Raw genomic sequence first — 144,179 nt, forward strand, 5'->3', positions numbered from 1 at the left:
TTTTTATTGCATTTTTATTCATTTTTTTTTTTTTACTACTAATGGCAGCGATCAGCGATTTTTTTCGTGACTGCGACATTATGGCGGACACTTCGGACAATTTTGACACATTTTTGGGACCATTGTCATTTTCACAGCAAAAAATGCATTTAAATTGCATTCTTTATTGTGAAAATGACAGTTGCAGTTTGGGAGTTAACCACAGGGGGCGCTGAAGGAGTTAGGCTTCACCTAGTGTGTGTTTACAACTGTAGGGGGGTGTGGCTGTAGGTCTGACATCATCGATCGAGTCTCCCTATAAAAGGGATCACTCGATCGATGACGCCGCCACAGTGAAGCATGGGGAAGCCGTGTTTACACACAGCTCTCCCCGTTCTTCAGCTCCGGGGAGCGATCGCGAGGGGGCGGCTAGAAACGAATAGCCGCGCCCTCGTCCTGGATCGCTCCCCGCGGGTTTTCCGCATGTACCGGGGGGGGGGGGGTCCCGATCGGACCCCCGACCCGCGGAAATAGGGTTGCCAACTCATCCCTTCAAACAGAACACATATTAATTACACAGGTTCTGAGACTAATTGAATGCAAATAAGGCACCAAGTGAGTTTAATTACCTCCTTAATCAGCCACAGAACCTGTGTAATTAATATGTGTTCTGTTTTAAAGGGATGAATTGGCAACCCTAGTTACAAAGCTGTCACTTGTAAACACATAAACCAGACTTCTGTGTTTACAAGTGATTGTGGTGAGCAGGCACCAAAGGGTCTGAGCCAAAGGTGGTGGAACTGAGTTCCCCCAAGTTCCCCCTGAAAAAAAGCCCTGGTTAGTGCAAATAAAAAATGTATCATAGACATTACTCAATTGTTTCTGGCACAAATGGAACAATACGGCTACAATCACCTCAACCACTTTAACAAAGGTATGAGTAAATAGATCTACGCCACAGGTGTGCACAGCCTATTGCATTAGGGTGCGCACACCAAAGCTCAAACACATATGCGTGTGTGTGCGCATGTATATACAGTATATTGATGGTGTCAGTAGGGCAGAGATTAGTGTCAGTAAGGCAGTGGACGGTGTCAGTAGTTTTTATGTTTACCATTTTATTTTGTATTATTTTTTTACAATTTTTTTAGGAGCCCAGCTTTGGTGAAATATCAGGGTGTCTAAAAGGGGGAGGGGCAGATCCACAAAAGAATTACGCCGGCGTATCTATTGATACGCCGCGTAATTTTAAATTTCCTGCGTCGTATCTTTGTTTTGTATCTGCAAAACAAGATACGACTGCATCTCGAATCGATCCAACAGACATACGTCCTAGTACGCCGTCGGATCGTAGATGCATTTTTTCCGCCGGCCGCTAGGTGGCGTTTCCGTCAAATTCCGCGTCGAGTATGCAAATTAGCTAGTTACGGCGATCCACGAACGTACGTCCGGCCGGCGCATTTTTTTACGCCGTTTGCGTTCGGCTTTTTCCGGCGTATAGTTACCCCTGCTATTATGAGGCGTACTCAATGTTAAGTATGGCCGTCGTTCCCGCGTCGAATTTTGAATTTTTTACGTCGTTTGCGTAAGTCATTCGCGCATAGGGATTTGCGTAGAATGACGTCACCGTCGTAAGCATTGGCTTGTTCCGGTTTAATTTCGAGCATGTGCACTGGGATACCCCCACGGACGGCGCATGCGCCGTTCACAAAAAACGTTGTTTACGTCGGGTCACAACGTATTTACATAAAACACGCCCCAATCACATCCATTTGAATTTCACGCCCTTACGCCGCCAAAGATACACTACGCCGCCGTAACTTACGGCGCAAATTCTATGAGGATTCGGAAAAAAATAATAAGTTACGGCGGCGTAGTGCATCTTAGATACGCTACGCCCGGCGGATATATGCGCCAATGTACGTGGATCTGCCCCGGAATCTGCATCACACAGGGTGATTAGGGTCTGCCCAGGCACACCCTGTGCGCACGCCTATGATCTATGCACTGACATCCAAGTTTTATTCAGTGTGGTGATAACAGCAGAGTTTTAAATGTTTCATGGTAGGTTCTCTTTTGAGGATCAGACACAAACCCATTTGTAAACCTTGACAGCTTATTTCCACAAGGTTAAGCTTACAGGAATCAGATTAGCAGTGCATACACCAAGCTGTGCAGCTGTATTCAAGAGTTCGGAGAAGTGACTACAGGACATAACCTGTTAACACAGACAAATGAGAGGAGCCTGTAAAAAAAAAAAAGAAAAAAAAATCATTTTTCCCTTTAAAATTCTACTTGTGTATGAAGCCAAGTGATTCAGCTCCCCTTCCTGTAAATCCTCCCACTCCTCCGTCGTTTTTTTTTTTTGGATATGGCAGTTCCTTAGTGAGGATGGAGACTTTAAAAGTCTGAAAACTAGTAAATGTTCGGTAGCTGTTAAGCCCAGAAGCCTCCCGATCCAGAACCCCCTTTTTACTTACGCCTCATTACGTTGGAATTTTCTGGAACTCAGCTAAAAGTAAGTAGAACAAATCCTACATTGTCTATAGACTGTGTGTACGACTTTGTGTAATTGCTAACAGCGGAATACCAACTCTTACTGATCACCATGATTAGCTGTTGCTTTGCTTTTAATAGCTGTGAACCTGCATGACTTGTGTTGTGTGAGAGACCTGGGCGCTGTTATTGGCTCTGGGAACCTGCAGATCCTTAGTGGGCCCCCCGTCTAATGAACATGGGAAAGCATTCTTCACTCTTCTAAACTATACAGGAAATAGTGAAAGTGAAAACAAAGGGCAGAAATGGAGAGAACTTCTTGAGTGTATTTTCCTGCTTACTTTGGTGTTCAATCTTTGGAGAGAAAAGATAATACAGTTTGATACGCTGAGCATAAATAAAAGTAGTTTATAATACTTTTGCATATTTTAGATTTTACATGTTACCTTTTTAGGACTTGCATGTGTGTACAGGTTGAGTGACTGACCATGTAAATATAATTCTTAAGCAGTAGCAAGAGGGTGAAATGGATGAGATTTTTTTTGTGCATAATATTACTTATACAGTTTACAGTTGAAACTTTATAGATTTTATTTACAAAATATGGTTAAAAACATTAAATGGATTAATACAACTTATTGGTGTCAAATGGGTAAGAAAAGTCTTCCATCATGCTTGTAATTCTACATGTTTTAGGGGGGATATGATCAACATGTACAAATATATAAGAGGTCCATACAGTGGACTTGGTGTTGAGTTATTCACTTTACGGTCAACACAGAGGACAAGGGGGCACTCTTTACGTCTAGAGGAAAAGAGATTTCACCTCCAAATACGGAAAGGTTTCTTCACAGTAAGAGGTGTGAAAATGTGGAACAGACTCCCTCCAGAGGTGGTTCTGGCCAGCTCAGTAGATTGCTTTAAGAAAGGCCTGGATTCTTTCCTAAATGTACAGAATATAACTGAGTACTAAGATTTGTAGGTAAAGTTGATCCAGGGTAAATCCGATTGCCTCTCGGGGGGTCAGGAAGGAATTTTTTCCCCTGCTGTAGCAAATTGGATCATGCTCTGCTGTTTTTTTTTGCCTTCCTCTGGATCAACTGTGGGTATGGAGTTGGGTGTATGGGATTGTACTGTGTTTTTTATTTTGTTTGTTTATTTTTTGTGGTTGAACTGGATGGACTTGTGTCTTTTTTCAACCTGACTAACTATGTAACTATGTAACTATGTTTCAGCATCCTAGCTTCTTCGGGACAAGCGTGATTAGGCATGTGCATTTCGTTTCGTTCCGAATCGAATTTCGGACAAATTTTTCATTATTCGGACATTCGGATGCATACAAATTCCCGAATTGTAATATTAACGAATTTACCAAATCCGAACGAATGTTTTCGAATCGAAAACCCGCGGACGATTCGAAAACAAATTCGAATGAAAATTGAAAGCAAATTTGAATCAAAATCTAAAAAATATAAATCGATTTCTAAAAAAGAATATGGTAAAATAGAATATAAAATAATAAAACAATAGAATGAAAATCAAAGAATAGTAAAGAACAGAATGGAATTTAATAGAATGTAATCAAATACAATAGAATATGACCTGGCTTCTTCTATCTATCTTCTATCTATCTTCCATTTTCTGAAATTCGAAATTCATATAGAATGAACTCAAATTTGAATAGAAAAATATTAGAAGAGTAGAATAATAAAATATATATATAAATGTTTTTTTTTCTGCTCTATTCTAATATTTTTCTATTCGAATTTGAGTTCATTCTATATGAATTTCGAATTTCAGAAAATGGAAGATAGATAGAAGATAGATAGATGGAAGAAGAAGCCAGGTCATATTCTATTGTATTTGATTACATTCTATTAAATTCCATTCTGTTCTTTACTATTCTTTGATTTTGATTCTATTGTTTTATTATTTTATATTCTATTTTATTGTATTCTTTTTTAGAAATCAATTTATATTTTTTAGATTTTTAATCAAATTTGCTTTTAATTTTCATTCGAATTTGTTTTCGAATCGTCCGCGGGTTTTCGATTCGAAAACATTCGTTCGGATTTGGTAAATTCGTTAATATTACAATTCGGGAATTGTTTTCGAATTCAATTCGAATAGAATTTGTTTTCGAATCCTCTTGAAATATTATCGAATCCGGTCGAAATATTTTCGAATTCGACCGGATTTTTCTAAATTCGGTCGAAAACGAACGAATTCCGAAAATGAATTTAACACATGTAACGAATCTAACTTAACACAATTAATTAAAAAAAGAATTGAAACGAAACGAAACACATTTTTCCCTTTTGCACATGCCTAAGCGTGATAAAAATACTAAATAAAGTAAAGAAAAAAAACAATACCAAGAATCAAAAACATCAGCACACAGAAAACTATGCAAATTATAATTTATACATTGTGAAAATAATTCTAAAGTATGCTGCACACATCCACTGCAAGAAAAAGATGTATTCAAATTATTTGTTGGCTAGAAACCAAAAATAGTTATGGATCGGAAATTCTGACAACAAATGTTCGATGTGAGCTTTTTGTGGGAAATTCCAACCGTGTGTAGGCTCCATCGAACATTTGCTGTCGGAATTTCCGACAAGAAAAATTTGGGAGCTGGTTCTCAATTTTTCCGACAGCAAAAGTTCTTGTTGGAAATTTCCGATCGTCTGTATGCAATTCGGACGCACAAGAATCCTACGCATGCTCGGAATCATTGAACTTAATTTTTCTCGGCTCGTCGTAGAGTTGTACATCACCGCGTTCTTGACGTTTGGATTTTCCGACAACATTTGTGTGACCGTGTGTATGCAACACAAGTTTGAGCCAAAATTCAGTCGGAAGAAAATCCACGGTTTTGTTGTCGGAATTTCCGATCGTGTGTATGCGGCATTAATCAGACTGTTAAATACATTCTTCAATTTACTTGATGGTGTTTAAAGGCGAGGGATTGTCTTATTGATTGAGACCCTGATGTCTGGACAGCCATAGCTGCTGGAGAAATATCAGCGGAACAGGAAAGTTAAAATTCTGGCAGAAAAAAAATAGAATTTTGAGAGAAAAAATATTTATTAATATTTAACCACTTCCCGGCCTCCTCATGTACATATACGTCAGCAGAATGGCACGGACAGGCACATGTACGTACCTGTACGTCCTCTGCTAGACGTGGGTGGGGGGTCCGATCGGGAAGCTACATGCGGCGGTCGGGTTCCCTCGGGGAGCGATCCGGGACGACGGCGCGGCTATTTGTTTATAGCCGCTCCGTCGCGATCGCTCCCGGAGCTGAAGAACGGGGAGAGCCGTGTGTAAACACAGCTTCCCCGTGCTTCACTGTGGCGGCGCATCGATCGGGTGATTCCCTTTATAGGGAAGACCCGATCGATGATGTCATTCCTACAGCCACACCCCCCTACACTAGTAAACACACACAAAGTGAACACTAAATGTTACAGCGCCCCCTGTGTTTAACTCCCAAACTGCAACTGTCATTTTCACAATAAACAATGCAATTTAAATGCATTTTTTGCTGTGAAAATGACAATGGTCCCAAAAATGTGTCAAAATTGTCCGAAGTGTCCGCCATAATGTCGCAGTCACGAAAAAAATCGCTGATCGCCGCCATTAGTAGTAAAAAAAAAAATAAAAAAAAAAAATGCAAAAAAACTATCCCCTATTTTGTAAACGCTATAAATTTTGCGCAAACCAACCGATAAACGATTATTGCGATTTTTTTTACCAAAAATAGGTAGAAGAATACGTATCGGCCTAAACTGAGGAAAAAAAAATTTATATATGTTTTTGGGGGATATTTATTACAGCAAAAAGTAAAAAATATTGAATTTTTTTCAAAATTGTCGCTCTATTTTTGTTTATAGCGCAAAAAATAAAAACCGCAGAGGTGATCAAATAGCACCAAAATAAAGCTCTATTTGTGGGGAAAAAGGGACGCCAATTTTGTTTGGGAGCCACGTCGCACAACCGCGCAATTGTCTGTTAAAGCAACGCAGTCCTGAACTGTAAAAACCCCTTGGGTCTTTAGGCAGCATATTGGTCCGGGGCTTAAGTGGTTAATTGAATATATTCATTTTAACATTAATTTAAATATATATCTAATGCTTCAAATTTTGGAAGAAATAAACAGCTTGTTCAGCACTTGTTTTCTAATAACAGTAAACTAAAAGCACTTTGAGATATGTATTTTTGTCTTATTATACAGCATGCCTCCCCACCGACTCCCAAATGCTCTCTAAAGCTCAAAGAGATAGCAAAGCACATTTGAACAAGTTCTTAATTATTATTTTTTTTATAATTTTTGTAGGGGGGTCCTTTGGTGAAATATCAGGGGTCTAACCAGACCCCTGATGTCTCACATTTGTGACAGAGAACAGGGATTCCCCAGTCCCTTTCTCTGCAGCCTCAGCTGCACTGAATAGTGAATGAATGGGAAATGCTCTGTGCTGAGCAGTTTCCTGTTCATTCAAAAACTGAAGTATAGTAAACACAGTTTAATGTGCTTTAGTGATGAATGGACACGGGAGCGATCAGTACCAATCACTCACTGTGTTCACTAAGGAAAAGAAGGGGCTGGTAAATATGACATTTTACTGCCCGTCCTTCCCACTCTCCATCCTGAAACAATGCCCCTGCGGAGGGGGCACACAAAGGGACACGGACAGAGGGGGGAACACAGATACCAATCCCACTGCAGCACATCTAGAGCGAGAAAAAAAGAGGTGAAGCTGGCAGTACTGCAGGGGGAGGCACAAGATTCCGCAATTAGGGAGTACAGCCAGCCTTTCTGCTTGGCAGGAGGTGGGCCCCCCTTTTAAATTGATGGGACCCAGGCCCGGTACAGGAGGGCCAGCTGTATTGCCTTATCAGCGGCCCTGTGTACTGTATTTAAAAAAAAAAATGTTATTTCACTTCTGATTGCAACAAAAACGATGCAAAATACATTCTCTTTAAATATGTGCCATATGGAATAGACTACTTATGTTTTCCCTTTGGAAATGCATACACATCATAGTCTATCAGCTAAAGTCCCCAGCATACATAGTAGGCTGTACTAAATATATTTTTACTGACATGACCAGAAGATTGATTGATAGTGGAATGGAAACTCCCCACTGCATAGCCAACATTGCAGCCAGAGAGTCGAAATTGATATACAAGTGGATGAAATAGGCTGTTTGTATTAATGTAACACTTGGTTAAAAACAATATTTGTAGTTCAACGACAACAATTAATATTTGCTATAAATTTTTACATAATGTATGCTGGGGTTCTTTCGAGGAAATGCAAGATTCTTAAAATGGTATTGAACACAAAAACATTATACCGCAGCTTACCAATTCCTAGGTGTGGTGGCTGCATTATTATTTTTTTCCTTTATTTTTTCACTTGGTGATCAGGCCATGGGTCTGTTATTTTCCAACTTCCTTTTACAGACCAAGCTGTCCAGCAAGAAGTGTCAGATGGTTAAAGTGGAGTTTCCATCCCAAATTTTGTTTTTATTATTGTGCTCATTAGACCTAAAAAAGTAAAAAAAAAAAAAAAAAAAATGTATTTTTTTACTCATCTGGAAATGCCTGCTATGCGGTCCCACAAAATCTAGTTTCTATCTATGGAACTGATCCACAGAATCAGTTTCACATAGATAGACAGAAGATCCGGCATGTGTAATTGAATTACACTGCCGGATCTTAGGATGCAGTACCGCATCCGCCGCTGGGGGCATTTCTCGTCGAAATGCCGCTTCGGGTATGCAAATTAGCACTTACGGAGATCCACAAAGCTTTTAAGCTTTGTTTTTTTCTCCGTAAGTATTAGTTTGCCGTCGCAATATTAGGGCTGCTTTTACAAGGCCTAAACTGTTTACACCTTGTAAAAGTAGACCCTTCTATCCCGCGTCGCTGTCATTTTATTTTATTTTTTTTGCCGCAATTAAATTAGGAACGCCTTGCGCCGGACGGATTTAAGTTACACCGCTCAAAATTTCTAGGTAAGTGCTTTGTGGATCGGGCACTTAGGTAGAGATTTTGCGGCGGTGTAACTTAAATGGCAAAAGTTACGTTGCGCCGGGTTTTTGTGGATTAGGCCCTAAGTGCTTGTAGGCTTCACAATGCCCACAAGCAAAATGACAACGATGTAGACATAGTTTTATAAACTATCTTTTTTGAATATCTATGCGGATCGGCGGCGGATTGTAAAATAGTAAGTGACCGGATTTATATTATAAAAACGCAGGATGAAAGGACATACATTTAAAAAATGCTAATTGTGGTTGGAACTCCGCTTTAAGACAAACTATTTACCATTGATAGGGGTGCATACAATGATCAGATTGTATTCATTTATGTAAAGCCTTCATCCCAAAAGAAGCAAACTTTGCTGTAACTCTTTAAAGTGGTTGTAAACCCACTTTTGTCATTTACACCTACAGGTAAGCCTACATTAAGGCCCCATACTCACGAGCAAACATGTCTGCTGAAACTGGCCCGCAGGCCAGTTTCAGCAGACATGTTTGGTCGTGTGTGGGCGCGAGCGGGCCGAATTCCAGCAAACATTTGCCCGCCGGGCCTTTTCCCAGCAGACAAATATTCCTGGACTTGTTTTAAAACAGCCCGCTGGAATTCAGCCCGCTCGGACATGTACGGTCGTCAGTACAGACCTACCGTACATGTCCAGCCGCCCGCCGTGCCTCGCATGCGTCGAATGACTTCGACGCATGCGTGGAAGCATTTTAAAGGCGGGCCGCCCACGTCGCCGCGTCATTGTCGCGGCGACACCGCGTCATCGACGCGGCGACACCGCGGACACGCCCCGCGTATTGTTTACGCGCGGACTTCTGTACGATGGTGTGTACAACCATCGTACAGAAGCCCTCTGGCAGACATGTATGGTGAAAACGGTCCGACGGACCGCTTTCACCATACATGTTTGTCCGTGTGTACCCGGCCTAAGACTTACCTGTTGGTGTTAGCAATATCTCCTAAACCTACACGGTTTAGAAGATATTCGCCAATGACAGGCACAGGCGCACTGAGAATAGCCGTCTTAAATTCAGCAATGCGGAATTTGACGGCTCCCTGCGTGCATGCGGAGTGACGCCATCGCCGCTCCGGCCAATCACAGCGGCGGAGGGGGACATGAGGGCTTTGTCTTGCAGCTTTTTTTGTTTTTTTTTAAATGTGTAACTGGGTTTACTTCCTCTTTAAAAAGTGTTAGTTGGAGTTTGGCTTTAATTTGTTAGTCAAATCCATGTAAATCTGCTAGCCTAACCTTCTCCCCAATGCTGCTCTCCAAAAGTGAGTCAGTTTCTCCTCCATCCAGACTGGAGACACCCTAAGACAAGAAGAGTTACTGGCTGTATCACCAAATAAAAATAAAGAAATAAAAGCTTAAAAAAAGGAAAAACATTTCAGCCACCACATGTAAGAATTGATATGCTGCAAAATACATTTTTGTTTTGGGGTTTAAAAGAGAAGTATGGCTTTCTGAAAAAAATAAAATAAATTATACTCACCAAGGTAGATGCAGGGAAGATCCGATGCTGCATCATGGTGTTCTGAAGTGAGAACTGAGCGATCAAACACCGCTGATCACTCAGTTTTCCTCATCCGCTCTGAGGCCTCGTACACACGACAGAGAAACTCGACGTGCAAAGCCCGTCGAGTTCCTCGACGAGTTCCTTGTTGAACTTGTCGAGAAGCTCGGCAGGCTTGCTTTGCGTACACACGTAACATACCAAAATCTGGTCGTTCTCCGGCGCGATGACGCTCACGACGTATGACGCGACTATAAAGGGGAGGTTTGATTTTGTTGGCGCCACCCTTGGGGCTCCTTTTGCTGATTCCGTGTTTACGCGTGTTAGTAAAAGTTTGGTGAGTGACGATTCGTGCTTTTCAGTCTTTGTGCTTTCAGATTGATCTCTGCCGTTCAGTTTGTACTTGTGTGGGTCGTATCTAGGCAATCGAGACGTGCGGTCAGGTCGTATTGTTTTACATTGCGGTCCTGTCCCCGCGTTTTTCATTGTCAGGGTCGTTCTTCATAGGTCTTGCTGTTCTTCACTGCGGTCTGTTTAGTGCAATTCTGATTTGTCGTTCGTAACTAGCCTTGTAGCCATGTTGCAGGCACCTAGTCGTCGCCGACTTCGTGCTAAGCATCTTCTGTCTATAGGTCTGTTTGTTTATGACCTAGACAATGAGGAGTTCATGAACAGGAGGAGGACACGTTCATGGACCAAGAATTGGTTGCTCCGTAGGAACCAATTCTCTCACATGCCTTTGCTGCGGGAGCTTCAGGAAAATAATCCTGTTGATTACAGGAATTTCCTGAGGATGTCTGATCCCGTCTTTCAGCACCTGTTGGCTTTGGTGTCCCCCTATATTACCAGGCAGGACACCGTTATGCGGGAAGCCATCAGTGCTGAGCAGAGGCTAGTTGCCACCCTCCGTTATCTGGCAACTGGGAGAAGCCTTCAGGACTTAAAGTTCTCCACGGGCATCTCCCCCCAGGCTCTGGGCCTCATCATTCCTGACACCTGCTCTGCCATCATCCAGGTTCTGCAGGAGGAATATATGAGGGTAAGTTTTCTCCTTTAATATCACATTTTATGTCTATAATGTATGCTAATGTCTTGTAGTTATCTCCTCCTTCCCTAATTACCATGTCTGGAATATGCTGTGAATGTCCCCTTTGCCCCCATGCATGATGTAAACTTTGATGCCCCTTTTTTGGCCTACATGCATATTTTCCATCACTTACCTCCCCAGCATGCTATCCTGGGCCCCAACCTACCTAGTCTAGTCACTTCCCAATGTATTGTGTTATATCCATTGTAATGTCCCCCCCCTCCCCTCCAAAATGTGTTGTAAAGTCTATGTTCACCAATATTTATTTATTTTTTTATTTTAATTTTAGGACTCCCAAACTCATCTAGCCCTCCCCTCCAAAATGTGTTGTAAAGTCTATGTTCACCAATATTTAATTTTATTTGATTTTAATTTTAGGACTCCCAAACTCATCTAGCCCTCCCCTCCAAAATGTGTTGTAAAGTCTATGTTCACCAATATTTAATTTTATTTGATTTTAATTTTAGGACTCCCAAACTCATCTAGCCCTCCCCTCCAAAATGTGTTGTAAAGTCTATGTTCACCAATAATCAAAATTAATTTTTTTTAGTACTCCCAAACTCATCTAGCCCTCCCCCAAACTTGGGCATTGGCCCATCAGAGGGGGTGTTTAATGTGTTAATTGGCTAAATATATTTAGATATAATATGCTAGTTCCCAGAAATGTTATAATGCTTATAATGTCTTTGTATAATCTGCTTGCAAGGTTATGTGGCTAATTTTTTCTTTTTTTCTTCCCCAGCTTCCGTCCACACCACAGGAGTGGCAGTCTGTGGCTTTGGACTTCCAGACCCGATGGAACTTCCCCAACTGCGGGGGAGCCATCGACGGGAAGCACGTCCGCATCGTGCCTCCACCCCGTTCAGGATCCCAGTTCTTTAATTATAAGGGGTTCAACAGTATTGTGCTGATGGCGGTGGTGTCAGCACAGTATGAATTCCTTTTTGTGGATGTCGGGATGAATGGACGGGTATCGGATGGGGGAGCCTTCAGGCAGACGGAGTTCGCGCTTCGCCTTCAGGATGATGATCTGTCATTGCCACCGGATGACCAGAATGTAGAAGGCCTGCCATTTGTTTTCCTGGCTGATGAAGCGTTTGCCCTGGGACCCCATCTTATGAGGCCATTCCCTCAGCGCACCCTCACCCCAGAGAGGAGTGTCTTTAATTTCCGGCTGGGCCGAGCACGTAGAGTGGTTGAGAACGCTTTCGGCATCATGGCCAGCCGGTTCCGCCTTTTCCTCACCTCTCTCCACATGGCGGAATATAAGTGGAATACAATTATTTTTGCCTGCTGCATTCTCCACAATTTTTTAAGGAGACAATCTCCAAATTATATGGCCCTGGTTGGGCCCGAGGCACAACATTTGACCCCTGCAGAAACTTTGGCGGGCCTTGAAGCTGGCCACACAGGACTGCCCCCCCAGAGTGCCCGTGAAGTCCGGGACAAATACATGGACTATTTCATGGGTAGGGGGGCAATACCATCTCAATCAAATTTGCCCTAATTGTAGCTTTCTTAAAAATAAATCATAATTTTTTTTCTAAACTTGTTATGTCTTGCTTGTGTTGTTTGGAGTTCTTTACTAAGTGTAACTAAGTGTATTTTCATTATCAACTAGCAAACATTTCCCAGGTGACCCCCAAACCAAACACATAGAAAATTTTACGTATTTTAGGAAAAACACCACACACTTTTTTGATGTTCAAAAGCTCTTTATTTTCTAAATTTTTTTATTTTTATTTATTCATAAATACCCTACAAAATTTTTTGTTATATTTTCTCATACAATATACAATCATTTTTGTGGGTGATTTTTCTCATACAATATACAATCATTTTTGTATTTTTGTGGGTGATTTTTCTCATACAATATACAATCATTTTTGTGGGTGATTTTTCTCATACAATATACAATCATTTTTGTATTTTTGTGGGTGATTTTTCTCATACAATATACAATCATTTTTGTATTTTTTTGGTTGATGTTTCTCATACAATATACAATCATTTTTGTATTTTTTTGGTTGATGTTTCTCATACAATATACAATCATTTTTGTGGGTGATTTTTCTCATACAATATACAATCATTTTTGTATTTTTGTGGGTGATTTTTCTCATACAATATACAATCATTTTTGTGGGTGATTTTTCTCATACAATATACAATCATTTTTGTGGGTGATTTTTCTCATACAATATACAATCATTTTTGTATTTTTGTGGGTGATTTTTCTCATACAATATACAATCATTTTTGTATTTTTTTGGTTGATGTTTCTCATACAATATACAATCATTTTTGTATTTTTTTGGTTGATGTTTCTCATACAATATACAATCATTTTTGTGGGTGATTTTTCTCATACAATATACAATCATTTTTGTATTTTTGTGGGTGATTTTTCTCATACAATATACAATCATTTTTGTGGGTGATTTTTCTCATACAATATACAATCATTTTTGTATTTTTGTGGGTGATTTTTCTCATACAATATACAATCATTTTTGTATTTTTGTGGGTGATTTTTCTCATACAATATACAATCATTTTTGGATTTTTTTTGGTTTTTTTTTAATTAAATAAAGTAGAAAATCTGGTTTTATTATTTTTTTGGTTTTTTTTTAATTAAATAAAGTAGAAAATCTGGTTTTATTTTTTTTTTGGTTTTTTTTTAATTAAATAAAGTAGAAAATCTGGTTTTATTATTTTTTTGGTTTTTTTTTAATTAAATAAAGTTGAAAATCTGGTTTTATTATTTTTTTGGTTTTTTTTTAATTAAATAAAGTTGAAAATCTGGTTTTATTATTTTTTTGGTTTTTTTTTAATTAAATAAACATTAAAATCTGGTATATAAAATTTTTTTTTGTATTTTTTTTAGATTCAGAGTCTCCCCAAAACATCAAGTAAATTTTTTAATTTATTTTCCACCCTCCTTGTTCTTTCTTTAATTTGTCGGTTGGCCAGATGAATCTCCTCCACCTCTTCTCTGCAGGCCCAGATTTCAGATATAACCATCTGTTTTGTATGCCTGTCCAAGCCACCACCTGATCCTGAAATGTGGGACAAAACCATTTTTTAAAATTAGGCAGGCCTACATCTACATTACCTGAAGCTGGGTTAGTTATATGTTACTTTACCTGATGTGGTGGCAGGCTGCGCATCATCACCATCCCTCGGGGGTGTGGCTTGCTGGACTTCTTGCTCCCGTGTCGAAGCTTCATGACGCCCTACGAGAATGAAGAAAATGGAAACAGGTTTTTTCTAGCTTATAGGCCTGAAAGAGGAATATGATTCACTTTAGACAATTTCTGGGACTATTGATGTTTTGAAAAACCCCTCAGGGCAAAACACAGGATTGAAGGCATTCACAAAGATCCTGACAAATCTTGTAGCTTTGGTCTACTTTTAAACATGTAAGCCAACAAAGTATACACTGGATCACCTCAGCTCTGTGTGAAGCCCAAAATGGGTTATTAAAGGGGACAACAATTATGCAAATGAGTCCACATGTGTCACCGACTGCTGAGCAGACTCTCCTTTTACTGTATATTTAATTAATACAAAAAGTTTGGTGGTTTTAATAGCACATCTACATTATTTTCACGATTGATCTCACCACAATTTGAAAAAAATGTCCTAATTTCTAGGATTTTAAAGACAATATTTAGTCGTTCCGAATGGACGTCCAGTTTGACGACAAATTATTGTGCCTAAAAAAATATTACAGTACAACCTGAAATCAAAAACACATGGCGCGGAACAAATCTTACAAAATATATAACAAACTTACTTCTTCTAATCACTCTCCTGATCCTCTTCATTTGTTCCGGCTCCCGTTTTTTAAGGTCACACCACCTTTTCCGGATCTGCTCCTTGGACCTTTTCACCCCAAATTTCTGATGGAGACTCCTCCTCACCTTCTCCATTATTTGGGCCTTGACCTTATTAGGGTACTTATATGGCCCATGCCTCCCATCGTAGTCCTCTGCTTTGAGGATGAGGACCATCTCCACCATTTCCTCAAAGGTCATGTTGGAGGCCTTACACCTGATTCGCCGTGCTGCCATCTTCTCCAACATGTGCTTCCAACCAAAAAAAGATGGAAAAGGGGCGGGGAAAATACGATACCATGAACGTCAGGGGCGGGGAGACGTGCGTAAAGTCCCACATGCGCGTGTATAAAGGGCTACCACGTGAGTAAAAGGGGCGTTCACAGTTTGTGGAAGACGGCGGAGATAACGATCGGGTCAAAGACCGGTATGTAACTACATTTTACATGTTTTTCTTGATTGAATGATTTTGTGGCCTACATCTTAGGTTCAGAAATTACAACATAGCCAGTTTTTAATTTGAAGGTAATGGTCCGCTATAGTGCCGTCGTACGTAAACAACGCTTTGATTATGCATTTTGATCCAACTACTGTTGTGTGGGCAATCTCGGTTCTCATCAGGATGTCTTCTAAAAACAAGTCGGTTTAAACATGATGCAAATGGTCGCTTTTATGTCTTGACCAAACTATATCGGAGTGCTTTTATCTAACTAACGTTTCATACACAAATGAGGATGAGATCTGGCTTATTAGTTCGACACAACTGGTCATCTGTTTCCTAGGAACTGACCCAACATGATCTCTTGCCAATTCCACCTTGTCGTTTTTGCGACGGAAGATAAGGGGCGGGGGGGAAACATCAATTTTTTTTTAAGCATGGGCGGATGTCGTGTGCGGAGTGTATATAAGGCTCGAACACATGTAGCGTCCATACGACCGGGTTGCGTAAGAAAGACGTTTGAACGACAAGCGTGTAGGTATGCTTCGAACTTGGGACAGCAGTGGCATATTCAGGAAAGACAGACATTTAAAGGAGCACTAAGCCAAAATTGTTTGGGGCAGAAATAACTAACTTTACATTATATCAGTATTGATTTCATGTCCTCATTGTCCCTTTTTGCTTTTAAGCAGCTGTAATCATTTGCATAAATCATCACTTCCTGGTTCTGCTCCCTCTCAAATTTATCAGGGGAGCTTGTCACTGTGGTCTAAGCTGTGTGTTTAAAAATCAACCAAAACAATGCTAATAATTTTTGACAATAAAAATATGCCCTGCTTTTTTTTTTTTTTGGTTCTGTGTGTCTCTTTACTTCACAGAAACAATAACTAAATTTAAAACCAAAAGTGAAACTAGAGGCACATTATATGTATGCACTTGTATGTCTCTAGACACTGTAAACAGTAATTTCGTCAAAAAATATAGTTATCCATTAGTGACCCTTTAAGGGCTAGCTTGTGAGAAAGAGTAATTGACTTTCTAGATTGTGTAGTGACATTATTTTTTTATCCTTGGTTTTGGACAGGAAAAGATGAATCGCTTTAACCAACCCGACTTCTTGGAGATCTTTATTGATAGGTGGCAAGAACTTCCTGTTCTGTGGGCCACCAAAGACCCCATCTCTCGAAATAGAGAATTGCGCAAAACTGCACTGGAGAGCCTGCTCCCACTTGTGCGGAGACAGGTGGGGTTTGATGTGACAACTGACCAGTTGGAGGTCAAAATTGGGACCTTGAGAGGCACCTACAGGAAGGCACGCAACAAGGTCTTGGCTTCGATGAGGTCTGGAGCTGGAGCAGGGCGGGTATTTCAACCCAAGTTGTGGTACTACAGCAAACTGAGCTTCCTGGATGAACACCTGGAGGTTAGGGAGTCACTTTCTAGCCTTCGCCCCAGAAGCCACAGAAGCTCCAGCCTTCCCTCCAGCCAACCTGCTGCTCCCTCTGCAGAAGAACCCTCTCAGCAGCCTTCCATCCTGGATGAAGATCCAGATTTGCCCAGCTGGAGCCAGGTATATAGTACTTTCAATGTGCAAATATGTGGTGTTCAAATGTTGTTAAAGAGATGTAAATTAAGATATTAAAGCTAAAAAAAATTTAAATCTAAAAGTGTTATTCCTAAAATTTGTCAGTATTGGCCATGAATTTTTGTGGTGTGATTGACCATAAAACATGGGTCAGAATGATTGGCTTAGCTAAGTCGTGACCAAAAAAAATGCTACAGTCAGGAGCTTAAATAAATAAACCAAAAATTTTAAAAAATAGTAAAACTTTACTTTTTTTCCATACACAGGACGAGACCAGGCAGCAGGAGGATCAGGAAAATGCCAGGCAGGAGGAGGACAGGGTGAGTGGCTTGGAGGAGGCTGCAGGCCCAAGTATCTTGGACGTGTTGGCAGGCCCAAGTAGCAGTAACGTGGTGGCAGGCCCAAGTGGAGCGGATGAGGTGGCAGGCCCAAGTGGGTTGCAGGAGGTTGCTGGGCCAAGCACGAGATGCCAGGTGTCTCCTCTTCATCTGCGTCCGAGAAGGCAGGTGAGGGATACAAGGGTGCGTGACGCCTCACTAGCCCTCATTCGGGATGCCCATGCAACCCTGCAACAGCCTCCCACTGCTCAGGAGGGATTTGTCACAGTTGTTTTGGCCAAAATGTCAGAAATGACATTAGACCAACGCCTCCTCTTTGAGGGCCTCCTCATCACCCTGGCAAATCAGGGGGTGAGGGGTCTTCTCACAGAGGACACTGTGATTTGCCGCCATCCCCATCCTCACACACCACATAACTCACAACCTCCCCCACCTTCTTCTTCTTCTCATGCTCCTTCTCAAGCTCCCCCACCTTCTTCTTCTTCTTCTTCTTCTTTTTCTCATGCTCCTTCTCAAGCTCCCCCACCTTCTTCTTCTTCTCATGCTCCTTCTCAAGCTCCCCCACCTTCTTCTTCTTCTTCTCCTGCTCCTTCTCAAGCTCCCCCACCTTCTTCTTCTTCTTCTCCTGCTCCTTCTGAACATTCTTCTTCCTCTTCTTCTCCTGCTCCATCTGAACATTCTTCTTCCTCTTCTTCTCCTGCTCCATCTGAACATTCTGCTTCCTCTTCTTCTTCTACTACTCCTCCTCCTTCTACTGCTCCTCCTCCTTCTACTCCTCCTCCTTCTACTGCTCCTCCTCCTTCTACTGCTCCTCCTCCTTCTACTGCTCCTCCTTCTACTGCTCCTCCTCCTTCTACTCCTCCTCCTTCTACTCCTCCTCCTTCTACTGCTCCTCCTCCTTCTACTGCTCCTCCTCCTTCTACTGCTCCTCCTTCTACTGCTCCTCCTCCTTCTACTCCTCCTCCTTCTACTGCTCCTCCTCCTTCTACTGCTCCTCCTCCTTCTACTGCTCCTCCTCCTTCTACTGCTCCTCCTCCTTCTACTCCTCCTTCTACTGCTCCTCCTCCTTCTACTGCTCCTCCTTCTCCTCCACCTCCTCCTCCACCACCGTCGGCTACTCATCCTCCACCACCTTCGTCTACTCCTCCTCCTGGCATGAGTACTACCCCTGTGGCACCACCTCCAGCCAGGCATAAGAGGAAGGCTGCTGAGAAGGCTGCAGAGAAGGTGAAAGAGCAGGCTGCAGGGAAGCCACCAAGGAAGGCCTTGAAGAAATCAAGAAAGTGACTCCCTTACTTCCATGTGGTGTACCAGAGTTCAGGCTGCTGTAGTACCACAACCTGGTGACATCTGCCTGCCCTGCTCCAGTTTCTGACCTCGGGGAGTCCAAGACCTTGATGCGTGACTTCCTGAATGAACCTCTCAAGTCCCCATTTTGGCCTCCAACTGATCACCAGTCACATCAGGCCACACCTGGCTGTGCACAAATGGCAGCAAGCTCTCCAGTGCTGACTTTTGCATATCAAATTTTTTTTTATTACCAAAATAAATGGTACATTTTTTTTTTACAGTTCATACTTGTCCTTGTATTTTTTTACATTTCAATTTTGCAAGTGAGAAGGCAGGTTCTTATTTTGTAAAAATTGGATATAAGGTGTAATTTGAAAGGGACACATGAGATAAGACAAAGCAATAAGGTTTCTATGGGGGGAACTTGACATTACAAAAAATAAAAGGATTAGCATTTTCTAAAAATTTAAAAATAAGGTGATTAAAAGCAGGATTTAAAACACACGACCAAAATAAGGTGACAATAAAAAAAAAAAAAAATATTGAGTCCAGTAAGAAAAAGGTTCCACCTAATTTTAAGGAACTCTGTGTGAATATCGTAAAAAAAAAATTAATATATTGCAGTTTTGTGCCCTTAGGAAAAATTGTGTAAAGCGCTGCAAATAAACGATTAAATAATGTTGGAAGCGACACGAATGTGCTATCTCCAATCCAAACGCTAGTTTTACCTATGTTGGTCTCCAGTGTCAAGTTTTTGACAAGTTTCTTAGCATACACACGACCGAGTTTCTCGTTTAAAAAACAGCCCGATGAAGAACTCGTCGAGCCAAAATCCACTGCCATCGAGAAAATAGAGAACCTGCTCTCTATTTGCTCGACGAGTTCCTCGGCGGCTCCATCGGGCCAAAAATGTACACACGACCGAGTTTCTCGACAGAATCCGGCTCTTCACCGAGATTCTCGACGAATTCTGCCGAGAAACTCTGTCGTGTGTACGAGGCCTGAGAAGAGACACGGGACTGTCAGTCTTCGGCTTTCTGCTCTGCCCCTCCGGGACTCATTGGAGCGCTGGGCTGTGGAGTTGACAGGAGCGGCTGGCTCAGGGTCACTGAGAGACTGAGCCAGGTGCTTATCCAGGCTTCTGGGTGGATTTCACCCATATGGTCAGGATCTTTCCAGAGCCTGGACTGACTCTGTGGCTGAACTTCACTGCTGTGATCCATAGAAGTATAGCCAAATAAAAGCTTTGGCTATACTTCTCCTTTAAAGGGGTTGTAAAGGTTCGTTTTTTTATTTTCTAAATGGGTTCCTTTAAGCTAGTGCATTGTTGGTTCACTTACCTTTTCCTTCCATTTCCCTTCTAAATGTTTTTTTTTCTTTGTCTGAATTTCTCACTTCCTGTTTCTCCTCAGTAAGCTTGCCCCCCCATCATCCGAGCCAGTCTGGCTGGGGGTTAGTGAGCGTGCTCGCCACCCCCCTCCCTTGGGACTACATCCCTGTGTAAAAACAGCGTCTCCCCGCAGGGATGTGGTCCCAAGGGAGGGGCCGAGCATGCTGGCTAACCCCAAGCCAGAACTGACTGTCCTCATCATGCCAGTTTTATTGCACCTTTATAAAAAAAAAATTAAATTGTATATTTGAGGACATTCCATTATAGGAATGGACAATGTTATTTCTCAGGATGGCTTTCCTCATGGTGACAACAGTGGATCGTGCATGGTGCGTTGAAACTGGCTCTTAGGTTCTATCAGATTCCTGTGTGACAGGGTGACAACAAAAGGTAGAGCCTGCACACTGTGGATCTTTGAAATGGTGTCCAGGGCCCGGATTCAGAAAGAAGATACGACGGCGTATCTCCTGATACGCCGTCGTATCTATGCGCCTGATTCATAGAATCAGGTTATGCATAGATCTCCCTAAGATCCGACAGGTGTAAGTGACTTACACCGTCGGATCTTAGGCTGCAATCTCACGCTGGCCGCTAGGTGGCACTTCCGTTTGTATACGCGAGGAATATGCAAATGAGGAGTTACGCCGATTCAGAAACGAACGACCGCCCGGCGCTTTTTTTTTACGTCGTTTGCGTTCGGCTTTTTCCGGCGTATAGTTACCCCTGCTATATGCGGCGTATCCTATGTTAAGTATGGCCGTCGTTCCCGGGTCGAATTTTTTATTTTTTACGTCGTTTGCGTAAGTCGTTCGCGAATACGGATGGACGTAATTTACGTTCACGTCGAAACCATGTGCTAGCGACGTCATTTAGAGCAATGCACGCTGGAAAATTTTACGGACGGCGCATGCGCAGTTCGTTCGGCGCGGGGACGCGCCTGATTTAAATTTTACACGCCCCCTAGCCGCGGAATTTGAATTCCTCGGGGGATTTACGATTACGCCGCCGCAAGTTTACAGGCAAGTGCTTTCTGAATAAAGCACTTGCCTCAAAAACTTGCGGCGGCGTAACGTAAATCAGATAGGTTACGCGGATCTAAAGATCCGCTAACCTATCTGAATCTACCCCCAGAAGTTTATTAAATCAATCACAGCAAAGAATTGTGATGTTTTGGGGGCCCCGCAGAACCCATTCATCAGGCATATGAAAACACAGGAGCACAATTGGGATACAGGGACAGAGTGTTGTCACCCAATAACAGGAAGTGTCTGAACAAGGAACTCATGGTATTATTTTAATAAAAGCTGCTGTTCTCCTAAAAATGGCTAGAGAGCTACACATATGCTACGGCTTTTTCATAGGGGGTGGGGCTGTGTTGCTCTGAGCAGGGCTGCACGGTGAAGATCACTGGATTGGGACTAAAGTCTAGTACACACAATCAGCCAGATTCAGAAAGACTTACGCTGACGTATCTACAGATACGCAGCGTAAGTGTACAGATGCGCCGTCGTATCTATGCGCCTTATTCTCCATACTAGATACGCCTGAATTCTGGCTTAATACGACCGACGTAAGTCTCCTACTCCGTCGTATCTTGGGTGCATATTTACGCTGGCCGCTAGGGGCGCTTCCATTGATGTACACGTCGAATATGTAAATGAGCGAGATATGCCAATTCACGAACGTACTTGCGCCCGTCGTAATAAGCTACGCCGTTTACGTAAGGCGTACGTCCGGCGTAAAGATAAAACACCTCTATAGGTGGTGCAGCCAATGCAAAGGTATGGATGATGGAACAGCCGTCGGATTTACGTCGTTTGCGTAAGTCGTACGTGAATGGGGCTGGGCGTAGGTTACGTTCACGTCGTTGCCACTGAGCCGTCGTACCTTAGGGCGTAAATTCGACGTGATTCTGAGCATGCGTGCGCCGTTCGTTCGGGAATTCATTTACATGGGGTCACGGCTAATTTTAATACAACACGCCCACTACCTTTCTAATTTGAATTAGGCGGGCTTACGCCGGGCCATTTACGCTACGCCGCCGTAACTTAGGGAGCAAGTGCTTTGTGAATACTGTACTTGCCTCTCTATGTTACGTCGGCGTAGCGCATATGAGATGCGCTACGCCCGCACAGAGATACGCCGCTCTCTGTGAATCTGGCTCAATGGGTTTATCAGACGAATGATCGTTCGTTGTTTTTTTTTTGGATGCTAATCTCCATATCGAAAACTAATAGGTTAGTAAAGCATGAAAATTCTCGTACAAGTGATGTAATGTGTTGTAGTGTATTTGTATTGTATTTTCTGATGAAAACTGTACTGATTAAATGAAAATTGTAGGATCTGGTATCGTGTGAGAAATATTTCGTGTTTATCCCTTTGCAAAATTTTGGACAACAGCTGTTTACTAACAAGCAGATTATTGTACGATCACTTCAAAAGCGATATTTTTTGTACGATATTCTGATTGTGTGTACAGGGCTTAAAGGAGTTGTAAAGTCTCAAGGTTTTTCACCTTAATGCATTCTTGGTGTAGCTGCCCCCCAGAGCCCTCTTTTTTCTTACCTGAACCTGATCGTTCCATTGACAGGGGCGAGCACAGCGGCTCCAGCCACTGCCTCGGGTCCTCATTGGATAAATTGAAAGCTGCAGGCACCATTGGCTCCTGCTGTTGTCAATCAAATCCAGTGACACAGAAGGCAGGGGCGAGTCCTGCTGCCTGTCAATGGACGCAGCAGCAGGACTCATGAGCGCGCCTGCACAAGTGCCCCCATGAAATGTGGCTCTCCGTGGGGGCACTCGAGGAGGAGGAGGAGCCAGGAGCGCCGCCGGGGGACCCCAGAAAAGGAGGTTCGGGGCTGCTCTGTGCAAAACCAACTGCACAGAGCAGGTTAGTATGACATGTTTGTTTTTTGTTTTATTTAAAAAAATACAAACCTTTACAATGACTTTAAGGCAGGCAGGAGGTAAGTGGAAAAGGTAAGAGTTTTTCCTAGTGGAAGGCACTCGGGGTGGGGATAATTATACAAAGGTACAGGTGTCCATTAACATGTGAAAACTTATTTGAGATTTTAGTGGTTTAACATACCGTATATACTTGAGTATAAGCCGACCTGAATATAAGCCGAGGCACCTAATTTTACCACAAAAAAATGGGAAAACATATTGACTCGAGTATAAGCCTAGGGTGTCCATCTGCATGCCTCACTGTGCCCATGCCTCACTGTGCCCATGCCTCACTGTGCCCATGCCTCACTATGCCCATGCCTCACTGAGTCCATGACTAGACTGGCGTTTAACATGAGAGTCTATGGAAGGGGTTCCCGGCCTTGAAAAATCAATGCCCCAGACAACAAACGTTGCACTCTTGTAGAGGAGAAATGGGGCTACACGTGTGCCAAGTTCCGGGTCCAGGGAACCTACAACGGGTCAGTACCGGGTCCTCAAATTCACTAGAGAAATTACTATTTAACATGGGAGTCTATGGAAGGGGTGCCGGCTTTAAAAAATTGGTGCTCCCCGGCCGTAGGTCCCCCAGACAACAAACTTGTAGAGGAAGAGTGGGGCTACATGTGTGCCAAGTTTGGAGTCCAGGGGACCTATGACCGGCTGGTACCGGGTCCCCAAAGTCCGGGAGATCAGGCGCAAAAAGATGAAAAAATGTGCTGAAAAACTCGGCTTATACTCGAGTATATACGGTACATGATACTTCCCATTAACACAAATGAACACAAATGAAATAAAAAATATAACTAAAACTAATTAGGAAAGTTACTTTTTCAGTGACCTGCGCTTAGAGGCCAGTTCTCTGCATTGTGTCATTGCTATGTTTGTTTCCTTGTCTAATCCAACAAGTGCCCTCTAAATCTGTCCATTGCCTAATCATATGCTTTTTTTCCATTGTTTGCTTATTGCATAACTTTGGATAGTTTTATATGGGAGGGGCAATAGCAACTTTTTAATCCACTATTTAAAGCCTAATTCTAGGAAAGAAATGGAATAAAAATGTGCATCAATGTACTTACTCCTCAGTCTTTATTCTAAACACCTCTTCCCAAGACATCTCACAATGTGACAGTTCCTTCTATCAGCAAAGCTAATATCCTGCCCTGCGAACCAGGTATTATCCTTGTTCATTATATTCTTGGGAATTGGTCACCTAGCGAGGAGTTCCCAATTGCCCCCAGGAGTTCTAGTGCATCTGCAGCCTATGAGAGATAGGAGGTGTGCAGATCATACCGTGATGTGGAGGACCCAAATGCGCGCTGATAATCGTCCGAAAGCAATCGGTTCTGTAGGAACCATCGTACTTTTGGCCCATGTGTATAGCCCTTCATCCGACAGAAGCAGGTTTCAGCATGCTGAGTGTTGTATGCTGAAAATCCAGCATCCAATCAGCGCAGTCCCCCTGTCAGAACACAATAGCTCAGTGTGGGAGATCACCATAATAACATTGCATAGTTAGCACAGCGACCTCTAAGGATAGCGAGCTGAACAAAACAAAATTAACACGTGTACCAGGCTTAAAGCAGAAATAAACCCATCGATCCAACAGTTTCAAAAAGCAGTTACATTTCCGGCATGCCGGGATTGCTAACTGTCACATTGGTTGGGCTCTCAACCAAACTGTCAAACCATCCAATGGCTGGTGTCATAACTGAGCACATGTGCAGCATCATGGCAGTTGAAGATTAAATATAGGCCAAGATGGCAGCTTCCTTGCCTGAAAATGATAGGTGGGTTTACTTACACTTTAAGAAGCAAACAGAAAAATGGAAAAGGATCAATGTGTGAAGCCCCGTACACACGCTCGGTTTACTCGGCAAGAACCAGCAAGAAAACTGCTGGCAGAGCTTTCTTGCCGAGTAAACCGAGCGTGTGTACGAGACTTTCAGGTTTCTCGTCAAGAAAGAGAACCTGCTCTCTATTTTCTTGTTGTGATTCTCGGCAGTGTTTTCCTCCCGAGAAACCCGAGAGTGTGTTTACTTACCTGTCGCCGTGGAAACCCGCGCATGCTCGAAATGACTTTGACGCAGTCGCAGTAGCTTCCTAGGCATAGGTAGGGTGCAGCAAGATGGCGGCCACGGCATCGAATGTAACGAGCGCATGCTTGTCGTACGCGATGAGGTCACCGCGTTCTTTCCTTTCAAAAGAACCGTGGTTCTTTTGAAAGGAGTGACTGTACAATCGGGCGGCAAGAGATTCTTGCCAAGAATCTCGTCAGGAAAAACAACGTTTTTTTCCTGAAGAGATTCTGGCCCGTGTGTACAGGGCTTAACTATTGCCGCGTACACACCATCACTTTATGTGATGAAAAAAAACAACGTTTTTAAAAACGTCACTTTAAATGACCGTGTGTGGGGGAAAACGTCGTTTTATGTCTTGTAAAAAACGACCAAAAAAAATTGAAGCATGCTTCAATTTTATGTGTCGTTTTTCAAAACGTCGTTTTTTACTTCACAGAAATTGACCGTGTGTAGCAAAAAACGTCTTTCAAAACGACGTTTTTACACCCGCGCAGGCCCAGAAGCTAGTTATGAAGCGAGCTTCAATGGAAAAAGTGGTGAGAACGTAACCTCACTTTGCAAGAACATTGTGAGAAAAACGATGGTGTGTAGGCAACTTCGTCTTTGAAAATTGAAGTTTCAAAAACTTTGTTTTTTACTTCATAGAAAATGTCGTTTTTTTTCATCACATAAAGTGAGGTTGTGTACGCGGCATTAGGCTTCAATTAAAGTGGTTGTAAACCTGAAAAAATGTAAATAATTAAAGTGTTACTAAACTGAGTAAAATCAGTGGGCCAGATTCATGTACAATGGCGCATCTTTGGACCGGCGTAGTGCATCTTTTTTACACTACGCCGGACCAGCGTGGAGAGGCAGGTAGGGTATTCACAAAGCACTTGTGCCTAACTTTGCACCGGCCTAACTTAATTTCCTCGGCGTAAGTGGAAGTGGGTGTGACCTTATGCAAATGATGTTCTGAACGTGGAGCAGTGATTTACGCCCGGCGTATCTTGAACGGAGCATGCTCAGTACGTTCGTTCCCTTCTGAGCATGCTCACAACTATGCCGGCCCAACTTACAGAGATACGCCGGCCCAACTTACGCCCAGCCGATGCAAATGTACATCCAGTTTTATTCCCCCCCCCAGGGAAGGTACATTTGCTGTGAGATGGCTACTCCCGTTCCCCACAGGCAGAGGAGGAAAAAAAACTTTAATACCCAGGAGATGTCAGCCCTCATAACAGCAATGGAGACTTATGACCAGGGCCGCCATCAGGGGGGTACAGGCAGTACACCTGTAAGGGGCCCGGGGGTCCCCAGGGGCCCAGATAGGAACCCCCCTTTTTTTAAAAAAAAAATATATATTTTTTTTAATATATTTGTAATTATATTTTTTTGATGGACAAGAAGGCCTGGCTTGCAGTCTCTGCTCTAATTAATTTCAAAGGTGTTCTATCGAGTTGAGGTAAGGACTCTGTGCAGGCCAGTCAAGTTCCTCCACCCCAAACTTGCTCATCCATGTCTTTATGGACCTTGCTTTGTGCACTGGTGAGCAGTCATGTTGGAACAGGAAGGGGCCCTCCCCAAACTGTTCCCACAAAGTTGGGAGCATGAAATTGTCCAAAATGTCTTGGTATGCTGACGCCTTAAGAGTTCCCTTCAATGGAACTAAGGGGCCAACCCAACCCCTGAAAAACAACCCCCCACCATAATCCCCCCTTTCATCAAATGATTTGGACCAGTCCACAAAGCAAGGACCATAAAGACATAAATGAGTGAGTTTGGGGTGGAGGAACTGGACTGGCCTGCACAGAGTCCTGACCTCAACACCTTTGGGATCGAATATTCCGATGGACGTGTTTTGTCGTATAATCAAACTGTCTGTACGCTCCATCGGACAAAAGAGCAGAAAAACTACGTAGTTTCGTGAATGTTGGCTGAAAAAGTTCTGCCGTCTGTATGCAGAACAAGTTCACGGCCAGTGCCTTTCGGACAAAAATATATATATATAATTATTATTATCATTATTATTATTATTATTATTAAAGGGCCCAGAGGTCCCGGATGGAAAGCCCCCTTTATTTGGTAATTTATTTTTATAAAAAAAAGGGGGGTTGCCATCTGGGGCCCTGGTGGCCTCCGGACCTTTAAGGGGGTTCCCATCCGGGCCATCCGGGCACTCTCCAGCTGACTTGAGCAAGTCTGGTGCAAAGTTACCCCTGCTTTATAAAGGGTAACTTTCCGCTGCAAACCAGAGTTACACGCACCGGGAGTAGCCTGCGCCGGCAATTCGTAATTTGCTGAATCGGACCAACTCCCTCATTTGCATATTTAAAATAGAAAAACCAGGGCCGCGCTAGTTCAGACCAGCGTAAATGGGCGCCCACGCCGCACCGGCGTGGAAAGGTCCAAACGAAAAAAAAAAATCTACGTTACGGCGTAATATTGTTTGCTGAATACGGCGCGGAGATACGCCGGCGCAAATTGGCATTTACGCCGCGCATCTCAGTCTACACCGGCGGAAATTGTTCCTGAATCTACCCCACTGTGTATATGCAGTAAATCATGCTGGTTATACTCGCTGTGAAACATAAGAGGTTAATCCTTTGCATTGTTTAAAAAGGCTGTTTAACCACTTCAGCTCTGGACCATTTGGCTGGCCAAAGACCAGGGCACTTTTTGCGATTCGGCACTTTGTCGCGTTAACTGACAATTGCGCGGTCGTGTGACGTGGCTTCCAAAGAAAATTTATGCCCTTTTTTTCCCACAAATAGAGCTTTGTTTTGGTGGTATTTGATCACCTCTGTGTTTTTATATTTTTGCGCTATAAACAAAAAAAAGAGCGTCAATTTTGAAAAAAAAGCAATTTTTATTTTTTAACTTTTTGCTATAATAAATATCCCCCAAAAATATATAAAAACACATTTTTTTCCTCGATTTAGGCCGATACGTATTCTTCTACATATTTTTGGTAAATAAAAATCACAATAAGCGTTTATTGATTAGTTTGCGCAAAAGTTATAACGTCTACAAAATAGGGGATCGTTTTATAGCATTTTTATTGATAATTTATTTTTATTTTTTTTACTAGTAATGGTGGCGATCAGTGATTTATATCGTATTTTGGGACCATTCACATTTACACAGGGATCAGTGCTATAAATATGCACTTATTACTGTGTAAATGTGACTGGCAGTGAAGTGGTTACCCAGGAGGCGGCACTGAATGGGTTAAGTGTGTCCTAGGGATGTGTTTTAACTGGAGAGGGGGGTGGGCTATGTGTGACACGACACTGATCACCGTATATCGGCGTGAGCCGGACGTTAACTGGTTAATCCTGGCTTCTCTGATCCTCTCCTCCTTCCACTGCCCCCTGATAATTTCCTAATAACACAGAGTCTATGGAGCCAGGCTGCACATGCTCAGCTTGGTGTGTATTGCTAAAGGTTTTTTTTTCTTAGGAGAGTGCTTGTGATCAGCGCAGGGCTATTCAGCACTGTCCAGACAGAGGTTCAGGGGTCTTGCATTCTCATAGGACAATCATGGGAGAATAAAAACTCCTCCTACAAGCTTTAAGGAGGCACTGATAAAAGTCACAAGACTGCTGTAACTGCTGATAAAAAAAGGTATTCAGCAGTTTATATTTAGTTATTTCTTTCATGCACGAGCATGAGAGCGGGGGAAGTGTGTCCAACATTCCAGCAGGATATCACCTCCTACACACAGGCGCCAGGTAGCTTTGACATGCGCACATTGAGGGGGTCACACTGCGCATGCGCAAGCCGCGATGCGCGCTGTGATTGGCCGGGTAATCTTCTGGGACCCGTGGCATGTCCCAGAAGATTGCAGGAGGAAGGGGGAGAGGTGATCTTCCTTCCGGCGCCACGGTGCCAGGGAGGAAGTGGAAGCTGGGTGCCCTTAAAAAACAGTTTACCCGCTACTCCCCCCCAAAAAAAATACATGTCAAATATGGCATGTCAGGGAGTCACCTACACTTAAAGTGGAAGTTACATTTTTGGGTGGAACTCTACTTTAAGTTTATTTTTCAAAATTAAGCAAGGAATCTGATTGGTTGATCAGGAATTACTCTAGTTTTGTTTTGTTTTTTGCTGTTGCTTCTATTTTTTTTTTTAGATCAGTCCTTGTTACATCTCAGTTCTTTTGCTTTACTGTAATTCTATATAATTATTTCACTTTTAATATTAAAAATAATGCGTCTCTTCCTACCGGCGCTGTAAATATAGACTTAGATACTATCATTACACCCTGTCCCTTCAGAGGTATGGGTAGATATAGGTGCTATGTTAGATATAGTGAACGGTATATTTGGCAGGATACAACAGTGCCATATATTGTTCCTCTCTAGTCTAAGGACTTTGTGGCAGCCTAAGAAAGATCTTTACAGGCTTCAAAATAAAACAGAAATTACAGGTTTCACTGCAGATTTCCAGATGTGTCTTTAGAAGGTATTATTTAGGGAAGGGTAAGCTTTATATAACATGTCATTTATTTAATCCGAGTTTAAAAAAACTTGCATCTTCATGGAGGCAGAGGACAAAGGTTCAAACATTTAACTTATTCCGATTTTTCATTTTTTTGGAAACTTGTCTAATTTGTTTGTTTCTTCCAAAAAAAGCATCACATGAAATATTCTGTTTATAATTTATAATCAGTAAACACTTTTATAAAGATAAACCTGTTCGGATTCCTATCAATTTCTGATTGTCCTAAACTTACACAGCACGGGCTAGATTCAGGTAGGGGGACGTAAGTTTGTGCGGGCGTAGCATATGTTATAGGCATGTGCATTTCGTTTCGTTCCGAATCGAAATTCGGACAAATTTTTCATTATTCGGGCATTCGGATGCATACGAATTCCTGAATTGCAATATTAATGAATTTACCGAATCCGAACAAACATTTTCGATTCCGAATCGAAAACCCACGGACGAAATTCGATCGGAATTTGAAAAAAATAAAATTTCGAATCGAATTCGAAAACAAATTCTATTCGAAAAGAGACTATTTGTTTTAGAATCCGGTCGAAATATTTTCGAATTCGACCGGATTTTTCGAAATTCGGTCAAAAACGAACGAATTACGAAAACGGTCGAAATATTTTCGAATTCGACCGGATTTTTCGAAATTCGGTCGAAAACGAACGAATTCCGAAAACGAATTTAACACATGTAACGAATCTAACTTAACGAAATTAATTAAATAACGAATTAAAACGAAACAAAACAAATTTTTCCCTTTTGCACATGCCTAATATGTTATTTACGCTACGCCGCCACAATTTAGAGAGGCAATATTCACAAAGCACTTTCTCCATTAATTGCGGCGGCGTAGCGTAAATCTGCCGGAGTAAGAGGTGGGTGTGTTTTATGTAAATAAAACATGACCCCACGTAAATGACGTTTCTCATGAACGGCGCATGCGCCGGCCGTGAACGTATCCCAGTGCGCATGCTCCTAATCACGTCGCAAATAGTCAATGCTTTCGACGTGAACGTAATTTACGCAAAGCCCTATTCGCGAACGACTTACGCAAACAACGTAAAATTTTCAAAATTCGACGCGGGACCTAACATTGGCTATGCCTCATATAGCAGGAGTAACGTTACGCCGGAAAAAGCCTTACACAAACGACGTAAAAAAATCCACCGGGCGCACGTATGTTTCTGAATCGGCGTATCCATCTGATTTGCATATTCTACGCTGAAATCGACGGCAGCGCCACCTAGTGGCCAGCATAAATATGCACCCTAAGATACGACTGCGTAGGACACTTACGCTGGTCGTATCTTAGCAACATTTAAGCGTACCTCAGTTTGAGCATACGCTTAAAGTTGCGACGGCGCGGATTCAGACTTACGACAGCGTATCTACTGATACGCCCGTCGTAAGTGTTACTGAATCTAGCCCCACATGTGTTCCTCAGCTCATGTGTTAAAGTGTAGCTAAAGCCAAGAACAAAAATAAAATATATTGCAGTCCTATGGGCTCTTTCACACGGGGCGGATCTGTGATGATCTGCCCCCGTGAACCTCCGCTTGCTCCGCTGAGCCGGCGGATGACAGGGTGGTCTCCGAACAATGTGCAGGGACCGCCCTGTCTTTTCTCCGCTCTCCTCTATGGGGGGGATCGAATGAACACGGACCGTCTGTCCGTGTTCACCCGATCTGATCCGCAGACGGAGAAGAAAAATAGGCTTTTCCTCCGTCTGCAGAATCGGAGGATTGCGGAACCGGGTGAGATCGGGTGTCAGCGGATGTTCATCTGCTGACACTCACAATCTCATAGGGACCAATGTATGTCCCTTTTTCATCCGTACACAAATGGATGAAAAAGCAGACATATGGTCCAACCGTGTGAAAGAGCCCTTAGATGTAGTTCTGGGGGATTTACAGAACTGCACCACAGTGTTTTCAAAACAACACTAATTAAAAATAATAATACTAAAAAAGAACATTAGAGCACAGATGCTATCTTGTTGGGATATAAAGTATTTGAGCACAGATCCTGCATGTGTGACGAGGTCACATCCAAGCCCACCCTACGCGTTTCATCAATTGACGTGCTACAGGGACAGTAGGACATCTATTTTTAAATTCCTGTTATATACTGTTTATAGCTAATAAATGAGAAGTACATTTGCACATGGCACTTTTATATACTGTATGTCATACATTCATTCTGGAATTATGCATTATGCATATGTTTATTGGGATAGATTGCGATATACCTATAGGATTTACACATTTATGTGACCTATTGCACTGAGATTAGAATAGCGTGCACATTTTTTTGCACAGCACTGTCTTTTTAGAACCAAATCCTTATATGAAGTGTCTGCATTCGTTTTGGGTTCTTCTTTTCTCCTGTATTTTTGTTGGGCTATTCTGCCAGTTTGCACTTCCTGTGCTAGGGTGACACCATGTTGCATCTCAGTTTCAAAGTCTTGGCAATCTTCGTATAGCCTAGGCCAGTGATGGCGAACCTTGGCACCCCAGATGTTTTGGAACTACATTTCCCATGATGCTCATGGGAAATGTAGTTTCAAAACATCTCGGGTGCCAAGGTTCGCCATCACTGGCCTAGGCCATCTTTATGTAGAGCAAAAAAAAAAATTTCTGATCCTTAGGCCCTGCACACACGATAGGTTAACCAGAGGACCGTTATTCTAGGTTAACCTATGAAGCTGACTGATGGTCTGTCGTGCGTACACACAGTTCAATTAAAAAACAGATTGTGTCAGAACGCAGTGACGTAAAACTTAACGACGTGCTGAAAAAAACGAAGTTCAATGCTTCCAAGCATGCGTCGAATTGATTCTGAGCATGAGCATTCTGAGCGGTTAAATTTTAAAGCAAGTTCTCATTTTTTTAACCCAAGGTTAAATAACCTATGGGGCCTACACACGATCGGTTTGGGAAAATGGCTAATTGGGCCCAATTTGTATATTTTCACTTAGGGGTGTACTCACTTTTGTTGCCAGTGGTTTAGACATTAATGGCTGTGTGTTGCATTATTTTGAGGGGACAGCAAATTTACACTGTTATACAAGCTGTACACTCACTACTTTACATTGTAGCAGTGTGTCATTTCTTCAGTGTTGTCACATGAAAAGATAGAATATAATATTTACAAAAATGTGAGGGGTGTACTCACTTTTGTGAGATACTGTACTTCTCTATGATGCTACTCCTACTTTCTCCCTTACCAGCAAGGGTTTTGTCTCTATCCTAACCCCACATTTGGAACACACCAAATAATGCAGAATTCCACTATTTAGGGAAATCTCAGTCAAAATGGTTGCCCTAAATCTCTTGGTATTTTCCATAGGATTTATGTCCTCCCCAAGATGGCTGCCTGGAGCCCACAGCATTAAATAATTTGTCCTCAATGGGCTCCTGCCAGTCTGATGAAATGGCACAGTGCTACCTTCAGGTTGGAGTATATACTGCAGCTTTCACCTGCCTACCAGTGTGACAAGGGACTACAGAACATTCCCTCTCCTCGTTTCATAAGGGGGTTGGTATTCTGTAGTTCACAGAGAAGAAACAGGTAGGGCTAATAACATTTTATGAGAGCTTAGGGCAGGTTAGTCAGATCACTACAGGATTATTATTTTTGCACTTATTGAGCAGATATAAGATAGCGTAACACTTTCAATTGTTTATTTGACAGACAAAATATGAGAAGTTTATTTAAAAGTTTTAGGGTCTTGATACACTTTAAAGACCCTCATTAATGGCCTGAATTTCATCTGATTCCTACTGACGAGAGCTTCAAGTGATTGTAAGGGTTAATTTTTTATTTTAATAAAATAACAAACATGTTATCCTTACCTGTTCTGTGCAGTGGTTTTGCACACAGCAGCTTTGATCCTCCTCTTTTTGGGTCCCCCACTAGTGCTCCTGGCTCCATCTCCAAGCCGAGTGCCCCATAGCAAGCCACTTACTATGGGGGCACATGTGTGTGCTCACTCCTGAGCCCTGATCTGTGAGTCCATAAGTCATACAGATTGGGGCTTGGCCCGGGTCCCTTGTTACAAGCCCTGATTGAGTGTATCTGAGCAAATGAGGCTTGAGAGAGCTTCGGCTCTCGTGCACATCGCTAGATCGAGATTGAGGTCCGGTATATATTTAGGGGGGGGCTGCAAGCAGAAGTTTTTTTTTACCTTACTGCATAGAATGTAGTAAGGTAAATAAAATTCTGCCTTTACAACCACTTTAAGGTGATTGTAGCCATATGAGTACACTTGCAAAAAACACAGTTGATACTTTTTGTACTTGCAGTAACAGTGAAACAATAAAAGTGAAATATTCTTTTAAATTTTGTACCTGGGGGGTGTCTATACTATGCCTGTAAAGTGGTTCATTTTTCCTGTGTTTAGAAAAGTCCCTGCAGCAAAATGACATTTCTAAAGGAAAAAAAATATTTAAACTGCTCGAGGCTGTAATAAATTGTCGGGTTTTGCAATACAGATAAGTCATCGAAAAAAAACCCGAACCAAAATGTAAAATAAAAATTGCGTGGGGGTCCCCCCAAATTTCATACCAAGCCCTTTGGGTCTGGTATTGATATTAAGGGCAACCCTGTGCCAATTTTTCTTTTAAAAAATGGTGTAGGGTCCCCCTTAAAATCCATACCAGACCCTTCAGGTCTGGTATGGATTTTAAGGGGAACCCCGCACCAAAATTGAAAAAAAAATGGTTGGGGGGTTCCCCCCCAAAATCCATACCGGACCCTTATCTGAGCACACAACCAGGTAGGCCACAAGAAAAGAGGGGGGACGAGAGAGCACCCCCGCTCCTGAACCATACCAGGCCACATGCCCTCAACATGGGGAGGATGCTTTGGGGTCCAAAGCGCCATGTCCCTATGTTGATAGGTACAAGGGCCTCATCCCCACAACCCTTGCCCGGTGGTTGTGGGGGTCTGCGTGTGGGGGACTTATTGGAATCTGGAAGCCCCAGATCCCGGCCCCCCTATGTAAATTGGTAACGGGGTACATTGTAAAAAAGTGAAAAAAAAATTAAAAACACAACACACAGCTGGGAAAAGTATTTTATTAAAAAAAATTTAATAAATTACAGCGAATTCCAGGGGAGTGTCAGAACGGAATATATTTAAAGTGTATTAGAGCTGAATCAGGATCGCACCAGCTGCCATTCAATAATGTGCCTCCATCCAGTGAGACCCACTCCACACTGTGGTGTCCCCTCCACTTCTCTCTCCATAGAGCCTAACAGCACTGCTGTGGTCCTCCCTGCAACATACAGATTAGCCATTAGACTGTACCCTTGCACTATCTGCATCCTCCGTGGCCCAGATGCCTAGCCCTCCAATGCACAGTGTTCCCAAAACTCCAGAGGAGCTCCAGTTCCAGGGAATCCATTGGCACAGGCCATACCCCAAACTGGCCAAAAAGATAACACTGGACACATCACTGGACATGGTACACCCCAAAAAGCCCCTCCCAGTTTTCTCCTCCCACTCACATTGGCATTTTTTTCTCACTGTAAGCCCCTTTAACTGCTAGCACAATTTTGCAAAACCATCATTAGGTGTAGTGTGATAATTGTGCAGTTGCTAACCCTACCCCCTACTCCAAGTTGTGCCCCACCTCCATTGAGGGGCACAGTTTATGGAGCTGCCAAGGGGTACTCAAGTGAAAGAAAAAGATTGGAAACTACTAATCTATCGTATTCACTTTCCCTCTTCCTCCAACAGATACATAAAAGGTTGTGTGATGCCTCGTACACACGACCAGTTTTCCCGACAGGAAAACTGCCGTGAACCCCGGCGGGAAAAATTAGAACATGTTCTCTTTTTTTCCTGCCGCGATTCCCGGTGGTCTTTTTCCCAGCAGTTTTCCTATAGGAAAAGACTGCGGTGAAGCATACACATGGCTGGGTTTCCCGGCCAAAGCTCTCATGGCAGTTTTCCTGCCAGGAAACCCGGCCGTGTTTGGGGGAGAAAGCTGCCGAGCCGGTTCTTGGCTTTCCCCTCGGTTTTCCCGGCAAACTTTTTACCTCCGGGAAAACCGATCGTGTGTACAAGCCATTAGAGGATGAGGTGAGCGGTGGAAGAGTTGGGATAGTGCAGACAATGATTTGACACTCCCAGAAGAGGGCTATAATGTGAAAGGAAAGAGGGGGTACACTAGGGAATAGACTCTCCTAGAGTAGTCAAACTTTCTAGCAGATTCAGACACACGATAAGTGAATAAAATTAAGTAAACCTTGTAAAAAGAAAAAAAATCTGTGCTTGTTTTTTTCTAAGTTGGTGACAGGGTATCTTTAGTGGTCATTTGTTATGACAATGGTAGAAAATAAAGGGGGCTACCCAGCCGAGAAGCCAAGTGCACCTAATTAATAGTGGGATGAGCTTCATAAATCGGCTTTTTCTCCTAGTAATGACTATCTATTAAAGTGTTACTAAACCCAGGAGCCTGCATTCACTATATCTGGTCTCCCACAGTACACAGAACATGGAAATACAATTATTTTAGTAAATACAAACTAGTAAATACTTTTTCTCATCAGCAGTATATAGAAGTCTTGTGACTTCTATCAGTGTCCAGCCAAGCACTGGTTAAAGCTTGTAGGAGGAGTTTTAATTCTCCTATGAGGCTGCATGCCCCCTGACCCTCTGTCTGGACAGTGCTGATTGGCCCAGTGCTGATCACATGCCCCTTCTAAGAAAATACAATTCTCTAGTAATACACATCAAACTGAGCATGTGCAGAGTGCCCCCAAGGCATTGTACTATCAGCTGATGGACTGGGGACAGTAAAAGAAGGGGAGGATCAGAGAAGACAGGGTCAAACAGCCTTTTTACACAATGTGGATAATTAACCCCTTAGGATCCACAGTGAGTATAACAAGCATGCTTTACTGTATATACAGGAAGATTTTACTGTTGTGGGTTTAGTAACACTTTAAGGTCACTCTTAAATGAAGGATTTGCTAGTTACATATTGTGCATTTATCTGCTAAGGAAGTTGGTATTTTTCTAGTGTCAGCTATTCTACAGCTGTAAATGCAATGGCCACAAGTGCAGCTGTTCTTCTCCACGCAAATCTGTTAATTACAATACATGAATTCTATTGCTCTGAGCAATGGGCACAGTGCCCTTTACCAAATCTCACCCTGCAGCGTGTACTAGCCTGGTATTAGCTCAGTATTCCTAATAAAGATGGGGAAAATGTACATAGTTTATACACTGTGGGCTAGATTCAGATAGATTTCGGCGGGCGTAGCAGATCTCAGATACACTACGCCGCCGTAAGTTAGAGCAGCAGGTCATGTATTCATAAAGAAGTTGCACTGTAACTTGCGGCGGCGCAGTGTAACTGGGCCGGCGTAAGCCCGCCTAATTCAAAATAGGCTGGTTGGGGGCGTGTTCTATGCAAAATACTAGTGACCCCACGTATTTGACGTTTTTAACGAACGGCGCATGCGCCGTCCGTGGACGTATCCCAGTGTGCATTGCTCCAAAGTACGCCGCAAGGACTTATTGGTTTTGACGTGAACGTAAATTACGTCCAGCCCCATTCACGGACGAGTTACGCAAACAACGTAAAATTTGAAAAATTTGATGCGGTTCCGACGTCCATACTTAACATTGGCTGCGCCATCTTTTTGGTGGTTTATCTTCACCCCTGAAAACCCCTTACGTAAACGGCGTATCTTACATGCAACGGGCGAGCGTACGTTCGTGAATAGGCGTATCTACGTCATTTACATATTCTCGGCGTAAATCAACATACACGCCCCTAGCGGCCAGCGTAAATATGCAGTTAAGATACGAAGGCGTAGGAGACTTACGCCGGTCGTATCTTAGCAACATTTAAGCGTATCTCAGTTTGAGCATACACTTAAAGTTGCGACGGCGCGGATTCGGACTTACGACGGCGTATCTACTGATACGCCCGTCGTAAGTCTTTATGAATCTGGCCCTGTTTCTTTAAAATGTTGGCACAAAAAACAACAATTGCAAAAAAAAATTGTTCTGGAGTCTCAAGTCAATTAATATTTATCACTCTTCACAAATGTTCCTATTTACCACTTCAAACAACATGTAGTGCGCTCTAGCCTGCTCTTCACCAGTTCTGATATGCTTTTACTACTGTGCTTATTGTTACTGCCAGTGTCATTTACACAGTAATCAGTGCATTTTTATAGCACTGATCGCTGTATAAATGACAATGGTCCTAAAATAGCATCAAAAGTGTCCGATCTGTCACCGGCAAAATGGCTGTCATGATAAAAATCGCAGATCGCTGCCATAACTAGTAAAAAAAAATAATAATGATAAAAAAATGCCATAAAACTATCCCCTATTTTGTAGATGCTATAACTTTTGCACAAACCAATCAATATACGTCTTTTGCGTTTTTTTTGTTTTTTTACCAAACATAGGTATAAAAATTGTAGCGCTAAATAATATAAGAATAAAAAGACACTAATTGTCTGTGTGGAAACACCAAGTGACAAGTGTTTAAAACTATATTCAGTAAATAAAAAGTCCAAATATTATATTGATTAGTGGAAACTTGATGGATGAATAGGACTGGGTGAGTATTCCAGATCAACAATGATTCCTATTGGACGTGATGTACAATTGTGAGATGCCCACCACCAACGTGAAAGAGGCTTACCAGATCGATTGAACCCTAATGAGCCTACGCCCAAAGGGTCAATAAAGCTGAAAATGTATATGAAAGATGTAACGGGCATGGGACCGAGTATCCAATCAGCAAGGTGCAGCGAAGCCGTCAAACAAGCGTTAGTATATAGTACTTAGAGATGATGACTCCCAGAACCATGGCCCGATCTCCTTGCTCTCACAGATCAACACCCTCTGTGTTTCCCAGTCAGAGCAAACATAGGTAGAAGAATACGTATCGGCCTAAACTGGGGGATATTTATTATAGCAAAAGTATTGTTTTTTTTTATTCAAAATTGTCGCTCTTTTTTTGTTTATAGCGCAAAAAATAAAAACCGCAGAGGTGATCAAATACCACCAAAATAAAGCTCTATTTGTGGCAAAAAAAATACATAAATTTTGTTTGGGTGCAACATCGCACGACTGCGCAAAAAATGGCCCAGTCATTGGGCAGCCAATTCTTCCGGGGGTGAAGTGGTCAAGAAGCCAGCCGCCGTGTCCTTAACAACCGATGAGTCATCAGCTGTTAGCCGGCTTCCCCACTGACAGCTGAAATGTAAACAAACCAATGCCGGTAATAGAAAAATTCCAGAAAAAAATGGGGGGGCTCTCGGGCACAGCGATGGATCGAGAACGGGCTCAGGTAAGTATTGGTGGGTAGGGTGCTGCATCTAAAAGTGGTTGTAAACCCTTTACAACCACGTTTTACTACAGGTAAGCCTATAATAAGGTTTACCTGTAGGTACCATGGATATCTCCTAAACCCAGGGCTCAAGTCCTGCGGGAACGGAGTTCCTGCACTTTTTTTTACAGCAGGAACTCAGTTCCCTTTGCAGGACTAGAGCAGCCGAGCCGCCCGAGCCAATCCTTCACTAAGCGGCGATGCCCAGCTCGAGTCACTGTCAGGGGCAGGCGAACCTTAGTAATCCTTTATGTTACTGGCCGCTTCCTGTATATGTATTCATCGGGTAGTGTGCGGGTATTCCGTCACTTCCTCAATGCCGCAATGTCTCCTGGGAACAATGAAAAAAGCTCCCAGGAGACATTGCGGCATCGAGGAAGTGACGGAATACCCGCACACTACCTGATGAATCCATATACAGGAAGCGGCCAGTAACATAAAGGATTACTAAGGTACAGTGGATCAAAAAACAAAACAAACATGCGGTTTAGTAATTATGCATATGAGCGTATCAATTTTTTTTTTTTGGTGGGGGAGTGGATCTTGGGTGGGAGTTCCCACACTTTTTTCCCCAGGACTTGACCCCTGCCTAAACCTACACATTTAGGAGATATCCCATGTATTAGCATGTATCAATGTCATCGGCACATGTGCACTGAAGCAATGTCTCGTATGTGCCGTGGCTTCAGCTGACGTGCTGTTACCGGCAGCTCCCACGCACATACGCAGGAGTGACATCATCTCGGCTCCTGCCAATCACTGCGCCAGAACCCGCGATACCCGGAAGTAACTCCAGGGGTCATGTCGCGTGGCAAAACAGTGTGCTGGGACCGCTGCGGGGGCTTTGATCTAAGGTAAGTATTTCATAATGAGCTGGTATGCTATCCATACTAGCTCATTACCTTTGTCTTTTTTTGTGTGTTTACAACCACTTTAATGCAGAGAATGCATGATGGTAAAAATCCTTCAGCCTTTACATCCACTTTAAATAGGACTTGTGCTTTGTCTGCAGATTAGCAAAAAAAAACTTTTTTTTTCAAGTTTTTATTACTCTCAATTAGCTAGATTCAGAGAGACTTATGCCTCGTACAGACGGTCGTTTTTTGTGATGAAAAAAACCCGACGTTTTAAATCATGAAATAAAATGACGTTGCCTACACACCATCATTTTTTCAAAATGCTCTAGCAAAGCGCAGTTACGTTCAGCACTTTTTTCCACTGAAACTAGCTTCATAACTTGCTTCTGAGCATGCGCGGGTTTAAAAACGTCGTTTTGCCCACACACTATCATTTTAATTGACACAAAAAACAACGTTTTGAAAAACGACACAAAAAATTCGAGCATGTTCGAATTTTTTTTTTGTCGTTTTTCAGAAGACACAAAACGACGTTTTCCCCACACACGGTCATTTTAAATGACGTTTTCAAAAACGTCGTTATTTTTCATCACAAAAAACGACCGTCTGTAAGCGGCATTAGGCTGGCGTATCAGTAGATACGCCAGCCTAAGTCAGAATTTGCGTCCGCGCTAATTTAGGCGTATTCTGGTAACCAGATACGCTTAAATTAGGCTCAGATACGAGCGGCGTAAGTGTCTTACACCCTCGTATCCTAAAGTGTAATTTTTAGGCTGACCGCTAGGTGGTGCTTCCATTGCGGTCGGCGTAGAATATGTAAATCACTAGATACGCCTATTCATGAACGTACGCCCGGCCGACGCAGTACAGATACGCTGTTTACGTAACGCATTAGCAGGCCTAAAGTTATTCCATCAAATAGCTGGAATAGTAATGTTAAGTATGGCCGCCGTTCCCGCGTCGAAATTTGAAAATTTTACGTCGTTTGCGTAAGTCGTCCGTGAATAGGGTTTTACGTCATTTACGTCCACGTCGAAATCAATAGGACCGTGCGGCGTACTTAGCCACAATGCACACTGGGATATGTAGGCGGACGGCGCATGCGCCGTTCGTAAAATACGTCAATCACGTCAGGTCAAGCCCCATTAACATAAAACACGCCCCCTCAGCCGAATTTGAATTAGCCGCCCTTACGCCCGCCCGATTTACGCTACGCCGCCGTAACTTAGCAGGCAAGTACTTTGTGAATCGTGTACTTGCCTCGCTAAATTACGGCGGCGTAGTGTAAATGCCATACGCTACGCCGCCGCAACTATGCGCTTGCCATCCTGAATCTAGCTAAATGTCTTATCTGTCCTGGTGACTATTGTGTTTGGGACTTGTGTTTTTTTTTCCGTCATCAGAACATGAATAAAGGGAAATCTTGCATTGGAAATATTTGTTGTAGAGCAAACGATCTAATAGGGATTTCCCTTCACGTTGAAGAGATTTCCTCTTACCTTCTGTTGTGTCTACAGAACAGGAATTCTAAATGGCAAGATGGCAAAAACATCTTTCAAGAGATTTATCCTACTTTATACAAAATTAAAAAAAAAATTTGACTTTAGATTTACTTTAATAAATATCTGTAGGGCTCCGTGAATACTAGCAGATGGAAAAATGCTGGATAATAAACGTTGTTAATAGATATTTGTGGTAGCGTGTTAGGAGCATTTAGGAGCATTTAGGAGTGTTTAAAAGCGTTTAAGAGCGTTAGAATTTTATTAGCATTTTTGCAGTTCTTTTTTTTTTTTTTTTAAAAAGGGGGGAAAAAAGGTCAAAAAACCCTATTAGCAGCGCTTAGGAATGTTTCTGATGGAAAATCTCAGCAAAATACTCTACAATAACTATTTTTTTTCTACTCCTAGATGCTGAAGCTCAAAAAATGCTAATAGCCTAAAGTAGTGTTCATGGACACATAGGATAACGCTATTTAGATTCTAGGAGCAGAAAAAAAAAGTTAATAACCGCTTCTAGGAGCTTAAAATTACGCTAGTGGGCATGGAGCCTAAAGCTTGTCGGATTTTCCGACAACAAATGTGTGATGACAGGGTTTTGTCGGATAATCCGACCGTTTGTATGCTCTGTCGGACAATTGTTGTCGGAAATTCCGACAACAAATGTTTTATAGCGCCTCTCAAATTTTTTAGACAACAAATGTGTTTCGTCGGATTATCCGATCGTCTGTACACAAGTCCGTCAGAATAAAATCCAAAGTACAAACACGCATGCTCCGAACCAATGCTAACCATCAAACAACATTAGCAGAAGTTGCCCAAAGGGTGGCGCTAAAGAGCTGAAAAACAATGTAGTTTTATGTACGTTGGCTAACAAAGTTCTGCTGTCTGTATGCAGAACAAGTTCACGGTCAAACGCCCTTCGCACAAAATTCCACGGATTTGTCCGATGGAAATACGATCGTGTGTACGAGGCTTAAAGCGGGGGTTCACCCTATCGACGGTAAAAAAAAAAAAAATTTTTCTTTTACCTTTAAATCAGGCATTGTAGCGCGAGCTACAGTATGCCTGTCCCGAATTTTTTCCCCCCATACTCACCTTGTAGTCGTCCATCGAAGATACCGGGGAATGGGCGTGCCTCTGGAGACGGAGGATGATTGACGGCCGGCTCTGGCGCGTCACGCTTCTCCGGAAATAGCCGAAATAGGCTTGGTCTTCACGACGCGTGCGCATAGCCTGTGCGCACGCGCCGTGAAGAGCCGAGACCTACTCCGGCTGTCTTCGGGGAGAGTGACGTGCCAGGGCCGGCCGTCAATCATCCTCCCTCTCCATAGGCACGCCCATTCCCCGCAGGAGCCGAAATCTACGATGGACGACTACGAGGTGAGTACGGGGTTAAAAAAATCGGGACAGGCATACTGTAGCTCGCGCTACAATGCCTGTCTCGATGGTAACATCAAGTACGAGAGGGTGAACTACCGCTTTAAGCGTGTTACTGTCAGTTAGAAACCACAAAATTTTATTTTTTACAATTCTATATCTTTTATTATTTTCTTCTCTTTTGTTTTTGCAATTTTTTTTAGGAGCCCCATTAGCGAAATTTGGTGAAATAATGGGGATCTAAACAGGGGAAATCTGTGCCACGCAGGATGATTAGGAAATTAATCATTCTTCCTCATGTACCTTTTACCACAAAAGGTACATGAAGCCTCGTACACACGACCGAGAAACTCGACGGGCAAAACACATCGTTTTGCTTGTCGAGTTCCTTGTGAAGCCGTCGAGAAACTCGGCGAGCCAAATTTCTCCATTCCTGTCAAGGAAATAGAGAACTTGCTCTCTTTTTGGCTCGTTGAGTTTCTCGACAGTTTCCTAGACGAAAATGTACACACGACCGGTTTCCTCATCAAAAAAATATCTCCCAGCAAGTTTCTTGCTGGTTTTTGCCGAGAAACTCGGTCGTGTGTACGAGGCCTCAGTGTTCTGACTCAACTACAAGGCCATAAACGTTATCTCCAGCTTCATGTAGGGCTTACACGACCTGGTGTTCTATTTATCCCTTGTGTAGCACTACCCCCGAAGGAGCTGCTGGTTTGTTTTGGGTGGCGTGTTACCTCATGGCTCCTCCGCCGTCTAAGGGTGTATGGTGAATGTAGCAGTAACGGAATGTCCACGACAGCTGTCTTTTCTGTGCTCTTTATTACTCAGCCGGGTAAAAACAGTATAACTTGTGGTGAAAGGTAGAGTTGAAAGCAGAAGGAGAACAGCAGATTCAGGCGTAATAATAGGGAAACAGTCCTGCTCCCACGTGTAACACTTCTTGCGCCACTCCTGCCTGAGTGGACTTAGTGTACCCAGACAGGCCTCTCTCACTGACCTGGCAGCCAGAGTATCACTCAGGACTTGAAGGAAAAAGTCTCTGCCACAGACCCTCCTTAGAATTGAAATAACGAAAGGGGGTTCTCCTTAATAGAATTAGCCTGGATCTCCTTCCAATAGTTTACAGGTTCCCAACTGATAGGTGACTAACGTCCATCCTCTCAGTAACTGGTTACCTTGATCCCCGGTGGATTGTCGAGACCCTATTGGATCGCTAGCCTCTCTTGGCTCTCCTCAGATGGACTCCCCACCGAACAGCTTCCTCAAGGGAACAATGCTTGGGATCTTCTCAATGTTAGGGACCCAGTCGATTACTGGGGCCCAGCCACAGCTCAAATGCTCAGGACCAATGTTGTCCCAGGAACACCACGTGGCACGGGCACCCCGGCCCGGAAGGCCATTTCACCGGGGCGCCGTGATGCAGTCACCCTGAAGGTGGGTGCCGCACTCGAAGAAGAACCCAGACCAATGGTGTCTGTCCAATAAATACCCCTCCCAGCATGCACTGCGAAAATCCTCCTGATTGGCTGCTAGGAAAAAGCACCCAAACCTCGAATCCACTGCTGCCACCCATCATCCTGGGGTGGGAACAGCGCCCCAGGAACAACAGAATAAGCCCACAGCACAGTCAAGCTGAGGCAGAGACCCAATTTGAACAGATTAATTTGATCAGAGCCAACTACATCTCTGATCCCCCTCTAAATTTGAGCTAGCACCGGTACCTTGAAGTAACCAGGCGCTACACTTGCATCAATTCAGACAGCTTAACTCAATGAATAACTCACTTTTAGAGAGACAGACGATGAATCCTTTTGAATGTTCCGTTTAATGATGGATATTCGTAGGTAGAAAAACATTGCAGTTGTAAGCCACGTGGAAAGATGTTTAGCATGGAAAGTATACTGAGCTAATGAGAGAGAGAGACAGGAAGTGGAGGGGAATATAAGGAACTACGGTGAGAGAGTTCAGCTAGACAGAAGGGAGTAGAGCTTAAAGTGGAGTTCCACCCAAAAGTGGAACTTCCGCTTAATCCACTCCTCGCCCCCTTACATGCCACATTTGGCATGTAATTTTTTTTTGGGGGTGGGGGGACTTCCTGTCCCACTTCCTCCTTCCGCCGAGGGGCTGCTAAGGCAAATAGTCTAATCGCCTTTCTGCAGCCCCTTCCTGTAGGCGATCGCTTGGGACACGTGACAGGTCCCAGGCGATCGCCTGTCCAATTGGATGGAGCAGCGCCGCTCGTGCATGCGCAGTGATGCTTGCGCATGCGCAGTGGGTGCCCGGCCATAAAGCCGAAAGCTGTCACGGCCGGGTGCCCACACTTGGAATGAAGACGCCTGCCGGAGAGGTGGGGAGAGGAGCGGAGCCCCGGCCGGCGCATCACTGGAACGTGGAGCAGGTGAGTGTATGTTTATTAAAAGCCAGCAGCTACACTTTTTGTAAATGCTGACTTTTAATAAACATAAAAAATGACTGGAACACCCCTTTAAAAACACAGAGCAATAATAAATCACATAGTGTAACACAACAATGAGGAAGAATGATTAATTTCCAAAAATTGTTCCATACAGTAGATTTGGAAATCAACTTTTCTAGAATCACTTACCATATTTTCCGGCGTATAAGACGACTGGGCGTATAAGACGACCCCCTAATTTTCCAGGAACATTTTTGGTTTTGGGATATACTCACTGTATAAGACTACCCCCTTCTTACTAGTCTTTCTGGAAGCTGAGGGGGAGCCAGAACCGCTGACAGAAACAGGCTTTTTCAAATCTCACTGTGCCATTACATTACATTCCTCACTCCGCCATTACATTACATGCCCCCACTGTGCCATCACTTGCCCCCACTGTGCCATCACTTGCCCCTCACTGTGCCATCACTTGCCCCTCACTGTCCCATCACTTGCCCCTCACTGTGCCATCACTTGCCCCTCACTGTGCCATCACTTGCCCCTCACTGTACCATCACTTGCCCCTCACTGTACCATCACTTGCCCCCTCTCTGTGCCATCACTTGCCCCTCACTGTGCCATCACTTGCCCCTCACTGTGCCATCACTTGCCCCTCACTGTGCCATCACTTGCCCCTCACTGTACCATCACTTGCCCCTCACTGTGCCATAACTTGCCCCTCACTGTGCCATCACTTGCCTCTCACTGTGCCATCACTTGCCCCTCACTGTACCATCACTTGCCCCTCACTGTGCCATCACTTGCCCCTCTCTGTGCCATCACTTTCCCCCACTGTGCCTGAACTTGCCCCCCAGTGCAATCACTGCAAACACTCACTTTTTTGCAGGCGGTGACAGTCTCCGTGCTGCGAGCGCGAGCGTCAATGATTTGAAAGCCGCGCCTTCTCCTCAGACTGTCCTGTGTTAGGCGGAACACAAATCTTCCCAGCAGCGCCTCTGTTCTGTGTGCCGCCTATCACGGATGTCTTCTCATCTCGTCCGAGGATGAGAAGGCATCTGTGATAGGAGGAACACAGAACAGAGGCGCTGCTGGGAAGATTTGTGTTCCGCCTATCACAGAACACTCTGAGAAGAAGGAGCGTCTTTTAAATCATTGACGCTGGCAGCACGGAGACCGTCCCCGGCGTATAAGACGACCCCCGACTTTGGATGCATGTTTTTGCATCCAGAAAGTTGGCTTATACGCCGGAAAATACGGTAATAAAAAAACAATGATATAATGAATTTTTATACAGTTTAATAAAAGAAGAGGAAATCTTGGCTCAATAAATGTGTGACCATAGGTGTGAGCACAAGTTGTGCTTAGTCACCCGGCATGGCATACATTCCCCCTGTTTAGATCCCTCATATATTCACCAAAGCCCAATAACAGGGCTCCTAAAAAATTGCAAAAAAAATAAAAATAAAATAATAAAAGACATAAAATTGTAAAAAATTCTAAAAAAATAAAATACAAACTGACACCAGCCACTGCCTTACTGACACCATCCATTGCTCTACTGACATTGTCAGTATATATACTGTACATATACACACACGCATGTGTGTTTGAGAAAACATGCAGCAGATGAATTGGTTATACCCAAATGTGTATCCTAAGCAATGAAGGAGTTAACTTCAGCAACCATCTGTCCAGCATTCAGTAAGCAGTAATAAGTTCAGTTGCCGAGTGTGTTGGAGTGGGCACGTCAAACTATAACAATGAGTTCTTTATTGACAAATGACAGTGTGACGAAGCAGGGGGAGAAATGTTATAGGACATGATTAAGAAACTATCTCAACCTTAATGTGTATTTCAACTTTTTGCATCCAGATTAGAATAACACCTTCTTTATACAGTACAGTATTTGTTATATCTCCCAGTCACATAGCATAACTTAAAAAAGAGGAAAAAATTGCAGCTTTCATTTTTAAAGCGGAGTTCCAGGCAAAAAGACAACTCTGCCTCAAACAATTTGGATATTTTTGTTTTGCTTTTTGGTATCTTTTCTGCATTTTTTTTTCATCACTACCGCTATTGCATCCGACCCTCCTCCTACCCCTCGCTGCATTCTGGGACCTCTGTGAGTCCCAGAAGACAAAAGGACCATTCAGAAAGTGCAGCGTGACTCGCGCATGGGCAGTAGGAAACTGGTTGTGAAGCCTGAAGGCTTCACTGCTGGTTTTCCTTACTTGCAATGCCGGTGTTCTATCGATATGTGCCCTCTGTCGGAAAGTGCCCACGCATGCGTACAACGGAAGGGCACTCCAGATAAGTTGCCAATCAGCTGGAGTGACGTCACCATAGTGCATATCGTAGGAGGGTTTTTTTGATGGGCGACACCATTTCACAGGCACAATTGAAAGCTATCCAAAGAGCAGAGGGACACCGTAGACCAGGGGTGTCAAACTCAATTTCATTGTGGGCCGCATCAGCAGTATGATTGTCCTCAAAGGGGCTGGTTGTATCTGTAAGATTAGATGTCCAGCCCATTCCCTCCCCTTACATTAGATGTCAAGAGCCACCCCACCATCATAAGTTGAGTCCCCCACTCTCCCTTACATCACAGTGCACCCCCCTTTCCCTATGCTGCTGCTGGGAAGAAGCTGGATGCATTGCTTGAAAGCAGAAAGTAGGGGTCTGGAGGAGGACTGGAGCTGTCCTGCAGCTGTAGGAGAGGTGCGAGGGCCACATGAAATGGCCTGGAGGGCCAGATTCGGCCCGCGGGCCTTGTATTTGACACCTGTGCCATAGATGTCAGATTGTGCCTCACTGTAAACCTACGGCGCAACAGCAAGGCACAATATGACAAATACAGTGTCCCTCCTCTGTTTGCATAGCATTAAATTCTGGCTGAGAAAAGGTATCGCCCATGGAAAAAAGGCTCCTACGATGTGCAGCAAATTATTCGGTGGGTTGGCCAAATACTTTCGGCAATATATACGTGGATTCAGATAGGTTTACGCCGTCGTAACTCTGAATCTACGCCGTCGCAAATTTAAGCGTATTCTGGAAACCAGATACGCTTAAATTAGGCTAAGATACGAGCGGAGTAAGTCTCCTACGCCGTCGTATCTTAGGGTGCATATTTACGCTGGCCGCTAGGTGGCGCTTCCATTGAGTTCGGCGTAGAATATGCAAATGACTAGATACGTCGATTCACGAACGTACGCGCGCCCGCCGCAATTAGTTACGCCGTTTACGTTAGAGATACATCGGCGTAAAGATAAAGCTGCTCCCTAGGTGGCGCATTCCATGCAAGGTATGGACGTCGGAACAGGCCTATCTTTTTACGTTGTTTGCGTAAGTCGTACGCGAATCGGGCTTGACGTAATTTACGTTCACGTCGAAACGGCGTACTTTGGAGCAATGCACACTGGGATATGTCCACGGACGGTTAGCCTAGTCCTTGGGCATGCGGTGGCTTACAGTATTATCTTGAAAAGTTTTTATGCCTGTTTTTGATATTTTTGTATTTTTTGATATAATGATGTATTGTAATAAATATAACTTTTTATGACCTTAGTTGTCACATACATTTTGTTGCCCTAAAAATCCCACCCATATTGAGGTATTCAGTTGTTCAATTGATACAAGGGATGATGGCAACCACATGCCACTATACATGAGCTACCTTTTCCATAATGTGGGCCCTTTGGCCCAGATTCTCATACATTCGCGCTGCTCCTGGGCAGCGTAATGTATGAGCTCTACGTTACACCGCCGCAGGTCTACAGGTTTAAATCCTGATTCTCAGAACACTTACCTGTAAACTTGCGGCGGTGTATCGTTAGATTGCTCGGCGCAAGCCCGCCCAATTCAAATGGGGCGGGCACCATTTAAATTAGGCGCGCTCCCGCGCCGAGCGTACTGCGCATGCTCCGTCGGGTAAATTACCCGACGTGCATTGCGCTAAATGACGTCGCCCCGACGTCATTTGCCTAGATGTATACGTAAATGGCGTCCAGCGCCATTCACGGACGTCTTACGCAAACAACGTAATTTTGATTCAATTCGACGCGGGAACGACGGCCATGGTTAACATTGGTTGCCCCTGCTAATAGCAGGGGCAACCTTACGCGTCGGGTACGCTACGCAAACGACGTTAATTCGCTGTGTCGACTTCGCGTATGTTCGGGAATCGCCGTACTTACCTCATTTGCATAGACGACGGGGAAAAGCGACGATGCGACACCTAGCGGCGGGAAAAAAAATTACTTTTAAGATCTGACAGCGTAACAGCCTTACGCATGTCAGATCTAATGGGTATCTATGCGCAACTGATTCTAAGAATCAGTCGCATAGATACCCGGGGCCAGATGAGGAGTTACGACGGCGCTAATGGTGTTGCGCCGTCGTAACGCCTTCGAGAATCTGGCCCTTAATCTTTTCCTTCAGCTTTAAATGAAGAAGGTTGAAAAGAATAAGTACACATGCAACAGCAGACATATGAAAAAAACAATTATAACAATAACACAATACTACTAGAACAGCTACTACTACTACTAATAAAAATAACAATAAATCAAGTTGTCATTCCTTTGATGATTTCCCCTAAAGTTAACAATTTTTTCTTTATTCCAGACCACTTCTACTCAATCAATGGACCATTTTGCTGGGCTTCATGGCAATATCTTTGTACTTCTCATAATTCTTCAGCTGCCAATAAGGAGCTACCAAGGTATAATTTACCAGAGCCATATAAGCACCTCTGGGCTGGTCATATACACTATATTGTCTAAAGTATTGGGACGCCTGCCTTTACACACATAGGGCCAGATTCTCAAAAAAGCGCCTATCTATAGGCGGGCGTAGCGTTTTTGTGTCCGCTCCGTGTGTCCGTCGGCTCAGCGGGGATCATCCGTAATCCCCGCTGAGCTGTCGGCGGACAGGGCGGTCCCCGCACACTGTGCAGAGACCGCCCTGTCTTTCCTCCGCTCTCCCCTATGGGGAATCGGATGAAGTCCGTCTTCATCCGATCCGTTCCGCCGGACGGAAGAAAAATAGGGTTTTCTTCCGTCCGCAAAAGCGGATCTTTGCGGACGCGGATGGTTGCGGACGTTAGCGGATGCTCCATCCGCTAACGGACGCGATCCCATAGGGATGCATTACAAGTCCGTAAACGGACTTGTAATAAACAGACGAACGGTCCACTAATGTTAAAGGGCCTATTTCAGATACACTACGCCGCCTTAACTTAGTGAGGCAGGTCCCGTATTCTCAAAGAACTTGCGGCCAAAGTTACGGCGGCGTAGTGTAACTGTGCCGGCGTAAGCCCACGTAATTCAAAGTAGGCTAGTGTGGGCGTGTTTTATGTTAATGTTTCGTGACCCGACGTGATTGACGTTTTTAACAAACGGCGCATGGGCCGTCCGTGAACGCAGCCCAGTGCGCATGCTCAAAATTACGCCGCAAATAGTCAATGCTTTCGACGTGAACGTAAATGACGTCCAGCCCCATTTACGGACGACTTACGCAAACAACGTAAAACACGACGCTGTTCGTACGTTTCCGACGTCCATACCTAACATGACTTACCCCTGCTTTATGAGGGGTAACTTTACGCCAGCGTATGTCTTACGTAAACGACGTATCTTGCTACGCCGGGCGCACGTACGTTCGTGAATCGGCGTATCTAGCTCATTAGCATATTTGACGCAGAAATCTATGGAAGCGCCACCTAGCGGCCAGCGTAAATATGCAACTAAGATACAACGGCGTAAGAGACTTATGCCGCTCGTATCTTAGCCGAATTTATGCGTAACTGAGTCTAAGAATCAGCCGCATAGATACGACGGCTCTCATTCGGACTTAAGACAGCATACATGGCGCTACGCCGTCGTAAGTCCTTTGAGAATCTGGGCCATAAACTTTAATGGCATCCCAGTCTCAGTCCGTAGGGTTCAATATTAAGTTGGCCCACCCTTTGCAGTTATAAGAGCTTCAACTCTTCTGGGAAGACTGTCCACAAGGTTTTGGAGTGTGTCTATGGGAATGTTTGACCATTCTTCCTGAAGTGCATTTGTGAGGTCAGGCATTGATGTTGAACGAGAAGGCCTGGCTCGCAGTCTCTGCTCTAATTTATCCCAAAGCTATTCTATCAGGTTGAGGTCAGGACTCTGTGCAGGCCAGTCATGTTCCTCCACCACAAACTCACTCATCCATGTAATTATGGACCTTACTTTGTGCACTGGTGCGCATACATTTTTAAACAGGGAGGGACCATCCTCAAACTGTTCCCAAAAATTTGGAAGCATGAAATTGTCTAAAATGTCTTGGTATGCTGACGCCCTAAGAGTTCCCTTCACTGGAACTAAGGAGCCAAGCCCAACTCCTGAAAAACAACCCCACACCATAACCCCCAGCCCCCCCCCCCCCTTCACCTAATGATTTGGAACAGTGCACAAAGAAAGATTCATAAAGACATGGATGAGCAAGTTTGAAGTGGAGAAACTTGACTGGCCTACACAGAGTCCTGACCTCAACCAGATTGAACACCTTTGGGAGATATTAGAGTGCAGACTGCAAGACAGACCTTCTTGTCCAACATCAGTGCCTGACCTCACAAATGTGTTTTTGAAGGAATGGTCAAACATTCCCATAGACACACTCCTAAACCTTGTGGATGGCCTTTCCAGAAGAGTTGAAGCTGTTATAGCTGCAAAGGGTGGGCCAACTCAATATTGAACCCTGCGGACTAAGACTGGGATGCCATTAATGTTTCTGTGCGTGTAAAGGCAGGCGTCCCAATACAATATAGTGTACATCATGATGCAATGGACTGAACTGATTTCATTGTGGGCCGCATCAGCAGTATGATTGTCCTCAAAGGGGCCAGTTGTATCTGTAAGATTAGATTTCCAGAGCATCCCCCTCCCCTTACATTAGATGTCAAGAGCCACCCCACCATCAGAAGTTGAGTCCCCTTCTCTCCCTTACATCACAGTGCACCCCCCTTTCCTTATGCTGCTGCTGGGAAGAAGATGGATGCATTGCTTGAAAGCAGAAAGTAGGGATCTGAAGGAGGACCAGAGGAGGGCTGGAACTCTCCTGCAGCTGTAGGAGAGGTGCGAGGGCCACATGAAATGGCCTGGATTTGACACCTGTGCCACCTGTGCCACCTGTGCCACCTGTGTCTCAATACAATATAGTGTACATCATGATGCAATGGACTGAACTGATTTGTGTAATGCTAGGCACACTGGGCTAGATTCACGTAGCTGCGCCCATTCATACGGCGGCGCAGCGTATCGTATTTACGTTGCGCCGCCGTAAGTTTGAGAGGCAAGTGCTGTATTCACAAAGCACTTGCCTCCTAACTTACGGCGGCGTAGCGTAAATGGGGCCGGCGTAAGCCCGCGTAATTCAAATGTGGAAGGGGGGGCGTGTTTTATGCTAATGTATGATGACCTGACGTGATTGACGTGTTTTCCGAACGGCGCATGCGCCGTCCGTGTACATATCCCAGTGTGCATTGCTCCCAAGTACGCCGCAACGACGTATTGGTTTCGACGTGAACGTAAATTACGTCCAGCCCTATTCGAGAACGACTTACGCAAACAACGTAAAAAATTCAAATTTCGAAGTCCATACTTAACATTGGCTGCGCCTCCTAATAGCAGGAGCAACCTTACGCCGAAAAAGCCTAACGTAAACGACGTCAATAAATTGCGCCGGCCGTACGTTTGTGAATCGGCGTATCTCCGCCGAAAACAACGGAAGCGCCCCTAGCGGCCAACGTAATATTGCACACAATTATACGCCGCCGCATTCAAGTTACATCGGCGGAGGAAGCCTATTTTTTGAGCGTATCTGCCTTTGAGAATCGGCGTAACGATATGCCGGCGCAGATTTGAAATTACGGCGGCGTATCTCCAGATCGATTAATAGCTACCTGAATCTAGCCCAATGTTTTTTCTTTCTTTTTTTATTAAACCTGCCGCACATTTCTTGGTTTTCCCCCTTTGTTCTGGGAAGTACGGCCAGTAAGTAAACCTCAATGTATTCTGCCATTCTTACCATTTGCTTTATTGTTTTAGAGCCCCAGGAGTCTTCTCCCCCTCTAAATCTGGAGGTGTACCCTGACCTCCGCCAGCAGCAACGCTTGGTTGTAGAATGGGACTTCGATGACGGAGTCTACTCTTCTGGCTTGAACTTTACTTTTCACATCCAAGTGGCACGATCCATAAAAAATAACATCATTCATGATGTAAGTACAATGGTTTATATTCTGCTGTCATGGAGGTAGGCGTTCTCTGTAAAGAAAAAGTCCGCTCTCAGGAGAAATATATAATTGATACACAAGTCGTTTTGTAATTTATTGCTCTAAAAATTATTACCTTGTCATGTTAATATGGAGATGGCTGTGATTACTAAAAAATTTCATTTTTTCAATTATAATAGTATTCTGTGTATTGCAAAATTTGTTTAGAAAACTCTACGGGCCAGATTCACAGAATAAGTACGCCGGAGTATCTTAATTTGTAATTCACAAACAAGATATGACGGCATTTGGCTAAGATCCGACAGGCGTGCGGCTTCGGATCTTAGGATGCAATACTTCGGCCGCCGCTGGGTGGAGTTTGTGTCGTTTTCCAGCGTCGGGAATGCAAATTAGCCGTTTACGGCGATCCACGAAGGTATGCACGTTTGTCGCATTCTCTTACGTCGGTTTTTCCCGTTGTAAAGTTAAAGGGGGGGTTCACCCTAAAAACGACTTTCCCTTATTACACTGGCCCCCCACATTACAATACGATTATGCCTATTAGTTTTTTTTTTATGCTGTACATACCTTTGTACAGCATATTCACCCGTGGCTTCCGGGTTGCGAGTGCCGCGGGAGTGGGCGTTCCTAACATGTCTGTGATTGACGTTTTGACAAAAAACGAGCTCCCCCCGTCGCGTAAGCCACGTCACGATTGGCGAAAGGAGCCGAACGGCGATGCGCAGGCGCAGTAAAGCGACGACTCGCCGTTCGGCTCCTTTTGCCAATCGTGACGCGGCTTGCGCGACGGGGGGAGCTAGTTTTTTGTCAAAACGTCAATCACCAGCATGTTAGGAACGCCCACTCCCGCGGGACTCGCAACCCGGAAGCCACGGTTGATTTAGCTGTACGAAGGTATGTACAGCATAAAAAAAAAACTAATAGGCATAATCGTATTGTAATGTGGGGGGCCAGTGTAATAAGAGAAAGTCGTTTTTAGGGTGAACCTCCCCTTTAAGTGTGCTATTTAGATGGTGTAAAATTACACCATCCATGTTAAAGTATGGCCGTCGTTCCCGCGTCGAATTTAAAAAAAATCTTTTCGCGTAAGACGTCGGGAAATACGAAAGTACGTTACGCACGTCGCCGTTCAAAAAACACGTCGGGGCGCCGTAATTTCGCGCAAAGCACGGCGGGAAATTTCCAAACGGAGCATGCGCAGAACGTTCGGCGTGGGAACGCGCCTAATTTAAATGGTACACGCCCCGTTTGAATTAGGCGGGCTTGCGCCGGACGACTTTACGCTACGCCGCCGAAAGTTTACACGCAAGTGCTTTGTGAATCAAGCACTTACGCTGGAAACTTGCGGCAGCGTAATGTAAACGGGATACAATACGCCGTCGCAAATGTACCTGAATCTGGCCCTACATTCCTTATAAGTTTGTAGGCAGCTAAAATCTTTGAGAATAATTGGAAGTGGTAATGTAAAAGCCTCCAAACCGATACAACATACATAATATAATAATGACAGGTCCACTTTAAATCTCTGTTATTAATTTCTTCTTTTGTTCCAGGAATATTACAACACAAGTCTCTCTAGAAGTGATAAACACTTCATCTGGATGTGGGATTCTGAGCTGCCTTTAGAATGTGACTCCCATTCTTTCCGCATTCGTAGCGCCTTATTACGGAACAGTTTTCCCTCTGAAGAGCGCTGGAGTGTCTGGAGCCTGTGGAAGACCCATCATGGTGTGTGCAGACTTTTATGTACCGATATTATTATTATTATTATTATTATACAAGATTTATATAGCGCCAACAGTTTACGCAGCGCTTACACTTAATTGTGTGTCACTTGAGGCTGCGCAGGACCAAGAGGGATCACACATAGGAGGGTTTCAGAGGATATTAACCACTTGACCTCAGGAAGATTTACCCCCTCCATGACCAGGCCAGTTTTGCGAAACGGCACTGCGTTACTTTAACTGACAAATGCCCTGTCATGTGACGTTGTACACAAATAAAATATTACATTTTTTTCCCCACAAATAGAGCTTTCTTTTGGTGGTATTTGATCACCTCTGCTGTTTTTATATTTCACGATATAAAACGACAATTTTGAAAAAAATAAATTGTATTTTCTGTTATAAAATATATTCAATATATATATATTTTTTTTTTATTGAATTTCTTCATCAATTTAGGCCATTATGTATTCTGCTACATATTTTTGGTAAAAAAATAATCCAATGAGTGTATATTGATTGGTTTGCGCAAAAGTTATTGCGTCTACAAACGATGTGATTTTTTAAAAATGTTATATTTATTTTTTTACTATTAATGGAGGCGATCAGTGACCTATAGCGGGACTGCGATATTGCCGCGGTCAAATTGGACACGTAACTGAAACTTTTGACACTTTTTGGGGAAAAGGGACACTTAGGCCCCTTTCATACGTGCGGGCCGTTCAGATCAGTTTTTTCAGGCGGATCTGAATGGGTGCTCCATGTACCTCTATGGAACTTCGGATGTCAGCGGTAAAATGTACACTGACACCCAATCAGCCCCGATCCGATCCTCTCTGCTAAAATGTGACGGATGCAAACCCTATTTTGCATCCGTCTGGCGGATCGGATGAAAACTAACAGAAGGTTTGTCTTCATCTGATCCCCCATAGAGGAGAACGAAGATCCGACTGGTCCGTCTCGGCACAGTGTGCAGAGACAGACCTGTCATCTGCCGGCTCAGCGGGGATCAACAGAGCGATCCCCGCTGAGCAAGCGGATGTCCAAAAACAGATTTTTCCTGGATCCGCATGTGTGAAAGGGGCCTAATACAGTGATCAGTGCTAAAAATATATGCACTGTCACTGTACTACTGACACTGGCTGGGAAGGGGTTAACATCAGGGGCAATCAAAGGGTTAACTGTGTGCCTAGCCTGTGCTTTCTAACTGTGTAGGAGAGGCTTTGACTAGGGGAAGGCAAAGATCCGTGTTCCTGCTTTGCAGGAACACAGGATCAATACCTTCCCCTCTGACAGAACGACAATCTGCCTTGTTTACATAGATTGACGTTCTGCCAGTGTAGCGCACGCACACCCCAGACCCGGAAGTGTCAGATCACATACTAGGTACGCAGTATGTGTACAGTGGGTGGTCCGCAAGTGGTTAAAAAGACTGCATCACCATACAGATTATTGTGAGAATGGACTAAAGAAACCAAAATGCCCTCCAACCAAAACAATGCACAGAGCAGTAAAGCCTTCCAAAAGCCTCTGCCTCATGGACAAGAGGCGCTTACCCACAGTGCATTATAATCTGCATTTAGGTGTCGGCAGAAGTCAGAGCAACCGACCCTGCTGCTAGCAGCCTGTAAAGTTCTTGGAGAGGCTGAAAGCTGCTGTGACTGGATGAGATGGACAGTACAGCAAGCGGTACAATCAGGGCAGTATGCATCCAGGGAAGAATGTGCATAAGAAAGTGTTCCAGGCATTCATCTCTGAACGCATAATGCCCTAAACGTTAGTACATTGTCTCAGTGTATGGTCCGGCATACTGCCAGCAGCAGGGCTAGATGGTGCACCTGTGCCTTCCGCCTGCACCAAAACGCTAAAGTCTCATACACTGGGACTAAACGCCTAGAGTAAAAGAGACCTAAACAGACGTTTTTGGACGTTTTTACAGCAGCTGTTTTTAGCAGTAGACATTTTTTTCTACAGTCAATAAACTCTACATCATGTTATCCTATGTGTCCATGCACACATAGGCTCTGATCAGCAGTTTTGGGAAGTGGCGTTTTTGAGCAGTAAAAACAAAACTAGTGGGTTCTGAAATATGTTTTTCAGCTGTAAAAACACTTTAACGCTGATAAACGTCAATAAACGCTAAAAAAAAAAAAAGGTTACAAAACGCTATTGAAAAAAACGTTGAAAAAAGTTGAAAAACTCACTGCAAAGCTACTGGCGTTTTTATAACGTTATTTTAACGTCCAGTGTGCATGAGGCCTTATAGGTAAAGTTGATCCAGGGAAAATCCGATTGCCTCTCAGGGGAACAGGAAGGAATTGTTTCCCCTGCTGTAGCAAATTGGATCATGCTCTGCTGGGGTTTTTCGCCTTCCTCTGGATCAACTGTGGCTGAACGATTGTGTATATGGGATTGTATTTTTTATGTTGTTTGGTTGCTTACTTTGTAATGATGTATACAGCTGTTTCAGGCTTTTTATAATACACTTTGGTAATATCTATTTAAAGTGGTTGTAAAGATTTTTTTTTTTTCAATAACAAACATGTCTATACTTACCTGATCCCTTAGAGCGGCCCCAATCCTCCTCTTCTCTGGTCCCCTGTTGGTGCTCCTGGCTCCTCCTCTCTTGCTGGTGCCCCCAATAGGAAATTGATTCCCATGGGGGCACTCATGCAAGCTCATCCTCAAGCCCCGCTCCTTCATTCATTGACAGACAGTGGGACTCGGCCCCTCCCACCCTGCTCCCTCCTCACTGGAGTTGATTGACAGGAGCAGAAGCCAATGGCTGCTGTCGATCTGCCCAGGGAGGAGAGACAAAGTCAAGACCGCTGCAGCTCTCATCCACAGCTCTGTTCAGGTAGGTATAAGGGGGGTGAGGGGGCGAGTCTGAGACACAGAAGGTTTTAAGGTGCATTAAGGTAGAAAAAAAACTTGAGGCTTTAGAACCACTTTAATTAATGCATTATTTTGTTAAGTCATGGCGCAGTCATGAATGTATGTTTGTGACTGTGTCAATTAGATTTTTCAGAATAAAATGACAAAAATTATAAGATAAGAAAGGAAAAACAGGCCCATTAAAGCATATAATTTAAGCAGTAGAGTACTAATGGAGAATAGTATAAAGGCATTTAGAAAAGGTTTAAAATGTGCCGTCTCATGAGTATCTAATAAATTCATAAGGAGACACCCTGAAAACATACTTTTTATGGCAACAACCATAAATGAAGAATACATGAAGTGTAGAATACACTAATTTAAGAAACCCCTCAACTCTTACATTATTGAAGAAAATGGAGAGTTTATTAACAGATTCAAAAACACATCATTACATTTAGAGTTGAATTGGTGATGGAAATGAAAAGCATGGTATAATCGTAAGCATAGTAATTTATCCAGCACAGAGTACTGGGAAGTACTAGTATCGTCAAAGAAAGGACTCATTTTTATTAATTATGTTGATAATTGTATTATTTAATTTTTTATTAACAATTTTGATTACTTATAATTACTTATAATTAAACCACTGACATAGTGCATTAAAGGTAAAAAAAAAAAATTGAGGCTTTAGAACCACTTTAATTAATGTATTATTTTGTTAAGTCATGGCGCAGTCATGAATGTATGTTTTTGACTGTATCAATTAGATTTTTCAGAATAAAATTGTAATAAAATGACAAAAATGATAAGATAAGAAAGGAAAAAAAGGCCCCATTAAAGTATATAATTTAAAGTGGAGGTTCACCCAAAAACTTAATTTTTAACATTAGATTGAGGCTCATTTTGTCAAGGGGAATCGGGTGTTTTTTTTAAAATCGAAGCAGTACTTACCGTTTTAGAGAGCGATCTTCTCCGCCGCTTCCGGGTATGGGCTGCGGGACTGGGCATTCCTATTTGATTGACAGGCTTCCGACGGTCGCATACATCGCGTCACGATTTTCCAAAAGTAGCCGAACGTCGGTACGCAGGCGCCGTATAGAGCCGCACCGACGTTCACCTTTTTTCGGCTACTCGTGACGCGATAGATGCGACCGTCGGAAGCCTGTCAATCAAATAGGAAGGCCCAGTCCCGAAGACCATACCCGGAAGCGGTGGAGAAGATCGTTTTCTAAAACGGTAAGTACTGCTTTGATTAAAAAAAAAAAACACCCGATTCCCCTTGACAAAATGAGCATCAATCTAATGTTAAAAAAAAAATTTCGGGTGAACTCCCGCTTTAAGCAGTAGAGTACTAATGGAGAATAGTATAAAGGCATTAAGAAAAGGTTTAAAATGTGCTGTAAAATGTGGAGCATTGTGGATTATAGACATAGATAAAAATAATGCCAAAATCAACCAACAGATCAGCCAAAAAAGGGGCATATTAGAAATTAAACAGATCCTACAGATTTGAATACTGAAGAGAACATATAAGGGAGTGGTAATTAATAAATCTATTGCAGATGAAGCCAAGATTTACCCTTAAAACTTCATCAGATCTTTTCACAGTTCTTTTTTTTGTTACATGCTCGTACGGACAAATTTATTATTCTTTACAATTATTCCTTTTAACTGTCTTATATTATTGTTTTCAAATACACTTTTGATCAGGTGTGGTCTAAATATTACATTCTATGTCGCCTTCTTATTTTCCCAGGAAAGAACGAAGAGAACAGAAAGAACATAGTAATATATCCCCATGAGAAAATAGTTTTGGAGGGTTCTGAAGTTAGTTTTTGCTGCTTGCCCGGCCTCTCTGAGAAAGTTCAGGAGATGACCTATAAGAAGAAACAGTATCAGAGCCAATCAGAACAGATGAAGACAGAGAGTTTTGTGATTACAGTGAAAAATGCATCAATGACTCGCTCGGATGGAGACACTGTTATCTGCCGACTCTATGTGGACCCTATGGGCAGGAAAAGACATAATGGAACCGTCCTCATTGTTAGCAGTAAGTGTACTTATATGAAGTCATGTCATTGATGTATTGCAAATAATACTCCATGGGCCAGATCCACAAAAACCTGACGTAACTTAAAAAATCCAATTTAAGTTACACTGCCTTAAAGTTTCTACCCAAGTGCCTGATCCACAAAGCACTTATCTAGAAATTTCAGGCTGTGTAACTAAAATTCCGCCGGCGCAAGGCGTTCCTATTCAAATGGGGCGAGTCCCATTTAAATGAGGCGCGCTCCCGCGCCGGCCGTACTGCGCATGCGCGAAGTTACGTTACGCCGAGTTTTGAGGATCGCGACGGCTTAAAAAAGTTGCGTCGGGGAAAAAAAAAAATGACAGCGGCATGCATTCCTGAGGGAGAACTCCATGCCAATTTTCAAAGAAAAAACCGGCATGGGTTCCCCCCCCAGGAGCATACCAGGCCCTTAGGTCTGGCATGGGTTGTAAGGAGACCCCCCCCACGCCGAAAAATTGACGTAGGGGGTCCCCCTACAATCCATACCAGACCCGTATCCAAAGCACGCTACCCGGCCGGCCAGGAAAGGAGTGGGGACGAGCGAGCGCCCCCCCCCTCCTGAGCCGTGCCAGGCCGCGTGCCCTCAACATGGGGGGGTTGGGTGCTCTGGGGCAGGGGGGCGCACTGCGGGCCCCCCCACCCCAGAGCACCCTGTCCCCATGTTGATGAGGACAGGACCTCTTCCCGACAACCCTTGCCATTTGGTTGTCGGGGTCTGCGGGCGGAGGCTTATCGGAATCTGGGAGTCCCCTTTAATAAGGGGGCCCCCAGATACCGGCCCCCCACCCTAAGTGAATGGATATGGGGTACATCGTACCCCTATCCATTCACCTGTAGGCAAAAAGTAAAAGTTAATAAACACACAACACAAGGCTTTTTAAAATATTTTATTATTCTGCTCCGGATGCCCCCCCTGTCTTCGTTATTAGCTCAATTACCAGGGGGGGCTTCTTCTTCCGCTCTCCGGGGGTCTTCTTCCACTCTCCGGGGGTCTTCTCCGCTCTCCGGGGGGGGTTTCTTCTTCCGCTCTCCGGGGGGGCTTCTCCGGACTCCGGGGGGCTTCTTCCATCTTCTCCCCTCTTCCGCTCTTGACTCGGCGAACCCCGGTTCTTCTGCAGCTCTCCGGTGCCTTCTTCTTCAGCGCTGGCTGCCTGCTATGTTTGTGTGTTAGCTCAATTTCTAACAGGCAGCCGGCGCGGTCTTCTGTGGCGTCAGGGTCTTCTCTTCCTTTCTTCCGATGTTGCCTCGTCGCCTGTTGTCGCTGTAATGATGGAAGCGCGCCTTGCATCACATTTATATAGGCATCACCGTCCCATCATGCTCCGGTAGGTACCCACGTGGTGGGTGCACGTGGGTAGGCACCCACCACGTGGGTACCTGCCGGAGCATGATGGGACGGTGATGCCTATATAAATGTGATGCAAGGCGCGCTTCCATCATTACAGCGACAACAGGCGACGAGGCAACATCGGAAGAACAGAAGACCAGAAGACCCTGACGCCACAGAAGACCGCGCCGGCTGCCTGTTTGAAATCGAGCTAACACACAAACATAGCAGGCAGCCAGCGCTGAAGAAGAAGGCACCGGACAGCTGCAGAAGAACCGGGGTTCGCCGAGTCAAGAGCGGAAGAGGGGAGAAGATGGAAGAAGCCCCCCGGAGTCCGGAGAAGCCCCCCCCCGGAGAGCGGAGAAGACCCCCGGAGAGCGGAAGACCCCCGGAGAGTGGAAGACCCCCGGAGAGCGGAAGAAGAAGCCCCCCCTGGTAATTGAGCTAATAACGAAGACAGGGGGGGCCTCCGGAGCAGAAAAATAAAATATTTTAAAAAGCCTTGTGTTGTGTGTTTATTAACTTTTACTTTTTGCCTACAGGTGAATGGATAGGGGTACGATGTACCCCATATCCATTCACTTAGGGTGGGGGGCCGGTATCTGGGGGCCCCCTTATTAAAGGGGACTCCCAGATTCCGATAAGCCTCCGCCCGCAGACCCCGACAACCAATGGCAAGGGTTGTCGGGAAGAGGTCCTGTCCTCATCAACATGGGGACAGGGTGCTCTGGGGTGGGGGGGCCCGCAGTGCGCCCCCCTGCCCCAGAGCACCCAACCCCCCCATGTTGAGGGCACGCGGCCTGGCACGGCTCAGGAGGGGGGGGGACGCTCGCTCGTCCCCACTCCTTTCCTGGCCGGCCAGCGTGCTTTGGATACGGGTCTGGTATGGATTGTAGGGGGACCCCTACGTCGATTTTTCGGCGTGGGGGGGGTCTCCTTACAACCCATACCAGACCTAAGGGCCTGGTATGCTCCTGGGGGGGAACCCATGCCGGTTTTGTTTTTACAAATTGCCGTGGAGTTCTCCCTCGGGAAAGCATACCAAATGCCGTCGCTGGAATGGGCTTTTACAAGGTGTGACTAGTTTACACTTTGTAGAACCAGCCCTAATTTTACACTTGCAAAATAACACTTACGGCGCAAAAATGAAGCTAGAAAGCTTTGTGGATCACCTTAAGTGCTAATTTGCATACTAGCAACGGCATTTCGACTCGAAATGCCCCCAGCGGCGGATGCGGTACTGCATCCTAAGATTCGGCAGTGTAATTCAATTACACATGCCGGATCTTCTGTCTAACTTTGGAAAAAGCCTTTTGAGGATCGTTTCCAAAGTTACACACAGACTGAACAGCAGTTAAGTCGGAGTATCTCTTTTGAGGATCTGGCCCCATATTCCCATCGCACACGTTCCTGGATAAAGCTCTAAATGATTTGGGTGCTACAGCAACAACCAGCTGGAAACTGATTTTTTTATTGCATGATCACATCACATCACAGAGCAGTGCAACATTTCAGAACAATACAGGGCCCCTTCGTTCATTTTTTTAATTATTATTTCATTTATTTTTTTAATTATATTTCTTTATTTAATTTTTTTGTATTTCTGCTTTTTCTTCTTATATCTTACACTTCAGTTATTTCCTTTTCATATTATATTTTTTTCTCCATTTTCTTGTATTTCTTTTTTATATATATATATATATATATATATATATTTGTTATTTCTGCACTTATGTCTTTATTTTTTGTCTTCTTTCCTTTTCTTATTGGACTTTCTCCCATTTCTTTATATCTGGCATCCCCTCTCCCCCCCTTTTTTCACTACGTTGCCATGTTTACATTTTGTGTCTTCCATTACTCCTTAGTCCTGATCTTCCCTTTTTCTCCTCCTTCCTTTTTTTTGTCTCCTTTCTCTGTATGTACTTCCGCTCTGGCGGCTTTGTTTCCCTCTATGCACTCACACTTTACAGCAGGCATATGCAATTAGCGGACCTCCAGCTGTTGCTGAACTACAAGTCCCATGAGGCATAGCAAGACTCTGACAGCCACAAGCATGACACCCAGAGGCATGATGGAACTTGTAGTTTTGCAACAGCTGGAGGTCCGCTAATTGCATATCCCTGCTTTACACCTTCACTGTCCCTTCCACTCCCCCTGACTCTGACTGGATGTGATTTGCCTTGGAGGCGGAGCAGCCTGATGCCATGCATTCCCATGGCATTGGTGCCCCCGGCCTAGTGTTCTGTCAAATTAGCCAACTCGTCAGAATCTCCAACCACGTCACGTCTGGCTTTTTTAAAACATCAGTAATTGGAGATTTTGATGAATTGCCGTTTGGACACAACACCGGCAACATAATACAGTCCAATACAGGAAGATTTAGCTGTTTTGACAGCACAACGGCTAACAAGGACAAAGTTGTCGTTGCCTCGGAGGAGGCCATTTTGTTGGCTAGTATCAGAGGGGAGTAACAATCTCTGCTCCTAATATCGTGCACCAGACTGTATTCGGTTATCGGTGTTGTATCCAAACAGCAATTCATCAAAATCTCTAATTGCTGATGGTTTAAAGAAACCTGAAGTTAAGTAGTTGAAGTTTCTGACGAGTTGGCTACTTTGACAGAAGACTGGCATCGTCCCCTGTTGCTAGATCGTCGACTGCACCGCGTATGCACGACCGACGGTCATTTCTGTAATTGGATCCGATCGGTTTTCAGGCAACCTCGGTTTCCCAAAACCGACAATGATCCAAACACAGATCGGGAGCCGATGCCAGATGTGCATGCACAAGGTATCTATCATGACTGTTGCTCTATTTGCACAGTATGATCGTGTCAGACAATGTGCACAGGTTAGTAACCATGTTATTATGGGATCTAGCAACTCTTGTTTTTGTTTTGACTTAAGCTTTAGATGTCTGCTTATGTTTACTTGCCTTTGGCAGGATTTATGACATCACACCTGTCATGGGGTAGGTAGTCCTTTGCTTCTGGCTCTTTCTGATTGGTTGATGGTTATTTAAATACTGTACACTGTTACCCTACACTTATGACTAGCCTGATGAAGGGACCCTCCGTAGCTTGGATATGTTGCACTTCTCTATGAATTGATCATGCAATAAAAGATCAGTTTAGACCAGGGGTGGGCAATTATTTTTTCGATGGGGCCACATGAGAAACTAAAAATATTTTGGAGGGCCGGGCCAAAAGGCTAAACTCAATACTGCATAAAATCAATTGTATTTCTTTATAAAAAGCAGTAAATATCATTGTTGGAAAACTGGTACGAGTACTTGTTATAGACATAGCACAGGAGGGGGACAGAGGCTGGGGACATGGCACAGGAGGGGGACAGAGGCTGGGGACATGACACAGGAGGGGGACAGAGGCTGGGGACATGACACAGGAGGGGGACCGAGGCTGGGGACATGACACAGGAGGGGGACAGAGGCTGGGGACATGACACAGGAGGGGGACAGAGGCTGGGGACATGACACAGGAGGGGGACAGAGGCTGAGGACATGACACAGGAGGGGGACAGAGGCTGGGGACATGGCACAGGAGGGGGACAGAGGCTGGGGACATGGCACAGAAGGGGGACAGAGGCTGGGGACATGGCACAGGAGGGGGACAGAGGCTGGGGACATGGCACAGGAGGGGGACAGAGGCTGGGGACATGGCACAGGAGGGGGACAGAGGCTGGGGACATGACACAGGAGGGGGACAGAGGCTGGGGACATGACACAGGAGGGGGACAGAGGCTGGGGACATGACACAGGAGGGGGACAGAGGCTGGGGACATGGCACAGGAGGGGGACAGAGGCTGGGGACATGACACAGGAGGGGACAGAGGCTGGGGACATGACACAGGAGGGGGACAGAGGCTGGGGACATGGCACAGGAGGGGGACAGAGGCTGGGGACATGGCACAGGAGGGGGACAGAGGCTGGGGACATGACACAGGAGGGGGACAGAGGCTGGGGACATGACACAGGAGGGGGACAGAGGCTGGGGACATGACACAGGAGGGGGACAGAGGCTGGGGACATGGCACAGGAGGGGGACAGACGCTGGGGACATGACACAGGAGGGGGACAGACGCTGGGGACATGACACAGGAGGGGGACAGAGGCTGGGGACATGACACAGGAGGGGGACAGAGGCTGGGGACAGGCAGCCACTGTTTAATCAATAACAATTGATTAAACAGTGGCTGCATGTGATGGCACAGTGGCTGCGTGTGATGGCACAGTGGTTGCGTTTGATGGGCACAGTGGCGACAATTGATGGCACAGTGGCTGCGTGTGATGGGCACAGTGGCAACAATTGATGGCACAGTGACTGCGTGTGTTGGCACAGTGGCTGCATGTGATGGCACAGTGGCTGCGTTTGATGGGCACAGTGGCTGCGTGTGATTGGCACAGTGGCTGCGTTTAATGGGCAGAGTGGCTGCGTGTTATTGGCACAGTGGCTGCGTGTGATGGGCACAGTGGCTGCGTGTGATTGGCACAGTGGCTGCGTGTGATTGGCACAGTGGCTGCGTGTGATTGGCACAGTGGCTGTGTTTGGGAACAGTGGCATTAATTGATTGCACAGTGGCTGCGTGTGATTGGCACAGTGGCTGCGTTTGATGGGAACAGTGGCTGCGTGTGATTGGCACAGTGGCTACGTGTGATTGGCACAGTGGCTGCGTGTGATTGGCACAGTGGCTGCGTGTGATTGGCACAGTGGCGACAATTTATGGTGGCACAGTGGCTGCGTGTGTTGGCACAAGTGGCTGCATGTGTTGGCACAAGTGGCTGCATGTGTTGGCACAAGTGGCTGCGTGTGATGGGCACAGTGACCCCTCCCGGCCCTGCCTACTGTTATCACCGCGGCGGGGAACATTACAGACAGCGTTCGTTTGAACAGCTGTTTTCCCCGCTGCGCATAGACACTCCCCCTTGGACGGATCTGTCCAATCGCGAGCAAGGGGGAGTGTCTGTGACTCCCCCTTGCTCGCGATTGGACAGATCCGTCCAAGGGGGAGTGTCTATGCGCGGTGGGGAAAACAGCTGTTCAAACGAACGCTGTCTAATGTTCCCCGCCGCGGTGATTAACGTGGCAGCGGCGGCGATTTCGGCGGCGGGGGTGGGCCGGATTAAAAGGTCCGCCGGGCCGTATACGGCCCGCGGGCCGTAGTTTGCCCAGGTCTGGTTTAGACGCTACCTTGTCGATCCATGTCGATGGTGTGCTGGGAAATATCTTCATCGGTGTATTGCAGCCTCCACTTGTCTGCTGCAGTTCTGTATTGAAGGGCCAGTCTAAGATCTAGGAAACATCAACATGTCCTTAACATTACTGCCTAAAAGTTCTGTCACGGGGATCCCTGTGACATCACTGGTTAAAGACTTCAGCCAGGAGGCCTTACCCCTTGGATTATATCAGCTGTCATTCGCCAGAGCTGTCAGACGTCTGTCAGCAGACCATATATTTTTTTCTTTCAGTAGGTCGGTGGGCTTTGATCATCATGATTAACATGGATCTATATCACTGGATGATGTGATTGATGATGGATGCACATTGTGGGGCTATTTGTTTTTTAATTAAACTTGTCCAAATTTGTAATTTTTTTTTACACTTTACATTTTCTTTTGTGATTGAGTAGGGTTACTATGCATCCCTTACTTATTCACAGTGGGGGACAGTATCTGGAGGCACCCTTACCATTAAAGGGGCTTCCATATTTCAATAAGTCACTCACTGGGAGACCCCCATGACCACTGGGCCAGGGTTGTGGAGAAGAGTCTCTTGTCCTCGTCAACATGAGACACATGTGCTTTCCCTGGGGCATTCCCCCATCCCCCCACCAGCAATATATAGGGCCTGATATGATTAAAAAGGAGAGGGGGGCTTGTCCTCATCCTCTCTTTTTCTGTCCTGCCAGGCTACATGCTGGGATAAGTGTGTGTTTTTTTGGGGGGACTTTATGCATTTCTCTTCTTGATTTTTGCTTAGCGTTCCCATAGCAGACCCGAAAAGTCTGGTATATAATTTGGGGGAGGGAGACCCCATTCTGTATGTTGATGAGGACAAAAACCTCTTAAAGTTGTTGTAAAGGCTGAAGGTTTTTTAGCCTTCATGCATTCTATGCATGAAGGTAAAAACATTCAGTGTGCAGCCCCCCCTCAGCCCCCCTAATACTTACCTAAGCCCCATCTTGATCCAGCAATGTGCACAAGATGCGAGGCTCTCTCGGGCCACTGAATCCTGATTGGCGTAGATGCAGCCATTGGCTCCTGCTGCTGTTAATCACAGCCAGTGAGGCAGGAGCGGGGGATGCAGAGAGCCAGCTCGGGAGCGAGCATGCACAAATGCTCCTACAGCAAGTGGCTTCCTATGGGGGGCACACAGCAAGGGTAAGGGGCCCAGAGTGCCGGCAGGGGACCTGAGAAGGAGGAGGATCAGGGTTGCTCTGTGTAAACCACTGCACAGGGCAGGTAAGTATGACATTTTTGTTATTTTATTTTTTTATATACCATTTTTTCCTTTACGATGTACACACGGCTGGGAATCCTGTCAGGAAAAACCCATCGGTTTTCCTGTCGGGATTACTGGCAAGCTTGCCTTGCAAAGCCGTGCATACAGACGGCCACTCAAAAGAACCGCCGTTCTTTTGAATGGCAAGAATGTGGTGACATCATCGACTACGACGAGCCGGCGTTTGTCACATTCGATGCCGTCGCCGCCATCTTGCTACACCCCACACTAACCTTGTATGCTACCGTGCATGCGTCAAAGTCTTATCGAGCATGCACGGGTTTACCTCGGACAGGTAAGCATACAGACGACCGGTTTTCTCGGCAGGAAACACTCTGCCGGGATTCCCGACAGGAAAATAGAGAGCAGGTTCTTTTTTTTTCCTGGGCACTTTTCCTGTTGGGAAAACTGCTAGGGAGCCAAATGCTCTCCTGGCAGTTTTCCTGCCGGGAAAAACGGTCGTGTGTACGAGGCTTAAGCCACGTCTCTGGTCCAGTGGTGGTGGGGATCTGCAGGCAGGGAGCTTATCAGAATTTAGAAGCCCCCTTTAACAATAAGGGGGCTCCCTATGTGAATACATAGTACCCCTACTAATTTACAAAAGAAAATGTAACATGCAACATGTATGGGGTAAGACGCTGCTCAAAACCGACCCGATGCTTCAAATGTTGATATGGCTGTGTATGGTCTCAGCCAGCGCTGCTCTGGCAAAGCCCCCATGAAGCGTTTCGCCCGCCCACAGGTGATTTTTATACAGAGGTCGGTTTTAAGCGGCATCTTACCCCGCACATGTCTATGCTTCTGGATTAGTGTTATGTTGCCTGCTTATACTCTCTGAACACTGGCAGGGACACTTGTTATCCTCCAAATTTGAGCAGCACTCCAAGTCTTTACCTGATCACATATGTAACATATAAAAAAAAAACAGACTCGCATTTTCTTACCTTGGCAAAAAAAAAAAGGGATTTTTAATAACAGCTTACCTGTAAAATCCTTTTCTTGTAGTACATCACGGGACACAGAGCAGCATAGCCATTACATATGGGTTATATAGTGCACCTTCAGGTGATGGACACTGGCACTCTCCGACAGGAAGTTCCCTCCCTATATAACCCCCACCCATAGTGGGAGTACCTCAGTTTTGTAGCAAGCAATATGCATCCCAAAATTCCCCATAAGAGGGGTGGGAGCTCTGTGTCCCGTGATGTACTACAAGAAAAGGATTTTACAGGTAAGCTGTTATTAAAAATCCCTTTTTCTTTATCGTACATCACGGGACACAGAGCAGCATAGCCATTACATATGGGATGTCCCCAAGCAATGCAAATGAGGGGAGGGAAAGCAACCATGCACAGAAAAAAACAGCGGGTGCCATAGGACAAGAGGATCTTATACTGCGGCCTGCAGAACTGCCTGCCCGAAGGCTGAATCAGCGTTCCTCCTAACGTCCATTTGATAAAATTTAGCAAACGTATGAACCGACGACCAGGTCGCTGCCTTGCAGACTTGGGCCATGGAGACCTGGTGATACGCTGCCCAAGAGGCGCTCACGGCTCTCGTGGAATGAGCCTTGATCGACAAAGGCGGGCTCTTACCTTTCAGGCCGTAGGCCTGTACAATCACTTGTCTAATCCACTTGGAAATGGTGGCTTTAGACGCGGCCTGACCTCTTTTAGGTCCTTCCGGCAGAATAAATAAGACTTCAGTCTTGCGAATCTGGGCTGTGGCCTTTAGATAAATCTTAACGGCCCTAACCACATCTAAGGAATGCAGGAGTCTCTCCTTCTTAGAGGAAGGTTTAGGAAAAAAGGACGGAAGAATCAAGTCCTGATTCAAATGAAAGCTAGATACCACTTTCGGTAGGAAGGACGGATGTGGCCGAAGAACGACCCTGTCCTTATGTACAATCAAATAAGGTGTCTTGCATGACAAGGCTGCCAGTTCGGATACCCTTCTGGCGGAAGCCATAGCGACCAGAAAAACTAGTTTCCTAGTCAACAAGACCAGCGGGATTTCAGACAGTGGTTCAAAGGGCTGACTTTGCAAAGCCGACAGAACCAAGTTTAGATCCCAAGGATACAGGGGAGCTTTAATCGGAGGGTTAATCCGAATAACCCCTTGCAAAAAAGATTTCATTAAGGAGTGAGAGGCCAGAGGTCTCTGAAAGAAAATGGATAGGGCCGAGACCTGTCCCTTGACTGTGCTAACAGCCAGACCCTTTTCTACTCCTAATTGTAGGAATTCCAAGATTCTCCCAATGACATACTTGCAGGGATGCCATTTCTTAGCCTCGCACCATGTAATGTAAGCCTTCCACACCCTATAGTATATAAGCCTAGAGACCGGCTTTCTTGCATTAATCAGGGTGGGAATGACCCGGCCAGAGAGGCCCCTGTTCCTAAGAATTAGGGATTCAGCCGCCAGGCCGTCAAATTTAGGGCCTGTAAGGCAGGATGGAAGAACGGTCCTTGTGAGAGGAGGTCCGGCCTTAACGGGAGGACCCAAGGTTCTTCTACTGCCATCCTTATTATTAAGGAGTACCAAGGCCTCCGGGGCCACGCGGGGGCTACTAGAATCGTTGGCTTGTGCTCCACCTGAATTCTGAGAAGAAGACGGGGCAGCATCCGTAACGGAGGGAAGGCGTAGATCAGTGCAAACTGATGCCAAGGACATACCAGGGCGTCCGTCCCGTAGGCCAATGGATCCCTTGTCCGTGACATGAACTTGGTCAACTTCGTATTGAATCTGGAGGCCATTATGTCCACCTCCGGGACTCCCCATCTTTGGCAGATGGCCTGAAATACTTCGGGATGGAGGGACCATTCTCCCGGAGACATCTGATGGCGGCTGAGGAAATCCGCCTGCCAATTGTCCACCCCGGGGATAAACACTGCTGAGATGCAGGGAACATGGGTCTCTGCCCAAGCAAAGATCCGGTCCACCTCCTTCTGGGCTGCTTGACTCCTGGTGCCGCCCTGGTGGTTTATGTAGGCCACAGCCGTGGCGTTGTCGGACTGTATCCTCACAGGGGAGTCCTGTAATACATCTGTCCATGCAACTAGAGCCAACCGGATTGCTCGTATCTCCAGAACATTTATCGATAGAACCGATTCTGCTCTCGACCACTTCCCCTGCTGGGTCAATCCTTCCAGAACTGCGCCCCACCCCAAAAGACTCGCGTCTGTAGTCACAATCCTCCATGAAACTGGACTGAACGACCTTCCCTTCAAAAGGTTTTGTGGGACCAGCCACCAGCACAGACTCTGACGAGCTGCCTGGGACAGGGATATGGGAAGATCCAGGGCCTGGATTCTCTTGTCCCAGGCTGCGAGAATTGCTCTCTGCAATTTTCGAGAGTGGATTTGGGCGTAGGGCACCGCCTCGAAGGTGGCCACTAGCTTGCCCAAGAGGCGCATACACAGGCGAACTGTTGGCCTTGCGCTGCTTAGAACCACCTGGACCAATTCCTTTATAGAATCCACCTTGGACTGGGGAAGAAAGACCTTCTGCTGCATAGTATCTAGAATTAACCCAAGATACTCCAACCTTCTTGTGGGCTGCAAGGCCGACTTGTCCTGATTTAGAACCCAACCCAGGGATTCTAGATAATTTACCACTAAGCAAACTGCCTGATTTAGGCTGGCTGCTGAAAGATCGACGACTAGTAGATCGTCTAGATAAGCCATAACCAGGATCCCCTGGGATCTTAGGTTGGCCAACACCGGGGCCAAAATTTTGGTGAAGACCCGGGGAGCCGTGGCTAGCCCGAAGGGCAAGGCCATGAATTGAAAATGCCGATGGCCTAGGGCAAACCGGAGGTACTTGAAATGGCCGGGGTAGATTGGCACGTGCAGGTATGCATCCTTGATGTCGATGGATGCGAGAAATTCTTTCCCCTGTAGGGCGGCCATCACTGAACGAATGGACTCCATACGGAAGGAGCGAACCCTTAAATAACGGTTCAGGGTTTTTAGATCCAATATTGGTCTTACATCGCCGTTGGGCTTTGGGACTATAAACAGATTTGAATAAAATCCTTGTCCGCGCTCCTGAGATGGTACTTCCATAATCACTCGTTGATTTAAGAGGCGATCTAGGGCTGCTAAAAGCGAGACCCCTTTCTTTGGATCGCTTGGGAGCCTGGACTCCTGGAAGTGAGGAGGGGGAAACCCCAAAAACTCCAGCTTGTACCCCTGAGCTACTGAGGACAGAACCCATTCGTCTGAGATTCTGGCCTCCCAAAGCTCCGAGAAAAAGCGGAGTCTTCCCCCCACCCGAGAGAGTGGGGGCGTCCCTTCACAGATTCGCTTTAGGGGCAGCCTTAACTGGTTTGCGAAACCTCGGCTTCTTGATACCTGAAGCTTGCCCTTGCGATCTGTTTGCGGGTGAACGGCCAGCCGGCCGTCGATACTGCCTGGAGGGTGAGGGACCTGGACCTGGAGAGTTTGGGCGCTTAAAGGTTGGCCCTCGAAACCTCTTTTTAACAGGCAAGAGAGTGCTCTTGCCACTGGAAATCTTCTGAATATATTTATCCAGATCGTCTCCAAACAACCTTTCCCCCTGGAACGAAAACCCAGTTAAGAGTTTCTTACAGGGAGTCTCTGCCGGCCAATTTTTTAGCCATAAAAGTCTTCTCATGTGAACCAGAAATAAGGATAACCGAGAAGCTTGCTGGATTGAATCCTTAATGGCATCTACGGCAAAGCATAATGCCCTAGGCAGATCAGCCAAGTCCTGTGCCTGTTGTGCCGGAAGGTCTCTTAGAACCTGTTTGGCCTGGTCCTTCAATGCCTGGCATACTCCAATGGCAGCTACCGCTGGTTGCACTACAGCACCTGCGGTGGCAAAGGAAGATTTTAGCAGAGTTTCAAGCCTTTTATCGACAGGATCCTTGAACATGTGAATGTTGTCTACCGGACACGTCAAGGACTTGTTGACACATGAAATGGCTGCGTCCACAGTAGGGACAGTCCATTTTTTAGAAAAACCTTCTTCTAAAGGATATAAAACTGAAAACCTTTTAGGAGGAAGAAAAATCCTATCTGGTTTGGCCCAATCCTGAAAGATTAGGTCCCTCAGTAAGGGATGGACCGGAAAAACCGCATTGGATTGAGGAGCTTTTAAGGAACCAAGGGAGGATACGGTAGCCTGAGGTTCAGGCAGGGGTAATTTAAATGCCGTCCGTACCATGTCCGCTAGGGACTGGATCCATAGTCTCTCTGCCTGAGAGGCTGAGAACGGTTCCTCTATTGTGGATTCCTCCGAACCCTGTTCCAGGGGGTCATCCCCCTGCTCCGCCAAGAAATCTATTTCTTCTTGGGAAAGGACCTCCTCATCTGGAGAGTCAACCCTAGGGGAAGGGGACCTAGTCCGTTTCTTCCCGGGTAATGAGGCGGCTAATAAAGCAGTCATCCTCCGCTCAAATCCACCCAAGGTGGCGGCTAACATCTCCTCCGTAACAAAGGAGGGAGTTGGTTGGGTAGGGCCAGCCGTAGCACCTAGCAACCCCAATGGCTCAACTGGGCTAACGACCTCTGGTCTGTCCGGGGAGGAAGGCACTGCAGAGGCCTGGCCAAGATCCTCCGAACCCGATGGGGAACCCTTCTGCTTTTTTGTAGCTTTAGCATTTTTGGTGCTTCCCGCGCCCTTAGGAGCCATCTATACAAACCCAAGGTACTCCGCTAAACACAACTGACTGTCTTAATCAGCAGAGAAAAAAACACCCCTTGTAAAAAAGTGCCAAAAAATTAATAGGTTAGGGTGCTGTTAAATGATTAAACTTCCCATAACCTAATGAAGATGGACAATACAATGCCCCAAGGGCTTGTAACTCACACTAAATGAGCTAAGTAAAGCCACCTTTTATGCTGATCTGGGATAGAGCCGTGGGTAGCAAGGCTCAGACTGCTGCAAGTACACCGGCCTTTAAAAAAGAATCGAGCCGCAGGCTCTATAGAAAAGTGTACTTCACCAAAAACACCACCGGGTGTCACTCTCCCTTCGCAAGGTACTGCTCTCGAGCAGCTAACAGCGCCGCTGCTCCGTGTCCCACGGCGACCCAGATCGACTGCCAGCCTAATATAGGCTCTCAGAGCAGGAAGAGGGACCGCCCCGAAACTCCGCCTCCCTCACGCAGCGTCGCCGCGTCTATTAACACCGCGCGCGCCCGTTCCGGACGCTGCTGGAGGAAGCAGGGACACACGTGGAGCTGCAGGGGAGAGACACCCGAACAGGTTTACGGGGGAACACATGTAGCTGCGCGGATGGTAAGACCTCCATGCTACAAAAGGTGACCCCCCCTAGCGCAATAGCAGCTATTTCTATAAACCTTATGGTCATGCAGCCGTCTACCAGAACCAGCCAGGGGAACCATTAATGGGTACATAGAACCATCCTGTCACTCAGACTTTGTGGAATGAGGCGCCCATGCACAGAGGCATAAAGTGGGCTAAACCCAGAGTCCCCTGTGGGGGCCTGCTGACAAACCAAGTTCCGCAGGCCCCCTCTTACCTTCTCCACGCCGCAGGGTATTGCCATGCAAGAGGCCCAATCTTCCCCCTAAAACGTGGGTATCGTCATAGACCTTCAGGTACCGGGGTCCAGATTAGGAACACCACACTCCTGGACCTATATAGCACTGCTGGCAACAGGAATTACTTGGTTGCAGGAAACCAGTCCTGGAACCCAGAGTCCAGCTCTCACAAAGGAGAAGCATTATAGGCAAAACCCCCTCCAGGACCTGGGGGCCCGGGTACCGTCCACTTTGGCTATGAAGCACCTTGGACGGATCCGGTCGGCTTGCCCTGGTCCAGAGGACAACTATAGGCAGAGCTCTTCAATGTGCACCAACACCTAAGACACTGGCGAAAAAACTGAGGTACTCCCACTATGGGTGGGGGTTATATAGGGAGGGAACTTCCTGTCGGAGAGTGCCAGTGTCCATCACCTGAAGGTGCACTATATAACCCATATGTAATGGCTATGCTGCTCTGTGTCCCGTGATGTACGATAAAGAAAAAGAGCCCACAATATAAATCCATTGTGAGTCACGTTGTCCAAGATCTATCCTAGATCCTTGTCAAACTACACCTGCCAAAAAAAAAAAAATATCTGGCGACCCTAAGGCAACAACAGCCACTTGTAGAATAACAGCTCCCTAAACATGTGGAAATATTTAGGTAATGATGTCACCCCCCTATCCAACTCCTTTTCTTATGTTGCTGGGGATTCCCAGGCATGTAAGAGAATGGGCAAATGATGTCACTGGTTGGTAAGGGTGTGGCTGGTGCAGGAAGCCATCATGTTCATTCAAGCCGAATGCCCTAAACCCACATACCTAGTCTTGGGCAGGGACAGCATGGATTGGTCAATATCACATCCCCACTGCTGACTGGACAGTGAATAAACTTTAGCAATGATGAGCCATCAGTCCGATCTTTCATTGTTTCTCTTTGCAGCAGAGATTTAATTGCTCCAGGTGCTGTTCTGTCCCAGACTTAATGCTGCCGTACAGAGGATCACAAGATGCCGATGTCGGATTAAATAAATACCAATAAAGCTTCAAGTACTTACATTAGCTGAATTTAAAATACATTGAATTATGTTTAATGAATATATATGTGCAATAAGTAAAGTCATTTTTATCAGCACACTGTGCAATCTAACCTACATATGCTTTTTTATCAATCTTACAGGACCACCTGATAAGCCAAAGAATTTTTCCTGTGAAACAAACGACTTGCAGAGGTTACACTGCACCTGGACGCCCGGGCCTATTCATAACTTCTATGGTCACCTTGCTGAAAAATACGTGTTGCATGAATGGTAAATTGCAGGGAATATGGGAGGGTGTTGGGGTTGGGGGAATTTAATGGAATTATGCTTAGCAGGCTTAGCTATGTGCTACCCATATGATAGCCAAGGGTGCCATTTTATGGGGGTAAACTATACAGTAGCTGGGCTGTCAATTCTTTTAACTATTTATCAAAATGTACTATATACATAGGGGAGAGAGGAGCAAAATAGATATCGGACTGTGCAGGCCAGACAAGGAGCTTGATATTTTATAAAAGTACAATTTATTGGGTAACAATTATAAAAAAGATCATACAACATATACGTATCTGAATGAGTAAAAACAAAAACAAACAGTGCTTGCAGAGTTCAATATATACAATCATACACCAAGAATTAAATGCTGCTATGGTAAATCATCATGTGTCAACGCGTTTCGTCAATTTGCTTTCTTTAGGGCTCATGAAAAGCATATAGCACTCAGAGAGACAGCATCATTTACAATATATTCTACATAATATTTACAAACATCTAGCGTTTACTGCAGTCATATATTTGTCATGTGGGACCCATCTCAGCACAGAGCACCAACATTCAGCAAAGTTAGAAGTATGACTACAGGATCATACCTGGCAAGATGGCAGAACACAAAGGACACCAAAGGGACTTGGTGAAAGTTCTGAGGGCACAAGCTGTAGGTGCTAGGGTCTAGCAATGCCCCTGCCTATAATAGTAACCTTTTAGAATCATGATTCATGTTAGTATTGGCCACCAGATGACTTCTGCTCTTTTTGGTCAAAGCCACGTCAGGGAACAGGATCTGTGTGCAGCAGGTGCACTGATTGGCTGCCTCTACATGAGCGCAAGGAAGCTACTGTATACTTGAATAATGGCTTTTGATCTGCTTCATCCAAGTATTTAAACCCGTATTCTTATGAGAGTTTCTGAGTGTTTCCTGTGTGGTTGAGTCATTTGAATAAGTGAGACTGGAATGTGGAATTTAATTCCCCACAATGACTTCCGCTGCTTATATCTCAGGATCTGCTAATCACTATGACATGTGGTTTCCACTAATGGTGACCGCTGCTAATAACAGTTGTCATTGTATGCCAAAGATGGTGACAAAAGGAAGTTATACACAATAAGATACGATCTAATAAAATAATTCACACGTGTCGTTATAAACATTTATTGGACTCATTCTGTTTTATTGTTTGTTTTTTACCTAATGAAGGTTATCTGGAAGGTCGGCTTCTTGCTCCAGAGAGAATTGTACGTGGCCCATTGTAAACAACCAGCAAATCTATAACTTTACATTGACCGTTACAAATACATTGGGTGAGAAGAGTTCACAGGCTGTTGTGGATCTAGCAGAGAGAGGTAAGTTGGTAAAAGTCCTGTTCATCCCTAGATGGACATTATTGATTTACACAGTGTTGCTCTTATATAGGTTTTCTCTAAAAATACATTGGAAGAGTGGTTGATTTACCAAAGGCAAATAGGCTGTTCACTTTGCAAGGGAATTTTCCACAGAGCTTAGTGAAAGTTTCATTACAGAGAATACCCAATAACCTGTAAAGAAAATAAAAACAAAATGTATTTTTGCTTGCACATGAATGGATGATGGAAGTCAGCAGAGCTTTGCTACATTCACTACGTAAGGGGCATCCAACCTTTTAAAGACTAAGGGCCACTTAAAGTGGTTGTAAACCCCTTTTTAGAACTTGAACCTATAGGTAAGCCTAGAATAAGGCTTGCCTATAGGTACTGTAAATATCTCCTAAACAAAATATTTTGCTTGTAGTGTGCTGATGATGTTATTGGCACATGCGCTGTGAAGAAATGGCCCTCCGCGCCGTTTCTTCCCAAGTGAGTGCCGTGACTGACAGCTCCGGCGTGAATGCGCGGGAGTAATGACACGTGGCTCGAGCCAGTCACAGAGCCCAAATCCGCTGCCCCGGAAAGGAAGAGGGGCAAAGCTGGATGCTGCCACCAGCAGGGACAGCGTGAGCTTCGTTTGCAGGTAAGTGTCACATAATGGGCTAGTATGCGATGCTTAACTAGCCCATTATGCTTTTACTTTGCAGGGAACAAAAGAGGAAGTAAAACCCATCTGAGTTTACTTCCTCTTTCAGCGACTTGGTAACCAGTTGTGGGCCACAATGAGTGGAGCAGGCGGATGACTGGTCTATGTCCACTCTGCAGATGCAGAGCAGACATGGGCACAGCCCGCTCTACTCTATGGGCCCTCTGATCCGATGCACCCAGACAGAAGAGGACAGATCCCCTTCAGCTTTTTTTTTTTTTTTTAACAGATCGGATTAGAGGTAGGTGGGTGTAAACAGACACAAGTCCACCATAGAGGTGAATGGAGACAGGCGGAACTGATCATGTGAAAGGGGCCTAAGGCTGCTATTACACTGACATGCTGGGGTTTACCCACAACGCGGGTGCAGCACAGTGCACCTGTGGCTTTCCTGTGGGTTAGCTGCCATAGAATTCTATTATATCCTGCAGGTGTGATGCACTTTCTGAAAGCTCACCAAACCCGCAGGTTATAACCAAAGTCTATGGCTCAGTCCAGTCAACACGCAAGTGCACTGCGCTGCACCTGCGGATCAGTTTTAAAACAGCCCTGAGTAACCAGTGCAGAACTAGATATGTCCATTGCTGTGAGATTTTATGTGCATATTATATATATATAAACCGTATTTGCCGGCGTATCCATGAAAAATTTTGGTTTTGGGATATACTCGCTGTATAAGACGACCCCCTTCCTACTAGTCTGTCTGTAAGCTGAAGGGTAGCCAGAACAACCGCTGAGGCCTCGTACACACGAGGGGACATGTCCGATGAAAACGGTCCGCAGACCGTTTTCATCGGACATGTCCGCTCGGAGATTTAGGTCTGATGGTTGTACACACCATCAAGCCGAAATCCGCGCGGACAGGATACGCGGTGACGTGGCCGCGCCGTCGCTGCAACGATGACGCGGCGACGTGCACGACCTTGGAAGGTCAATGCTTCCACGCATGCGTCGAATCACTTTGACGCATGCGAGGGCTTTCCGCCGAGCGGACATGTCCAGTGAGTCGTACAGACGACCGAACATGTCCGACGGACAGGCTTCCAGCGGACATGTTTCTTAGCATGCTAAGAAACATTTGTCCGCTGGAAACCTGTCCGATCCGCCGGAAAATTGTCCGGTCGGCCGTACAGAGCCTCTGTTCAGTGTTCCGCCTATCACGGATGTCCTCTCGTCAGAGGATGAGAAGGCATCCGTGATGGGCGGAACACTGAACAGAGGCCCTGCTGGGAAAATTAGTGTTCCACCTATCACGGAACAGTCTGAGGAGGAGGCGCGGCTTTTGAATCATGGATGCCCGCAGCCTGACGGAGACAGGTACCGGCGTATAAGATGACCCCCGACTTTTGAGGCATTTTTTTGCATCCAAAAGGTTGTCTTATACGCCGGAAAATACGGTATATAAACTGACCTTTAAACACAATCTTCACTTCAGGAGTCACCCTGCAGGTATGGCCGGTTGTTGCTGTCCCAGGCAAAATGCATTTGGTATCACTCCACCTGTGACAGGAGCCGGTGTTTTACAGGAAGCATTGGCTCTGCTCTCTATTGCTACTGCATGCTTCCTCTACCGTCAGCTCCATTCTTAACATGTATGCTCTAGGTTGACGGGTCAGGAACCTACTATCTGGGCTCACATCAGAGGGCACCCCTGAACACCCAGGTTAAGGGTAACATCCCTTGTAAAGTGCTACTTCTTTTGCAAAGTGAACAGCCTATTTACCTCTAGTAAAGCAACCCCAGAGAGTGAAAACTGGTCACTGAGAGTATTCTGCCAGGACAGTGGACTTTCCCTGATGGTGGTAAGAGGTGATTCAGTGTGAAATGTGAATCATCTTTGTGTGCAGCAGACCAGAGAACCATTTACTATGGAACACTTCTGGCTCTGTGGTTAGTGGCGGAGCGGATGACCAGAGTGGAGCGATCAGAGAAATCCTGGTCATTATTACGGAAAGTGCTGTTTTATAAAAACAGTAGAAAAAATGTTTTGTTGCCCACAGTTCCTAGCTGGAGACCTCTGTGCAATTTATACCTTCCATTGGAAAATTGACTGGGAGCTGGTAGGCTGCTATAGGCAATGCACATATTGATAAGTCCAGGAGGTTTAGTAGTTATACAAATAGAGGCTTTCTGATGGTCAAAATGTGCATATTTATAGATTTAGCCCCTAATTCATCCCCCCACCCAAACACACACACAATGACAATTCCTAGGCATGCTGATGGGTTGCCTTAGGTTGGCCATATGTTATACAATTTTCTTGTTCAATTTCATTCAAATATGTAGTGCAAGGACCTGCCTGATTAAATACAAGTTAAAAGTGTTTGGCCTTATATTATATGGTGTGATGTGAATTACTGCGCTGCTGAAACATATATATATCAAGCTTCTGTACATGGCAACTAAAAAGTGAGAAGCAAACAAACAAAATATGGACAAAAGAGTGCAGCGCTCTGATATAATCGAAAGTGACAATAAGATCAAAATTTGCATAAACAAAAAACGTATAAATATTGCACATGGAAAGGAAAAGAAACCACATCAGTCAATAAACATATAAAGTCCAAATGATGCCAAGTGATGAGTGAATATCACAAAGTCCAAAAACAAACAACTCAAACTAGAATTGAGTAAATTAAGGCAATAACTCTCAGTGATGAAATAGGTGTAAATGGAATTTGAGTTCCAAGTGTAGAGAGAAGTCCCACCAGATGCAGGCTTACCAGAATATATGGACTCTGTGAAAATTTAATTTCCAGAGTCAATCAGGCTTTGATAAGTGCTTGGAACCTTGGTGTGGAGTCTTCTTCAGGATGGGAGTTTTGACAAATGGCTGTGAAGCAAAATTCCTATAACCTGGGACCAGGCTGGAAGGTCTCTCACTCAGGAAGTGCAGGAGATAGACATCCGTATTAAAAATCCCACATAGATGTAAAAAAGAGAAGGGGGGACGCCATAGTGTAACACCGTAAAAATCTATAAAAATTTAATAAAAAAATGCACTTACATATCAGATGAAAATACAGCGCATATCAGTAAAAACGATGGCAACCTCATTGTTGCCATCGTTTTTACTGATATGCGCTGTATTTTCATCTGATATGTAAGTGCATTTTTTTATTAAATTTTTATAGATTTTTACGGTGTTACACTATGGCGTCCCCCCTTCTCTTTTTTACATCTATGTGGGATTTTTAATACGGATGTCTATCTCCTGCACTTCCTGAGTGAGAGACCTTCCAGCCTGGTCCCAGGTTATAGGAATTTTGCTTCACAGCCATTTGTCAAAACTCCCATCCTGAAGAAGACTCCACACCAAGGTTCCAAGCACTTATCAAAGCCTGATTGACTCTGGAAATTAAATTTTCACAGAGTCCATATATTCTGGTAAGCCTGCATCTGGTGGGACTTCTCTCTACACTTGGAACTCAAATTCCATTTACACCTATTTCATCACTGAGAGTTATTGCCTTAATTTACTCAATTCAAGTTTGAGTTGTTTGTTTTTGGACTTTGTGATATTCACTCATCACTTGGCACCATTTGGACTTCATATGTTTATTGCCTGATGTGGTTTCTTTTTTTTCCATGTGCAATATTTATACGTTTTTTGTTTATGCAAATTTTGAACTTATTTTCAATTTCGATTATATCAGAGCGCTGCACTCTTTTGTCCATACTTATATTATATGGTTTTGGTAAATCTAAAGTAAAATTGTACAACAAAATTGTACTATGTATGACCAGCCTAAGTCATACACAACACTGACACAGTGCCGGAGAACGTGCCTATTGTCCACTATCATGATAATATTCTATCAGGATATGGATACAGGGCAGTGCTGGAGTGATAAATGCTCAGGTAAGAGGGATTCTACTACGTTTAAATTTTTCGTTTAAGAAACTGTATTACCTGCCAAAGGTTTATAATTCTGTGTGATTCCACACAGTCCTAGACCTCCACTGCAACACTGCTTGGTCAGAAACCCATCCCCAGCTTGCAGTCCACTGACTGGACAGAGACGGGGTAGCATTACACAGATGAGTCCTCCCTCTGCTCTCTCCTACTGTCATTTTTTCCCTGGTCAGCCCCTGTGCAGTACTGCGGAACCTGATTACTGTGCTAACCCTCACCTTCCCAGGCTGAGTGCTGCTGTTACAAGAGGCCAGCAGAGTCAGGAGCTTACACTAATGACACTTAAAAATACATGTGCATTTTTGTAAATATTTTATTATTTATTTTTAAGTGACAACACTGAAGAAATGACACTTTGCTACAATGTAATGTAGTGAGTGTACAGATTGTATAACACTGTAAATTTACTGTCCCCTCAAAATAACACAACGCACAGCCAATAATGTCTAAACCACTGGCAACAAAAGTGAATACACCGCTAAGTGAAAATTTCCAAATTGGCCCCAAAGTGTCAATATTTTGTGTGGCAACCATAATTTTCCAGCACTGCCTTAACCCTCTTGGACATGGAGTTCACCAGAGCTTCACAGGTTGCCACTGGAGTCCTCTTCCACTCCTCCATGACGACATTATGGAGCTGGTGGATGTTGGAGACCTTGCGCTCCTCCACCTTCCGTTTGAGGATTCCCCACAGATGCTCATAAGGGTTTAGGTCTGGAGACATGCTTGGCCAGTCCATCACCTTTACCCTCAGCTTATTTAGCAAGGCAGTGGTCATCTTGGAGGTGTGTTTGGGGTCGTAATGTTGGAATCCTTCCCTGTGGCCCCGTCCCTGAAGGGAGGTGATCATGCTCTGCTTCAGTATGTCACAGTACATGTTGGCATTCATGGTTCCCTCAATGAACTGTAGCTCCCCAGTGCCGGCAGCACTCTTGCATCCCCAGACTATGACACCCCCACCACCATGCTTGACTGAAGGCAAGACACACTTGTCTTTGTACTCCTCACCTTGTTCCCGCCACACACGCTTGACACCATCTGAACCAAATACGTTTATTTTGGTCTCATTAGACCACAGGACATGGTTCCAGTAATTCATGTCCTTAGTCAGCTTGTCTTCAGCAAACTGTTTGCAGGCTTTCCTGTGCATCATCTTTTAAAGAGGAAGACAGCCATGCAGACCAATTTGATGCAGTGTGCAGCGTATGGTCTGAACAGGCTGATCCTTCAACCTCTACAGCAATGTTGGCAGCACTCATACGTCTATTTCCCAAAGACAACCTCTGTATATGAAGCTCAGCACGTGCACTCATCTTGTTTGGTCGACCATGACGAGGCCTGTTCTGAGTGGAACCTGTCTTGTTGAACCGCTGTATGGTCTTGGCCACCGTGCTGCAGCTCTGTTTCAGGGTCTTTGCCATCTTCTTATAGCCTAGGCCAGGGGTGGCCAACCAGTGGCCCGGGGGCCACATGTGGCCCGCGGAGCCCTCCTATGTGGCCCCCGACCTTCTGCTCTGGAATGGCGGGTTGGCAAGCCCAGATCGCAGGTTGCCGGCCCGCCATACCGCAGCATCAGGGTTGTGAATGAAGCTGGTGGTGGAGGAAGAAAGTGACTGTGGGGCAGAGCCCCATAAGCTGATGCGTCCTCTACAGCGCAGGCTTTTGCCACAGGCGGAGTCTATGGCAAAGTTCAGCAAACCCGCAGGATAGACACAGGTGCGCAGTACGCTGCACCAGCGGTGTGGGTAAACCGCAGCACATCAGTGTGAAATCAGTCTTAGGCCCTTTTCACACGATCAGCCTGACCAAATGGGACCCTCAATTCACCGATATAGAGCGACAGATGTCCGTTTACGCCCACCTACCTCCAATCCGAAAAACAGAAGGGAATTCGTCCCCTTTCATCTGGGCGGATCAGAGGGCCTATAGAATAGCCGCGACCTGTCATCCGCCCACTCTGCTCATTGTGGCCCGCGACTGGTTACCAAGTTGCTTAAGTGGCCCTCTCTCTTCAAAAGGTTGGGCACCCCTGGCCTAGGCCATCTTTATGTAGAGCAATAGTTTAAACAGTTTAGAGTTCTTTGCCAAGTTGAACTTCCAGTGACCAGTATAAGAGAGTGAGAGCAATAACACCAATTTTAACACACCTGCACTCCATTCACACCTAATGCCGCGTACACACGATCATTTTTCGGCATGAAAAAAACGACGTTTCAAAAAAATTTCATTTAAAATGATCGTGTGTGGGCTTCACATCATTTTTCGGGTTTTGAAAAACGAAAAAAAAAATTCCGAACGTTTTAAACAATGTCGATTTTCGGGTTGTAAAAAAATGATCGTGTGTGGGCTAAAACAACGTTAAAAACCTGCGCATGCTCAGAAGCAAGTTATGAGACGGGAGCGCTCGTTCTCGTAAAACTACCATTCGTGATGAGTAAGCACATTCATCACGCTGTAACAGACAGAAAAGCGCAAATCGTCTTTTAGGAAATCAGCTAAAGCAGCCCCAAGGGTGGCGTCATCCGCATGAAACTTCCTCTTTATAGTGCCGTCTTACGTGTTTTGTACGTCAACGCGCTTTGCTAGAGCATTTTTTTAAAACGATCATGTGTGTGGGCAATGTTGTTTTAATGATGAACTTGAAAAAAACGTCATTTTTTTTCCTACATGCCGAAAAATTATGTTTTTTTCATGCCGAAAAATGATCGTGTGTACACGGCATAAGACCTTGTAACACTAATGAGTCACATGACACCGGGGAGGGAAAATGGATAATTGGGCCCAATTTGGATATTTTCACGTAGAGGTGTACTCACTTTTGTTTCCAGCGGTTTAGACATTAATGGCTGTGTGTTGTGTTATTTTGAGGGGACAGCAATTTTACACTGTTATACAAGCTGTACACTCACTACTTTACATTGTAGCAAAGTGTCATTTCTTCAGTGTTGTCACATGAAAAGATATAATAAAATATTTAAAAAAATGTGAGGGGTGTACTCACTTTCATGAAGTACTAATATATATTTTATTTTTTTTCTGCCTTAATGTTGTTGCTTTCGCAGTATTACATGACCACGTACAGTTTTTCAGATTACAATTTGTATTATTATTATTTTTTTATCAGTTCGCCCCATCACTCCTACAAATGTAGTTACAAGATACGTGAATGCAACAGATGCTGTCTTAGTCTGGACTTTGAAGGCCGAATACTCATCTCTTGTACTGCAATGTCAGACTGATCTGAAGGAGAGCGCAGTAAGTAGAATATAAATTAAAGCTGTGATATTTTATCCAACCTACACAATTCAGCAGCTGTATCTATATATATATATGTATTGTGGCGGAAGGAGGTTGTGACCCAGAATTCTCAACCGGATGGGTTGAGGGGCTCCAGGGACCTTGTAACATGAAGAGGAAACTGTCTTTTTAGTTTCCTCCTTTTTTTAGAAAAGTCCACTTTGGGATCTGGAGCCCGGGGATTTCTGAGAGATCCGGGTAGGATAAAATCCCTAGTCCTGGGTCCTGATTTTGAAAACAGCCAGCATATTGATTGGTCAGGTGTGTGCTGGGCTTTTAGTAATAGCCTGACCATGGTTCTGAATATAGAACATTGAAAGCTGGTATAAATACAAAAGATCAAAGCCATCCTTGTATAAACTTTAGCCCTGGTTCACACTGGGTACGATTTGGAACGATTTGAGATGCGATTTGACATGTCAAATCGCATCTCAAATCGGCGGCAATTGTCGGCAATGGCACTGTCCTAATCAGTGCGACGCCGCATCTGCGATTTCAAAAAGTAGTTCCTGTACTACTTTTTGCGATTTCGGGCCGCGATTTACATTAAATTGCGGCCGAAATCGTGGCAAAATCGCAGCCGCAAAATCGCGGTAAAATCAGGCATTTTACCGTGATTTTGAATTCGCAGCAGTGTGAACCTAGGCTAAGTCATGAAGAAAAGCATACGACAGACATTTCCCCCATTTCCAAGATAGGAGCCGGCTACTTTAAATACAAAAAAAAAATATATATATGTTTTTATCTCTATATGCAAATCCCTCCATACTCTACCTAAAACCAAGATTAATTCAAACAATTTTAGCTTACTTCCTGCTCTAGCCGACACCAAGACAGGAGGTAAGGGGAAATCGCCCCAACTGGCACATAGACAGCAATTAAAACCTGACAGAGGTTCTAAAATGCCATCTGTACTAAAATTATATAAATGTACTGCTATCAGTGTCTCTATAGAGGGGCTGTTCAGTCACTTCTCGTTTTGTCTGATACCAGTCAAATGAGCAGAAATGAAAGGGGAAAATGGTCTCACAACGACACAGACAGCAATAACAGAGGGTTTAATCCTCCCTACCCACTGCATGCAAAAGTGGAAAACAATTTTGGCTGGAGCTAAGCTCTGAATAAATATTTACTGAACGTTATTTATCTCAAAAACAAGAAATGTGGCAAAATGCGTAAATTGCTATTTAACCATTTTGGTATTTATTTATTTAAAGGACATACAGTTATTTAAAGTTTACATACCCTGGCAGAATTTATATCTTGGCCATTTTTCGGAGACTATGAATGCTAACACAAAAACTACTCTTTGACTCATGGTTAGTGTGTGGCTGAAGCCATTTATCAGTCAACGGTGTTTATTCTTTTTATATCATAATGGCAACAGAAACTACCCAAATGACCCTGATCAAAAGTTTACATACCCTGGTGATTTTGGACTGATAACATGCACACAAGTTAACACAAAGGGGCTTGAATGGCTGTTAAAAGGTAACCATCCTCACCTGTGATCTGTTTGCTTGTAATTAGTGTGTGTGTATAAAAGGTCAATGCGTTTTTGGACTCCTGACAGACCCTTGCATCTTTCATCCAGGGCTGCACTGACGTTTCTGGATTCTGAGTCATGGGGAAAGCAAAAGAATTGTCAAAAGATCTACGGAAAAGGGTAGTTGAACTGTATAAAACAGGAAAGGGATATAAAAAGATATCTAAGGAATTGAGAATGCCAATCAGCAGCGTTCAAACTCTAATCAAGAAATGGAAAATGAGGAGTTTTGTTGAAACCAAAAAACTTTCAGGTAGACCAACTGCCAGAAAAATTGTTTGGATGCCATTCAGACTCAGTTTAAGACCCATTCGTTAGATAGGATTCAGACCCCTATCCTCAACAAAATAGCTCAAAGGGACTCAACGAAAGGGTTTATTTCAGAGCTATATAATAAACTGGGAGCCAGGGCCATAAACCAATCAGGCTTGCTTAAGAGCAGAGAAAAATGGGAACGGGACTTGGGACCGATAACGCAAGAGCAGTGGAGTAGGATCCTAAATAGAGGGGTTCTAGTATCTATTTCCCCAGCACAGAGAATGTCTCACCTATTCTTACTACATCGGGTCTATTACACCCCAAAAAAAATGTTTCAATTAGGCTGGAAACCAAGAGATGAATGCCCTAGATGCAAGGCTACAGGTGACCTCGTCCACATGTTTTGGAGATGTCCCAAACTCTTCAGATATTGGACAGAGGTCATCAACAAACTTAATAGCATTTTCAAGACCTCTTTAGAGCCAGACGCTAGAACCTGCCTCCTGGGAGAAATGGAAGATCATAGAGTATGCCCGGGAACACTGGAGGGCATGCTGCGAGGCCTATTTCAGGCACGCAAATTAATCGAGCAACGCTGGCAGGCGCACGACCCCCCATCTGTCAGAAATTGGATTGGAACCATAAATGTGCTGATTGAGAGCGAGAGAGTGGCCTTTATCAAACAGGGTAATCATAAAAGGTTAGAAAAAGTGTGGGGACCCTGGTTGAGATGCACAGGCTTCCCTCTGTAGAGGTAAAAGATCGCTATCAGGAGAAATCTCCCCAACCACAGAAGATAGCAATTTTTTTTTCTTTTTTTACAGTTAAAAATTAAAGCAAGCTGTACCAAATTTTGGTCTCTCCCTAAGGGGGAAAAAAAAAAGAGAGAAAGAGACTGTGAAAGAGGCAACTTCTTTCTCCCTTCTCGGTTGGTTTTTCCCTCTATAAGAAGACATTAGAGTTACACTGGGGGGAGGGAGAGATGAGATAGGGGAGGGGGGCGGTGGGGGGAGGGGGTAGGGACAAGAGAGGGGGCGGGAACGAGGCAGGACTACTATCTCATGTATGTTATGATCAATGTTGGTGATGGCTTTGTATTTTACTGAATGCACCACGCACCTTATGCTATGGGTGTGTGTAATTTTGTAAATATTGTACTTTGGGAAAAAAATATAAAAAAATAAAGAAGAATTAAGAAAAAAAAATTGTTTGGGATGCAAAGAAAAACCCACAAAAAGTGAAATACAGGACTCTCTGAAAACATGTGGTGTGGCTGTTTCAAGATGCGCAGTATTAAGAACTGGGGTATGTAAACTTCTGATCAGGGTCATTTGGGTAGTTTATATTGCCATTATGATTTATAAAGAGTAAACACAGTTGATTGATAATAAATGGCTTCAGCCAAACACTAACCATGAGTGAAAAAAAAGTTTTTGTGTTATTCACATTCTCTGAAAAATGGCCAAGAAATCATAAATTCAGCCAGGGTATGTAAACTTATGAGCACAACTGTATGTGTATTTTATTTAATATACTGCTTTATTGAAAAAAGTCTGCTTTTATAGAATGACATTTATTTGTTTTTACATTTTTTTCAAGTTTAAAGTATATATATTTGTTTTATAAAGCAATTGCATGTGACAACCACAGTATTAAAAACAGAAAGCACTGCAGGCTAAAGGTGGCAGTGTTCATCTACAGGTAGAAGGCTTATTTTGTCTGTGAAACCTCCAGGTATCATCCCCTACTTAAATTTTCTTGGGATTTTAGTGCTGAGAATGCAGACAGCATAGAGAGGCTGACTGCCGGAGGATCATCGGGATCCTTGTGAATTAAACCAAACTTATAGTCAGATTCACGTAGGCGGGCGCAACGTTAGGCAGGCGTAGCGTATGGCATATACGCTACGCCGCCGTAAGTTAGAGAGGCAAGTGCTGTATTCACAAAGCACTTGCCTCCTAAGTTACGGCGGCGTAGCATAAATGGGCCGGCCTAAGCGTGCCTAATTCAAATGTGGAACAGGGGGGCGTGTTTTATGTAAATGACTGGTGACCCGACCTAATTGACGTTTTTAACGAACGGCGCATGCACCGTCTGTGGACATATCCCAGTGTGCATTGCTCCAAAGTACGCCGTTTCGACGTGAACGTAAATTACGTCAAGCCTGATTCGCGTACAACTTACACAAACAACGTAAAAAGATAGGCCTGTTCCGACGTCCATACCTTGCATGGGATGCGCTACCTAGAGAGCAGCTTTATCTTTACGCCATCGTATCTCTAACGTAAACAGCGTAACTAATTGCGACGGGCGCACGTACGTTCGTGAATCGGCGTATCTAGTTATTTGCATATTATACGCCGAACTCAACGGAAGCGCCACCTAGCGGCCAGCGTAAATATGCACCCTAAGATACAACGGCGTAGGAGACTTAGGCCGCTTGTATCTTAGCCTAATTTAAGCGTATCTGGTTTCCAGAATACACTTCAATTTACGACGGCGTAGATTCAGAGTTACGACGGCGTAAACCTATCTGAATCTAGCTATTAAATTTGACCAGGGCATTTGTGTGAAGATGGGAACTTATGTTCAGTCCATTGGCGGACAAAAATACCACCAAGTGGGTGATTCAGCCCACCCACAGCTACACAAAATAGGAGTGATATTTTTGGAAACACTAATGTTTATTGTTTCCTTTAACCTGATGATTGTCAATTTTATTTTCCCTTAAAGGTAATTGTGACAGTGAAAGGGAAACCCTCAACGGAGATGTACAGTGTCAGTCTCACCCATCTGAAGCCATTTACTAGGTATGAGCTGAGAGTGCGCTGCATGTCGGAGTCATCATTAGCCGGGTGGAGCAACTGGAGTGACGCTCTTGTAATCCAGACACAGGAAGCCGGTATGCCAACAAAATATAGGAATTTGAAAGCAATGTATAGAAATATAATTTATTAAATAAAACAAAAAATAAATAAAAGATTTACTTTGATTGGTATAAGAAAAGTTCTGACACAAAACAAAGTCGAAAAACTGCAGATTCTAGGTCGTTCTTCTTGGTTTTTTTGATGTGTACATCACTGCACAGTAAAAAAAAAAAAAATGGAATGTTTGAATTTTAATAATACGTTTCCTCAAGACACAGCCTGACTTTTTGCAGTCTCTAATGAAATGAGAACACATAATACACCTGGCACCCAAAAACTAGGTGATCTTCAGCCTAGACTGTGAGTGACATAATTAAGCTCAGAACAGCTTTTTGTTAATCATGCCAATAAAGGCATCTTTTTACTTAAAGTGAAACTATAGTCAGAAAAGTCCTGCTAGATCACTTCAGGCCGACCCCATTTTTTAGGTATTGCTATGTAAAACATTAAAAATAAGTGCATATAATGTTTAAATTCCAGTAACACACTATCTCTCCCTGCTATGCACATGCTCAGTTGCTCTCCAATTTTGGCTTTAGGCCAAAATTAAGAACCACTAGAGGCTGATCTGCTGATAGCCTAAAGATTTACTGCTGCTCAGGGGACTCCGGGCTTCAACCTCCAGCAAGGAGAAACAGGAGTAATGCTGGAGGTAATATACAGCAAACACTAATTTTGTTAGCATAATTATTCATGTAGAACAGGGATATGCAATTAGCGGACCCCCAGCTGTTGCAAAACTACAAGTCCCATCATGCTTTGCCTCTGGGTGTCATACTTGTGGCTGTCAGAGTCTTGCTATGCCTCATGGGACTCGAAGTTCTCCAACAGCTGGAGGTCCGCTAATTGCATACCCCTGATGTAGAATGTATGTTTCCAGTTAACCGCTTGCCGCACGCAGATTTACGTCTGCAGCATGGCACGGACAGGCAAAAGGGCGTACCTGTACGTCCCCTTTAAGAAGCAGTTGTTGCAGGCGCGCACGCGCCCGCCACATTCTCCGTGAGCGCGCCCATGGGTCCCGCGGACTCGATCGCCACGGGCATACCCACAATCGTCATAGAGAGAGATAGAACGGGGAGATGTTAGTGTAAACACAACATCTCCCCGTTCTGCCTAGTGACACAGTCACTAGGCAATAAACGCTTATTTTTTTTAACAAAAATATGTAGAAGAGTACGGATCGGCCTAAACTAAGAAAAAAAAAAAACGTTATATCTTTTTGGGGGATATTTATTATAGCAAAAAGTAAAAAAAAAAAAAGATTGCATTTTTTTTGAAAAATTTTCGCTCTATTTTTGTTTATAGCGCAAAAAATAAAAACCGCAGAGGTGATCAAATACCACCAAAAGAAAGCTCTATTTGTGGGAAAAAAAGTACGTAAATTTTGTTTGGGAGCCAAGTCGCACAACTGTGCAATTGTCAGTTAAAGCGACGCAGTGCCGAATCGCAAACAGTGGCCTGGTCCTTTAGCTACAAAATGGTCCGGGGCTTAAGTGGTTAAAGAACATTATTTTTCATCAAAAAGGTTATGGGTAAACTTCCACTTTATTTGCAAAATTTTATGTTGGTATATTCCCTATTGATTCATTTGAAGTGTGATATTTTATAATGATGAGTCTATTTTAAAATGGTGCAGTCTCTTAAAAAAAAACAATACCAAATGAGAAAACCAAATCCCGCAGCCCCGAACCACACTCTTACATATATTTTTTGGTGCTGTTTCGAGTCCAACCATAGGACTTCCCTCCATCCTCTCTCTTTACTTTGGCGGCAGTGGTCAGGTCCTTTATGATGCGAAGAGCAGCACTATGTATGGACATGGGCATTGTTCTCTGCATCAATCCCCTCTGAATCCAAGGCGGCTTGATTTTATGGCCTCAGGGCTCAAAAGAGGACTGGTTCCTGGGGCCGTAAGAGGACATGAAGTGCAGCACTGGAGCATGGAGAGGGTGAGTACTGCTTTTTTTTTTTTTTATCTGGAGGGAAGAAAGGGATTTAAAAAGTACCGTATTTGCCGGCGTATAAGACGACCCCCTAATTTTCCAGCCAAAATGTTGATTTTGGGATATACTCGCCGTATAAGACTACCCCCTTCCTACTAGTCATGCCTCGCCTCACGGTGCCACCATTACATGCCAGACTGTGTCACTACATGCCAGACTGTGTCCCATTACATGCCAGACTGTGCCCCATTACATGCCAGACTGTGCCCCATTACATGCCAGACTGTGCCCCATTACATGCCAGACTGTGCCCCAGTACATTCCAGACTGTGCCCCAGTACATGCCAGACTGTGCCCCATTAAATGCCAGACTGTGCCCCAGTACATGCCAGACTGTGCCCCATTACATGCCAGACTGTGCCCTTACCTTATCCCAAGACATGCAGAATCGCGGCCGTACGATTTTTTAAAAGCCGCGCCTTCTACGTCTTCTGTTCCGTGATAGGCGGAAACACTCAGCTTCCCAGGAGGCATTGTGTTCAGTGTTCGCCTATCACGGAGGCCCTCTCGTCCGAGGACGAGAGGGCCTCCGTGATAGGCGGACACTAAACACAGGACGAGAGGGCCTCCGTGATAGGCGGACACTGAACACAGTGCCTCCTGGGAAGCTGAATGTTCCGCCTATCACGGAACAGAAGACGTAGGAGGTGCGGCTTTTGAAAAATCGTACGGCCGCGATTCTGGGATAAGGTAAGGTTAGGTTACCGGCGTGTAAGACGACCCCCGACTTTTAAGAAGATTTTAAGGGGTTAGAAAGTCATCTTATACGTCGGAAAATACGGTACTTGTAGTTGGGCTTAAAGAAGGCTATTATCTATAAAGTGCAGAAGCCCAAGACAATAAGAGGACATGGAGTGCAGCATTGAAGCAGGGAGAAGATGAGTACCGCTTTCTTTTGTTTTTAATGGGAGGGAGGGAAGGGATTTAAAAAGTACTTGTAGTTGAGTTTTAAGAAAGCAAGAGCAATAAAGTGCAGGAGTCCATGGAGGCCAAACAGAAATAATATTCCATTGGGTAAACCATTCTTAAAATGTAACTAAACTTAACAATACTCACCTGCCCTCAAGCAATGCAATGTCCGCAACTCCCTGTCAATGCCGACATATTTTTCCTAGCTTTTTCCAGGTTTGGGATCTTCAGTCATTTTGATTGGCCAAACAGGGATGACTTAACTCCTGCTCAGACACATGTAAACTGAGCAATGCATACTCAGTTCCTTCCTGCTCGCAAGTTCTCCAAATTAGGACTGGTGAAATTCATCAAATTGGTTGGTGGTGGCGAGTTCCACCATTCTAAACGCAGTAATAGCACGCTCTATAGATCATGGCTGCTCTCTGCAGTAATTGGACATATGAACATAGTAGCCTATACCCATTACTCTTACCAATACCAGTGGGAACAGTGTCTTAAAATGACTTGTATTGATGAAATGTGCATACATCACTCCCCTTCAGGACTTTTTTTTTTTTATAGCACCGTCAGCTTCACTTGATCTATGGAGAGAAATTCAGCATAATGAAAATGGGCAGACTGTGACGGTTTACTGGAAAGTAAGTACTTTAGGACTTCGTCTTCTCAGATATCATTCAGTTTGGATCGAGGAGAATGATGCAATGATTTCTCTGTGTCCCCAGCTCCGCCCACCTGCTGCATTTACTAGTATTCATATGTATTATTCATAAAGTACCAGGAAATTATACAGTATTGTACAATAAAAAGTAAAAAAAAAAAAAAAAAACTGAAGTTTATAAAACATGTTTTAGGGAGAGAAGAGGGACAACAATGGCAGTCTCATTCTCCCTGCTGTGGTTCTCATTTATTTTTTCTTAGGCCTTGAAAAATCTCAGTACAGTTTTAATTGTAATGTGCTTATGCACACAGGCGAGTAAACAAGCGCGTGTATTGTTCAGTAAAAAAAAAATCAGCATTTTTGTTCATAAATGTATGCCTCATGCATGCAAATACATGCAATTACACGCAAATGCTCCATTTACATATTGCGCAGAACAAAAATGTGAGAATACGTTTTTGCACTAAATCACATGTACGAAAATACATACATAAAAAAGAAGAAAGTCTGAAAAAGTAGACGCTCAAACAGGAGTATCAGGTGGCCTTATCTGTATGGTGAATATAGCAGAAACAATGAGACTGCAGGGCAGGGAACCTCAGCTGGAAGACCTCACCATTGGCATTCTCAATGTTGATTCAGCCCACCAGTATACTATATATCACTATTAGTTTTCAGAAGCTATGAAGTTATAAAATACAGTATATCAGACTAGCTCAAATTACAAAGTTTTAATACAAGGTGAAAGTGTTAGAATTTTTTTTAAAGTTCACCATTACAGAAAAAATGAACAGGTGAGCCAACACTATACCCTTTCCCCAACCTCCAGGTTACCACTGTACTTACCTCCGGGGGTGTAGAGCTGTCAATACCTACACAGCCGGTCCAGCAGTTCAGGGATTAGAAATTCCGGCTTCTCTCCCTCTTTTCTGTGCAGCACTTTCAGGATGGACCAGAACGATTCTGATTAGTCAGCTCCTGTACAGTAAATTGCTCTGGTCCATCCTGGAAGAGATGCACAGACAAGGTAGGGATTTAAAATCCAGAAACTGCTGGACCAGCTGTGTGGGCACTGACAGCTCAGTGTCCCGGAGGTAAATACAGTGGGGACCAGCGGGGTGGGGAGGTTGTAAAGTGTTAGTTCACCTGTTAATCTTTTTTTCTGTAAAGTTAAACTAATACTTTAAGTATCTTTATTGTAGCCATATGGATGTATTTTTCAAATATCATTGGGCTCAACTAACAATAGCTGTCACTTTTTTGAAAATAAGTATTCTTATCCTGGTGTGATGGCATCTATTGATGCAGGCGCTGTTTGACAATTTTCCACAAGGCTACAAAATTCTTTTGAACATTTGGCTTTTGTTGAACACAGCGATGCCAGCAGGGTCACCCACTTCTTGAATTATGACTAGGTATGGAGGAATTAGTTAAAATTCAAGCAGTGTATGGCCAGCTTTAGCAATGGAGATAAATTGTCCTGAAAACATCTTCTATAGCCCACCAGGCTGAAATTAATTCTGATTGTCCAGTGTAGTCTAAAATCTGCTAAGCTATGATTTGAAAAGATGAAAGAAAAATCCTGGATCGCCGCACTCCTCAATAAACGATGTCTTTATTCAAAACATGAAAAAACAACAACAATTCAAATGGAAAAAACAGCCAAAATTCATGCAGTCAACCAAGAAGTGGATTAGGAAAAAATAGCAATAGCACAGCCAGCACCCTCTTGGTTTGTTGGGACGGAAGCAATGGGGATTGATTGTTTTTAGAGTGGTATACTTTTCTTCATGATTTGAAAAGACTGAGGTTTTTGGTTCTGCAGAGATAACAGAATTCAAAGAAGTTTGTATTAGAGATATAGAGTAATAGCAGCAAGTACCTGGGCCAAGATCATGAGATCTGAAACGCTGCAAAAGACTGGTGAGCTACTAACGACAGATTGGTTCTCTGGAAAATCAAGTTTTAGGGCTTGTTTACATGGGTGCAAAATACAGACTACAGTAATGTAGAGTTTTTTTATGAATCTGAACACGGCTGTATTAAATTCTATGTACCCATACCTACACACAACTCCGCACTAGAAAAATCTGTGAGATCCAGTAAATGGACTGTATTTCAGGTTGTATGCATGCAAATGTTTGTGCTAATGTTTACATGCATACAGCTTAAAGATACTCTATTGGCCATCACCACTGCTTAGGGATGACATGTCAATACAAACAATGTTATTTTTTATGGTTGAACTAGATGGACTTTTTTCAACCTGACTTTGTAACTATGTAATACAAACAATGTCTAATTACACACTATTGATGTTTACATGTCAGCCCTGATTAGCAGGAGCTGTCTACATCTTAGCAACTAAAGATGCTAAGCAGCAGGAACTGCCCACATCCTAGCAACCAAGCACAGTAGGCAGCAGGAACTGCCCACATCCTAGCAACCAAAAACAGTAGGCAGCAGGAACTGCTCACATCCTAGCAACCAAAGATGCTAGGCAGCAGGAACTGCTCACATCCTAGCAACCAAGCACTCTAGGCAGCAGGAACTGCCCACATCCTAGCAACCAAAGATGCTAGGCAGCAGGAACTGCCCACATCCTAGCAACCAAGCACTCTAGGCAGCAGGAACTGCCCACATCCTAGCAACCAAGCACTCTAGGCAGCAGGAACGTCCCACATCCAAGCAACCAAAAATGGAAGGCAGCAAGAACTGCCTATATCCTAGCAACTAAGGACGGTGCTGCCTGCATCCTAGTTACCAGAGACACTAGGCAGCAGGAATCTAACCAAGAATGCCAACTCTATGCATGTAAACACAGCACTAGAATTTATGGACAAGATTGTGCATAAAATCTTGCTTCCAGGTACTCCCATGTGCAAGTTGTATCCATGCATTGTTTCCCCATTTCCAGACAACCTATATCCTCAGAACTCCTCCCTAGATGTGTACCAACTATGCTATAATACTCCTGCTGCTTGTCCTTGATCTAGTCATACTTTTATTAGGATCAATGACACATTATCACTGTTGGCACTGCCAGGTGCCACATAAAGAGGAGTCACTTTGGGGTCCTATCAAAATTTTGCAATGGTGCTGCATGATCTGTAGTTATCCCACTGTGTGTTAGGTTTTTGAATTGTGTCTTAGAACTCTTCCTGGTCTGTGTTTGAGTAGTATTATGGTCGTATGTTTCAAATTCAGTTAGCTATGTGTAATTTTGTAACTTAATTTGTGTTTTAGCCTCTTTTGGGTTTCATGGCCAATGGAAGAATTTCTCACTATAATATTAAGTGGTGGTCAATTGATGGCAGTGTCATAGCCAATAAAACTAGAGTGCCTGCTCAGCAGAACAGTTACAGTATGGACCTTGGAAGACAAGCTCATGCCATCTGCATCACAGCACAGAATGGGGCTGGTGTGTCTCCAGCTGCTGAGATCAACATCCCAGGAACCAGCAGGAGTGGTAAGTGCTTATTACTCAACAGGAAGTACATTTCTGTGCAACTTAAAGTGCCTCTATTCTAAATACTAAGAGACAGATTTGCTTGAAATCAGAAGGTGGAATAAGGAATAATGAGCTAGTTTACTTAAAAAAGTTAATACAAATAAACAAACAAATATTTGCGCTATGAGGCACGCAAAAAAAAGGTATCATTCCATTTCATATCTTTTTTTAACTTGCCTTCCATTACCAAGGCTTCTCATCCAATGAACATCCAAAGCCATGAAGAGAAACCTTTTTACACTCAAACTGCCCAAACACTAGACCAGGGGTAGGCACCCTCGGCCCTCCAGCTGTGATGAGTTTCCCGGTGGGCCGATGGCTCAGTGGGCCGCTTTTAAAAAAAGAGATGCTGCTTGGAGGACTTTTTTTAATGCCCTGGCAGCACCCCAGTGTGAAAGCACTCAGGCTTTCACACTGGGACTGCAGCGGAAGCGTTTTTCTGTCGCTTTACAGGCGCTATTTTTTGCCCAAAAGCGCCTAAAAAACGCATAAAAGGGGTCCTACACTCACCCCCTCTCTTTTACACTCACTCTCTTTTTCTTACACTCACCCCCCTCCCCTCCCTCTCTCTCACCCTTTCATGATATACAATAATGGATGTAGGGGCCTTTTGGTGGGCGTGATTTTTCGGGGGGGGGTGGGGGGCAGCATTTTATTGAATTAAAGTGGGCCGGTCTGGATGAAGTCCAGGGCCAGATTTTTGTCCCAGTCCAGCCCTGACCCCTGCACTAGACAGAAGAGGGACGATGAATCTCTCCTATAGTTTTTCCTGTAGCACCAACCAATTACAGTGTTATCCAAGGAAGACAATAAAGAATGGGCTAAACATTTCCAGAGAGCATAAATCACAATTTTACATGATGGTAGCCCAGGCTGGAAACTTTATGTGCAGTCAGATTGTTACCTGGTTGTAGTGGAGTCACTTGTACAGTGCAAAAGTCTGGCTCTGTATTTGAGTTACAATTTTACATCTATCTAGCCAGCCAGGAGTTAATCTGTTAGTTCTCTATATACTTTTACCAAATAGTGGATGTTCTTGTGCCCTGTTTACAGGCAATGAAGTGAACACAGAACACACACAAGGTAAAGATGGAGGAATCAATGTAATGTGGAAACCAGTCCCTTCTGTACGTGGATATGTAGTAGAGTGGTGCAACTCTCCCAGGTCTTCACACTGTGATCTTCAATGGAAAAAGTATAATTCGAGCATCCACAGAGATGTCATTCATTCCGGTAAGAATATAACAAATATTCAAGTCAGTAAAGCTCATCTAAAGTCACAGAAATAGATACACATCATACTAACAAGAAGAATTTTCATAGTCTTAACTCAATTTTCCTGTTACAGCAGTTGTGTAGGGCAGACTTTTTCTAAACCATGGTGCCCAGGCACCCTGGAGCACCTTCAGGTTTCTCCAGGGGTGCCTTGGCAAAATGCCTACAATTCCTCAAAAATTGTATACAAGCCAGCGGGTGGATGAAACCTGCCTTCTAGTTACACAAAGCCACGTTTTCGTTATGCGCCATTACAACCCTCTAGCCTCCAGCATCCTAACAGCCAATTAAGTAATTGGTTGATAAGGAGAACGTTGAGCACCTGCACTGCACTGCCCTCCCCCTCTCTGTTAGCACTGGGGTCACATTAGTTAATTGAGGGAAGGGAAACTGATGGAGAAGAGAAACATTAGAACACTAGTCTGTGCCAATTTGCAAATGTGTATTTTCTTTGGAAGAACAAATCACCTCTGACGTTAATTAGCTAGTTTAGTTTTTTTACATTTTAGAATGGGGTGCCGCAAGATTGTGCATAATTTTAAAGGGTGCCTTGATCATAAAAAGGTTGAGAAACACTGGTTTAGAGAGTCTAAATATGACCTTAAAGTCTAATGGGCACTCTGCAAAGTAACAGAGCTGGTCAGACACTTTTCGGCAATACATGTTTGTTTGAGGGCACTTGTGTTGAGAGGTGTGGCTATTACTCAGCTCTGCCAGCATAGAGCACTGCAGTGTGAAAAAAATAGAACTTTCATTGATACAAAAGTACAAAAAAAGGGTGGGGGACCCCAAGTAACAAGGTGTGTGTGTGTGTGTGTGTGTGTGTGTGACTTCTATTGATCTTTAAATACTGATTCTTGAAAATATAATTACTTATCTCAGTCATTAGGGTTGACAGACGCTTGATATTCAGAGAGTGGCTGACAAAGTGATAGAAGTTTATAGCTCTGTTTTCTTTTCTCAGCATCATTTCAGCCTGGGGTTAGATACAATTTTCAGATTTATGTATCTAAAGAGGATGGAGAGCACTTACTAGAAAAACTGACTGGCTATACCGAGGAATTGGGTAAGTAAAAGAATATTGGACGTAATTAATGATACACACCAAAGAGCAGTGCAGTAAAATGGTAGATTCATTTTTTTTGTTTAGCGCTGTGGAGAAATAACTGATGTCTGATTGGTTGCTGTGGGTCACTGCCTTTTTTTAGCTGCGCTTTTCCTAATAAATAGTCAGACCCAAAAATATACTGAAAATAAAAATATAATATAAATATAAAAAATATATATAATATATAAATATATTGAATATGTGGCAGGTGCTGGTAGGCTGACAATATATTCCTATACCTCTTGAGGGCTTCAGCAATGAGATCTTCCAGCTGGAGCTTCCATATCTACAAGCTTTTACTAAGAAGTTTTAATGATCTCTCTTCATTACCTATAAAGTAAAATAAAATAAATATTCAGTTGAGAAATAGACTCTCCTTTGTAAGAACCACTCTGCAGCACTGATCAGCCACCGGCAAGTGCCTGCATGAAACGTTATACAGCTTCTTGAGCACTATGGCCCTGAAACATTAATGCAGAAAAATTAAAGTAGAACTGAAAGCAAACCATTTTGTAATTTTGGATAGAGTAAGGAAGGGTATAATCCCTGTCAGATATTTTTTGCCATCTGTGTCCTATTGGGGAGATTTCCCTTCACTTCCTGTTCCATAGCCAAACAGGAAGTGAGAGGAAATAACAACCACATATTCCTTAATGTTGGAGTGATCAGGGTTACCAGAACAAGTGACCCTAGTTGGTAGAATTTAAAGATTTCCTCTCTGTTCCTGTTCTGGTGACAGCCCAAAATTAGGCATTTTCTTTTGTTGAGAATGGTAATTGGGCAAAACAGAGAGGGTGAATCTCTCTAAGAGGGCATCGATAGCAATAACAATATGCCAGGCGTTCTAATTCCTCTCCACTCTGCAAAACTAAAAAAAAAAAAAGGTTTTACCTTCAGTTATAATTTAATTTCCCGCATTCTATACCCCAGATAGTTTCTCAAAGTGCTAAGTTGCCTAAATGTCCAATATGGAGTTTCCAGAGGTAGGATGGAGCATCTTTCTTGACATTAGTTGACATTTGCACATGAGATTGCCCTGAGCTTCAGTTACCTTGGAATACTTGAGAAGTTGGGTGAAGCTACATTCAGATCCCTGTGGACATTGTGTTTCTTTTATGGTGGCAGTTTAATGACATTGAGGTAGGAAGGAAATATTTACTAAAGTGATTGTAAACTCTTAGGCCTCGTACACACGTTAGGATCGCCAGAGGAAAACGGTCTGAAGGACTGTTTTCATCAGTCCAAACCGTGTAGGTTATTTAACCTTTGGTCAAAAAAATAAGAACTTGCTTTAAAATTTAACCGATGGACGCCTAACCGATAGGTCAAAACCGATCGTTAGTATGCACGACCATGGGTTAAAAATCCATGCATGCTCAAACTAAATGAGGGGACGGGAGCGCTCGTTCTTGTAAAACTAGCGTTCGTTTTGGAGATAGCACATTCATCACGCTGTAACAGACAGAAAAGCGCAAATCGTCTTTTACTAACACAAAATCAGCTAAAGCAGCCCCAAAGGTGGCGCCATTGGATTTGAACTATCCCTTTATAGTGCCGTCGTACGTGGTTTACGTGTCCGCATTCTGACACGATTGGTTAATTAACCGATGGTGTGTAGGCGCGACGGACCATCAGTCTGCTTCATCGGTTAACCGATGACAACGGTCCTTCTGACCGTTCTCATCGGATGGACTGATCGTGTGTACGAGGCTTTACATATACCCAGTGAAGTGACTGGTCTCAGGTGATACACAGAGATTAACCACTTAAAGGGGTTGTATGGGTTAGTTTATTTAATTTTTTAAATAACAAATATGTTATACTTACCTCCACTGTGCAGTTTGTTTTGCAGAGTGGCCCCCGATCCTCGTCTTCTGGGGTCCCTCAGCGGCTGTCTCGTCTCCTCCCCGCAAGAGCTAACCCCCCCCTGGGAAGCTCTCTCCCAAGGGGGTTAGCTTGCGGGCGCGCTCCCGTGTGATACAGTCGGCGGCCATAGCCGCCAATTGTATCACTCGGCCCCGCCGGTGCGCCGTATTATTGATTTGACAGCAGCAGGAGCCAATAGCTGCGCTGCTATCAATCATCCAATGAAGAGCCGACTAGAGCTCGGTGAAAGCAACAAGGGATCGCGCCCAAGGAGATTCGGGTCTCAGGTATATAAAACGGGGGCTCGGGCGGGCCGGTGACTGCAAGGTGTTTTTTAAACATCCCTTGTAATAGAAACAAAGCATGACAGGACCTCTTAAATATGAGATCTGGGGTCAAAAAGACCTCAGATCTTGTATTTACACTAAAAAGCAAAGGTGTAGTGATAATAAAGCTAGGAGAAATTTAGGCCAAATCTGCTGAACTCTATCTCTTTCTAAACCCCTTCTTTCATTGTATCCCTTGCCCCAAGACTTTATAGTTACTTCCCCTGACCACAAAGACAGTAATAGAAAACAAGCTAATTGTGGTCTTCATGTATCTCCAGTTATTGTAAGGCTTCATGTACACTTGAACTACTTTGACCGCCAGCCACGGGAAAATGCAAAACTGCGATTTTGCACGTTACTATCCTGTACGCGTTTCTTCCACATTCAGGAGAAGGAGGTTAACCCTCCCCTAACCGCAGAAGCTCCTAAATTATCCTAAAAGCCTAGGTGTACATGGAAACAGCCTTTTATGGAGTGGAGTTTTTGGCAATAAAATGCCCAAGACTCCTAAACTCAAGCTTAGGAGCAGCTAGTGTACATGGAGCCTAATAGTTGTCCACTGAGAGCACAAGAGGAACTAGATCCTCTGTCCCTCTGTAGGGTTGAATCTGATTGATGGTTCTGGCCCAAACCGTGAGAGCTTTAAAAAGAAAGACTTTGCTTAGAGTAGCAACCAAGCATTGCAATCTCTGCTTGCTGCCTAGAGACAGAAGATTTAGGCCCCTTTCACACTGGGGCGGGAGGTGCGGTGGCGGTAAAGCACCGCTATTTTAGCAGCGCTTTACCGTTGGAATTTCGGAGGTATTCGGCTGCTAGCGGTGCGGTATTTACCCCCTGCTAGCAGCCGAAAAAGGGTTAATACTGCCGGCAATGCGCCTCTGCCGTCGGTATAGCCGTGGTTTCCCATTGCTTTCAATGGGAAGGAGCGGTAAACACACCGCTCCTTGACCGCTCCAAAGATGCGACTAGCAGGACTTTTGGAGCAGTCCTGCTAGCGCACTGCTTCAGTGTGAAAGCCCTTTCACACTGGAGAAACAGTAGCCGCTGTTTCTGGTCGGTTTGCAGGCACTATTTGTAGCGCAACAGCGCCTGCAAACCACCTTAGTGTGAAAGGGGCCTTAAGCATAAAATATGAAGGACTCGCCGATTTTAGCAGCACACCATAGTGTCCTCGTTTCGGTTTTATTTACAGAATTTGATAGATTGCAGTCCCACCATTTAGTAACGGTGGTTTTATTATATATGTTTGTTCAAGATTTCATACCAGCTTAAAAATCATTTAACAGCAAAGTTTCCATCATGAATGGGCACTATATTTTTTGCAAATTGAACTTTGTTTATGATGTATCTCACATGTAGTATGTAAACCAAATTATGTTATAGTGTCTTCAAAGAAGCCAAAAGTGCAAACTACGATGATTGATGCCAATTCTCTGACTCTGGACTGGTCTCCTTATCCAATCGATGAAACTCAACAAGGATTTGTAACGGGCTACACCATCTACATGAAAACTTCAGGAAGCAACTGTGAGCTGGATGCAGCCAATGATCACATTACTTTAGGCAAGTTATATTCAGTCATTCACAGAAAATTATGTTTAATATATTATATAAAATCAAAACTAGCTTTAATTTTAGCCTACTGGAGAATGCTTGTGTTTTGCAGTAATGTTTGCTAAAAATCTTTCAAATGTAAAGGAGATAGTCAATCTGAATAGGTTTTTTTTTTTCTTATTGAAAAGAGTCAATCTATCAAGATTTGATTTTTTTTGTCAACCAAACACTGGCCTTCAAGTCTCAGTTGGATTGATTGATTTTTGAGCTTAGTTAGGCGCCAAATGCCCACTGTGAAGTGAGCGTCTAAGCGCCGCGGATCCAAGAGAATAGATTTTTCACCCCTGTAAATGGCATACTTTCAAAACGAGTTACATGTTGATGTTTATCTAAAGCCTACACTTTTTTTTTCCTTTTGAGCGGAATCAGGAAGGGTTAGAACTTCTGCCATATATTTATTGCTGTCTGTATTCATGCTGGGGAAGTTCATGCTCTCTTTTAGCCTTGGTGACTGTTGTCACTGGTATAAAAGATGATGGCAAACCCCAAATTTTACAGTTGTATATGTCAGTGTTTCACATCACAGCCCCCCCCCCCCCCTTCCCTTTAACTGCTTGCCGACCTGCCGCCGTCATTCTACGGCGGCAGGTCAGCTCTCCTGCGCGAGAGCCCGTCAATCTACGTCGGCTCTCTCACTCGGCTCACCCCCGACTCCCGTGCCCGGCGGGCGCGATCGCTCGTTACAGAGCGGGGACCGGGAGCTGTGTGTGTAAACACACAGCTCCCGGTCCTGTCAGGGGGTAGAAATGCTGATCTTCGGTTCATACAATGTATGAACAGAAGATCAGTGATTTCCCCTAGTGAGGCCACCCCCCCCCACAGTAAGATAACACCCAGGGACATACTTAACCCCTTCCCCGCCCCCTAGTGTTAACCCATTCACTGCCAGTGGCATTTTTATAGTAATCCAATGCATTTTTATAGCACTGATCGCTATAAAAATGCCAATGGTCCCAAAAATGTGTCAAAAGTGTCCGCCATAATGTCGCAGTACCGAAAAAAATCGCTGATCGCCGCCATTACTAGTAAAAAAAAAATATTAATAAAAATGCCATAAAAATACCCCCTATTTTGTAAACACTATAAATTTTGCGCAAACCAAACGCTTATTGCGATCTTTTTTTTACGAAAAATATGTAGAAGAATAAGTATCGGCCTAAACTGAGGAAAAAAATAGTTTTTTTATATCTTTTTGGGGGATATTTATTATAGCAAAAAGTAAAAAATATTCATTTTTTTCAAAATTGTCGCTCTATTTTTTTTTTTTTTTTTTATCTATAGCGCAAAAACTAAAAACCGCAGAGGTGATCAAATACCACCAAAAGAAAGCTCTATTTGTGGGGAAAAAAGGACGCCAATTTTGTTTGGGATACACGTGGCACGACCGCGCAATTGTCAGTTAAAGCGACGCAGTGCCGAATCGCAAAAAGTACTCTGGTCTTTGACCAGCAATATGGTCCGGGGGTTAAGTGGTTAAATTAGATTCCACCCTTCATGTCAGAGGTCACCCTTTCACATAGGAGTCCTCCCACCACCACAGAATACCTCCATCAAAGTCAGAAAGTCCCATCACATCAGAGACTCCTCAACACAGAATTTGTGTTACCAAGCTCTCCTGTGCTGGCAGCTCCCCAGGGCAACCCAAATGGCACCCTGATTGATAAACACTGGTATAAGTTTTTATTTAGGTCAATGAGCCAAAGCTTTGAAGAAAGTGGGTTAATATGACAGCCAAGCAACAAGCATTTTTTTTAGGAGAGCTCAGTAAGGAAGCCCACAGCTTTCTCTGATGACATGTTTTATATTGGAGATGTGAATAGGATCAAAGGATATAACAAAGCTAATCTTACAATCTAATCTCTCAATACTTTTTATAGATGGTCTGGAAGTTTGCATATTTTTCATTAAAGACCCAAAAATAACGAATGCTACCATCCGTCAACTAAAACCAAATACAGAATATCAAGTGGCCGTTGTGGCTGTTACAGGTGGGGGCGAAACGGACAAAGAATTTATTAAGGCTTCCACACAAACTGATGGTGAGTGTATCCAAGTCATAGTTACAGGACCACTGTCAAGAAAATATTGTATTCTGATAACTTTACATGGTTTTTACCAGCAGCACTGTTCTATAAGGGGTGCACGGGCGCTGCCCCCCTTGTTTGCATGCGGCAGTGTACTCACTTTTGTTGCTAGCTTATTTTGAGGGGACAGAAAATTTACATTGTAGCAAAGTGTCACTTCTTCAATGTTGTCACATGAAAAGATAGAAGAAAATATTTACAAAAATGTGAGGGGTGTAATAACTTTTGTGAGATACTGTATGTGTAATAACATGTAGTATATGGAGGAAAAAAACATCTTAAAGGGGTTGTAAGAAAAAAACATCTTAAAGGGGTTGTAAGAAAAAAACATCTTAAAGGGGTTGTAAAGGTAAAAAAATGTTTCCCTAAACAGTTTCCTTTACCTTAGTGCAGTCCTCCTTCACTTACCTCATCCTTCAATTTTGCTTTTAAATGTCCTTATTTCTTCTGAGAAATCCTCACTTCTGGTTCTTCTGTCTGTAGCTCCACACAGTAATGTGAGGCTTTCTCCCTGGTGTGGAGAAAGCCTCTTGAGGGGGGAGGGGGCGAGCAGGAGTGTCAGGACGCTCTCTACTTTGCAGATAGAGAAAGGAGCTGTGTGTTAGTGGGCGTCCTGACACTCCTGCTCGCCCCCTCAAGAGGCTTTCTCCACACCAGAGAGAAAGCCTTGCATTACTGTGTGGAGTTACAGACAGAAGAACAGGAAGTGAGGATTTCTCAGAAGAAATAAGGACATTTAAAAGCAAAATTGAAGGATAAGGTAAGGGAAGGAAAGGAGGACTACACTAAGGTAAAGGAAGCTATTTAGGGAAAAACAATTTTACTCTTACAACCCCTTTAAACCAAAGAAAGACATAAGATGGTAGTCAGATGTGCACGTACAGTGCAACTGATGGAGAGCATACATGTGCATGCAGCAGGCATGTAACAGACAACCCCAATGCCAGTCCAGCCTCAGGAGAACCAATGATGACTAGCCAGAGAATCTAACTTGCCCAAGCAGCTGCTCTCCCCAAAAATGTAACATTGTCGCACTGAGAAATAACCTGTGGGTAGTTTTGAAGCAGTCCATCAGCTTGTTTCAGACATATTGACTAAAATAAGCCTGGTTTATTTTGTAGCGGGAGCAATGGTCATGCCCATCCTTCTACCTGTGATTATAGTATCGGTGCTGGGGGTCATGCTACTCATTGCAGGATGCTGGAAAAGGACATGGTAAGTGCTTATTGGTTTAATAAAATACAGTATACACAAGCCTTTTTCAACCTTAGTAACTATTTATCTATATATATTTTTTTGCAGGTTGAAGGAAACATGTTATCCCAATATTCCTAAACCTAACAAGAGCAAGGCTCTCTCCTTCAGTTCAGAAAAGGTAAATGGTTTACACTATTTGGCTATCTCTTCAATAAGGGCATGCACAAAGCTGAGGTGATAAGCAAAGAGGAAATTTCCATGAGTGCTACATTTTCAATAATTAAGTGATTTGTTGCGGCACAAAGGTGAAGCAGAACTCTGACTACGAGATTTATATAATAGACAGATAACTGTAAGAACAATGCATGCAAAAGCCCTATACTACTATAGGGCAGCACAGTGGTGTAGTGGTTAGCACTTTCACCTAGCAGCAAAAGGGTCGCTGGTTGAAATCCTGACCACAACACCATCTGCCTGGAGTTTGCTTGTTCTCCCTGTGTCTGCATGGGTTTCTTCCAGGTACGCCGGTTTCCTCTCACACTCCAAAGACATGCTGGTAGGTTAACTGGATCCTGTCCAAATTGGCCCAGTATATACGTGTCCCAAGCGTGTCGAGATCCTACGGGGTAAATGACTGCACCAGCCAGGAAGACACTGGCTGCAAAAAGCAGTTTGCATGTGTAGCTACAAGTCACTCATTCATTGGTAAGCTAGGTAGGTTATTGTAGGATATTTTGGCCCATTCTTAGTAAGCTCCCATAAAGATGTGCTTATGCAAGGATCTAAAAACCCATTGTTAAATTAAAATATGTTTTCCCCTCGTTTAGATTTAAAAAAAAAAAAGACAGGAAGAAAGCGCCTCTGAGTCATCTGGTTTAATACAATAATAAAAATAGATATCCAACACTTACATTACATATTACAGGAACAGGGGTGCAAGTGAGGATCTGTGAGCAAAAAGCCAGGTCGTGTGTCAATCCTGATGGGGGAGCATAAACGTCAGCTGAAGGGATAAGCCAAGTCCGTGGCTGTGTATGAGCGGTGCAGATGCACGGCGCTCAATCCAAAGGATGGTAAGGTCAGCGTGACGTTGGCCAGCAGAGGCCAAAACGATGTAGTGCAAAGCGGAGCTGGACACAGCGCTCGTTCGGAAGGGGATGACGTCAGCTAGACGGTGGCCGACAGGAAGCAAAAAGGCACACAACGCGTTTCAGAGCCAGCGCTAGTCAATGGCAAGACTGCGCGCTCCTTTTTCAAGTGTATAGAGGAGAGGGCCTTGCAGGATTATATCAGGAAAACCATGTGATAATAATGGGCCAATAGGAGACCTGGATTTACGATCAGTACAAACAGTAGCAGATGAAGAAAAAAGTAAAAATTAAAAATTAAGAAATGGAAAAAAGAAGAAAAAAAAAGAAACCAAAAGAAAGGGGAAGGGGGGGTGGCGGACGGGCGGGCGGCCTAATTGAAATAAAAACAGGAGATAATTGGACAAGTATTGCCAAAAATTATTAGATTTTAGCGGCTGCACTTCCTGTATACACATGAAAAGCGAGCAATAAATGGAAAACATAATGAGATAATGTGTACATAAAATTAATAGCAAAGTACATTCATAAAATTACATGATATAAAACTGGGGTATAATGATATTATCCAAATTATGTCAGCATCCAATGAAATATGTTTAGAAAAATCAATTAGAATTATATATTATATATATATATATATGTATCCACACATATATGTCTATGCTGGAAACTTATGTAAAAAAATAATAATAATAATAATAATAAAATTGATAGATAGAGAATCAGTCATATATAACCGACAGAGCTATGTATAATAATATGACTGATTCTCTATCTATCAATTTTATTATTATTATTATTATTATTTTACATAAGTTTCCAGCATAGACATATATGTGCGGATACATATATATATATATATATATATATATATATATATATATATATATATATATAATTCTAATTGATTTTTCTAAACATATTTCATTGGATGCTGACATAATTTGGATAATATCATTATACCCCAGTTTTATATCATGTAATTTTATGAATGTACTTTGCTATTAATTTTATGTACACATTATCTCATTATGTTTTCCATTTATTGCTCGCTTTTCATGTGTATACAGGAAGTGCAGCCGCTAAAATCTAATAATTTTTGGCAATACTTGTCCAATTATCTCATGTTTTTATTTCAATTAGGCCTTACGCCCGCCCCCCCCCCCCCCTTTCTTTTGGTTTATTTTTTCTTCTTTTTTCCATTTCTTAATTTTTTCTTCATCTGCTTCTGTTTGTACTGATCGTAAATCCAGGTCTCCTATTGGCCCATTATTATCACATGGTTTTCCTGATATAATCCTGCAAGGCCCTCTCCTCTATACACTTGAAAAAGGAGCGCGCAGTCTTGCCATTGACTAGCGCTGGCTCTGAAACGCGTTGTGTGCCTTTTTGCTTCCTGTCGGCCACCGTCTAGCTGACGTCATCCCCTTTCGAACGAGCGATGTGTCCAGGTCCGCTTTGCACTACATCGTTTTGGCCTCTGCTGGCTACCGTCACGCTGACCTTACCATCCTTTGGATTGAGCGCCGTGCATCTGCACCGCTCATACACAGCCACGGACTTGGCTTATCCCTTCAGCTGACGTTTATGCTCCTCCATCAGGATTGACACACGACCTGGCTTTTTGCTCACAGATCCTCACTTGCACCCCTGTTCCTGTAATATGTAATGTAAGTGTTGGATATCTATTTTTATTATTGTATTAAACCAGATGACTCAGAGGCGCTTTCTTCCTGTCTTTTCTTTACATGTATACCTGAGTTGGCTTCACTCCTGGAGAGCAGCCCTTGGTCATCTACTGATAAATTGCCCAGAGAATACAGCTTCAATGCATGGACTGATTGCACTTTCATTTATGAACTTTTAACTATTGGTTCCAATTTTACTCCTAATTGCTGCTGTCACCTTATCTTGGATTTTAACCTTTTTAACTCCTGTTACTGATTGTTGTCATTTGATCCTCCTGAGCACTGTTCTCTTGTGATTTCCTCGTTTAGATTTACTAACTTTGAGCCGGACACTTCTGCTTGAGTTTCAGGAGTAAGAGCCGGTTCACACAGGGGCAACACGACTGTGCGCGACTTTGCGAAGCGACCTCAGCGCGACTTGAGCGTGAACCACAGTGCGACTTGAAGTCGCCTCCAGGACAGGGGACTTTTCCAGTGGCCAATCAAAGAGTTATCAGCTCTGTGGGAGGGAGGGGTTTGCAGAGAAAACGATTTTTAAAGTTGCTACAGTTAAGACAGGGGATCCGACTTGGAGGCGACTTCCATTGAAATCAATGGGTACAAGTCACCTAGAAGTTGTATTGAAGTAGTACAGGAACCTTTTCTGAAGTTGGAGCGACTTCAGTAGTGTACATTAATCACTAAATGTAAAATGTGATCATGTAATTTGCAGTAAAAATTATGATTTGATTATGGTTAGGTTCACACAGCGTTTTACCATGCAGGCTAGTGGAAGTGTCGGCTACAACAGAGAGCAGTGCGATGAACGTTTCAGCACATTGCACTGCTTGTTTTTTTGTTTTGTTTTTTAACAATTCACACTGCACATTACACCGTCTGTTTTACAGTGTGGAAAACAGGGAGACACCAAGAGCAGGGGAGAACCTGAACAAAAAGGCTCCATGCCCTCCACACCCCTAATACTTGCAGTCCAAAGACCTTCTTCCTACTAAGTCAAGTCAATAAAGTGCTATATTCTTGTGCAAGGTACAAAAAGTACTTTGGTGCCAAAATGCACATCACTCCACAGCATGAGTGCAGGCAGTCTTTGATCCTGCTTTGCAATTCTCAGTGGGGGTAGTGTATTGCCATCAACTTCCGGTGCATTGCCATGAATTGCGATTTGCCATGAAATGTGATGGTCCGCCTCCATCACATCCTATTGGCTCACTCCTGTCACGTGACATAGTTAAACGTCATCAGTCTCAGCTAGGCTATCATAGGGAGAGAATCTCCTCTCCCTGTGATAGCTGAACCTGCACGGAGCTGCTGCTATATGAGGCAGGAGAAAGCCCCTCAGGCTGTGTGTCGAGGTATATACATCATGCACAGCCGGTAACTGGGAGCAGGCAGTGCAGTAGTGTTGGGTTTGTCGTGTAACATATTACATATAGTGTTAGGAAGGAGAAGCCAGTGTAACATGCACAGCTCTGTGAGGAGCAGCCTGTGTTGCAGAGAGTGTATATAATGGAGCAGCCTCCCATCTGCCTGCCCCCCTCTCCTCTCTCTTAGCCCTTTGAAGAGCTGCACGGGGGTTGACCTCCCTGGGTGCGCGAGTAAACTAAATTTAGTAGTGCGCATACAGGTCTACGCTAACAGCTCCGTGCACGTTCAGCTATCACAGGGAGAGGAGATCCTCTCCCTATGATAGCCTAGCTGAGACTGTCACGTGACAGGAGTGAGCCAATAGGATGTGATGGAGGCGGACCATCACATTTCATGGCAAATCACATTTCATGGCAATGCACCGGCAAGTAGTGAAAAATCTTCAGTTCTGGGTTGATAGGATCCATTGCCATCTTCTTCCTTAACCACTTCCATCCAGGGCACTTATACACCTTCCCGCCCATCCCGCCCAGACCAATTTTTAGCTTTCAGTGCTGTTGCACTTTGAATGACAATTGCGCGGTCATGCTACACTGTACCCAAACTAAATTTTTATAATTTTGTTCCCACAAATAGAGCTTTCTTTTGGTGGTATTTGATCACCTCTGGGATTTTTTTTTTTCGTTTTTTTTTTGTTTCTGTTATAAAACATTGTAAATAAGTAAGTTTTCTCCTTCATTGATGGGCACTGATGGTACTGCACTGACGGGCACTGATAAGGCGGCACTGATGGGCACCAATGAGGTGGCACTGATGGGCACTAATATGCGGCACTGATAGGCGGCACGGATAGGCGGTACGGATAGGCGGTACGGATGGGCGCGGATAGGCGGCACGGATAGGCACTGATAGGCGGCACGGATGGGCACTGATAGGCGGCACGGATGGGCACTGATAGGCGGCATGGATGGGCACTGATAGGTGGCACTAACATATGCGTTGTACTAATGGATGCCAATCAGTGCTAAACAATGCCTGCCAATCATTGATGCCCATTGTGGGCACTGGTTGGCATCCATTGTGGGCACTGATTGGCATCCATTATTTGTGATTGTCATCCCTGGTGGTCTAGGGTGGCATACCTGTGTTTTGCATCCCTGGTGGTCTAGTGGCATCCATGGTGGTTCAGTGTGGGAATCCTCGGGGGGCTGTGCTGATAATCGATCAGCACAAACCCCCCCTGTCAGAGGAGCAGCCGATCGGCTCTCCTCTACTCGCGCCTGACAGACGCGAGTGAGGAAAAGCCGATTCCCGGCTTTTCCTGTTTACATCGTGATCAGCTGTGATTGGACACGGCTGATCACATGGTAAAGAGTCTCCGTCAGAGACTCTTTACCTAGACTGGTGTTGCGGGGTGTCAGACTGACACCCTGCAACAACGATCGCCGCGATGCGCGCCCCCGGGGTAAACAGCGGCTGAATATCCTGAGGACGTCATATGATATCCACTCAGGATATTGAAACCACTTTGCCGACATCTTTTTGCATAAGGCGGGCGGCAAGTGGTTAATTTGGCTAATGCATTGATGGAGCTCACACATAAAAAGTTTAATACTGTGTAAATTTAATACTATAAAACACAATTTTTCCCCTTTTCTCTATAGACATGGAAAAGATCGAATCTGTTTGTACAAATTTTTTTTTACACAAATCTTTACAAAAATACTAGTAATCATACAGCTGGAAATACCTTACATGGCATCATAATGCTTGAGTCAGTTGTATCGTTTGCAAGTATCCCCCCCCCCCATATATAGGTAGCCTAAGAGGCTTTTTTGAGCGGTCTGCTAAAAACAGAGGGATTGATTTACTGAAACCGGAGTGTGCAAAATCTGGGACAGCTGTGCATGGCAACCAATCAGATTCTAAATTCAGCTTGTTCAATTAAGCTTTGACCAAAAAAATAATCTGGATGCTGACTGGTTAATATGCAGAGCTGCACCAGATTTGGCACTTTCAGGGTTGGGATTACCAACATTCGCATCCAAAACAGCACTTATTATGATCATATAATTTTTATATAGAACATTTTCTTGATGCAGTGGTCTTAACTAAGGATGAGCTGCGGTGTGTTCGCAAAGTCCACGTGCAGAGCCCGCCAGGAAGTCGGCGCTGCGCTAATCACACGCAGTGAGACATTTCCCGATCTCTACAGCCACGCATCGGGACAATGGGGGTTATTTACGAAAGCCAAATCCACTTTGCACTACAAGTGCACTGAAAGTGCACTTTCAAGTGCAGTCGCTGTAGATCTGATGGGCACATGCAAGGAAAATAAAAACTGCCTTTTTCATTTGCACATGATTGGATGATAAAATCAGCAGCGATTCCCCTAATTTCAGAGCTTGCCCTCAGATCTACAGCGACTGCACTTACAAGTGCACTTGCAGTGCACTTGTAGTGCAGAGTGGATTTCCCTTTAGTAAATCAACCCCAATGTCTCACTGCCAGTGATTAGCGCAGTACCAACTTCCTGGTGGGCTCTGCACTTGGACTGTGCGAACACGCCGCAGCTCATCCTTATGCCGTGTACACACGACCGTTATTCATGTCATGGACAAAAATGAGTTTTTTTGCAATGTGAAAATCATGAAAAAAAAAATGCTTGAGCAAAGCGCGGTGATGTATGAGGGCACTATAAAGAGGAAGTTCCATTCGAATGGCGCCACCCTTTGGACTGCTTTTGCTCATTTCGTGTTACTGCGTGTTATTAAAAGTTTGGCGAGAGACGATTTGCGCTTTTCAGTCTTCGTGCTTTTTTAGTCTGTTACAGCGTGACGAATGTGCTATCTCCATTACGAACGCTAGTTTTACCAGAACGAGCGCTCCCGTCTCATAACTTGCTTCTGAGCAGGCACGGTTTTTTCCCCCTCGTTAAAGCGTACACACGACGTGAAATAGAACGACGTGAAAAACGTCAAGAAAAAATAGAGCAGGTTCTAAATTTTTTACGTACATTTTTCTCGTCAAGAAAAATGCTCTGGAGCCCACACACGTCAGTTTTTCACGACCAATTAAAAAAAATGACATTTTTCTCGTCATGAAAAACGGTCGTGTGTACGCGGCATTAGTCTTAACATGGTTAATAAGATTGTGACTATGTGTAAATAGGATTCTGTGGGGTGGCTGTTTCTACTAATGACTTACAGGGAAAAGCCATCTCATTGATCCCTACCATCTGTAGGCATACGTGTACATAATAGTAAATCTATCTGGGTTTTAAGATGCATTTTTTTGTTTTAACAGGGGCCAATATATATTGGTGTCCTACCAGACGTTGGTGTTTCTCAGAAGGTGGAACCTGTTTATGTCCTGGAAAAGACAGACGTTGGTCATGATCTGAAAGAGAACAGTGACCAGCAAAAAGAAGTGATGTATTCCACCATCCAGAGACCTGCTAATACTACCACTGCAGAAGCCTCTGGTGACACGTACATTGCTGAAAGCAACAGAAGTGAAAGCCTTCTTAATCAAACAATAGAGGAGCTTCTATACAAACCACAGTCACAGTCACCCACCTACCTAGAGTTCTTCAATGAGAACTACATTGGGACTGCAGATGACTCGTATGAGGAGAGCCTTGGATATAGACCCCAGATGGGATCCCTCCAGTTATATCAATCTTCTTGTGAGGACCCAAGTGGTGATCACTCACAGGATACAGTCTTGGAGTCGAGACATATTTCTGCCACTGAAAACGAGCCAGTGAGTCCAACATCAGTCAACTCTACTTCATTCATACTCAAAGATTGATGGAATCCTCCATACTTTGCAGCAGACACAATTATATCTGTGCAGCTAAAATAATTCTGTGGAAGTGGACATTCAGTACAGATACAGAACAAAATGAATTGTTGGCATTAAGGAAACATCTTCTACCAGGTATTCTTCATGCACAGATAGAAGAAATGTAAAAAAAATGTGAGCTCTCTTTACTGTAAGAAAAAAGAAAGACAACTGGACTTGCACTATTGATGAAAAGAGGTATACAAAGTGCTCTGAGATACTGTTACTACCTACTTGTGTTCTCGTGTTTTTTTTTTACTGCCCTTACAGCGATTTTGTGAACTTAACAAGCGATGTAGAAGAATTCCGCTTTAAAGTTTACGAAAGTTCCTTTCAAATATCCTGGATGTGTTTCATGCCAGATACTGGCCCCTCATTAGCTCCAACATGTTATTTATTTTTTTCTAAAAAAAATCAATAATTTAACCCTTTGCCTTTGACCGTACATAGATGTGGCCTCAATGAAGTGGGTCATCTTCCATGGGGTCGCATATATGCGTACATATGTTTGTGCTTCACCAAGAGCCCAGGTCTTGTACTAATGATAGGCAACCAGGAGACCTGGTTTCTGATCACCTGATTGGCCATCACAGTGATCAGTCACAACACTAATAATGCAGTCACCACCGCTAATAATTGGTAAGCTGCAATATAGTAAATTTTTGGTTTAATTACGCTTTAATGTCTCCTGAGGATTATGAAAGTTCCTTTCAAATATCCTGGGTGTGTTTTGTGCCAGATAATGGCCCCTCATTAGCTCCAACATGTTATTTATTTTTTCTAAAGCATTTAAGAATTTAACTTTTTGCCGTTGACTGTACATAGATGTGGCCTCAATGAAGTGGGTCATCTTCCATGGGGTCGCATAAATGCGTACATATGTTTGTGCTGGGAGTGTGCATCCAGCACAAAAAATCGGTCTTGTACTAATGATAGGCAACCAGGAGACCTGGTTTCCAATCACCTGATTGCTGTGATGGCCTCTGATTGGCCATCACAGTGATTAGTCACAAAACTGTCCCTGTGTGTGTTTTTTCCTCTGAACAGAGAGAAATATATATTGTATATCTTTTTCTCAATGCTAGAGGAGAAATATGTGAACAAACCAAGGTGTGTGTAAAGAAAAAAAAAGAAGAAAAAACAGCAGCTAGATCAGGGTATGATCTAGTTAAAAAAAAAAAAAAAAACAACAATAAATCTTGTAATGTCACAGGCCTTGCTGCCCTCAAGGATATGGGTATCCTAATCAAACGAAAAAAAGAAAAGAAAGAGGGCGCACCACCCTTGTGCTTGGGTTGTTTAATTAGAATAAAATATGAAGAACTACTTACAAACAAATAGTAATACAGGTGATCTCCAGAAGACAAAAATCTATCTTGAGACAACAGGCTGGACTCTGAGGAAGAAGGTACTCCTACGAAACGCGTCAACTGGCAGTGGCCCTTGAATATCCTCTGTTACCACCTGGAGTATGTTGTCTCAAGATAGATTTTTGTCTTCTGGAGATCACCTGTATGGCAAGCTTTTACTATTTGTTTGTAAGTAGTTCTTCATATTTTATTCTAATAAAACAACCCAAGGATAATGCAGAAGGGTGGTGCGCCCTCTTTCTTTTGTTTTTTCGTATGATCTAGTTCAGTTTCAGGGTCGAGGATCAGTTTCATGGTCGAGGATCAGTTTCATGGTCGAGGATCAGTGTCATGGTCGAGGATCAGTGTATTTTAACTTAGAACTTTAAATAGTATCGGATTCAGTGTTTTAGGTAAGATAAAAAAGCAGAATGCACACCTTTTTTGTTTCTGGACCCTACTACAGGTACACACACATATGTGGTATCGCTGCGATCCAAAGGAGAAGAATTTATTTTGGGTTGTTCTTTGGTGGTAGGTTAAGGTAATAGTAAGAAATATACATCTAAAGTTAAAAAAAAAAAATTTTTGTACTATTCTGGGCCAGTTGTCCTTTGATAAAATTGTTTTTTTGTAGATATCCATTACCATTTATCACAAAATGAAAACATAATTTGTCCTAAAAAAGGTATAATCCACAAAGTAGTATAACAGATGTCAAAGTGGCAAAATTGTGTCAGATGTTAGGATTTGTTTTACCCGCAGTCATGAAGGGTTTAAAGTAAGCAGCAACAAATGAAAGAATACACAAAAAAAAAAAACATTAAAAAATACTAAATTAACTGCACTAAATAACACCCCAACCCCATAAAAAAAACACACCCTCTAAATAAAAATTAGCATTTTTTAGTTGTGGAAATGGTGAGCATATTGGACAATCTTTAAGAGTGCCTTTGACGGGTCCCTTAGCTTTATTAACCCCCACAGCACCGGAAGATTACAGCTGTGAAGGATGTGGATGGGGGGCATGAAGAGGCAGAGGATTAGAACTATGACAGGTGGAAACAGCACAAGGGGAACTTTGTAACAAATGGAAGCTCCGTCGCTTGTGCTGTTTTTTTTTTACCTAAACTTAGGCTTTGAAAAAAAACTTACACTGAGAGAATTACGAAGGCTATCATTATGACCTCTTTCTGCAAAATATTAGTTTTCAGGCTGCTTCTGAAATTCATACTTTTCAAGTCACTGACCAGCATTAAAGCACAAAATCAGGAGGGTTGAATTACTAAAGACAAAAAATAAATAAAAAATACTGCGCACTTTGCAAGGGAATTTTCCCTTCGCTTAGTGAATGAAGTGAAGCTTTGTGGACTTTCATCATCCAATGTGCATGCAAAAAAAAAAAAATTCTCCTTGCGCGTGATTGGGTATTCTTTCCAATGAAAATTTTCACCACATTCACGTTCCAGATCAGGGACTCCAAAAGTACTAAGGCCTTAAAGCGGGGGTTCACCCTTAGAGGGCACTTTTCCCCCTTAGATTCCTGCTCGTTTTTACTAGGGGAATCGGCTATTTAATTTAAAATATGTGCAGTACTTACCCGTTTACGAGACGCATCCTCTCCGTCGCTTCCGGGTATGGGCTTCGGGAATGGGCGTTCCTTCTTGATTGACAGGATTCCGAGAGGCTTCCGACGGTCGCATCCATCGCGTCACGTTTTTCCGAAAGAAGCCGAACGTCGGTGCGCAGGCGCAGTATAGAGCCGCACCGACGTTCGGCTTCTTTCGGCTACGAGTGACGCGATGGATGCGACCGTCGGAAGCCTCTCGGAAGAATGTCAATCAAGAAGGAACGCCCGCTCCCGAAGACCCATACCCGGAAGCGACGGAAGAAGATGCAGCTCGAAAACGGGTAAGTACTGCTCATATTTTAATATAAATAGCCGATTCCCCTAGACCGAACGAGCAGGAAGCTAAGGGGAGATTTTTATTTTTTTTTTAAATGGGTGAACTCCCGCTTTAAGCCTCGTAAACACGGTCGGATTTCCATTGGACAAATCCGTGGAATTTTGTCTGAAGGGCGTTGGCCGTGAACTTGTTCTGCATACAGACGGCAGAACTTTTTCAGCTAACATAGACAAAACTACGTGTTTTTCTGCTTTTTCTGCTCTTTAGCGTCACCCTTTGGGCAACTTCTGCTAATGTCTTACGGATAGCATTGGTTCGGAGCATGTGTGTTTGTACTTTGGATTTTATTACGACGGATTTGTGTACATACAATCGGATAATCCGACGGCACACATGTGTTGCCGAAAAAATGAGAGCATGCTATAAAACATTTGTTGTCAGAAATTCAGAAAACAATTGTCCGATGGAGCATACATACAGTCGGATTATCCGACAAAACCCTTCCATCACACAATTGTTGTCGGAAAATCCGATCGTGTGTACGAGGCTTTAGGTTTAAGGCCCCATTCACACCTGAGTCGTGCAATATTTTGCAGCGTTTTTGTTGCGATTTTGACAAGTTTTTGCCATGATTTTGCACAGGTCAAAGGGTCACCAATGTAAAAAGCAGAAAAACGCCAAAATCTGCCTAAAAAATAAGTCCCAGAACTCGTTCTAGCTTCATGTGTTTTGGAGCTTCTGGCTTCAGGCGTTTTGGAGTGGAGATGTGAACCATCTCCATAGAGAATAATAGATTTTTTCCCCTCCAGCGTTTTGTAGCTTCAGTCTTCAAGCTACAAAACGCTTAGGTGTGAATGGGGTCTAAAGCAGAACTATACTGACCCTGATTTCTGTGGTGTGGTGTCCTGGAGCACCCCACCAGCCGCTGACATCTTTGGGCAGCTGACTCTTGGGCATCGATCACCTCTGTCATTGGACGGGCAGAGATGATATCACTCCTGTACATGTGCGGGAGTTCAGACAACTCGGCATTGCCAAATTTGTACATGGAGCTGTGTGTGTGCAGCTCACTGTACAGGGGCAGACAGGCTGGGAAGTAACAAATGCAGAAGAGACTTACCATGTCTCTTCTGCATTAGGACCCCTTTCACACTGAGCCACAGTCGCGTTAACGCTAAAGTGCCACTCATTTTATTGGCGCTTTAGTGCTGTTTAAGTGGCGCTTTTTGACCGCTAGCAGGGCGCTTTTAAACCTCGCTAGCGGCTGAAGAAGGGGTTAAAACGTTCATGTTGCGGTGCTTCCGAAGTGCTTTTCAGGCGCTTTGGAAGCGTTGCCCATTCATTTCAATGGGTAGAGCGTTTTGGGAGTGCTGTATACAGAGATCCCAAACTGCCCCAAAGATGCTGCTTGCAGATCTTTTCCTAACGTTTCACAAGCACCCTGCCCCAGTGTGAGAAGACACACTGAAAGTAATGGGAGGCGCTTTTCAGGCGTTATTTAGAGGCTATTTCTAGCGCTGAAATGCCTGAAAAGGGGTGTGAAAGGGCTCTTAAACTCCGGCTTGTTTGCCCAGGTTTTGTTTTCATGAAGTTCCACTTTAGCATGATAGCCAGGAACTAGAATTTTCAAAGGAAGAGGTAAGCAAAGGCAGCTTCTATTATTCTCAATACAGATTTCCTGTAAAATCACATATTTTCTTATTTGTGAAACCCAGACAGAAAGCTGGGATATATACACTGTTCATATGTATTATTTCAAATATTTCATGCATTTGTATTGTTTTATTTTTGTACTTAAACTACATCAAATATTGTTACATTTTGCAATAAATGACTGATTTGCCTTCTGCTATTACTTTATCTGTAAGAAGAATTATATATAATGTTTGGGGGTTCTAAGTAATTTTCTAGCAAAAATTATGGATTTTAACTTGTAAGCAACAAATGTCAGAAAAAGGCTTAGGTATGAAAGGGTTAAAACACACAATTGAATTTTTTTTTTTACTAATTTTGGGCCAGTTCTCCGATGATAATAAAAATGAAATCAGGAGAAATCCGTTACCAGGGATACACAAAGTAGTTGCAACGATATGTACAGTTTTACTAACACATGTCAGAGTTCCAAAATTGTGTTCAGGCGTTACCATGCAGGGCCAGCGCTAGCAATAGGCGGGTCAGGCGGCTGCCTATGGTGCCAGGGTAAGGGGGCCGGCAGGGCCGTCTTAATACCATCATGGGCCCCTGGGCAAAGTAATGCTCTGGGGCCCCTACAATGGAGACAGTGCATGTAAACAGAAATCAAGTAGGTAGAATGTAGGGGATATCTAGGGTGTAGAGGGGTCAGAGTGCTGGGGGATAACTGGGATGTAGAGGGGCAGCCCAGGCTCAAGGACCAGCTGCTTTGGGGAAAGGGCAGGGGCCCCCCATGCAGCTGGGGCCCCCGGGCAGTGCCCAGGTGTGCCCTCTCATTAAGACAGCCCTGGGTCCCGGAAAAATCCGGATCCCCAGCCACTTGCTGGGGATTCAGATAATTAAAACACCTCCAGGACCGGCTTTTTTTTAAATACATGCCTTATGACGCATTGGCGCAAGCCGCCAGGCTAGGGGGCAGTTGCGCATGTGACTACATCCCAGACGGACCGCTCTATCCTCAGCCTGCAGTGCCGGCAGTGAGAAGATGAGGGGAGAGAGCCGGGACGAGGAGCAGCCAGCCGGAAGTGCCGCATGATCGGTGGAGGTGGATGAGATGGAAGCCCTAAATGCACTGCAACTACGGCGGGCTTGCTGCGATATCCGCTCCCCCCCTCCTCCTGGGCGCCCGGGATCTGGTGTGCAAGGACAGGCAGGCGCAGCACAACTCTCCTAGAGAGTATAGTAATCACCCGCCGCTGGCTCAGCAGGTATAGTGGAAACACAGGCAGCACTCAATAGTCACAAAAAATAAAACATTGACTTGCTTTTAATTTACAAGTGCATTGCACTGTGTACAGAGGGGGTACTTATATGTGTGTGGGGGGGACACAGACGTGCAGGTGGGTACTGATATGTGTGTGTGTGTGTGGGGGGGGGGGGGGACAGACGTGCAGGGGGTACTGATATGTGTGTGTGGGGGGGACAGACGTGCAGGGGGTACTGATATGTGTGTGGGGGGACACAGACGTGCAGGGGGGTACTGATATGTGTGTGTGTGTGGGGGGGGGGCAGACGTGCAGGGAGGTACTGATATGTGTGTGGGGGGGGGGGGACAGACGTGCAGGGGGTACTGATATGTGTGTGGGGGGACACAGACGTGCAGGGGGTACTGATATGTGTGTGGGGGGGGGGGCAGACGTGCAGGGGGGTACTGATATGTGTGTGTGGGGGGGGGGACAGACGTGCAGGGGGGTACTGACAGGGCTCAAGTCCTGCGGGAACGCGTAGGAACGGAGTCCCTGCACTTTTTTTACAGCACAAACTCAGTTCCCTTTGCAGGACTAGAGCAGCCGAGCTGCCTGAGCCAATCCTTCACTGAGCGGCGATGCCCAGCTTGACTCACTGTCAGGGGCAGATGAACCTTAGTAATCTTTTATGTTACTGACTGCTTCCTGTATATGGATTCATCAGGTCAGTGTTTCCCAACTCCAGTCCTCAAGGCACACCAACAGGTCATGTTTTCAGGCTTTCCATTATTTTGCACAGGTGATTTGAACAGTTTCACTGCCCTAGTAATTACCACAGCCGTTTCATCTGAGGGAAATCCTGAAAACATGACCTGTTGGGGCGCCTTGAGGACTGGAGTTGAGAAACCCTGCATCAGGTAGTGTGCGGGTATTCCGTCACTTCCTCGATGCCGCAATGTCTCCTGGGAGCTTTTGTCATTGTTCCCAGGAGACATTGCGGGATTTAGAAAGAACTTGCTTAAAAAAAAAAAAACATGCGGTTTAGTAATTATGCATATGAGCGTATGATTTTTTTTTCTTGGGTCGGGGAGTGGATCTTGGGTGGGAGTTCCCACACTTTTTTCCCCAGGACTTGACCCCTGGGTACTGATATGTGTGTGGAGGGGGACAGACATGCAGGGGGTACTGATGTGTGTGTGTGTGGGGAGGGGGAACAGACGTGCAGGGGGTACTGATATGTGTGTGGGGGGACAGATGTGCAGGGGTACTGATATGTGTGTGTGGGGGGGGGAACAGACATGCAGGGGGATACTGATATGTGTGGGGGGGGGACAGACAGACATGCAGGGGGTACTGATATGTGTGTGGGGGGGACAGACAGACGTGCAGGGGGGTACTGATATGTGTGTAGGGGGGGACAAATGTGCAGGGGGTACCGATATGTATGTGGGGGGGGGGACAAAAAGACGTGCAGGGGGTACTGATATGTGTGTGGAGGGGGACAGACGTGCAGGGGGTACTGATATGTGTCTGGGGGGGACGGATGGACAGATATGTGTGTGGGGGGGACAGGTGTGCAGGGGGGTACAGAGGGGGAACAGATATGTGTGCAGGGGGGAACAGGGGTGTGTGTGTGTGTGGGGGGGGGGCAGATGTGCAGGGGGGTACAGATATATATGTGTGTGTCTGCTTGTACAGACAGGCAGTTACACAGTGGACTGTGGACCACGGCTGGCGTGAGGAAGCGAGCTGGTACCATCCACTATTTGTCTTTGGCCGGGTCCAGAGGCACAGGTGCAAGCCTGTGGACCACGGCTGAAGAAATGGGTGCCGCAAAATTTTTAGTGAGGGGCAGAGCGTGCATGCGTGGGGGGGGGGGGGGGCGCAAAATTAGGTTTCGCCTAGGGTGTCAAAACTCCTTGCACCAGCCCTGTTACCATGTGTTTTACTATCAGTCACTAAGGGGTTAATGAACAATGAATTGTAGTATCTCCCGGGGGCCCCAGGATTGCATTGGTGATTTTCTGGAAACAGTAAATGCAGCCTTTAATTCTCACACCGAGATAAGATGGTGATTTATATTATTTATTTCTGACAGTTAATTTTGGCCAACTGACAAATCATGGGATCTATTTTTAGCTGAGGTCGGTGATATCTGAAAATTGAAGACTGGCAGATAAAAATCCTGTCCTAACCTCGATCTCCAGACATATATTTATATATTTTTTCAAAGTGACCGTTAACCACTTCCCGCCTGGTCAATAGCATATTGACACCCGGGGAAGTGGCTCTGTTTTCCTGACTGGGCGCGTGCAGCGCGTTGATCGCGAGTGTGCGGCGTGTCAGTCTGCCCCCATAAAAAATGCCTCCGTCAAAACTGCCCCATCAAAAATACCCCCATCAAAACTGCCTTCATCAGAAATGTCCCCAATCAAATCGCCCCATCAAAAAGCCCCCATCAAAATGCCCCCATCTAATTGCCCCCATCAACTTGCCCCATCAAAACTGCCTCCATGAAATTGTCACTATGAAAACTGCCCCAAACTGTCCCCCTCAAACTTCAAAACGGCCCCCAAACTGCCCCCATCAAAACGGCCCCCAAACTGCCCCATCAAAACAGCCTCCAAACTGCCCCATAACATTCCTCTATTATAAATGATTAGTGTGTCTGTCCCCTCCCCCGGGCTCTGTATGTAATCAGAGCTGAGATGCTCCAGCCCCTCCCCTACTGCCCATCACTGTGACTTGGGAGCTTTGGTCACCATGGCAACAGAAGCCCAAAGTATTATGACATCGGAGGCAGAGAGCTGTTGTAAGGAATAATCTGGAAGCTTTGGTCACCATGGCAACAGAAGCCCAAGGTATTGTGACATCAGAGGCAGAGAGCTGTTGTAAGGAATAATCTGGAAGCTTCGGTCACCATGGCAACAGAAGCCCAAGGTATTGTGACATCAGAGGCAGAGAGCTGTTGTAAGGAATAATCTGGAAGCTTTGGTCACCATGGCAACAGAAGCCCAAGGTATTGTGACATCAGAGGCAGAGAGCTGTTGTAAGGAATAATCTGGAAGCTTTGGTCACCATGGCAACAGAAGCCCAAGGTATTGTGACATCAGAGGCAGAGAGCTGTTGTAAGGAATAATCTGGAAGCTTTGGTCACCATGGCAACAGAAGCCCAAGGTATTGTGACATCAGAGGCAGAGAGCTGTTGAAAGGAATAATCTGGAAGCTTCGGTCACCATGGCAACAGAAGCCCAAGGTATTGTGACATCAGAGGCAGAGAGCTGTTGTAAGGAATAATCTGGAAGCTTTGGTCACCATGGCAACAGAAGCCCAAGGTATTGTGACATCAGAGGCAGAGAGCTGTTGTAAGGAATAATCTGGAAGCTTTGGTCACCATGGCAACAGAAGCCCAAGGTACTGTGACATCAGAGGCAGAGCCTTTATAAGGAACCTCGGCAGAAGGATGAGTGTCAGTTGAGATTGATTCTTGTAGAGAACACACGTGTGTTGATCTGCTCTAGAAACTCTCATTGAATTTACTATTTACCATTTAATATTCAGATTTCTTTCTGATTAATTGAGTGAATAAACTTATCTTCATTTCATTTGGAAAATGAGCCTTCTAAAAGTAATCGCCATTTTCTGTTTTCTGCACCTGGCACTTGGTGTGGAACTTTCTCATGCCCGGCCATTGTACACCCGCATAGAGGCTACAGCCGGCTCTAAACTGGTGATCCCATGTGTGATCACCAACAATCATCTCTCTGGTGCAAGCAGTGTTGGGTTTGAGTGGGGAATGACTCCGGAAGGAGGCGGTCCCTACACGCCCATCATGCGCAGAGATATCACCAACCTACAGAAGCACCAAATTCAAAGGTTTCACCGCTCAGATGACGTGGATTGCACCTTGGCCATCAGGCCGGTCCTGCAAATTGACAGCGGAGTCTACGAGGTCCATCTCACCGTGAACAACATCCAGAAGCCGTCATTCATGAAGGTCATCGTTCAAGTGACGGGTAAGTGTTACAGGATTTGCTTTATTCTTCATTCTATGAGGGTCTTCTCCTCCTATAGGGGGGTTTACTGAGGACCAGGCGGGCACAGCTCAGCAGGCTGCTGGGTAATCTTTTAACCCTTTCCCTGCCAGTTTTCTCCCCCACACATTTGATGTACTGTATTTCCCCATCACTTCTCACACTATATACACCTATAGGGCAACATGTCACACTGGCACTATGGGCAACATGTCATCTATGGTCCAGTCTGTCACTATCAGTAATGATAATGAGAGTCCCCCATCCCCCCATAACAGACCTGCCAGGAAGTCTGTTGTTTATCAACTTCACCTGTTTACCAAAACAAGCTCTTCAGCAAAAGTGACAGTTAGTCTCCATGCACACTGGGCATTAAAATAACGTTATAAAAAGTAGCTTGGCAGTGAGTTTGTCAACGTTTTTTAACGGTTTTGCAATAGCGTTTTTTAGCTTTTTTTAGCGGTTTGTTCATTTCTTTTGCATTTTTTTTTGGAAAAATTTTTTTTTTTTTTAAATGGATAAAAAACATCCAAAAACGCTGGTGAGGTGCCTTTTTCAGCGTTTATTAGCAGTTTGTTGGTGTTTTTATTTTGAAAATAAAAATAAAAAATTTCAATGGATCAAAAACGTCAAAAAACGCTGGTGAGACACGTTTTTTTTTAGCAGTTTGAAAGCTGTGTTTAACATTTTTATTTTGCAAAAAAAAATTCAATGGATCAAAACGTAGAATAAAAAACGTCAAATAAATAAATATATATATATATATATATATATATATATATATATATATATATATATATATATATATATATATATATATATATATATATTTTAATGGATCAAAAAACATAAAAAAAAAACGCTGGTGAAACACTTTTTTTTGTGTTTATTAGCGGTTTGTTAGCTTTTTTTAGCATTTTTCTTTAGCAATTTTTTTTTTCTTTTTCAATGGATCAAAACGTAAAAAAAACTTTATATATAGCTATATAGATAAATATCAATATCTTTCCATATAGATATATATCTATATATATTTTTTTTTCAATGGATCAAAAAACATCAAAAAACGCTGTTGAGACACGTTTTTTTTTTGCATTTATTAGTGGTTTGCTAGCTTTTTTATTTTGCAAAAAATGTATTTATTTTTTTCCAATGGATCAAAAATCACTGGTGAGATGCGTTTTTGAGCGTTTATCGATGAGCTTCTTTACAGCTGAAAATCTCCCCTCAGAACCCACTAGTTTTGGGGTTTTTTTAAGCCAAAAAACGCCCCAGACAAAAACTGCTGATAACAGCCTGTATGTGCACAGACACATAGGAGAACATGATGGGGAGTTTATTGACTGTAGAAAAAAATGTCTGAAGCCAAAAACAGCTGCTGTAAAAACGTCCAGTGCGCATGAGGCCTTACAACGGTCAGCTGGAATTTATTTTTATATTAAATCCTTTATCACAAAGGAAAAAAATAACTATTTCTGTAACTGCTTAATGCTGGAGTTGAGCTTTACATTCTTAGCCACCAAGTACAATAATTAAATTAAATCTACTAGTCAATCCAACAACCCCCCCCCCCCCCCCCGACACACACACACACAAATGAACAATGCTTCTGTCCCTTGGTTGCTACATTGCTCCTCCATAGATACAGTGGAAAAGTGAATGTAGCTACTCCAATGCCTGGTACACATTACAAGCTGGGTTGAACGAAATAAAAACTGACATCTCCGGTCGGAGCCACTATACTAATCATCTGAAGTTAGTACAGCGACCTCCCCCACTAAGATATTGTGTTATGACAGGCCCCCCCCCCCCTGATCAGCGCTCTCTGCCATTGGCTGAGAGCGCTAATTGGGAGTTGGTTGGCTGCTGGTATTCCAGCATCCCTGACCAAAAGACCCATGGTCAAATGTCAGACAGTTTTAATTGAACTGGCCGATGTCTCCGCACATTCGGCCCGTGTGTATGGGGCTTGTGGAGGTGTGTTACTGGCCAATTACTGGCTGAACATAAAAGAAAGGAATAGTCTGTAAAAAAAGAACTAACTAAAATGTCAAGAGCACGCTCGCAGAATGACACCAAAATACGATACTTAAAAATTTCCATAGGAGACGCATTAAAAATTGATTAAAAAGTACCAGTTTAGAGTTACAGAGGAGGACTACACCGCTGATTACACTGCTCTCGCTCCAACACTCGCGGCGCTATCTCACATGCGTGGTGTGAACAGTGTTTACATATGTGGGCGAGAGCTTTCAATAGATATAATGGACTTCACCATTGCACGCAAGCATGGGGGACGGGAGAGCTTTAAATATATATATATATATTTTATTATTATTTAAATGATTACATTTTTTCTATTTTTACACTGTTCATTTAAAAAAAAAAAACATCACTTTTATTCCTATCACAAGAAATGTACACATTCCCTGTGTGTAAAAAATAAGCAGTGACAGGTCCTCTTTATAGAGAGATATGGGGTCAATAACACCCCACATCTCTCTTCTACAATGGAAAGCATAACCCCCCCCCCCCCCCCCAAAAAAAGTAATTAAAAAAATAAAAACACATAACATGTATCATTTAATGCTTTAAAAAAATATATATGATTTTGGGAAAAGTAAAATTCCTCCCTGCAAGTGTGAATTGCTTGTTTGTGTCTAGAGGATGAAAAAAGTGTTACTTATCCGATCCTCCAGCAGATGGCACTCCTACAGTGGAAAGTTCCTTGGCATGTCCAATGCAGAGGAAGTGAGGGGGAAATCTATCCAATGGGGACAGCAATGTTTTTTTTTTTAATAGAGTGGGGAAGAGTTTGATCCTTTGTTAGGTTTTTATTGGTGTGCTCCTATTGGGGAGGATTGTCACCACTTCCTGTGATCCTGGTCCCCAGTACAGGAAGTAAGAGGAAATAGACGACTCCAATCTTGACCCGCTCTATCCAAAAATATAAAAGACCTGATTTGTCCTTGATTTATGACCAATTGGATCCGGGTCATTTGTAGTAGATTTATCGTCATGAATGCAAACTTGTTTGTTTAACTTTATAGCTCATTATGTGGACATTTAAGCAAATTTCCTTTGTTTTTGTTTCATCAGATCCCACTTCCACTGAGACCGCTCCTACTGAGATGGACAGGAAGCACAGAGGAAACCTGGAAATACATGGGGAGACCCCTTCAGTCACTTCCACTGAGACCGCTCATACCGAGACGATCAGGAAGCACAGAGAAAACCTGGAAACACATGGGGAGACCCCTTCAGTCACTTCCACTGAGACCGCTCATACCGAGACGATCAGGAAGCACAGAGAAAACCTGGAAACACATGGGGAGACCCCTTCAGTCACTTCCACTGAGACCGCTCATACCGAGACGATCAGGAAGCACAGAGGAAACCTGGAAATACATGGGGAGGACCCTTCAGTCACTTCCACTGAGACCGCTCATACCGAGACGGTCAGGAAGCACCGAGAAAACCTGGAAATACATGGGGAGAACCCTTCAGTCACTTCCACTGAGACCGCTCCTACTAAGACGGTCAGGAAGCACCAAAGAAACCTGGAAATACATGGGAAGACCCCTTCAGTCACTTCCACTGAGACCTCTCCTACTGAGACGGTCAGAAAGCACAGAGGAAACCTGGAAATACATGGGGAGACCCCCTCAGTCACTTCCACCGAGACCTCTCCTACTGAGACAGTCAGGAAGCACAGAGGAAACCTGGAAATACATGGGGAGACCCCTTCAGTCACTTCCACTGAGACCGCTCATACCGAGACGATCAGGAAGCACAGAGAAAACCTGGAAATACATGGGGAGACCCCTTCAGTCACTTCCACTGAGACCGCTCATACCGAGACGATCAGGAAGCACAGAGGAAACCTGGAAATACATGGGGAGGACCCTTCAGTCACTTCCACTGAGACCGCTCATACCGAGACGGTCAGGAAGCACCGAGAAAACCTGGAAATACATGGGGAGAACCCTTCAGTCACTTCCACTGAGACCGCTCCTACTAAGACGGTCAGGAAGCACCAAAGAAACCTGGAAATACATGGGAAGACCCCTTCAGTCACTTCCACTGAGACCTCTCCTACTGAGACGGTCAGAAAGCACAGAGGAAACCTGGAAATACATGGGGAGACCCCCTCAGTCACTTCCACTGAGACCTCTCCTACTGAGACAGTCAGGAAGCACAGAGGAAACCTGGAAATACATGGGGAGACCCCTTCAGTCACTTCCACTGAGACGGTCAGGAAGCACCGAGGAAACCTGGAAATACATGGGGAGACCCCTTCAGTCACTTCCACTGAGGAGATCCCCACAATGTCTCCAACAATGACAACAACAATGGAGATTTATGTTAACCTGGTCATCGATTTGATTGTGAAATTCATCTCCAAGAACTTCGACGTAATGAGGAAAAAAGGCATCCTTTATATAGGGGGCGCAATAGTTGCAGTAGTGATCGCAGTTGCAGCAGCCTGCTACCTTTGGTAAGTTATTGCACTTTCTTAATAGGTTTTTTCCATTAAAAGTCTTCATGCTATCACCAACTGTATCTGAGCCCTCCCCCCTCCCAATATTTACCTTTTTCTTATAGGCAGGCAGTTGATCAGACTGAGGCGGTGTGTTTCCTGTGTTTATTGCGCAGGGTTTAGCAGCACAAGCCCCTCACTGATCATAATTAGATTAACGCACCTCTAACATTTGTTCTATGGGGGAGGGGTGCATGAACTGAGGCTGCTGCTAACAGTAACAAATGGGGTGATGGCGTGTGACTATTTGTTTTCTATCAAACACAGATTTAGGTGGAGTTGGCAATGAATTCTGAAAATTTCAGCTGATTTATGGACACATTCTTATAACATTTCTTTCTTTCTGCAGCAAGAACAGAAAAAAGGCGAAGGACAAGCTAAAGTGGATGGAAGAAGGATCCCCAGAGGGGGAAGAAGGAAGCGCAGAGATGGAAGAAAGATTCCCAGCGCTGGAGGAAGTACTTGTTGTTAAGGTAAAGGGAGACACAGAGGGAAAAGATGTCCAATCGGTGATGGAAGAAAGACACACAGCAAAGGATGAACTATGCATAACGATGTATGAAAGAAGCGGAGATATAATTGAAGAATGCGAAGAGATGAAAGAAGAATGCGAAGAGATGAAAGAAGAAGGCAGAGATATAAAAGATAGACTTCCTGCAAAGGAAGAAGAACTTGCAGCGATGGAAGTAAAACGCATAGCAAAGGAAGAAGAACTTGCAGCGATGGAGGCAAAATGTGCAGGGATGAAAGCAAAATGCGCAGGGATGGAAGAACAACTCGCAGCGATGGATGTAGAGCGTGTAAGGATGTTAACAGAATGTGCAGGAATGGAAGAACTACTTGCAGGGATAGAAGCAAAATGCATGAAGAGGGAAAGAGAGCTTGCATACAAGAAAGATTTACTTACAGCGAGGCAAAGCATGTGCAAACTGATGGAAAAACAACTCACAACTATGACTGCAAAAGTCGCATTAATGAAAAGATTCGTCGCAGTGAATGAAGAAGCAAACGCAGCGATGGAAGAAGGACCAGAAATTGAGGCAGGCAATGAATTATGCAATATTCCTTCCTTCAACCACGGGATGGAGGACAAAGTCAGAGATGGAAGTAAAACACAAAGCGATGGAAGCGGAAATTGCAGTGATGGAAAAAAGACGAACAACGTTGGAAGAAGTACTCCCAAGGATGAAAGTAGTACGTGCGGCAATGGAAAAAAAATGCTCAACGATAGAAGGAGCAATCGCACTCAAAAGGACAAAAGACCACCACGCTTGAGGTTCTGGAAATAGATGAGCCAGCCAAATTTCGAACCGTCTATGGCTGGCTTAAGGCAGGTTGTTGGAAATGGGTTGCAGGGCATGCAGGGATGAGAAGTGTGGGAACAGGGTTTCAGGGGATGCAGAGGTCAGCAGCACAGGAAGAGGGTTGCAAGGACTGCCATAGTTGAGCAGAGTTGGATTAGGGTGGCAAAGGAGGCAAAGGTAAGCAGCATTGGAAGAGAGTGGTAGGGGATGCAAAGGTGAGCTGCATTAGATGAGGGCTGCAAAGGATGCAGTGGTGAGCTGTGCTGGAAGAGGGTGGCAGGGAATGGAATGCAGTGTTGAAGGTAGATTACAGAGGATGCATAGGTAAGCAGTATTAGAGGAGGGTGGCAGGGAATGCAAACATGAGCAGTGTTGGAAAAGAGTTGAATAGATTGCAAGGTTGAGCAGTGATGAAAAAGGGCTGCGATGGGGGAGGGGTGAGCCGTGTTGGTAAAGGGTTAGAAAGGATGCAGGGATGAGCAGTGTTGGAAAGAGGCCACCGTCTTCTCAACACTGTTCACCCCTGCAGCCTTTCTAACCCCTTTCCAACACGGCTTACCCCTGCAACCCTTTTTCAACATTGCTCACCTCTGCATCTCTCTTCCAACACTGCTCACACCTGCATCCTCTGCCACCTTCCTCTAACACTGCTTACCTCTGCATCCACTGTGATCTACTTACAACACTGCTTTCTCTTGCATTCACAGCCACCCTCTTCCAAAACAGCTCACAACTGCATGCTTTGCAACCCTCATCTAATCCTGCTCACCTTTGCATCCCCTACCACCCTCTTCCAATGCTGCTTATCTCTACATTCCTTGCCACCCTTATCCAACTCTTCTCACCTATGGCAGTCCTTGCAACCATTTTCCAGTGTTGCCGACATCTGCATCCCCTAAAACCCTGTTCTCACACTTCTCATTCCTGCATCCCCTCTAACCCTTTTCCAAGACTGCTCACCTCTGCACTCTTTGCTAGGGGCGTGCATTTTCACTGGTCTCAGGAATCGATTACGATTATCCTGTCCACGATTCAGTTTTATTCTGACACAGAGGGAAAAGATGTCCAATCGGTGATGGAAGAAAGACACACAGCAAAGGATGAACTATGCATAACGATGTATGAAAGAAGCGGAGATATGGAAGGAGGAATGATTGAAGAATGCGAAGAGATGAAAGAAGAAGGCGGAGATATAAAAGATAGACTTGCTGCAAAGGAAGAACTTGCAGCAATGGAAGTAAAATGCATAGCAAAGGAAGAAGAGCTTGCAGCGATGGAAGTAAAACGCATAGCAAAGGAAGAAGAACTTGCAGCAATGGAGGCAGAATGTGCATGGATGAAAGCAAAATGCGCAGGGATGGAAGAACAACTTGCAGCGATGGATGTAGAGCGTGTAGGGATGGAAACAGAATGTGCAGGAATGGCAGACCTACTTGCAGGGATGGAAGTAAAATGCATGAAGAGGGAAAGAGAGCTTGAATACATGAAAGATTTACTTACAGCGAGGCAAAGCATGTGCAAACTGACGGAAAACGTACTCACAACTATGACTGCAAGAGTCGCAGCGATGAAAAGATTTGCCGCAGCGAATGAAGAAGCAAACGCAGCGATGGAAGAAGGACCAGAAATTGAGGCAGGCAATGAATTATGCAATATTCCTTCCTTCAACCACAGGATGGAGGACAAAGTCAGAGATGGAAGTAAAACACAAAGCGATGGAAGCGGAAATTGCAGTGATGGAAAAAAGACGAACAACGTTGGAAGAAGTACTCCCAAGGATGAAAGTAGTACGTGCGGCAATGGAAAAAAAATGCTCAACGATAGAAGGAGCAATCGCACTCAAAAGGACAAAAGACCACCACGCTGGAGGTTCTGGAAATAGATGAGCCAGCCAAATTTCGAACCGTCTATGGCTGGCTTAAGGCAGGTTGTTGGAAATGGGTTGCAGGGCATGCAGGGATGAGAAGTGTGGGAACAGGGTTTCAGGGGATGCAGAGGTCAGCAGCACAGGAAGAGGTTTGCAAGGACTTCCATAGTTGAGCAGAGTTGGATTAGGGTGGCAAAGGATGCAAAGGTAAGCAGCATTGGAAGAGAGTGGTAGGGGATGCAAAGGTGAGCAGCATTAGATGAGGGCTGCAAAGGATGCAGTGGTGAGCTGTGCTGGAAAAGGGAATGGAATGGAATGCAGTGTTGAAGGTAGATTACAGAGATTGCATAGGTAAGCAGTATTAGAGGAGGGTGGCAGGGAATGCAAACATGAGCAGTGTTGGAAAAGAGTTGAATAGATTGCAAGGTTGAGCAGTGATGAAAAAGGGCTGCGATGGGGGAGGGGTGAGCCGTGTTGGTAAAGGGTTAGAAAGGATGCAGGGATGAGCAGTGTTGGAAAGAGGCCACCCTTTTCTCAACACTGTTCACCCCTGCAGCCTTTCTAACCCCTTTCCAACACGGCTTACCCCTGCAACCCTTTTTCAACATTGCTGACCTCTGCATCTCTCTTCCAACACTGCTCACACCTGCATCCTCTGCCACCTTCCTCTAACACTGCTTACCTCTGCATCCACTGTGATCTACTTACAACACTGCTTTCTCTTGCATTCACTGCCACCCTCTTCCAAAACAGCTCACAACTGCATGCTTTGCAACCCTCATCTAATCCTGCTCACCTTTGCATCCCCTACCACCCTCTTCCAATGCTGCTTATCTCTACATTCCTTGCCACCCTTATCCAACTCTTCTCACCTATGGCAGCCCTTGCAACCATTTTCCAGTGTTGCTGACATCTGCATCCCCTAAAACCCTGTTCCCACACTTCTCATCCCTGCATCCCCTCTAACCCTTTTCCAAGACTGCTCACCTCTGCACTCTTTGCTAGGGGCGTGCATTTTCACTGGTCTCAGGAATCGATTACGATTATCCTGTCCACGATTCAGTTTTATTCTGACACAGAGGGAAAAGATGTGCAATCGGTGATGGAAGAAAGACACACAGCAAAGGATGAACTATGCATAACGATGTATGAAAGAAGCGGAGATATGGAAGGAGGAATGATTGAAGAATGCGAAGAGATGAAAGAAGAAGGCGGAGATATAAAAGATAGACTTGCTGCAAAGGAAGAACTTGCAGCGATGGAAGTAAAACGCATAGCAAAGGAAGAAGAGCTTGCAGCAATGGAGGCAGAATGTGCAGGGATGAAAGCAAAATGCGCAGGGATTGAAGAACAACTCGCAGCAATGGATGTAGAGCGTGTAGGGATGGAAACAGAACGTGCAGGAATAGAAGAACTACTTGCAGGGATGGAAGAACAACTTGCAGCAATGGATGTAGAGCGTGTAGGGATGGAAACAGAATGTGCAGGAATGGTTGCCCTCAAAGGGGGTGCCGTAGGATGGGATGGGGTGGTATAGGATGGGATGGGGTGGTATAGGATGGGATGGGGTGGGGTAGGATGGGATGAGATGAGATGGGGTGGGGTGGGCTGAGATGAAGTGGGTAGGATGGGATGGGGTGGAGGTGGGATAGGATGGAATGAGATGGGGTGGGATGGGGTGGGGTGGGGTGGTATGGAGTGGGGAAGAATGGGATGGGGTAGGATGGGATGGAGGTGGATGGGATGGGGGTGGATGGGGATGGGGGTGGGGTAGGATGGGATGGGGGTGGATAGGGGGCCGCGTTAGCAGTATGGTTGCCCTCAAAGGGGGTGCCGTAGGATGGGATGGGGATGGGGTGGTATAGGATGGGATGGGGTGGGGTAGGATGGGATGAGATGGGGTGGGGTGGGGTGAGATGAAGTGGGAAGGATGGGATGGGGGTGGATAGGGTAGGATGGGATGGGGTGGGGTAGGATGGAATGAGATGGGGTGGGATGGTATGGAGTGGGGAAGAATGGGATGGGGTAGGATGGGATGGGGATGGGATGGAGGTGGATGGGATGGGGGTGGATGGGGTGGGATAGGATGGGATGGGGTAAAGTGGAGTGGGATGGGATGGGGGTGGGGTAGGATGGGGGTGGATAGGGTAGGATGGGATGGGGTGGAGGTGGGGTAGGATGGAATGAGATGGGGTGGGGTGGGATGGTATGGAGTGGGGAAGAATGGGATGGGGTAGGATGGGATGGGGATGGGATGGAGGTGGATGGGATGGGGGTGGGATGGGATGGGGTAAGGTGGAGTGGGATGGGATGGGGGTGGGGTAGGATGGGATGGGGCTGGGATGGGGGTGGATAGGGTAGGATGGGATGGGGTGGAGGTGGAGTAGGATGGAATGAGATGGGGTGGGGTGGGATGGTATGGAGTGGGGAAGAATGGGATGGGGTAGGATGGGATGGGGATGGGATGGAGGTGGATGGGATGGGGGTGGATGGGGTGGGATGGGATGGGGTGGGGTAGGATGGGATAGGATGGGATGGGCTACCTGACACAATGACTTCACCTACCTGACATACACTGACCTCACCTACCTGACTTTTTTCTATTGATTACTGATGAACGTTTATTTACTGACACACACTGCACTGGCATGCACTGACCTACACTAACAGAGGACGTCCATATGTACATAAACTGACTGCTCCATGCTTTAGAGAGATGTACACAGACAGACAATCAAATTAGGAGAGAGTAGATCGCACACACAGATTATAGGATGAGGCCTACTACAAACATACACCCAACATTAGAAAAAGGATGACTAGCATCCAGTAGGGTAGCTTAGTGTAGGTCCTGCCCTAGAAGAGTCTACCTTGCCGTGGTGGGCAGGCTTGGAATCTCTTGGTCAAAAGTGTGTCAGCGAATGGGTGAGAGGATCACTAGATCTTCACTTCTGGCCAATTGATTTTACCAAAGGACTCTTGGTTTATTCAGAGAATATATAGTTGGAAAAGGAAAAGTGTGTATATATCCATAATTATACTTTCATAAAACACAAAATAAAAAAATTGGTATATTTACATTTGAATTGCTTCCTCTTTTATTTAATCCTTTAATGACCGGGGCTCATTACCACTTGGATGCACAGGCCACATTTGTAAGGCTGGAAGGGGCTCTATGGCTACTTCTTCCACTTATGGTGTGTAGGGATGTTTAATAGGTGTTTATGTATTAACATGTGTCCTAACCATGTATATCAAGGCTGATCCTAGGCAGGTGCCTGGGGTGCAGTGCACCCAGGCGCCACAGAGGTGGGGGCACTGAAGTGCCAGAGTGCTCCCCTCCCTCCTCCTCCTCCTCTCCTTGTCCAGAGGTGGCTCTCTCCGCCTGTCACCGCCGCCGCCACTGTGTTTTCTGCCCAAGCCCATCCCCCTCCCTCCTCCTGTCAGAGGAGGAGAGTGAAGCAGCAGCCGTCTCTGTGTGTGAGAGAGACCAGCCGTGCAGTGACGTCACAGGGGGGCGGTCCGTGCCTGAGGTGTTCTCCTTGTCCGTATTAGGGAAGCATCTCTGTGTTTGATAAAAAGTATCAGTAAACGTGAACTTGTGTTCAAACAGATAAAAAAAGCGCTGAGAGTTGGAGTAATCTGACTCAAAATAAAAAACATATAAATCCTGACGATCGGTGATAATGAGGTGGGTGATCAAAGGAAGGTATATGTGCACCAAATACCTATGGATACACCATCAAGTGTGGATAAATCCCCTAAATGGGTTAAAGCTTACCACAGCAAGTCACAAATAAACTTGCTCTCAAAATCAGCTGATCATCCAGGGGTGTACGGGTTAAACAGCCCAAGCGGAGGTACATGTAAGGACAAAAAAACACAGATCTCTCATAGTGCAATAGTGCCTAACAGTAATCCCCGAACAGGTTGGGTAAAAGCCCACTAATAAATGCCCGTACAATAAGAATGCTGTGTATGAACATAAACATAAAAGGTTTCACCGCTGTCACCGAAGACCTCCTGCCCGAAGGGGCCGCGCGAGTGCTGCGGATGCGATGTGTGGGTCTTCCTCGCTGTGGATGGTGGACGTCTCTGTGTGGAGAGAGACCAGCCGTGCAGTGACGTCACAGGGGGGCGGTCCGTGCCTGAGGTGTTCTCCTTGTCTGTATTAGGGAAGCATCTCTGTTTTTGAGTTGTTGCCATATAAACATTTGTAAAGGGGAGGAGTTGGTAAGATGACCACGCCCATGTTGGGGCGCCAGAAATATTTCTGCACCCAGGCGTCTGTGACCCTAGGATCGGCCCTGATGTATATATGAATGTACTGACAAGCCCCTTATGTGACAGTAGGGACAACAAGGTCCTCTCAATGGAGACATCAGGGATCTTCTAGCTTCACCCCAAGAACAGGATATACAATTAAATCCTGTAATGAAACATTCCCCTTAACTAGGAAAAGATATCAAGTTCTCAGGGAATTTTATATACATTTTTAATAAATGTTATATTCCTACACATTCTCCTCACAAAATATATAGGGAATTCTGTCCTGTTATCCAGGGCTAGAGGATCTTCTTTATTCAGAAAAAGTGTTTTTATGCCCTCACATTCTATACTTTAGTATTAAGCTTTTCTCTAGTCTCCAAAATAATTGTAAAATTCTCAATTTTAAAATCGCTTGCTTCTTAAAAAGTGACTGTAAAGCTTTTTACAATTTTTTAATTAAAATAATAAACGTGTTATACTTATCTGCTCTGCGTAATGGTTTTCACAGAGCAGTCCTGATCCTCCTCTTCTCAGGTCCCCCGTCGGCGCTCCTGGTTCCTCCCCTTGCCTGCTATGGGGCACTTGTGCGTGCTCGATCTGGAGCCTCACTGACTTTGTCGATGGTGTAAAAAAACTTCTGCACTTGGTGACTATTACGTTTTTACGTTGACAGAATGGCACGGCTGCATGTGGTCGCACGTTCCATGACCGTGTCCGCAGGACCCGCGGACTCGATTTGCGCCAGGTATCCCGCGATCGGGTCGCAGAGCTGAAGTACGGGGAGATGTCATTGTAAACACAACATCTCCCCGTTCTTCCTAGTGACATGTCACCGATCGTCTGTTCCCTGTTATCGGGAACAGCGATCAGTGACGTGTCACGGCAAGCCACGCCCCCTAACAGACAGAATCACTCCCTAGGTCACACTTAACCCCTTCAGCGCCCCCTACAGGATAACCCCTTCATTGCCAGTGCCATTTTTACAGCTATCAGTGCATTTTTATAGCACTGATCACTGTAAAAATGACAATGGTTCCAAAATAGTGTCAGAAGTGTCCGCCATAATGTCGCAGTCATGATAAAAATCGCTGATCGTCGCCTTCACTAGTAAAAAAAAAAAAAATATTAATAAAAATGCCATAAAACTATCCCCTATTTTGTAGACGCTATAACTTTTGCGCAAACCAATCAATAAACACTTATTGCGTTTTTTTTTTCAAAAATATGTAGAATAATTTGTATCGGCCTAAACTGAGGATTTTTTTTTATATTTTCTGGGGATATTTATAATAGCAAAAAGTTAAAAAAAACAGACGTTACTTACCGGTAACGATGTTTCTATGAACCTTCCAGGACGGCACCCGAGAGATGATGGCTCCTCCCCACAGGAAACACAATCACTTAACAATTTAAAAGTCCCCACCCTTCCCCTTGATCCTCAGTATGAATTAGAGTAGTCCTGAACTGGTTCACAAGGGACATTGTTCCGTATAGGTACTTACCACCTAGCGTTTAGCTTATCTTTTCCCTCCACATAGGGCGGGAAGTAGGCCTGCCGTCCTGGAAGGTTCATAGAAACACCGTTACCGGTAAGTAACGTCCGTTTTCTCTCATCACCTTCCAGGACGGCACCCGAGAGGATAGACGAGTAACCAACAGGCCTACTTTAGGGTGGGACCCTTGCCTGCAAGGTCTTTTGCTAGATGTCAGAATCTGATTTTATTTCACCACTTCCACTTCCTAGTGTGTGATGAGGGTATCCTAGCTGGATCATGAAAATGACCTGCAGGTCTGCTCCACCTATGCTCCTGTCTCCTCTTTGGATGCAGAGTCTAGGTGGCACGTGCTCTTAAAGAAAAAAATTCTGAGAGCTTGAGTATTCTTTAGGATAGAAAGGTTGGCTGCGCCAATATTCTAGCCATCGTGGTTGATAGTGTCTGCAAAGCTGCATAAGACCATCCAAAGTTTAGTCAGAGATTTGTTCTGTGAAACAAAGACCTACTTTGATCAACCCAGAAAAAAAAAAAAAAAACATGTGGTTTTAAGCCACTAGTCTGTACAGGAGAATGGTTTAGAAAGAAACAGGGTCTCCCGACGTACAATCCTTGTGGGTCCCCCTTTTTTGTTTGCCAAAGTCCTGGTGAAACAAGGAAATAAACCCACTCAAGGATACTAGATTAAGGGAAGTCTATTCCCTTCACTCAAATGACTGGACAGGTATGTGACCAAGCAGGGCGTTTGGTGTGCTCCTGCACTCCCTTCAGTCCACCTGTCCACCTCCATTCATTGGAATGCATGTGACTTTATAGCGAGGACACTTATTGGTCAGTGTCTGGACCACAGGATGCCTTGGCGTGGCTCGTTCGTGCGTCCGCCAATACGCATGGACAAACTCCTGTCTCCAACGTACACTGCTAGACCGGACAAAAACAGCTGCTCTGCAAGCCGGTTGATAAGCAGGTCCCATCCTGGTCATTCCCCATTTCTGGGTTCCTTCCCATCTGAATACCGACATGTCAGATGTGAGATTGTTCTATATACCCTAGGCTCCTTATAACCCTGCGAGTCGATCATTAAACTACGCAGAAAAGAAGCCTGTTACAAAATTGCGAGTAACCACTGCATTCATTGGTATATAACAGAAAAGAGCAAAGGTGTCGGGGAAAGAAAACTTTTCACCGCCCCCCGCGTATAATATGCAGATACATTTTACCCTATAATCTCAGGGTAAACCCATGAGTGCCACACGCCAACAGAATACAGTATTCTGTAAAAATCCAGTGTTTGAGGTCATGATCCACTCCACGCACCAAGGAGTGTTAAGTTAAGCAGATCCCTACCACAAGGGACCAATGCCATAGTAGGAGTAAAAGATGAATATTGGTTATTCATATCCAGTTCGTCCAAGGGGGTGACATGAAGGACATACACTGAGCTATAAAGCTCGGATCGGATCGGGAGAACCAGTCAGAAAGAATCCTGATGCTGAATTTTTTAGGCAAACAGCCCCTAACAGCGTAACCCCTTTCCTACTAAAAAGAACCTACTAGGTGATTTTATGACCTCCTTCCAGTGTCCTATAACCCTACTGGGTTCAGGTCTAGGGAATGTCTCTGGCATGCCTAGAAGTAAAGGCCCGCAATCAGAAATCCTGTTCCTTCCATGTGAATGGAAAATAAGGTCTGAAATAAAGTGACCAAAATGTCCCAGATATACAGGTCCTAGATCTTGTATTTCCGAAGGACAGCAAGCTCAGACTTAATATGGAAAAACAGATAGACACCCCCAGCCTCCACTGCTGTGTTTTCTGATATACAGACACCTGTAGGATAGAGAAGACACAACCAACCTTAGGTGTGTATTTCTCATATGTAGTAAGATACCATATAACCTAAGCCCAGAGAAAGGACAGAAGCTCCAAGTGTGAGCTTCTGATGCTTAATAGGTTTATAGGTCCTACATTCAACAGAGAGGCCACTAGCCAATATGGTGTTTTTTCTGAGTAATAAAGAACGCAGAGGACACAGACACCTTCTACTGCTGTGTTTTATTTATGTGCAGCGACCCAAGGTAATAGATTCAGGACAGGAGGACAAGAACCACTATAGTGTTGTCTATTCCTGACTGACCGCAGTACGGTCTTCCAATCAACAGAAAATAATACTAGCACCTATAGTATATCTCTGATGATCATAGAAAAAAACAAACAGTCGCATGGCCAGTATGACCAAAAGGACATATGCGGCCTCAACCGTGTATTGCTGGTGTTATACTCCCTGCAGTCATAACTAGCAGAGAGTGGTATTAGCATACTTCAGATAAACAATAGGGTATAGGACAAGGGACCGAAATGTTACAGACAGTAACATTGTGTATTCCAACACCCACAGTCATATACCTGATAGAAACGTCACTAGCAAGAACACTCAATGCTGTGCGTTTCTGGATAGTAACAGTATACCGTCATGAACCCACAATACCAGTTGTGCATTATTTTGATTAGAAAAAAAAAAACTTGGAAAGTTTATATGACCAACAGCATGTTGTCAGCAACCCAATGTGTTACTTAATGCAACCTTGTCGGGTCATCTAATCAACAGAAATGTCACTAGCAAAAAAAGGACACTTAAAGCAGTGCATATCTGAATTTATAAATATCCTTAACAATAATACAATGCTATGCGTTTCTGATCAGCAAAATTGTATAGTCATATAACCAGCAGAAGTGTCGCTATCAGTAACTCAGCGTCATGCGTTTCTGATAATAGTGTACCAACATGTAACCTCCAGAAATTTTTACCAACAGTAACTCAGTGTGGTATGTTTCTGAATAACCATAGTGTGCGGTTTATATAATAGAGGTGTCACCGACAAATCAATGTCATGCTTCTCTGATAAGCAATAATATACATTCCTGTATCCGACAGAAATTACACCGACAGTAACTCAATGTGGTATATTTCTGAATAACCATAGTGTGCGGTTTATATAATAGAGGTGTCACCGACAAATCAATGTCATGCTTCTCTGATAAGCAATAATATACATTCCTGTATCCGACAGAAATTACACCGACAGTAACTCAATGTGGTATATTTCTGAATAACCATAGTGTGCGGTTTATATAATAGAGGTGTCACCGACAAATCAATGTCATGCTTCTCTGATAAGCAATAATATACATGCATGTATCCGACAGAAATTACACCGACAGTAACTCAATGTGGTATGTTTCTGAATAACAATAGTGTGCGAATATAGCATAGAGGCGTCACCACCATTCAGTGTTATGCGTTTGATAAGGAACAGAGTACCGTTATCTAATCAATTTTAGGCATTTCTGGTGAGTCATAGGATATCCCTTGATCATCAGTCTACTCTACATATTTACACACAAATATATATATTTATATATATACACATACACACACACATATATCTCAGAAATGACCCAAGATAAACCCATGTTGTGCATTTCTGATGTGCGGACAGACCAACGCTCTATCCTAGCATAACCTGAGTTTCAGATATTGATCCTTCATCCCAGTGAAGGAACATGGTAGTTCCAAATACTGGAAATCCGAGGTGTGTGACTATACCACAATAGTGGTAGCTGCTATTCTGCTATTGCAAAGGTCTGAGTAGGTGTAGCTGGTCCACACACAGGTGGGAGCTAGTCCAAGCCTTTAAGGTCTTAACGAGCACAGACTCAGAAATCAATTAGGTCTCTCATGAAGAGGTGACCATAGTCTCAGGCTGGAGGCAATCAGACACCTGTATGGCTGATTTTCATAGCTTTAACACAGGGGTTTGTACCAGAGAAACTCCCAATTAAGGGTTGCAGGCTAGCATTTTATGCTTCTCACACCACCTAAATGGTTTGTTGCCTGAGCCACAAGAGGTTTAGATTAACTCTAACACACTGACAGATATACCAGCAGTGTAAGGAGGAAGTGATCGGTTGGAATTTGGGAGATATTGTAACCAATAAACAACCCCCACAAGGGTAATAAACCCACTAGTATGCCCCCTGTTGGGCCTATCCTAAGAGTTTAGGAGGTCAGTTTTTTGGCTAAAAAACCTAACTGCACCCTTGTGATCTGCCTGTCAGATTCATGGCAGGCTGGCCCTAACTGGATTGAGCCTTGCTCAGCCCCCTTTTATGAGATTATTCTAGGGATTTTATAATCTCCTCAGAGGCCTGTATTTGCCTGCAGGAGTCCAACCAGACCCTCTAGGGTGAATGGCTCCTGTTTAGCTTGGCTTACCATATCCTCCCTGTCCTCCTTAAGCTTCCTCTACCTGGACTAGAGGGAATGACTGTGAGGGCGGGGGAAGGGCACTAGGTTCCGTTCGGACGAGGCCTTCTTGGGAGGATATGTCTTCTCTAGGGATAAGCTCCTCTATGTCAGACCTTAAGTTACGGACTGCCTGGCGGCTTCATGGAAAGTTTTTCCTTTCTCTGCCAAGTTATGAGGAGCTATGCCCTGTAGCGGTAGGAGACTGTTTATTTGGGGTCTCCTGGGATCCGCTGGGGGGTTTTTGCAAGACAAGAGATATACATATATGCATAATATTACTTTGTCCTCCCCCAGGACTGCAGGTTTGTACTGGGGAGGTGAAAGGGTGAGAAGTAAAAACCAGTCCTGTGCTGGCTGGCTGGCCCCAGAGACTCAGACCCTGAAGACCAGGACTCTCACTCCCTTTCCTCCTCCCTTTCCAAGGGGGAATGTACTCACTGCGCCCCGACCTGGATCTGCCTGAAGTCACATTTGCCTTCATCTCCTCCTGTCCATGAGGAGGTTTGGCTGGGTCCCCGGCTGTCGGTACCTCTTGTAAGGGCTATCCGCAAGCCGACCCTTCCACCGCCATGCTTCTCTCCGGCGTCCCTTCCGGGTTGCGCTGTGAGGCAAAAGCCCACCTTCACTCAGAGAGGCTTGGAGCACCATGTTTCCAAAAGTAGGAAGCAGTACCCGGGAAGAGAGAGCTCTTCAAATGGCGGCGTTTCTTCTGCACCCTAGTGATGGCAAGCCTCCCCGCAGCTCAGAGCGCTGGTGCACGCCTGGGGCGACCTGTGAGTTAGACCCGAAGGCCTACAGGTTAGTTCAGCCCTCCCCGGCCTCCCTAAGACCTGTCTCAACAGGGGTACCTTCGACCCTCCCCGGTCTCTAGGTTTTCAAACAAAACAAACGTGACGATGTGTTCGGAGAAACACAATCAATACTGAGGATCAAGGGGAAGGGTGGGGACTTTTAAATTGTTAAGTGATTGTGTTTCCTGTGGGGAGGAGCCATCATCTCTCGGGTGCCGTCCTGGAAGGTGATGAGAGAAATTCTATATTTTTAACTTTTTGCTATAATAAATATCCCCAGAAAATATAAAAAAAAAATTAAAAAACTTCCTCGCTCTATTGTTGTTTTTATAGCGCAAAAAATAAAAACCGCAGAGGTGATCAAATACCAATCAAAAGAAAGCTCTATTTGTGGGGAAAAAAAGGACTTCAATTTTGTTTGGGAGCCACGTCGCACGACCGCGCAATTGTCAGTTAAAGCAGTGCCGAATCGCAAAAAGTGGCCCGGTCTTTGGCCAGCCAAATAGTCCGAGGCTTAAGTGGTTAAATGACACAGTGAATAGAATTGTGACTCTCAGAGAAAGCAACACTCTAAAATGTATTTTAACCACTTAAGACCCGGACCAAAATGCAGCTAAAAGGACCTTGCCCCTTTTTGCGATTCGGCACTGTGTCGCTTTAACTGACAATTGCGCGGTCGTGCGACGTGGCTCCCAAACAAAATTGGCGTCCTTTTTTCCCACAAATAGAGCTTTCTTTTGGTGGCATTTGATCACCTCTGCGGTTTTTATTTTTTGCGCAATAAAAAAAAATAGAGCGAAAATTTTAAAAAAAGATCAATATTTTTTACTTTTTGCTATAATAAATATCCCGCAAAAACATATACATTTTTTTCTCAGTTTAGGCCGATACGTATTCTTCTACCTATTTTTGGTAAAAAAAAAATCACAATAAGCGTTTATCGGTTGGTTTGCGCACAATTTATAGTGTTTACAAAATAGTGGATAGTTTTATTGCATTTTTTTTAATTATTTTTTTTTTACTACTAATGGCGGCGATCAGCGATTTTTTTCGTGACTGCGACATTATGGCGGACACTTCGCACAATTTTGACACATTTTTGGGACCATTGTAATTTTCACAGCAAAAAATGCATTTAAAATGCATTGTTTATTGTGAAAATGACAATTGCAGTTTCGGAGTTAACCACAGGGGGCGCTGATGGGGTTATGTGTTATCTGAAGTGTGTTTACAACTGTAGGGGGGTGTGGCT

At 44.3% G+C, this 144,179-nt stretch overlaps 2 protein-coding genes across 2 annotated transcripts; both read left to right on the forward strand.

Moving 5' to 3' along the window:
• The first annotated feature begins 2,323 nt into the window (after window positions 1-2,323).
• On the forward strand, window positions 2,324-115,373 carry LOC120927729 (oncostatin-M-specific receptor subunit beta-like). The gene is made up of 18 exons (XM_040338597.1): window positions 2,324-2,497; window positions 49,657-49,753; window positions 53,112-53,281; window positions 54,850-55,024; window positions 59,654-59,947; window positions 75,507-75,636; window positions 76,841-76,986; window positions 84,733-84,863; window positions 89,443-89,611; window positions 93,116-93,192; window positions 96,459-96,681; window positions 97,777-97,956; window positions 98,963-99,064; window positions 102,685-102,864; window positions 104,793-104,954; window positions 106,121-106,214; window positions 106,302-106,374; window positions 113,647-115,373. The coding sequence occupies exons 2-18, from the start codon at window positions 49,675-49,677 to the stop codon at window positions 114,151-114,153; spliced, it is 2,892 nt and encodes a 963-aa protein (XP_040194531.1). The 5' UTR covers window positions 2,324-2,497; window positions 49,657-49,674; the 3' UTR covers window positions 114,154-115,373.
• Window positions 115,374-127,418: 12,045 nt separating this feature from the next.
• On the forward strand, window positions 127,419-130,626 carry LOC120927736. The gene is made up of 2 exons (XM_040338611.1): window positions 127,419-128,853; window positions 129,245-130,626. Exons 1-2 carry the CDS (start codon window positions 127,487-127,489, stop codon window positions 130,182-130,184), a joined length of 2,307 nt encoding a protein of 768 aa, XP_040194545.1. The 5' UTR covers window positions 127,419-127,486; the 3' UTR covers window positions 130,185-130,626.
• The last annotated feature ends 13,553 nt before the right edge of the window (window positions 130,627-144,179 follow it).

This window comes from Rana temporaria, chromosome 1 (genome assembly GCF_905171775.1).
Source record: "Rana temporaria chromosome 1, aRanTem1.1, whole genome shotgun sequence".
NCBI lineage: Eukaryota > Metazoa > Chordata > Amphibia > Anura > Ranidae > Rana > Rana temporaria.

Bases quoted from the DNA above. Each gene is read 5' to 3' on its own strand.
- LOC120927729 (XM_040338597.1), top strand. From the start codon at position 49,675: ATGGACCATTTTGCTGGGCTTCATGGCAATATCTTTGTACTTCTCATA. The intron at 59,948-75,506 runs GTAAGTGTACTT...TCAATCTTACAG, and splicing joins AACCGTCCTCATTGTTAGCA to GACCACCTGATAAGCCAAAG. The intron at 96,682-97,776 runs GTAAGTGCTTAT...CCCTGTTTACAG, and splicing joins CCCAGGAACCAGCAGGAGTG to GCAATGAAGTGAACACAGAA.
- LOC120927736 (XM_040338611.1), top strand. From the start codon at position 127,487: ATGGACAGGAAGCACAGAGGAAACCTGGAAATACATGGGGAGACCCCT. The intron at 128,854-129,244 runs GTAAGTTATTGC...TTCTTTCTGCAG, and splicing joins GCAGCAGCCTGCTACCTTTG to CAAGAACAGAAAAAAGGCGA.